This window comes from Tamandua tetradactyla, chromosome 18 (genome assembly GCF_023851605.1).
Source record: "Tamandua tetradactyla isolate mTamTet1 chromosome 18, mTamTet1.pri, whole genome shotgun sequence".
Taxonomy (NCBI): Eukaryota; Metazoa; Chordata; class Mammalia; order Pilosa; family Myrmecophagidae; genus Tamandua; species Tamandua tetradactyla.
Window position 1 is genome coordinate 68,407,860 of NC_135344.1, and position 144,179 is coordinate 68,552,038.

Consider the following 144,179-nt stretch of genomic DNA (forward strand, 5'->3'; position numbering starts at 1 on the left):
TGCAAGCTTTATGGTTTGGGGAGAATTGGGGCTTTAAGGGAAATTTTTGTCCCCTGAAGTTTGCAGTTGTGCATTAATTCTTTGGGAGCTGGATAGAAGACTAGAGACTACAGCTTTGATGCCCTATTCTTATCCTGCCTCAACAGGATCCTATTTATAATAGGTTCATGCCCACAGGAATATGAATCAAGACCAAGAACATGTATACTCAGGAAACATAATTAATCCATAACTATGGACTTTGATACATATTAAATGCTCATTAATTAATGAATCAATTAATTGTTCTAGTGATAATCAGTTTATTCATCCCACAAATATACATTAAACACCGACTATGTGCCAAACAAGGGAATCGCATTCACTGCCCTCATTTTGGGTGTCATTATTTTTGTTATAAAAATCATCATCATAATTTACATGAGCACATAACAGATGAAGAGATCAGAAAGCTAAAAACTAAGGTGTAAACTAGAAGCAAGAGTAGTAAGTACCCCGAGAAGGCATGTAATACATCTAGAGATACCAAACTATTTTTTTTAATTAATAATATATCAGTGTTTTAGTCTGCCAAAACTGCCAAAATGCAACACACCAGAGATGGATTGGCTTTTAATAAAAGGGGATTTATTTAGCTAAATATGGAGGAAAGGCAGCTAACTTTCATCTGAGGTTCTTTCTTACATGGGAAGGCACAGGACAATCTCTGCTGGACCTTCTCTCCAGGCCTCTGGGTTCCAACAACTTTCCCCAGGGTGATTCCTTTCTGCATATCCAAAGGCCTAGACTGAGCTGCAAGTGCTGAGATAAGGTATGCTGAGCTGCTTGGGCTGTGCTACATTGAACTCTTTCATGTAAGCATCCAGCCAATTAAATCAAGCATCATTCATTGCAGTAGGCACACCTCCTAGCTGACTGCAGATGTAATCAGCAATAGATGAGCTTCACATGCCATTGGTTCATGTCCACAACAACAGAACTAGGCACCTTCACCTGGCCAAGCTGACACCTGAACCTAACTATCACAATCAGAAACATAAAGATTAGTAGTTTTCTAACAGCATTTATGCCTCTGTTTTCCAAAACTGAAAATCATTCTTCAAGCTGATTTCTTGGTAGCAGAATTTCTATCATGCTACTGAAGTCTAAAGAATTAGTTTCTTAAACCACTATCTTAAATTTTCAAGAAGAGAAAGAGAAAAATTCCTTCTCAAGAGCTAGACAGGCAGAGGAAGGCTACAATTTACACAGTGTTTTGGACATTGAAACACATGGAAAGCATCCTATGGAAGTCCTAGTTAGTCTTTAGGTCTTGGATGTGTAAATGCAGTTTTTCTAACGGGTCAGGAAAAACTCATTTTAATTCAGCTTTTGCTTGGCTTCTCCCTCATTAAAACACAGTTAGGACTCTCCTGGATACTTTTCACCTTCTGCTCTTCAGTCATGTTCTCCTGAAGTCCACTTAAGGGGTAATTTTTAACAATGGCAGAAAGGAGGGGAACAGGTATGAGCAATATGGGGAGGGCTGACATTAATGAAATCTGTAGAATCCTTATAGGATCTGAAGACCTCTTTCAACCCCTCCATGTGCCTGCTGAAGAAATGGAGTTGGACAACTCTCAACTGTTATAATCTATAAACAAAATAATTATTTTCTTTATGACAGTCATCAATATTGAAATTTTGTCTGAAAATTCTCTGATTCACTGACTTGAAATATGGGCTATTATTGGAGACCTTTTACATAAGTAATTCCTGTCATGAGATACTGTAAATCTCAGTCCTCATATAACTCTTAATAACTACCAAAGATCATCATAATTTATTAAAGGTAATAAAATTCCCTCACCTACTTCATCACACACTCAAAAAAAAAAAAAAAGGCTGACTGAGAGGGTTCAACTAAAGGGAATTAGGTGGTATCCATTTCTAAAATGTGGCACAGTTCAGAACGTACTTTGGAAAGTTTAAAAACATAATTGAATCCGCATTTACTAAGTACAAACTAAATTCTAGGCACTGTGCTATACCTTGTGAGTACAAGATTGAGGCACAGCTGGGAGTTCTGGACACACAAAAGACTTGTTTAGACCTCTCTAACTGGCTGGATGAATGAAAATGTAGAGAAATGTGAGAAATACTCCGAGGAAAATAAAATGCTTGAGTTGATTCCTAAAGTGAATTAAAATTTTCCAAGATTAAAGAAGTTGAGGAAAGTGTTCCAGGCAGAGGGGACTCTATAATCCCAAACACAAAGGTGTGAAATCAAGAGAAACTACACATATTTTAGGACTACTAGAGAACAGTGTGGCAGGTAGAGAGTGGCAGGAGGTGAAGCTGGACAGGTATAAGGAGGCTCCAATTTATAAGATATTTTTGATGTACGAAAGATACATTTTTGAAATCTGAAAAGATCAAAGATAAAATTTAGAAGGTTTATTTAAAACAACCTGTCTTTCCTTTTCTTCCGTTTTTCTAGCTTGTAAAGGTTCCATTTAAATACATGTTCCTCCGTGGAGCCTTCCCTGCTCTCCTTCACCATTTTGCATTTATCTTATAATTATTAAGTCCACTAGTTTTTACTCATATCATATGCATTTTCATAAAAAACATTGTACCTTCTTTCATTCCCTAGACCTTAAAAACCTCTTGAAAATGAATATTTTCCCAGAGCACCTATTATTGAGTCTAGGACATCATAGGTTCCTCAACTGAGTGAATTTGTCTCTTACGATGGACTTTTCCAACTGAGAATGTTCCTTCACATTTATTTTCCTGAACTAATCCCCTGCAGTAATGTGAAAGGCACACTTACCCTCTAGAGGGAGCACAAGGTGTTCTACAGAGTTGAGTTTTTTTGATGGGTCAAGGACAACAGGAAATCCTCACAGACATATAACTAGGCCATTCACTAAGGGGTGATGCTTTCTAAATGACTGGGTGTAGCTTGTATTAGAAGAACAATAAGTATAATTGAATTGCATTTTTTTTTTAGGACTTTTTTCTGCACAAGGCTCACCTTTTGAGGGTTTTCACCCTCAGCGTGTGCATGATATGAAAAGACCTTGCCTAGAGAGAACGTGATCCTTAGCAGCCAAGAGAGAATGAAGGAGGACCTAAGGAGAAAAATGAAGAGCAGGATGTGTAAGACTTCTACTAATCTAGGTTAAAAGCATTGCCCTCCTTCATCAGATTAAGAGGCCACATGCATGTCTTCGCCCTGATGTGTAGCTACTATTAACAATGTATTTTCCTTAGAGAGCTTTCCATATATTTGGTCCCTGGAGTTCCACAGCAACAAATTTAATGATACCAGTATTCTGATACTGATCATATACTAACATGACTAACAAATGGAACCTGTATGATGATCCCCTTTCTCTGAAATAATGCAAACTAGCACCATAGAGGTAAACTCGTTTGTTAAGGTCACAAATCTAATTAGTTTTTAATAATTGCCAGCATTAGAGTGATTTATAATCATTAAATTGTTATATTATTTTAACATGAAATCTAATTTTCAATAAACTTCTAATTTAATACAAATAAAAATAAATTGTTTGAGACAAAGCAGATTAACAATATTCCAAAAGGAAAACTATTTTATAAAGATGATGGAAGATTTTGCTGTTGCTTGTTTCATTTCTTTTTTTTTTTTCTCTCTAAAACAATAACAAGACTGAAGTCATCACTCAAAGTAAATGAAATAATTCTCTCTGGAAGTTCAGCTAGAAAGTTTTCAGGAAACTATGAGGTCAAATTATCTAAAGAGGACCACTTTTTAATTATCCTGCTGCCACAAAGTTCCCATCTCTACAAAAGGGGGACAGTCTAAGTACCTACTTTTTATACAAATGATTTCTGTTTAATATTCATCTGAATTGCTTCAAATTAGGCCTTCATTTGGTTTAGAACCAAGACAAAAATAATAATTCACTTAATTTCATCACAACCATACATGTTTGCATTTAGGAAACAAATACTTCCTACCACCCCCACAAAGACACACACACACACATGCCTCGTGTGCACGCACACAAACATGCACACACACGCACAGTATGCTTCATTGAGCACAGAACTTACTCCTTTTCTGATTTATTTTAGCCGTCTCACCCTCTTTTCTCCAGTCCCTCTCACCTGTTCTCCTTTTAAAGTTGGAGCCGTAATGATTAATGGATAGTGATGAGGCAGAAACTTGGTGTGCTGGTTTGAGAGGAAGTACACCCCCTAGAAAAGCCATGTTTTAATCAAAATCCCATTTCATAAAGGTAAAATAATCCCTATTCAATACTGTATGCTTGAAACGGTAATCAGATCATCTCCCTGGATGATGTGATTTAGTCAAGAATGGTTGTTAAGCTGGATTAGGTGACGACATGTCTCCACCCATTTGGGTGGGTCTTGATAAGTTTCTGGAGTCCTATAAAAGAGGAAACATTGTGGAGAATGGGAGATTCAGAGAGAGCAGAGCAGAACAACATAGCCACGAGAACAGAGAGTTCACCAGCCAGGGACCTTTGGAGATGAGGAAGGAAAATGCCTCCCAGGGAGCTTCATGAAACAGGAAGCCAGGAGAAGAAGCTTGCAGATGACGCTGTGTTCACCATGTGCCCTTCCAGATGAGAGAGGAACCCTGACTGTGTTCACCATATGCCTTTCCAGATGAGAAACTCTGACTGTGTTTACCATGTGCCCTTTCACTTGAGAGAGAAACCATGAACTTCATCAGCCTTCTTGAACCAAGATATCTTTCCGTGGATGCCTTAGATTGGACACTTCTATAGACTTGTTTTAATTGGGACATTTTCTCGGCCTTAGAACTGTAAACTAGCAATTTATTAAATTCCCCCTATTAAATGCCATTCTGTTTCTGGTGTTTTGCATTCTGCCAGCCAGCAAACTAGAACACTTGGTGAAAGTAGAGAAGAGAAGTTTTGTAGGGAATGATGTGGTTTATATCATGCATCAACTCGACTAGGTTATGATATCCATTTGTTTGGTCAAGCAGTGGCCTACTTGTTACTGTGAAGATATTTTGTAGATGGAATTTGCATCTAAATTCAGTTGATTGCATCTACACTCAACAAAGGAACTCACCCTCAGCAATGTGGGTAATCTCATCCAATCGATTGGTCTTATAAATGAGAACTCAGGGTTTCAGAGATCAGAAGATTTTTTGCCTCAACTTCATCATTGGCTCTTGCCAGAATTTCCAGCCAGCCACCTTCTTCTGGGGAATGCAGACTAAGAACCTCAATATCACCTTTATCAGAGTTTCCAGCCAATAAACCCTGTTCTATGGAGTTCAGATGAGCCTGCCCCCATGGTCACACAAGCCAATAAAAATCTCCTTATCTTTCTCTATTTCTGATACTTCTTATTGGTTTCGTTTATCTAGAGAACCCTAACTAACATAGGGGAGAGAAAGTTGGGGGGAAAAGACAAAAGTTGTTATCTCCTAGCATTAGTTTATTTTATTAACCATATTTTTAAGTGACTAAACCTAAAAAAATTTCTTCACTGCGAACTACTGTGTATCAGAAAGCATATCGGTGGAATACATAGTTACTCTAGATTGCTTCCAATGTTGTGATTCTAAAACAAAAAAAAGTGAAAAGTAGGTTTTATTTCTTCTATTTGATACCAATATCATAAATATGATGTGTAACCTGTAGGAATATCACTGGTAACAATATGTCTGTATTAATCATTCATAGAATCACAGAGTTTCTGCTTCTGGGAAGAATGTGTTAAGTCATGATAGCCCAATACTCTCACTGCAGCAACTAGGGAAAAAAGGCTGGATAAATTGCAAAGTGCATACTTTAAATCAAGCAGAGCTGTGTGGATGCAATAGGGTCTAGATAAATTGGAATTCCAAATTAGGGGGAGTATTTCTATGGTGAGCTTTCACAAATTGTTCTGTTATAAAGAAGTGGGGAACCTTTGCTTTTGTTTTATTGTGGTTTTTTGCTGATTCTGAGTAAGGACTGAAGGGAAAATGAAATCAGCAAGGATTTTGGCAGTCAGATGAACTAAACTGGAAAGCTGAGGCATCCAAAATGAGACCAATTTTCCCCCAAAGAACTTTTGCTGAATTCCAAGGCTACACATGGGAGACTGGGCAGCCAAGGGATGCTAGAGGCAGAGTGAAATTCCCTGTAACCTCATTGTGCCTAGAAGACAAAGTCCTTTTAGAAGGACTGGGTTTGCCTCAAAACATATAAAGCTATTGGAACTCTCATAAATTAGTAGGAGGAGGATAAATTAGCACCACCTCATTAGAAATGTCTTTGGAAAAACCTAGTAAAGATAAATATAGACCCACTGTGACCCATCAATCTACTCCTGAGTATTTAGGCAAATAGCATATACATACCCAGATATATATGCAGGAGTGTTTATGGTAGCTTTATTTGTTTATTTATTTATTTATTTTTGTGTGCTGTATGGCAGGGTCACATTTCATTCTTTTTGCCATGTGAGTATTTATTTCAGCACCATTTGTTGAATGTTTGTTTGATTGTTGGTTGGTTGGTTGGTTTCCTTGTTTGGGAAGTGCCTGGGCCGGGAATTGAACGTGGGTCTCCTACATGACAGGAAAGAATTCTACCACTGAACTACCCTTGTACCCCGTAGCTTTACTTTTAATAGCCAAAATTTGGGGCAACCCCTAACATTCAATGATAGAATGGAAAAATAAGCAATGGTGTATACATAATATACAATAGAAGATACAAAAAATAAAAAGAACAATTATAACTATTTGCATCAATATAAGTGAATTTCCCAGACAAAATGTTGAGGGAAAAAAAAAGAAAAAATGGAAGAATATATACTATATGATTCTATTTATATGACGTTTAAAAATTAGCAAAACTAATCTAGGTGATGCAGGTGAGAATAGGGGTTAACTTTGGGGAGATATCAACTGGCAGACGCACAAAGAAACTTGCTGGGGTTCGGCTGATATTCTGTATCAATATGGTGGCAGTTATTTGACTATACACATATACATAAATTCATCAATTGGGCAATCACTCAATCAATAGATAGAATGATATGACAAGCGCAGCAAGATGTTAAAGATAGATGGATCTGGATGCCTGGGGGGATGGGAGGATGTTGGCTTTCTCTGTATGGGGTTTGTATTATTTTTCAAATTGTCCTGTAAGTGTGAAAGTATTTCACAATAAGAAGTTAAAAATTCATTGAACTATATGTTTAGTTGAAACCTCAACAAAACATTTTTTAAAAATCATGGAATCATTTAATTTTAGAACTAGAAAGAAGCATAATGATCACATTGGCCAACTTCTATTTTACAAACAAGGAAACCAAGGCACAAAAAAATTAAGAAGCATATTAATGTCATACAGCTAATTTATTTACTTAACCTGTATTTGGATACAGATTAAACAAGAAAGGCACCTCCCCTGCTTTCATGAAGCCTACATTCTAGCTGCAGAAACAGAAATTAAACCAATCATCTAAAAAATAAATGTGATCTCATATTATGATAAATGTTGTGAAGGACAAACTCAGGCTGTTCTGGGATTAATTCTTGGCCTAGATCCCAGGGCTCTTAGCTCACAGTTTATTGCTCTCATGACCACTTTCTTTTTCTATAAACTTTGACCTTTTAAAAAACTAGGAACAAATTATTGGTCTGCATAAATTTATTTCTCCATATTTAAAAGGGTAATCATTCATTGTAAAGCTTAAGCAAAACAATAAACAGATTAAAAGGAATGGCTCTTACCCAAAACTTGCTGAAATAGTCAATTTCAGCAGGGAAAGCACTGCTGAAATTATTGGCCTTGAAAATTGTTTCCTGTATGTTAAATCTCGGTTCTTCAGATTAGCAGATTGTGTGACCGGGTAATAGTCTCCCAACTACTTTCCCTTAGTAGAGCAGCTTCAGATGCCTATTTATCTGATATTTATGTGGCTCCGATGGTTATATAAATCAGTCAATTTAGGAAACAGCACTGAGATAAATCAATCTCAAGACAACCAAAATATCTATAACAAAATTAAAATGCACAACATGTCTGTTCTTTAACCAACTCACAGTCTATTACTTCGGGGATTTGTATTGGAAGATGCCAACTATGGCCCAGTATCTGGCTGCAGCAGATTGTCTTTGCAGAAAGGCAGGTCCAATTTCCTGCAACAAGACACAAGTCATCAGAAACTTCAGTTTTCTTTGATAAGCAGCAACCAAAATGTCACTCATTGGCTTAAGTTTGGTTCCCCTAGAAGTAGATCCTGAGATAAGGATTTGTGTGAAAGCAATTTATTTGAAAAATTATTCTAGATGGCACCAAGGTGGGAGTGTGAGAGAGAAATGGGAAGGAGTGAGCCCAGCTGACACTCCTTCAGGCTATAACGGCTGATATTCAGCATGCAACCTGCTGCAGAGCTGCCTGCCCAAGGAGCAAAAAAGCCAGGCTCCCATCCACCCTTGTTTGAGGGCTGCTCCCAGGCTTAAACCCTGGAGCTTTCTGCCAATGTGTAGGCTGAGCACAGCTATAGCTAGAGAAAGCCCAAAGGCAAAAAGTGACCCCTCCCTGCAATTGGAACCCATCCGTGTGCAAGAAAATTGCTAGTGCTAAGGTATAGTGTTCATCCAACAGGGCGCGCTACACCTCTAACTCAATTAGTGCAAGGGTGTGTGCAAGGGCGTGCAAGATAGTCCATTCTTAGCATGAGGGTTAGGCATATTGAGCAAATACTGCTAGTAGGTAAAATAGAAGTCCGCTAAAAGAGGTTCTACTTCACAATAACTTGCTTTAAAAGTAAGAATAAGAGGAATTAATTTCTTCTTTATTATTTAGACTCTGAGCTGTCTGTGGCCGCACAGAGCAAATGAATTGCTTTTCTGAATAGGAAAATCACCCTGGGTCATTCAATGGTTTAAGAGTGTTCCTAGTCAGCTTAAAGCAGAAGCATGAGAGAATAGTGGAACACATAGAGTATCAAGGGATTCCTCCAATGGGAAAGGACAAAGTAAATATATACATTTTTACACTCTAATTTCTTTTTAATTTAAGGAAAGAAAAAGAAAGTTAATGGGAACTAAAGGAATCGCTAAACTCTAAATAAATCTTTATTATAAGATACTACTTTCTCATAAATTCCTGAGGTTAATAAAATGAACTACGAAATCTATTACAAAATGGGCATCCTTGTTAATTTTTTAACTAGATCATTCAAATTTAGATAAGTTCTGTCTTTTCTCTAACAGATTAATTAGCATGAATTCATTTCCCAGGTCCCAAATCCTGATATTTGTTACTCATTTTTTATACTAAGATTTATTAATGCACATTCTTTTGTTTAGCCAAATTTTGCATACTTTTGTAAAGTTCACATTAAGGAAGGCACAAGCCTTTTACTACAGCCTCTCATTCCTAAATTCTTTATTTCAATTAATCTTTTAAAGGGCTGAAATTCATGGGCAAACAGGTTTTTCAAGAAGGGCCCTTGAGTACTGGTAACTCTTGAGAGGTTTTGTTTGGTTTTGTTTTTTAATACTTGCCTTTGGTCTTAACAACTTGGCCGGAAATAATACCCTTCCTTCACACTTTCTTTCCCTCAGAGCTATTTTGTAGCCTCTTCTCCATTATGTTAAAGTATTGAATACCCAGTAAATACAAAAGGATAACAAGGTCTGCCCTGGCTGCCCCCAATGGTGAGTTGTGGCAATGTGATAAATGAGGGCACCTGTACTGCCATATTTTGGAAAACTTTCTCATACTCCACACAGAGAATTTGTCATTTTTGTAGTTTCCACATTCTCTTTATATTAAGTGACGAAAGTTGCCACATGTTTAGTCTTTACACCTGTCTGGGTTCTATAGTTGCTAATCTAGCCACCAGCCTTTTCAGAGATTTCATTCTCTACTCTGTTTTACTAGAATAGCTGTCAGAGTGGATAAATTAAACATCCCTTCTTTTTTCTATTGTTTTTTCATGGTGACCTTAAAATAGCCTTGAAAATAGCTGTTTTCTTTTACTAAATGACGTAAATTTAATGAGTATTTCTAAATGACTGACTGAAATCCCACCATTAGGGATAAGTATGCTAAAAGAGAAGAAAGGAAATGCAAAAAAAAAAAGGAATGATACCAGGGACCAGTAAGATGTTTCATTTCTATTTACAATAATGATTGCACTAGATACATGATTACAAAAAAGCAAAGTAACATAATAGGATTTCTTTCTTTCCTTCTACCCTACAGACAAGCAAAGCATAAAATGAACTGCTGAGCACACAGGACTGGTAGTCATATGTATGCTTTAAAACCTAGTAATCAGGAAGCTAAAGGACACTAAATAAATATTCCTGCTAATTCTTCAAGCTAGAAGCTGTGTGCTGGTTTATGACAATAACCAAGTGGAAACTCACCTTAATCCTATGCCATGTGAATTTTGTAAGACCCTTTAAAATCCAAGAACTTTATGCTGAGAGAGATATAAGTAAGAGTTTAGCAGATGCACTTACTTTTTTTTTGCGGACACACTTTTATGGCTGGGCTTTCTTAGGATTGTGCCAATATACACCTACCTCTTGAATGCAGGGGTTATGTCATTTCCTTTATTAACATCTCTGTTCCTTGCTGTAGACTTTCAGTCTCAAAAAGATCATTGCCTTAGTTTGCCAGGGCTGTTAAAGTGCCACAGGAGTTCCCCGAAGATGGAGGAATGGGATAGATCGAGTTCAGCCCAGCTCCAAGGAAAAGTTAGAGCAGGGAGGGGAGGGCAACTGAGAAGGCGATTCAAGAGGACAGCTGACCTGGGAGAGCCTTCTGCACCACGTAGGGCGGCCCTGGTTGCAAAGGCTGAGGAACCAAGAAGCAGAGAACCAGAGCCTAATGCAGAAGCCTGGAGCCCTCAGGAGTGCATGGATGGGGAGACCGGGACTAGGAAATAAGCCACGCTGCGTTCCTTGAACACTTGACCCTCACCAGCGCAGCCCCCCAACCCACGACCCACCCCACACCCCATGCACCTGAACCCGTGTCACCACCCCCATTCCCCGTGCTCCAAGGGTCCCTACTCCTGGCAACCCCTTGTGCCTGTACTCACCCCACACCCCCACCCCAAGTTCAGCCCAACCCACCTCCCCTGTGCCTCGCCCTCCCTACTCCCTAAAGGCTGTCGCCAACACACAAAAGCTGCGGGTGCTTACCTCCATACTCAGGCTACACCCACCCCCAACCCATACAGTTACACAACCTCACCCCGCCCTCCCTGAGCTCTCTGCACAGGTGCCTCAGTTTTCAACACTTCTAGACCTGCGCATGCCCATGGCCCCAGTCATGGATGCCAGCTCTGGGAAAGCACTGACGTGAGCAGCTGGGTCACATCCACCCCCAGCCCATGCAGGCATAATTTCAGTTCATGCGCACAAAGGGCCCCATGCCCTAGACCAGCGCACACCGGGGCCACGCCCCCCAGACCGCTGCACCCGCGCAGAAACATCTTCCCTGGCCACTGGGTGCCCACGTTCACAGGCACCAGTATAGCATCCCCAACCTACACCTGCACTGCAATGCATCACTGCACTGTTGTGCCCTGCCCCATGCCCTGTATCCTGCTATATCTCCATCCCGCAAACACAAGGCCTTAAACTACTGAAGGAAATCAACTTCCAAAGTAAATCAGTCAAGATATCTACATGCTAGGAAGCATGTCACCATGCAGACAGATATAGCCCTGCCTAATGACCAAATTAAAACACCTGAGGAGACACAGACATTGAAACAACTAATCAAAGATGCTCATACAACTCTACTTAATAAAATAAGTGGGACAATAAATGACATAAAGCAGATCAAGATAGATAGTAGAAGAGCACAAAGAGGAATTTGAAAGAATAAATAGAAAAATAGCAGAAATCACAGAGATTAAAGACTCTGTTGACCAAATAAAAAACATACTAGAGGCACACCACACCAGATTTGAAGAGGCAGAAGAAAGAATAAGTGATATAGAGGGCAGGATAATTGACTTCGAAGACTCAAAACAGCAAATGGCAAAAAAGATGGAAGAAATTGAATAAGAACTCAGGGAAATGATAGACAAAACAAAGCATGTAAATATAGGAATCACAGGTGTCCTAGAGGGAGAAGAGAGGAGTCAAGGGTTAGGAAGGGCAGTTGAGGATATACTGGGGGAAAACTTCCCAACCCTCATAAAGGACATAAATATACAAGTCAAAGAGACCCAAAGAACTCAAACAGAATAAATCCAAATAGGCCTTCCCCAAAGCACATACTAATCCGTCTGTCAAATGTTGAAGAGAAGCAGAAAATCCTGAAAGTGGAAAGAGAAAAACATCTACTACATACAAGGGAAACCAAATAAGACTGAGTTTAGACTACTCAGCTAGCACCCTGGAGGCGAGAAGGCAGTGGTATAATATATTCAAGATCCTGAAAGAGAAAGCCTTCCAGCCAAGAATTCTGTTCCCAGCCAAATCATCCTTTAAAATTGAGGGAGAGATTAAAGCTTTCACAGACAAAGAAGTCCTGAAAGAATTTGTCAACAAGAGACCGGCCCTGCAAGAAATACTAAAAGAAGTTCTGCCAGCTGAAAAAAAAAAAGACAGGAGAGAGAGGTCTGGAGGAGGGCACAGAATTGAAGAGTACCACTAAGGGTCATTTAAAGAATACAAAGAGAAAGAGGGAAAAGAACAGAGGAGGTTTAGATCTCTTATTTGGCGAGGGTGTGTCTATCGGTTTTCTGTTTCTTGGGAACAATGAAATTATCTAGAATTGAGAATGTTGATGGATTGTGGACTTTGGGCCCTATACATGATGCCCGATGAATGCAGGTGGCTGAAGGATACAATGACAAAGAAGTTGATTGGTGAATGATGGTGTATACTTATGAACAAAGGTTGTGCTGCTATAAAAAAGAACAAATTCGGGAAGTGTGTAACGATGTGAATGAACATGTGGTACATTTGGTGAGGCAAAATAAGCCGCAAACAAAAAAACAACAATGGTATGGTCACCTTTAGAAAATGCTTATAAGAAAACAGGGGCCTAGATTGTAAGCTTTTGGAGCAGACACATTAAGTCCAAGTGGTGATTATTATTTCTGGATTTTGAGAGGCTGTTTTATATATTTAATCTGATATCTAAGATAAGAATGAAACTGAACAGGTTGGGGTTAAAGTAATTCAGAACATAGGGGTAAGGAAGACAGTGTCTATATTATAGAACCACTCCTTCTCTTTGAGACCAATGTAAGAAAGGTTTATTTGATCTGGAACTGAAATTTTCTGTAGCGCATAATCTAATTCAACCTATCTGTGTAGCTCACTTGAACAGCTGAAACACAGAGAGCACAGAATGAGAAAGAGGTCCTTTAATCCTGTATAGATTATTGTAATGCTTGGAAACATCCTAGAGTATATTAAGCAGATAATCAAAAAGTATTGGCAAAGTCCCCTGAGGGAGGGGAGAAAGAATATGGACCTATTAAACCTTACCTCCAGGGAATCCCCTGATACTGAGTCAAACTTTAGAGACACCCAAATGAATAGGCCATACCCTCAATCATGAGGGTTATTCTTGTGAAGTTTATATAGGTAGCATAGAAGCTTAGACTACCTATAGGCATGCTTAAGAGTTACTTGGGGAGGACCTCTGTCATTGCTCAGATGTGGCCTCAGTCTCTCTAAGCCCAACTCTGCAAGTAAAATCATTGCCCTCCCCCCTACATGGGACATGACATCCAGGGGTGAAAGTCTCCCTGGCGATGTGGGAGAGGACTCCCAGGGATGAATCCAGACCTGGCAGTGTGGGATCAACAATTCCATCCTGACTAAATGGGGGGAAAGAAATGCAATTAAAGTATCAGTGGCAGAGAGAGTTCAAATAGAGTCAAGAGGCTACTCTGGAGGTTGCTCTTACACAAGCTTCAGGTAGACCTTGCTACCTATCATAACCTGCCAACCCCCAACCAGGATCATTCCAGCCAATCCTAAAGAATACCTAGGGCAATTTATAAGATTCCACAAGGGTTCCGGGCACTAGAGTAACTTGCCAGAAACCTACAACCTCCAGATGGATCCCTGGTCCAGATAACTCCTGAAACCTAGGCCAGCCTCTCCAGAACATTAGATGGTTCCATCTCCCTACCCCATATTAGTGACAGACCCTTCTAATATAAAAAATTTAGAATTGCCATAGCCCAAAGAACCCCAAAGAGAGGTATGGAAAAATCAAGGTGATGGTGGAATTATACATACAAGATAGGACTTAACAAATGCATATGAATGCTGAATCATTAAATTGATTTTAGTCTCTAGTATTTTAGAGCAGCTAGAAGTAAAAACCTAAAATTGTGAAACTGTAACCCTGTCAGACCCTGTCAAAGCCTGAAATATGTTCTATGACTAATTATGGTACTCTGCTTGGGAATTTATAGCTTTTTTGTATATATCTTATTGTTCACAAAAAAGAAGGAAAAAAATAGATTGTGATGATAAAAAAAAGTATTTAAGCCCTCTAGCCTCCTATATTCTGGAGCAGCTAGAAGGAAAAACATGAGAGGATCATATGGAAGCCCATGACAAACTCTGGGATCTATCCTGTAAACACTTTTTGAAGAGTGCTTTGAAAACTATTGCTTTCTCATTGCTTTGCTTTGTATATATGTTATACTATACAATAAAAAACATTTTAAAAAGATATACAGATTGGTAGAATGGATTAAGAAATATAATCCAGCTATATGCTGCTTACAAGAGACTCATTTTTAGACACAAGGATACAAATAGATTGAAAGTGAAAGGATGAAAAAAAATTTCTACGCAAGTTGTAACCAAAAGATAGCGGGAGTAGCTATACTAATATTGGACAAAATAGATTTTAATGTAAAGACATCATAAAAGACAAAGAAGGACACTATGTATTAATTAAAGGGACAATTCACCAAGAAGAAATAACGATCATAAATATTTATGCTCCCAATCAAGGAGCTCCAAAGTACTTGAGACAGACATTGGCAAAACTGAAGGGAGCAATAGATGTTTCAACAATAATAGTAGGAGACTTCAGTACACCACTCTCCTCTATAGACAGAACAACCAGACAGAAGATCAGCAAGGAAATAGAGAACTTAAACAACTTGATAAATGAATTAGACCTAATAGACATACATATTTTATACCCCAAAACACCAGGATATACATTCTTCTCTAGTGCTCATGGAACATTCTCCAGGATAGACCATATGCTGGGGCACAAAACAGGTCTTTATAAATTTAAAAGCACTGAAATTATTCAAAGCACGCTCTCTGATAATGGAATGAAGCTGGATCTCAACAAACACCAAAGAACAAGAACATTCACAAACATTATGCAGCAGTAAGATGAAATGACATCCTGAAGCACATGAAAAGATGGATGAACTTTGAAGACATAATGCTGAGTGAAATAAGCCAGACACGAAAGGATAGATACTGTATGATTCCACTTTTATGACCATGGTAAAGGTAAAATCAGAGGTTTATAATACAGAATATAGGGGACTTAGAGATACATAGAAGCTAGAGATGGGTGAATGGTTAGCTAATGAGGTTGAATTCCAATGTAAGGGATTAGATAGAAGTGAAGGCAGTTCTCTAGTGGATCTATAAGTAATATTACCATATTGAAGATGAGCAAGATTGAAAGGGGTTGTATAGACCTATGTGTTCCACTGATTAATACTAGAAATATAAATTAGTTTTTACAAGAACTACTTCAAAGGTATGATTTGTGTTCAAAGAGTGTTTAAGTCCAAGGTTAAGGGGGAAAACTGCTATTGCATGCTATGGGCTATGTTTAAAAGAAAAACATCAACAGTACCACAGCAACAGCAGAGGTAAATAATGGGGGGAGGGACAACAGTTACAAAGAGGTTTAGATTTCTTATTTGGTGAGGGTGTGTTTATTGGTTATCTTTCTTTTGGGAACAATGAAATTATCTAAAATTGAGAATGTTGATGGACTGTGGACTTTAGGCATTATACATAATGCCTGATGAACGCAGGTGGCTGAAGGATGCACTGACTGAGAAGTAGACTGGCGAATAATGGTGTATATTTATGATCAAATGTGCTGCTACAAAAAGGAACGAAGTCGTGAGGAGTGCAATGATGTGAACGAACGTGTGGGACATTTGGTGAGGCAAAATAAGCCAGAAACAAAAGAACAACAATGGTATGGTCTCCTTTAGAAAATTTTTATAAGAAAACAGAGGCCTAGATTGTGAGCTCTTACAGCAGACACATTTAGTCCAGAATGGTAATTATTATTTCTGGATTTCAAGAGGCTGATTTTATATATATATATATATATATATATATATATATATATATATATATATATATATAACCTGGTATTTAGAGATAAGAACAAAGCTGATCCGGTCAGGGTTAAAGTAATTCAGAACACAAGGGGTAAGGAAGGCATTGTCTATATTTTAGAACTACATATACTCTTTGAGACCAAAGGAAGAAAGGTCTACTTGGTCTGAAACCTAAATTTTCTGAAGCACATACTCTAACTCAACCTATCTGTATGCCTCATTTAAACAATTGAAACCCAGATTAAGAAAGAGGTCCTTCTTAAACCTAAAGCAAGAGCACTGAAGAAAGAAAGAAAGAAATGGGAGCTCCTCAAAATTAAACACTTTTGTGTATCAAAGAACTTCATCAAGAAAGTAGAAAGACAGCCTACACAATGGGAGACAATATTTGGAAACGACATATCAGATAAAGGTCTAGTATCCAGAATTTATAAAGAGATGGTTCAACTCAACAACAAAAAGACAGCCAACCCAATTACAAAATGGGAAAAAGACTTGAACAGACACCTCTCAGAAGAGGAAATACAAATGGCCAAAAGGCACATGAAGAGATGCCCAATGTCCCTGGCCATTAGAGAAATGCAAATCAAAACCACAATGAGATATCATCTCACACCCACCAGAATGGCCATTATCAACAAAACAAAAAATGACAAGTGCTGGAGAGGATGTGGAGAAAGAGGCACACTTATCCACTGTTGGTGGGAATGTCAAATGGTGCAACCACTGTGGAAGGCAGTTTGGCGGTTCCTCAAAAAGCTGAATATAGAATTGTCATACGACCCAGCAATACCATTGCTAGGTATCTACTCAGAGGACTTAAGGGCAAAGACACAAACGGACATTTGCACACCAATGTTTCTAGCAGCATTATTTACAATTGCAAAGAGATGGAAACAGCCAAAATGTCCATCAACAGATGAGTGGCTAAACAAACTGTGGTATATACATACGATGGAATATTATGCAGCTTTAAGACAGAATAAACTTATGAAGCATGTAATAACATGGATGGACCTAGAGAACATTATGCTGAGTGAGACTAGCCAAAAACTAAAGGACAAATACTGTATGGTCCCACTGATGTGAACCGACATTCGAGAATAAACTTGGAATATGTCATTGGTAACAGAGATCATCAGGAGTTAGAAATAGGGTAAGATAATGGGTAATTGGAGCTGAAGGGATACAGACTGTGCAACAGGACTGGATACAAAAACTCAAAAATGGACAGCACAATACTACCTAATTGTAATGTAATTATGTTAAAACACTGAATGAAGCTGCATCTGAGCTATAGTTTTTTTTGTTTTGTTTTGTTTTTTATTTTTATATATTTTTTGTATTTTTTATTTTTATTTTTTTCTCTATATTATCATTTTATTTCTTTTTCTGTTGTCTTGCTATTTCTTTTTCTAAATCGATGCAAATGTACTAAGAAATGATGATCATACATCAATGTGATGATATTAAGAATTACTGATTGCATATGTAGAATGGAATGATTTCTAAATGTTGTTAGTTAATTTTTTTTTAATTAAAAAAAAAAAAAGAAAGAGGCCCTTTAATACTGTATATCTTAATGTAATGCTGGGATATATCCTAGACTATATTAAGCAGATAATCAAAAAATATTGGCAAAGTTCCTTGAGGGATGGTAAAAGAAATATGGAACTATTAAAGTTTACTGCCAGGGAATCCCCTGATACTGTGTCAAACTTTAGAGATACCCAAATCAATAGACCTACCCTTGATCTTGAGGCTTACTCTTGTGAAGCTTATGTAGGTGGCAGAGAAGCTTAGACTACCTATAGGTATGCCTAAGAGTTACTTCTGGAGGACCTCTTTTGTTGCTCAATGTGGCTTCACTGTCTCTAGGACCAATTCTGCAAGTGAGTCCTTTTTCCTATGTGGGACATGACATCCAGGGGTGAAATTCTCCCTGGCAGCATGGGAGATGATTCCTAGGGATGTCTGGCCCTGGCATCATGGGATCAACAATTCAATCCTGACCAAAAGCGGGAAAAGAAGTGTAATTAATAAAGTATCAATGGCAAAGAGAGTTCAAACAGAGTCAAGAAACCCCAACCAGGACCATTCTAGACAATCCTAAAGAACACCTATGGCAATATATAAGATTCCACAAGGGTTCCAGGCACTAGAGTTAACCATCCAGAAACCTACAACCTCCAGATGGGTCCCTGAACCAGATAAGTTCTGAAACCTAGAGGGCCCAGCCTCTCCAGAACATCAGATAGTTCCATCTCCCTACCTCATATTATTGGCAGACCCTTCCAACATGAAAAAGTTAGAATGGCCATAGCCCAAACACCCCTAAAGAGAGGGATAGAAAGATCAAAGGTGATAGTGGAGTTATATAGAGAAGATTTCTGAATCATTTAATTGATATCTCTTTTAGTCTCCAGTATCTTGGAGCAGCTAGAAGTACAAACCTAAAATTTTGGAATTGTAACCCATGTCAACTTCTGAAATATGTTCTACAACTAACTGTGGTGCTACTCTTTGAAATTTATTGCTTTTTTATATATATAGGCTATTTTTCACAAAAAAGGGGGAAAAAGTCGATTGTGATGATAAAAAAATATTTATTCCTTCTAGCCTCCTATATTCTGGAGCAGCTATAAGGAAAAATCTGAGAGGATCATACGGTAGCCCATGACAAACTCTGGGATATGTCCTGTAATGACTTAATGAAGAGGGCTTTGAAAACTATTGCCTTTTTCTTTCTTTGCTTTGTATTTATGTTATATTATACAGTAAAAAAGTTCAAAAACAAAGTACCACAGATCAGTTGGTTTAAACAATAGAAATGTATTATATCATGGTTCTGGAGACCAGAAGTCTAAAATTAAGATGTCAGCAGAGCCATGTTTCCTCCTCAAGGGGGGAATCCAGTCCACATCTCTCCCCTGGCTTCTGGTGGGTGGCAGTAATTCATGATGTCCCACGGCTTGTGGCATCACTCAATCTTGCCTCTGCATGGCCATCTGTCTGTCTGTATTACTCACTATATGCAAATTTCCATCGCTTATAAGGACACCAGTTATGTTGGATGAAGGGCCCATCCAAATCCAATTTGGCCTCATCCTAACTAATAACATCTTCAAAGAACCTATTTCCAAATATGTCCATTCACAAGGCCTGGGGTGAGGACTTGGACATGTCTTTTGGGGACACCCAATATGATCCATAACAGTCATGAAAGACGCTTAATTTTCAGATTCACTCACCTTTTCTTTTCTTTTTGAGATCAAAAGGCACTTCTTAGCTTATAGCCTTTTCATTACAGCCTTAGGAACCATTATCCCACAGCCTTCCTCAAACAGTTATGTCAAAGGGCCCATTGAAGAAGGATTTGTACTCAGCACGATATCTAGTGGTGTAGAAAATGATCTCAGAAAGCCTCATGGTGCCAGATGAATGTAAGGTCTGAATATAAAATGAGCCAAAGAGAAAGCTGCAGAAAAGTTTGCTTAAAATGACAAGTTTCAAAGCTGGATATGTTTTATTTATAAATAGCATTTTTTGATACAGAGGTCAATAAGATATCCCCAAATATCCCCCAATGTATTAGCTCAGACACACCAGAGACTACAGGCAGTACAGTTATGTGTTTCTGCCCATTTGACAGCAAAACCCAGGCTGCTTATACTTAGAAACCTTAGTAAATATCATGTCAGATCACTTGCAAACCACAAACACTGTTTTTTTTGTGTGTTGTTTTTTGTGGCCACCCCTGAATAATTTCCCAATATCTATACTGTGCAACTATATCACCCACCTTACATTAGGTCAACTTAAACTCATTCTTCAATTGTCATGAGTTCTGCTAGCAAAAATATTTCTGGATAACCCATATTTAAATTTTAATTCCCTCTGCTCCCCAACCCCATGAATTAATTCCATCTGTACACTGTAGGAGATAGTCTAACAGAGTTGGGAAGAGATTGCTTTCATCCATCTACTGTCATCAACCCTAGCACTCTGTATATAACATACTAGATTTTTTTTGTTTTTTCTTTTTGCCTGGGCAGGCACCGGAAATCGAACCCGGGTCTCTGGCATGACAGGTGAGAACTCTGCCTGCTGAGCCACCGTGGCACACCCCATACGAGAATTTTAATAGCATATCTTAACAGCAGTCACAGTTTATGTGCCAATCCTTTGCTTTTTTAATCTATCAAACATAGACAGTGGTTCTCTGAAGCCAACAGATTTTAGCAAAGGCCAAATTCTTCCTCTGTCCCTTGTACCGCCAATTCAGTAACTTCTGCAAAGCCCAGGAAAAAGGAGTCTCAGGGCTCCAGAAAGATGAGCATTGCCCAAATGGAAGTGGAGCAGAAAGTCAGCCTGCTGCAATAGAAACGGCTTTATTCCTACACGCGCACCCATATGCATTCACAACACTGTCACTCTGTTGAAACTGCATTCATGACACTGTCATTTCATTGGTCCCACTGTATTTTCATGCTTCAGAGAGTAGAAAAAAGAATTATTTTCCTATTCTAATTGTTATTCATTCCTCATCTGCTTGATTTTCATAATCTCAAAAAAACCTAATTCTCATTTGTGGATGGAGGAAAACATATTCTATTAGTAAGGTGCGAGTGCAAAAGCATAGCCTGATGGCAGTGCCGCATCTACAGGGCCCCAGAGCTCCTCCCAAGGATGCTGCACCCCATAACCACACTCTAGAGGAAGTATCTCCAGGATGGCCAGCAGTTTAAGGATCTACAACTCTGGTTGCTCTCCATGGGACTGCTGTATTGGCAACTCATGCATATAGACTAACACCTTATTTAGTCTTCAGATAGTAAAAGAAATCCAAAATATTCCCAAAGGATTTCTGCACAGAGAAATCAAGTGACAGAATTATAACTCAAAGACCAAGTCCCAGGAAAAACCTAAACTCCCTTTTTAAAGTAATATAAATAAATGCCTTATAAGATCCTGAGGGACTCTGTCTTAGCATTTGCTTTTGCTTAGTTTGATCTCAGACCTGAACCTACTTTATAAAAAAGTCTTCAATATTTGAAGATGACTAAAACTTCGTTCTTTTACCTTTCCAGCACATCTTTTTTAAAACATTATATATAACCCAGTACTACACTTGGTATTTCAGCAAGGGAAAAAACACAAAAAACAAAACAAAGCAAAATCTGCTTGTTAAATTCACAGAAAGAATGCATAAAAGGCAGAAGTAAATAAACAAAACAGAATTATTTTTTAAAAGAACTTTACAAGTAGAAGGTGCCACGAAACTACTTTTGCAATTACAGTGTTGTTTGGGATCACTATGTTTAAGAGGCACTGCATACAGACAGACAGAATCGTCTAAATGCACTTTTTTTTTGAAACAGTGCTAGGGGCCAATGACACTTTGGTTTGCTTTACGGGCAACATTTTGGCAACGCATCCTAGACTAAGAGGAAGGCTGGAAACCAAGCATACGGCAATCACCAAATCCGCCCCGGTTACTTCTTCTCATGCTTCTTGGTGAGCTCCCCCACGCCCAGGCGGAAGCTGCTGCTGGCTCTGTCTTCCTTCTGCCGGCCCTCTTGGGAGACTTGCTGCACAGCTTGCAGGATGGCATTCTGCACAATCTGTTTGCTGGCATTCTGCAGCTTCACCTCTTCAGCCTCGTTTCCAGGCTTCTCACCTAGCCAAAAACATGAAAGAGGGGTGGGAGGAGATTTCAGAAATTGAAGGGCTAAGGGAAAAGGTGGGAGGAAAGGTCAGGGTAGAGTGCCCAGTTAACCGCGAGGAGCACTCTGTCACACACACTGCTAATATCCCCCTTTCTTCCTTTCCAACGAGACCCCTATTTTGCTTGCCCCAGGAAGGTGTCTGGCTTAATATTCACACCATCCCAGAGTCCTCTGCTGCAAGAGATGGTCAGGAAACATAATTCTGGCCAGTGAGGACTTCTGTGAAGGTTTTCTGAGAGACAGACTCCTGTCCCTTTGTCTTTTTGTACCTTCCCCTTCTTCCCAAATGGAAGGCAGACATGGTGCCTTTAGGTGCTGCAGCCATCTTACAATAAACATGGAGAGGAAACCCAACTTTCTGGGCATGGTCACAGAGAATAGAAGAGCCCAGTTTTGAAGGCATCATTGAGCAACTACATAGCCCTGGGCCATGCACTCCTGGACTTCTTTGTATGTGAGAAAAACTAACTCTTTTTTACTTAATTCACAGGTAGTCAGGTCCTATGTTACATGCACAAAAACAGGTGCCTAATAGAATTATAGAAAATTATCACTGCATCCATATCAACCTCAAACCTGTTCCCAGAATAGCAGCAGAAGGAATGAAGCCCTTCACCAGAGGTTTTCTTAGTCATTTAGAAGAGAGGCTGGCAAACTTTTACTGCAAAATGCCAGATAGTAAATATTTTTAGGCTTGTGAGTCATAAGATCTCTGTAATGACCCCTCAACTCCACTTTTGTAGCTTGATATCAACTACAGGCAGTGCCCAATGAATGGGTTTGGCTTTTTCTGATAAAACTTTATCTACTAAAACCCAAACCCTGTAGGCCATATTTGCCAAAGCCCTGATCTAGAAAAATGGGAATTTTCTAATTAGAAGGCGAGGCAGTCAATCCAATATTGCTTCTTCCCCTTCTTCCTTAGTTAAAAACAAGGCGAAGCCCTGATTTTATTTGAGACCTCTGTAACTGAATATAGCTAAGTTCTGACCAATCAGATACAAATGAAGTTCATTTAGTGAAAATTCTGGAACAGCTCTTTAAAAGGGAACAGGCAGGTAAAGACCTTTTGCCCCCTCTACATCCTACTGCCTCTAATCTAACATGAAGGCTATCATTAGAGGAGATAATGACCCTTAGGGATCCTTTAAAATGGAAACCATTTTCGGACATTTTGGAGAAAAAGTTAGAAAGAGCCTATGATTCTGATGACCAAGATGCTCCCATATCAGTCCTTACTTAGGCTTCCAAGCTCCAGACTCCTTCAAAGTTAGAAAAAGATTATATATCTTATTCAAAGCACTTTCCTTTTGAATTTTCTTTTATTATGCAATAAACTTAATACTAACTCATCCATGGTAGAGTGATCATGAATCTAACATTTGACTAAAGCGCAATCTTGGAAATTATATATTCCACCTGCTTACATTCATAGTGATAGAATGGAATGGGCATTAGTCCTTATTCTAAATCATCTTTTCAGATCTTTCTACTATTCAAATCTGTTGCTCCCATGAGGATGCAATGGGAATGGGGGTGGTTTTCACCAAGGTTGATTCATTGCCCACAGAATTTATACACCTATCAATTGTCACATAACAGAGTATTGAGTCATTCTGGTAGACCAGACAGCTCCTATCCCTCTAGACATGTAATTGTCATTTTCTCAGCTTTTGTGTCATTAGCGTCATCACTGAAGGGATTTACAATCTAGCAAGCAAGGCAAAGTGAACCTATTCAAAACCAAAGAAAAATCCACCCCCCACCAAAGCACTCTATATCATACCAAGCAGAAAAAGAATCCAGAGCTAAGACATGTAAGAGAATGAAACCTGAAATTGCCAGAGAAGAATATTCTGAATATTCTGTGTAGAAAAAGAGCGAACGGTAATACTAAGAGACTCTAGGGCATAGCTACTAAAAATGTGTGGGTTTTTTTTCTCAATCATTTCAGAGTTGAGTTCAAGTCCTTTCTGCCACTTTTAGCTGTGCCATCTTTGGAAAAGCACCTTTCCTCTCTCCGCCTGTTTGCATATCTGTAAAATGGACTATTTTGGGAGGTTCGCTAGACAATTAAGTGACAACACATATTCAGCACTTACTGTGGTTTCTGATAGTAAGCACATAGTAAATGCCCACCATTATTTATGAGTTAGGGTATAAACTAAACAGTTGTAACAGAGAAACCCCAAAACTAGAATCGCTTGCACAAGGGAGAGAGATATATACTCTCTCTTATAACAGTCCAGAGGTACTCCAGGGGTGCAGATAGCACTGCTCCACCGGCTTATCTGAGGACTGTCTTTCCTTCCATCTTGCTGGCTCTGCCATTTCCTACTGTTACTCTCATCTGCATGAGTGAAGCTGGCTAACCAATATTCCATCTGCATTCTAGCCTACTAGAGGGTAGAAAAGAGAGAAGATGGAGGGCAATCAATTTCCTTTTAAAGAATCGTCATAGAAGTTGCGCACATACTGCTCATAATCTCCTGGGGGAAATAGTCACATGGGCACACATGGCTAGGAAATGAGGGCTTATGTTGGGCCACCACGTGCCCTGCTAAAACTCAGGGAGGTCTTAGTGCTCAAAAAAGAAGTAATTATGGATTTAAAAAAATAAAGGTCAAAGCTAAATTGGGAGAGTAGATACTTGTATCAGGTCAATTCTGACACATAAAGCACCCTGCCTACTACCACTATACAGCATAGGTTATGAATATTAAAAAAAATATTTTTAAAAAAAGCAAAACTTCAAAAGGCCCATACTTGCTCCTGGAAAGAGTATCCTAGCTAAATTAAATATGTGACCCAAAAATGTCCCAGTTATGTAACTATCTTTGTGTCTTTAGAAGGAGGAAGAATCTAGGGAGAACAGTAAGCTGATTCTTTAATAATAGAGAAAGCAAAAGGAAAATCTACTCTAAATTTAGCGGTGACCTAATATTTGAGCTAAATTGTCATGCCCTCCGGCATCCGGGCCAGTCTGCTCTGGGTCATGAAGAGCTAGCTGCAGTGGGGGAAATGGAACAGCTGGAGTAGAGAAAAACAGGGTGAAGATGAGGGAGGATGCCACCCAAGCACTTGGATAATAAATGCACTACATTATCTCACATTACAGTGAGGTGGGGAATAGGCTACTATGGGCAAACTTGTCATTGCCAGATGTCATGGATGTTTAGCTGAGCCTCGCATTACAATTCAGAAATTGGAAAAATCCAATGTAGCTCCCATTACTGGACTATCTGGATTATCCTCTGCCATTAGTGGGTTTCTACTCTTCCTTCCTTCTGGAGGCTCCCCATCTTGGTATTCTCTTACTCCAGTGTCATTTGAACAGATAGCGCTTCATGATCGCACATAGCGTCTTCTCTCTGAAGCCCCTTCGGCTAAGGTTTGGCTCGCCACTGACTGACTCTCGCCATAACTTCAGTTCCAAGTCCTAAGAAAGAATCCAATCCACTCAGCAGACTGCCATTCTCCTTGGAAACCAGGCTGTGGTCCAGGCCCCCCCCCCCTGCAACCGGCCGCAGAGGGGAAGGCCACTGATGGAGGGCAGGGTCGAGGGGGGAAGACAGAGCTACTCCGGGGGAAGGAATCATCTGGGGCGCTGGCCTTGGCCCCACGCTGTGAGATAAGTGCTCAGATGTGAGGGAAGCATGCACCGCACTCAGCATCCAGGAAAAAGCAACATCACTGATTCACCGCTTTCTAGGTGACACTTGTATTTCGACAGTGCCAGTGTGTCAAAATAGGTGCCTAGCAGTGAGTGAGAACACTCATTGTGCTGTTTCCGAAAAAGAGCAGGCAATCCAGTAGGATCACCGGCCTTCAAAGCATAGAGTATTCAGAAAAGAAAATCCAGGTGTGAAGACATACGTTGCAGCACTGGCCACAAAGAGCCTCAGACTCTCACCATAGGTTTTCCACTTACATCAATAATAAGGAAGCATCTACATAGCCGTCTTCTTTTCTTTCTTTCTTTTTTCAATGGCATGGGCAGGCTCTGGGAATTAAACCCAGGTCTCCAGCATGGCAGGCAAGAATTCTGCCACTCAGGCACCATCACACCCCCCCATCTACATAGTCTTCCAGGGGCTACTGCCCAGCTTCAAATGCCCTCTAGTCTGTTCAGCATTTATAAAATCATTTTTGTTTTCATATTTCACAAAAGATGATGAACTGGTTTAATTAGCTTTAAACTCTTCAATGACCAATATAAATGCATTCAAGTCGAGAATGTGTGATGTAAACGAGCCATCCTCTGTATCCTACCACCTTCAGTAAACTTCCCGCCACCAGTGCCCTCCTCAGCCACCCAGGTCACAGGCTTTCCTCGGGCTCCCAGCTTTCCTACAGGGCTCCAGCTGCCTCAGACCACCTGTGCCCTACAGCTCTCCTCCCTCCCCTTCATCTGCCCAGTGAAAGGTGTCTGAGGAACTTTATTGCAGTACGGTTAATAATTTATCTAAATCCCTTACTTATGACCATTAAAATTATGCTCCTAATAATGATAGGAAGATCCTGCCAATAACCCATTTATATTGAAATTTTCCCAAGATCCTAAATGTTATTTATCTCTCTATATTTTAGCCCTATTGTATTTCAGTGCAGTAGTTTATCAGAAAGGGTTATTGTTTCCGTTTTGAGGCAGAATCTGGTCAGTGATTTTCCCCCAAGTCACACAGGTCAATGGCAGAGGTTTTGTATCATAAGCAGCATCTCCCGTATTTTTCTCTGGTATCTCCTCAGCAGGTCACTAAATGTGCAATTGCATCCCTCTCAGGGCAGGCTTGGGTGCACCCACCACTGCACTGCACAGAGAGCTGCAGACAGGAACCATCCAGCATATATGTATACATTTTTTATCTTCCCCCATCATTGTTTGAGACAGTGGAGGCAGTGCTGTCATTCATCAATGCCTAGCACACGAAACAGAGGACAGGAACTAATTCAGTCCCCTCATTAATGGAATGGTAGCCTTTTTCCAACCCTGTAGCTACAGGAATTTTCCATGAAGGACGCAGATGTTAGACCTCACTCATCTCTGGCAACTGCTAATGAAGCTGTCCCAGCTGCCCTGCTCTGCCAGTGTGCAAGCTAAAGTTATGTGACTTTCCAAGGACAGTGCAATGATGGAAAGAACTGCCCCTGAGTTTCCAGCCTGCTGCTTCTCGTACACCATCACAAGAGCAGCATTTTAGAGTTTCTAAAAAGTAGATTCAAGATGCAGAAGGCAAGGCAGGAATTGACAGGTGTATGACACTTCCACGTCATATCTGAATGATGCCCCACTAATTCAACTGCTGGAATGAGAATCATTCCTAATTCTGCTCGCAGTGGCCAGACACATTGCTTCAGAATGTGGCAAGCTACCCTTATAAAATCTATGGAGTTCTTCATTAAAATTTCCTATAGTACAGGGGAGGTGAATAAGATATTTACTGAGCACCCATATGGCTGGTACTGTGGAGACACCCAGGTAACTAAGCCTTTATGAATGATTCACTCATTCATAGAAGAATCATGAAGCACTTACTATATGCCAAACGCTAGGTGAGGTACTGGAGATTACAATATTGGGCAAACTGTCACAGACCTTGCCCTATTTGAGTTTATAATCTAGTGGAAGAGCAAGATGGTAATCAAATCAAACAGGTTTATAATTATTAACTGTGAAAGTCAAGGGGGCCCCGGGTAACAGATTACAAAGGGAACTGGTCTAGGCTGGAGGGTCAGGGAAATGTGCCTTGAGGGAACGGAGATGAATGAGGAGTGGACAATTAAACCAATCAAAGAAGGTGGGAGGAGCAGGGAGGGAGGGATGGAAGAGAAGGCGAGGCAGGGAGATGCCACCCCAATGAAAAGTCCCTGCTGGGGCTGGGAATGGGGCCCTGGGATGACCAGAGACCTACTCTGGCAAGGTCCAAAGATGGCCCTGGTAGAGTGGTGGCCCAGGAACTGCAGGTCCTTGTAGGTCTGGCAAGGCCTTTGGGTTTTCTCCTAGGAGTAAAGCAGTGATGTATCATCAAATCCTAGCCACACAGTTCAGCTGCAGAGGTCTGAAGAGACTTAGGTAATTGGGCTGGGAACATGCAGTTTAAGCAGGCCTTGCAAAGCAGATGGAATTTGGAAAGGCCAAGGAGAAAAGAGAGGAATTCTCTCTCTGGATTTGGAGGGCGGGGTGGACATGGGTTCACAGACTAACAGTGGCATATTAAGCTTTTACTTTGGAGGGTTACTGAATATTTTTAGAACTGAATTTAACATGTGCTTTATTACTGGGCAGCAACTTGTGATTCTTAGGAAAGCCACAAGGAATGATGCCAGTAAAACCTGAATTGAATTTTTAAACTGAGTATTTTGGCCAAGAATAACAAAGGTTGTTTTGAAAAATAACAACAAACCCGAGAGGACTTAATTTACCAGATATCAATTACTTATTGTAAGACTACAGTAACTAAGGAAATGTGATATTGGTGTAGTGATAGAACAATTGACCAGTAAAATAGAACAGAGAGTCCAGGAACAGTCTCACATCTCAGATATGCAGTCCTCTAACTGATGAAAAACTTGACATCGTGGTGCAATGGAGGAAAGGATGGTACTTTCTTTTTTTTTTTTTTTACATGGGCAGGCACCGGGAATCGAACCCAGGTCCTCAGGCATGGCAGGCAAGCACTCTTACCTGCTGAGCCACCATGGCCCACCCAAAAGGATGGTACTTTCAAGAAATATGGCTGGGCCAATTTATTATGCAGACAGAAAATAATGAACTTTGGCCACCTCACACCATACATAAAAAAATTAATTCCAGGCCGATGTCATATCTAAAATTAGAAAAGTAAAACAACCAAGCTTTGAGAAGATAATACAGAAGGATTTAATTGTGGCCTCCATGTAGGCAAAAAGTTCTTAAACAGATCATAAAAACCAACAGCCAAAAAGGACAACGTTGGTAAATTTGGCTATATTAAAACTCAGAGATTTCTTTCATGGAGCTAGGCACATGGAAAAAGGCTTTTCACTTGAGGAAGCCGAAACTGGGAAATCCTTCTGAAAATGCCATCTTGGAACACTTTAAGGTCTCTGAACTGGTGGACTGATTACTGAACCTTCTGAGCACCGAACAATAAATAGCAAGACTGGGTTATGGGTTAACGGAGGCCAAGATTAGCCTTCCCAGATCTCTTGTGGCCACCACGCATATTTCTGCAACATTTAGCTGCAGGTTTCCCTCCTCATACCCCAAGTCACTCAGAAAATCGAGCTCCTTCCAGGAGTTACTATTTTCTTGAAGTCAGATCTAGAATTTCCATAAAGGAAGGATTCGAGAATGGCCGCCGAGAGCAAAGGGGAAACCAGGCCCTTGTCCCTACGCCAAGCACGAGGACTGACACACTGTCCGCTTTCCGTATCAAAAGCGGACTGGGCGTGCCTCCCGGGAGCCAACGTGGCCTCCTCTAGCCGCTCACTTCCCGGAGTGGACGTGTCCCCCAGGGCCGCAAACCAGCCCAGCTGGCTCATCTGCTCGCCACTAGCCACCCACGTTCGGAAGGGAGACTGGCTGGGGGGCAGGGGCAGGACCCACGCTCTGCAGAACTGGGAGGCAGCTATTTAGAAAACAGAAAAACTAAGTACCACGAGAGCTTGGGTAATAAAGCACGCGACGTTACCCAGACCTGAATGGAAAGCGGGGCGATCCTCGGAGCCCTGCGGACGCCTAAACTTTCTTCCCACCTTTGGAGCCCGGGTATTTGTCCCCAGCCCGCTCTCCGCCCCTCCAGACCGCAGCGGCGTGGCCCCGCCGCCTCCCGTCCCGCCGCATCTGCTGCCCCCTGGTGGCAGCTCCTATGGTGGCCGCAGACTCCGCGCTCCCCACGGCGTTTGCAAGGGAGCTTGTTTGCTCCTGGACGGTGTGCGTGTGTGAGCGTGTGCGAGTGTGTGTATGTGTGAAGGCGTGACCATGTGTGAAAGTGTGGGTGGGAATGTGTGTGTGATTTCACTGTGAAGGGGTGAGTGTGAGGGTATGGAAACGTAAATGTGTGTAGGGGTAAGTGTGAGTGTGGATGTTAATACGTGTGTGTGAGGGTGTGTGCGGGTGAATGCGTGCGTGAATGTGGGTGTGAACGAATGTGAGTGTGTGTGTGTGTGTGCGCGCGTTGGAGGTAAAAGGGTTTGGAATCATTGACTCAGGAGAACTTTATTTTATCAAACTCAGAGCGACTTGCACATCCACGGTACTTTCTGAACACAAAAACTACACCATTTTTAAATGCATCTTTCCAAGAGTTCTGAAGTGGCTGGAAATACAAGCCAGAGTATTCCTATCCTCATTTGATGAAAATTACTTGACCCTCTTGCAAGATATCTTCAATATTTAACAAAAGATTCAGGGTTCCCAGGCATTACTAGCCACAGGCTCTCCTTCTCTACCCACCAAGCAAAGCTTTAAGAAAAAAAATCAATATTGGCTCTCAGAGTGGTTGTAAGGGAATTCTTTAAAAAATAAAATAAAATAATCATCCATCCTATTATCCTCCCTAAAGTTAACAGCACAGCCCCCAGAATTATCATTTTTGTTGTTGAACAAGGAAACAATTCCCAGATGTGGCAAGTCTTCAGAAAGTGCAAGCCTAGAATTTGACTAAATAATCTCTCAAAACTAATTCATAGTCCCCAGAGGAATGAGTGTATAGCAAGACTCAGGAGGCTAAGCAGAAGAAGGCTGTGTTCTGACATGAAGTACAATCTTTTTACTGTCCTTGAAGCAGCAGCTCCCAAGCTTTTGAAGATATTCCTATTTAATGTCAAAATATTTCACATATCACTTCATGCCACAATGACAAAAAAAGAGGCCATGAATTCAGTAATGCTTTCAGATGAGTTTATTATTAATCACAGCAGCCTCCATATGCGTTTGAAAACTTGCAGGAGTTATGTGATTCCTAAGCCTCCCGACTACAGAAAGTGGGGCAAATGTGGCAGCCCTGCCCCTTAAAAACATCTCTGTGGCCTCTGGGGTGTCTTTTTTGCTCCCACACCAGGCTGGAGGCATTTAAGCACCACAAAGCTAATTAGTAATGATGAACTTTCAAAACCACAGTGGGCATGGGGGCAGGGCACATGGAACTAGTAGCCGTCTACCAACTCTCCTCAAATGCTGCTTGCTCTCTAGTCACCATGAAACGTTTTATTAAATATCCTGGTGTGCCAGGTTTATATAAGACAGGCAGAATTTTTACCTCCAGCAATGTGAGGGCTAAGATTTCTCACATTTTTCAAGTACCATGAAATGTTTTGTGACTTGAAAGGATTAAGAAAGAAAGAATCAGTTCTCCCAGGTTTTGGGGGAGGGGAAACAGAGTACATGGACGTAGTTTGTTGGGGTCAGGAGAAAGTCCTGGAGCTGGGACTAGAACTGATGCCAGGTCCCTCGGCCCAGAGTCCTCTCCATGACACCCCACTGCATGCTTCCCGGTCTTCAGGAAAGTGAAGGAAAGAAAGGAACTAGCTGCTAGTACTAGAGCCCAAGGGCCATTTCCTTCTCAACACAAAATGGAAATCACACATTCTTACCCACACTTCCTGATTTATTTTCTTCCATAACAAATCCTTGTCTGGTTTTATTGGTCAGGGTTCTCTAGAGAAACAGAACCAACAGGAGATACCTGTAAATATGAGATTTATAAAGATGTCTCATGCAACCATGGGCAAGCTGTGAGGCTGGCAACTCCAAAGAGGGGTCTAGACGAACTCCACAGGAAAGGCTGGCTGGCTGAAGAAGCAGTGAAAATTCTCTTCTCCCTCAAGTCTTCAACTGATTGGATCAAATCCAACTGATTGGATTCTTCCAATTGTGGAAGACATACCCTTAGTTGGTCATAGATAATCAGTCACAGCTGCAATCAACTGACTGATGAGTTAATACCACCAGCTTTCTGGTTTATCAACCAATCACAAAACATCCTTGCAGTAATGGTTAGGCCAGTGCTGGCCTGACCATACAACTGGGCCAGATGACACCTGATCCCAGCCTTCACACTGGTTCTACACTTTCTGTGTGTCTTCCCCCTGCCCCCTGGTACCTGAGGAACACCCAGGGTGACCTTTCAAAAACTGGACTCTACTCATGTCACTCGCAGGTTCAAAACTCTCCCTCAGTGTCCCATTGTACTTGGAATAACAGCCAACTTGTCACCATCTACTGCCCAGCCTCACTGCTTCCTCTCCTCACTGGGCTGCAGCGCTTGGTCAGTTATCACAGGGAAGGTCCAGTATCTGTGTCTAAATAGGGCGCATCATCTACTGTGGGGCCTGGCCACCTCTTCTCACACGGGAAATGGGCAAATAGGAGCGTCTCCTTCACACCCGTGTTACTAAGAATACATAAACTCTTTTTTGTAAAGTGTTTAGAACTGTCCCTTGCACATAATAAGCCCTACCTAAGTGTCTGTTAAATAAAAATAGGAAAAATGTGGGTCGACACGGATCTGGAGCAGACTAAGTTTGTCCGAAATCCAAAGCCTTGGCACAGGGCGGTTACATCTGGGACTATCACCATTAGCTATCACCATTCTACCACCAGTAGCAATGCCGTGCTTGGCTCTCTGACCTTAATACTGAGAATCAAAGTCTTACCATGCTATACCTCTTTGAAATTCTCTCATCAAAAGAGGGAATGGGTCTCCAGCTGTTCGAAGCAACCCTAACACGTCCCACAGCGGGCTCCGAGAGAGGACCCCTCTGTCTTGCCCAACCACCCCAGGACCCAGTGCGGCGGCACCTGGCAGTGGACGCTCTCCGAGTGTTGTCACAGTGATGGCTGCAACTCTTTTCCTTTTTCCGGGCTCTCTTGTTCCCTTCTCTCTGCTCCCATTAATGTTCTAACTTGGCCGCCTCGGCTAGGCTTCCTCTTGGCTGCGGTTAGAGTGAAAGCGCAGGAGAAAGTGAGGTGACCATCTTGGCACCAGCTCAGCCCACCCCCTTGGGAAACCAGTGCAGAAAGCTCACGGGAGGCAGAGGCACAGGAAGGTAGTGCCAGCGTCCAGGCCACAGACAGCTAAGACAGTTACCCCGTTTACAATTTTGCGGTAAGTTATCTCACTTCCTGCCTTTGTTCCCCAGTTCTCCACCTCCCTGAACGTCCTAGAAGCCTCTCTAAGGGACAGTTCTCATTGTCTTCCTCCTGCTTCAAATACTTTTCAGAAAAGGCAGAGCCAACACAGACTGCCTTGGCTGGGTTAGTTTCCCAGTGAGTCTGTCCCTGTTGACCAGCGCTCTGCGATGAGGTATCCAATCCTGCGCTGTGCAATCTCCCTTCACCCTGCACGCCAGGCATCTAATAAGTGGGGCCCCCAGATCTCCAAGGCTCTGCAGCCACCGGTCTGCTCTGAGAAAGGGGTTCAGTCCCACAGCCCCCCTCTCCTGCAAGGAATCCCACCCTTGGGGGCTTTCTGGGTACCACTGACACCGACCTCAGCCTCCTCCTATTTAAAGTCACATAACGTATGTGGAAACATTCTGATTAGCATTTTGAAGGAGAGGAATGAGAAGATGAGTCACCACTGCTTCACCTGCAAATTGGATAAAGAAATAACAAAAGCATGGTGGAAGTATAAGTGGCTTTTCTAGTATATCCTTTTTTATATAACCATGAGGATTTTGGCTCTTTTTACTGTGTTGGGGTTAATTAGAAAAAGAGAACAGGTGGCTGGGAATAGAAAAGGAAGTGAAGAACAGGATCTGATGTTTTATGTCTTTTTTTTTTGCCCAGTGATATTTCTAAAGGAAAATTATCCAGACTTTAGAAGTGCTTGTTAACACTGTGTAGCAAAGGAGGCTAAAGACAAGGGTTTCAACCTCTGTCTCATGGAGCCTTGGTCAACAGAGTCAAAAACTCCAAATCATATACAGCAAGTGTTCTGAGCATTTGGAAAAAAAGAACGAAGAAGGGAAGGGAGAGCCGGGGCAGGGAGAAGAGAAACAAGATGTCTGAGGAACAAATTGGTTACCTCCAAATAAAACTAGAGTACAGGCATCTGATCAAAATTGTAGGCAGTGCCCTAAAAATTTCTAGCAAGCAAACTGTGGTAAATAGAAATTAATTGCCCAAGACACATTAACAACAGTTTAAGATGGAAGAGCTTCCACTGATATTCTCCTTAATGTGTTGTCATTTTTTGGTATATTTAGTGAAAACAATGTATTTGCATGAGCACTGTTTTAGTTTGTAAAAGCTGCTAGAATACAGTATACCTGAAACGGACTGGGCTTTTAAAAGAGGGAATTTATAAATTTGCAAATTTAGTTTTAAGGCCATGAAAATGTCCAAACTAAGACATCCAAGGAAAGATATCTTGATTCAAAACAGGCCGATGGGTCCAGAACACCTCTGTCAGCTGGAAAGGAACGTGGTGATGTCTGCTAGCTTTCTCTTCTCATTCCATAAGGCTTCCCTGGGGGCATTTTTCTTACACATCTTCAAAGATCTCTGGCTGTGTGGGTTCTGTCTGTTCTAAAGCTTTTTCCAAAATGGTTCCCTCTTAAAAGACTGCAGTAGGCAATCCGCCCTTGAATGGGAGTTCACATCTCCATGGAGACCATCTAATCAAAAGTTACCACCCACAATTGGGTGGGTCACATCTCCATGGAAACAATTTTAAAAATCCCACCCAACAATATTGAATGAGGATTGTAATCCTTCAGGATGTGTCTTTTCTCGGGTACATAATAGCTTCAAACCAGCACAAGTACATTAATCATCTTAATTTTTCATGAAATCACAAGTTCCTCAGCCAAGAATCTCTCCACCATAATTTGTTTAGTCACTACCTGATATAAGACTAGACATTGCCAGGATCTTAAAAGCCACCTGAGTGTCTCTCTCCATCCCACCAAAGGTAAGCAATCATATGAATTTTCTTGTAATCACTCCCTTGCCTATCAATATTTTGCCACACATTTATACTGTTGCCTGTATCTGTAGTTTAACCATTTTAACTACTATATAGCATCCCATTTAATGCATAAAGAATTTTTCATCCATTCTACTGCTATTGGACATTTGACTTAATTGCAGATTTTAGCAGTTGTGAACAAGGCTGCAAACATCCCTAGCCTTGTCTAGTAAGGCACATGTGTAAGCATTCCCAAGACGTAGAAGGGATAATTTCAGAGCATGCTCATATTTGCTAGATATTGGCAACATGCTATCCAGAAGGGTTGTACTCCCAACATCAAGGAGAGTTCCCGCTGTCCAAAATCCTAGTCGGTATGTATAACATGTCAGATTTTTAGAATTTCCAATCTGGTAAGCATGTGCATAGATCTCACAGACTTACCTTGCATTTCCCCAACAACTAATGAGATTTAGTATCTCTTCAGAGATATATTTATTATTATGACTTCCCCTTTTACCGAGTTCATTTGTTCACTTTTGGGTTGTTTCCTTTTCCTTATTTTACTGTTTTATACATATTCTGGACCCTATCCCTTTTGTCCTTATATGTGCAGAAAATATCTTCTTCCTCATAATAGCTTTGCTTTTTTTTAGCTCTGTGGGATTCTTTTAATGAACAGAAGCTGTTTGTTTTAATGTAGTCAAATCCATCATGTTTTTTTCATTTCTAGTTCATGACTTGTTGCATCTTGAGCTCCCTACCCAGAGTTCATGAAGTTATTCTCTATTGTCTTTTTAAAATGTTACAATTTTGCTTTGACATTTAGGACTTTAAGCTGTTTGGAATTGGTTTTGTACATGATGTGAGATTAGGGTCTGATTTCATGTATTTCCACATAGATAATGAATTGCCACAGGACTGTTTTTGAAACCCTGCCAGAGCACACTTGTCATAAATCAAGTATCTACACATGTTGGGTCTGTTTTTTTAATTCTTTTCCATTGTACTATTTGATTTGTACCAATTTTTCTACCTTAAACAAGAATGCTTTATAAGCTTGGATCTTGGCTTATAAATAAATTATTCATAAGCAAGTTATTCTCTTTAATTAATGCATTGTATTTGTCCTTTTTATTAAATAATACCTTAGCTCTCCTTGGCCCTTTGACTTCCTATGTAAATTTGAAAATCAGGATATCAAATTAAAAAAAACTGTTGAGATTTCACTGACTCTATAGATTCCAGTTAATCTACATTTATAGCATCTCAAAGTAATGACAGTTCTATTTGTTTGTTTGTTTGTTTAGCTTTCTATGCTAGGTGGAGCCACCAGTAAAAGGCTATGAATAGAAGTGGTGAGTTCCTGTGTTGTTCACAGTCTCAAAGGGAAAGATATCACACAAAGTGTGATATTTGCGGCAGGTATTCATAGGTACCAATTATCAGGGTAAAAAAAAATCCCTTTTATTTCTTAAGAGATTTTACCAGGAATAGCTGTAAGATTTTGTCAAATATTTCCCTGTATTGTTCAAGATAAAGGTATGATTAAATCTGTTTGAATCAATGTGATAAATTACATCTACCAATTTTCTAATGTTAGCCAATCTTATATTCTTTGGATAAATCCAATCACTACTGATAACTTATTCTCTTAATACATTGCTGGATTTGTTGGTAATATTTTATTAGTTCAGAATTTTTGCATCTATGTATATTTTTAATTTGGCCTGTAATTTTATTTCTCATACGATCTTTGTCGGGTTTTAGTAGCCTCATAAAATGAACTTCTGATTATTCCCTCTCTTTGATTTTCTGCAGGAAAAAATCAGGTTCACAGACAATATAAGAAACAATTTTTTGTTAAGGGAAAATGGAACTGCTTCTGTGGTAATTTTAAGATTGTTGAAAAATGGAAATAAATCAAATGGAAAATATTCAACTTCTACTGTGTTGAGAGGCCAAGGGCATTATTAGCCAGGAGAAAAATCCTCAAATTACAACTCTTTTCTGTGTAAAAAATTTCCTCTCAAATATATGCTTGAGATTCTTTGTATGCTAAATGAAATTCCTGTTGCCTTCGTTGGCAACCTTCAGGCTATTTATTTCAATACTTGGTTGGAATTCATCAGAATGAATTAAGATGGCTTCCAAGAAGTAAAAAAAAAATAGAGTAAGCACTTCCAAGTCTCATGAAGCATTAACAGGTGAATCAATAGAGAACATTTGCAAATGATGAAAAATAAAAGTTGGCAGATAATGTTATCAATATGTGTGTTCAGAAGGCTGAACAATGACTCAATATCCTTTGGAGCCATCTGGTTTACTTATGTGAATCACATAATGTACTGGGCAGTTTATTTTAACAATTATGCCTTTTTAGAAAACTAGGGAGAGGGTTGTAATTCTAACTATCAGATTAACAGAAAAGACCATATACATTTTAATATATATTATAGGCAGATATTGTCCAATATTTGGCAAACATGATTCTCTGTGTGCAGAACATCTAGAATAAGTTAGAAAAAGTATGATGAAAAAAAGAACATTTGAATTTGAATTTAAAATGCACAAGGAAATTATTTTACATAGAATCATGTTATCCCAGGGGTAGGGATAAATTTATTCATAGGAAAATGATAAAGGATGAAATATATACTCAGTTGTTACATATACTTATTACAAAGTTATTTTTTGTCTTTAATACTTGAATTTAAAATGCACAAGGAAATTATTTTACATAGAATCATGTTATCCCAGGGGTAGGGATAAATTAATTCATAGGAAAATGATAAAGGATAAAATATATACTCAGTTGTTATATATACTTATTACAAAGTTATTTTTTGTATTTAATAGGTCAGAATTCAATTAAGTAAAGGAGTAAGCAATTCACTTCTTATGATTTGGGGTGAATTTAATATCATTTAGAACCACAAGGAAATTGTAGCTACCTGACAATGTTGTAATTATTTTACCAATGGAATTTCCCTTTTGCTGAAAAATAAAATTATTTCTGGAAAAGCAAATTAAAAATGTTATCTAAGTTCTACTTTCATTGTCTCTAAACCACTGATCTCCATTGTTTTGCCCATAGCTAAAGAAGTCAAGGTCATATCTATAAACTGGAATGAACCAGAAGGTCATAGCTCCAGTCTGGAATGAACCCGTATTCCTTCCAGGAATAAAGAGCGCATCTCTCATTCAGGTGAGCTTTCCTCAGTGTATCCACCATAGTCATGCAGGAAGAGATGGTTGAAGGTATAGTAGCTCATTTGAACTACACTGAACTACATTTGAATGCAATTACAGCATATGCCTTATAACTAATAAAAAGTACATTAATGTCATCCTTTATACAAAAAGAAGTTCAGAATATATCACTCAGATATCACATAAAAATAAATTGGTGCATTTAATGCAGACCCAGTAATGTGGTTAAGGGAAATCGACACACCACTGGTCTTTTTGAATCAATACTAAAGTGTTGGGAGCAAAGCCACTAACTTTTATTCAATTATGTCTAAAGATGACAATGAAAGGTATAAGCAAGTTTATTATCCTGAATGATCTGAATTAATGTCCACCTGTCTAGCCCATTAACTGAATAATTTTCAACTCACTATTTCATTTCTTGCTGTAAACAACTGGTGTCTCATGTTTATACCATATCCATCTGCCAGCCAAACTGGGTTGTACAGCCTGGTAACTGAGTGAATGTGGATCAGTACAAGAGCCTATTGAAAGAGAAAGATGAATCCACCATAATATTCTACAGAAGATTTTCACACTGTGGATTCTGCTTGTCAAAGAGAGATTGCCATCCGAGGCTTTAACTGATGGTTAATAAAAGCAGATAAAATGGTCCATCAGCTACTGGCTGTGCTCTGTGCTTGGCAAATAACTGAAGAGAAGCAAGGTCTGCCTGGCAGAAAGATGTCAAAACTCCAAGGTAGTAGAAAATGGTATAAGAAAGAACAGCAACAACAACCAGAGAAAAAACAGTACTTAACTTCCTTGTACTCTATTTCTTCCCTGTTATTATCGGATGAACTTAAATCCCTAAGATGAGTATGAGGATAATGACACTATGCCACTCTCAGTTTCCAGATAAAGCACAGATGAGAGTTCAAAGCCAGAATGCTAAGGATTCTGATCCGAGCACTGGGTCTATCTTTGGCATTTTGTCCTAAAATCAGGTACAAAGGATCTTCGGTCACATGTCCAGTACGTCCTAAGTGGAATCCTTCACAGATCAACAAAGAAAATCTACAGACTGAACTCTCAAATTCACTAATATGAACCCCCTCGAAAATGTAAATTCAGAGTCTTAAATGTAGAATATAGGAGACATAGAGACAGACAGGAGTTAGAGAAGTGGGAACAATTACTTAATATGAACAGAATAGTTCACAAGATTGAACTTAAAAGTTTGGAATGCATAGAGGTGATGGCAGTTCATTATTGGATTTATAAGTAATGGTGTCATACCGAAGGTGAATATGATTGAAAAGGGTTGTTTAGAACCATGTACCTCACCGATTAACACTACAAATACAAATAAGTTCTTGCATAAACTACTTCAAAAGTATGACACTTGTACAAAGAGTTAATAATAGAAGGGCATATGGGGAAAATAATTTATTGCATGCTATAGTCTATATTTAACAGGGAACACCTCACTAGTACCACCATAATACGAGGGGTAAATAATTGGGGGAGGAGGGAATTAAGGGGAGTTTGGGATTTTCTCTTTGGTGTGGGTATGTCTATCTGTTATTTTTTTTCTTTGGAGCAATGAAAATTGTCTAAAATTGAGAGTGATGATGACTGTACAACTAAGTAAGGATACTGTGAGACATCGTTTATTTTTGATAGAATATATGCTATTTGAATAGATCTCAACGGAACTGCAGATTCAGAATAAATAAACAGAAAGATTTAAGTGCTGGAGAAAATGTGGAAAGAGAGGTACACCTATTCATTGTGTGTAGGGTAGCAGAATGGGGCAGCCCCTTGGGAGGACAATATAGTGGACCCACAGGAGGCTAGATAGAGAGTTACCGTATGTTAGGCAATCTTGTTACTGGGAATATTCTTGAAAGAACTGAAAGCAGGACTCAAATAGACATTTGCACACTGATGTTTATGGTGACTTTATTCTCGATACCCAAAGGATGGAGGTGGCCAAAGGGTACACTGACTGAGAAGCAGAAAGGTGAACTGCAGCGTATACATATGATGGAATATTGTGTGGCTACAGAAAGGAACGAAGTCATGAGGCAGGCAATAAGTGAATGTACCATGAGGACAGCATGTTGAACATAAGCCAGAAACAAAAGGACAAATATTGTATGGTCTCTTTTATAAAACACTTATAAGAAAATTGGGGCCTAGATTGTAAGCTCTTACAGCAGTCACATTAATTCCTGAGCATTAAGTATTATTTCTAAATTTTGAGATGCTGTGCTATATGTGTATAACCTGGTATTTTTGTGGAACTTTGGTATCTGTGGGAAACCTAAGACTCAGAGCTGGAGTTCTGCAGCTCTGAAAGTCAGCATTCCTGCAGTCAGCAACTGTAAAGAAGCTGAAAAAGAGATCAGGCTTCAATTAGAGATAAGAATGAACTTATCTAGTCAGGACTAAGTTAAATCAGAATACAGCATAAAGGATGATATTGTCTGTATTTTAGGACTTCCTCTACCATATGAGACAAAAGGAGGAAAGGTTTATTTTCCCCAAGACATAAATTTCCTGTAGCACAAATTCTAACTTAACCCATCTGGACAGTTCAGTTAAACACCCTTAACACATGGAGCCTAGGATTGGAAATGCAGGCTAATAATTCTGTATAGCTTCCAGCTTCTGATGCCAGTGGGTTCCTCTCTAAGCATCTGTGGGCCTTCATTTAGCTCCTTGAGGACACAACTCTGGGTTCTGGCTTGCTTAGCATCTCATGGGAAGGCACATGGTGACATCTCCTGGGCTCTGCCCATGTCTAGGCATCTGCTCTTCTCTATTTGCAAACATCGTGTCTCTGTCCATTATGAAGCAATTCTTCTCCAAGTGCCTGCATCTGAGGTTTTTAAAAACATTTCCCCTTTGAAATGTTTTCAAAAACATTTCCCCTAGAAAACTAATCAAGATCCACCTTGAATGGGTGGAGTTACATCTGTATCTACTCAAAAGACTACACCCACAATTGGGCATGCCATATCTCCGTGGAGATAAACTAGTCAAATGTTTCTACCTACAATGTTGAATCAGAATTTAAAGAATTGGCTGCCCCCCCACAAGCTTGGATCAGGAAGAAGACATGGCTTTTCTAGGGTATATAACAACTTCAAATGGCACACTCACTAAGTTTGTTTTACAGAAACCTATAACCTCCAGATGGTTCTTAGGCCAGATGTATCCTTAAACCCAGAGTTACCAGTATCTTCAAGACCATCATCCAGTTGCATCCCCCTACACCATAATGCCGAAACCCATTTTCAACATGAAGAAGTTAGAATGGCCGTTGCCTAAAAATCCCTAAAGAGTGGGGAAAAGATCAAAGGAGAAGGAGTCGTATCAGAGACGATAGGATTTAACAAATGGGTATGACAACTGAAATATTGTATTGATACTTCTTTTTAGTCTCCAGTGTCTTAGAGAAGCTAAAAAGAAACACCTAAAATATAGACTGTAACCCATACCATACTTTGAAATTTGTTTTAAAACTACCTGTTAAAATGTACTTTGAAATGTATCAGGGGTTTTTTTTGTATATATGTTATATTTCACAATCAAGAATGTTAAAAAATAAAAATGTGACTTAGCTGCATCCTCAGGCTCCTTCTCCATACTGTTCTCTAAACAGCCTTTGCCAGCTGGTTGCCACTGAAAGCAGTTTGCAGCTCCTAGTATGGTGGGACAAGTGCTGGACTGCAAATAAGCAGCTATGTTTGCATCCAGCTTTACCACTGACCTACTAAATGATTTGAACAATGCACTTGACCTATCTAGGTTCGAACTTCCTTTCTAGAATGAAAAACATCTCTAATGTTCAATGTTCTAACATGAGCTGTGCGAATATTATGATAAGCTATTGTTTTCATAGTTTTAAATCTGATTTTTGACTAATTAAAGAAAATGTTAGGCAGTATCTAGAAGGATTATAAGCGCCTATTAAGGAGAAGGTTCCCTTAATTAAATAACAAATCACCCACAGTGTCATGTTGTCATCTGCATATGAGCCCCACCCCAATTCATTATTATATTACTAATTACTATTAGGAGTTAAAATGCTCTAGTCTTATAACAACACATTTTATTTTCACTGTTAGTATCAGGCCATAGCAAAATGCTTGAGTTTTTATTTTTCTGATTTAATAAATTTGACTCTTCAGGTTCCCCGAAATTCACTTAAGGGTTGCCAACTTATCCTTCTCATTCTGCCCTGGGAAACACAGAAAACTCCTTTGCTATGCTCTTTCCTCCCCCACATCAGACACATAAAACCACCCTCCAGGGCTATCTCAGAATGAGGCACCATTTTGTGTCAAAAAGCAGAAATCTAATTCTCAGGGCAGTCATGACATTACCACTGACTTCCTGGAAGAAGAGCCATAGTTAAACCACAGCTCGACAAACCCACAAAAAAGATGGAAGTTGTTCATAAAAATCGATTTCAGATATGAGAGTCTTTGCAACATGGAGAAAAAAGGTCAGGGTCCTGATTGAGTTATTGCTTTTTATTTTGCTGTTGCTCAAAATGGCATTTGAAACTGTTCTCTTAGAAGTTGACACAGCATTGTCTGAAGTTGCAGGAATGTGAACCACAGTAAGCATCTTGAGTAAGTGAACTAGAGTTCACAAAAACATGGGAGCATCTGATTCCTTTTGAATCCATTACAGTCATATATTCCGTATCACTTTGCACTATCTGCAAATCTTTTTTTTTTTCCTCATTAAACTTTGTTTTAATGGGTCTCAAAATTCTGTGACAGATTTTTGGTCATTGTTTCCATTTAAAAAGTACTGATTTTAAAAACAAATAACTTAAAACTGCCACACAAAAACAAATCGTTCACAAAACATTCCTTTCCCTCTGAAGGCTTTATGATACATCATTATCACTAACCAGTCTTTTACTATTAAACATAAATGGCCAATTGAGGCAAACAGTTCTGAGACTGTTCTTCCACCACTGATTAACACTGGGGTGGCAGATGTTACGGGTGATATTCATTTAGCTTTCTGAGCTTTCTGGGCAGACTTGGTGACCTTGGCAGCTCCAGCAGCCTTCTTGTCCACTGCTTTGATGACACCCACAGCAACTGTCTCATATCATGAACAGCAAAATGACCCACAGGAGGATAGTCACAGAAGCACTCAAGATACATGGGCTTGCCAGGAACCATATCAATGATGGCAGCATCACCAGATTTCAGGAATTTGGGGCCATCTTCCAGCTTCTTGCCAAAACGTTGATCAATCTCCTTCAGCTGAGCAAATTTGCAAGCAATGTGAGCTGTGTGACAATCCAGCACAGGTGCACAGCCCGCACTGATTTGGCCTGGATGGTCCAGGATAATCACCTGAGCAGTGAAGCCAGCTGATTCCATTGGTGGGTCATTTTTTCTGTCACCTACCACACTGCCACAACAAAACTCTTTTTCAGTATGTTCTTCACATTGAAGCCCACACTGTCCCCAGGAAGAGCTTCACTCAAAGTTTCATGGTGCATTTCAACAGACTTGACTCCAGTTGTCACGTTGATGGAGCGCAGTTGACCACCAGAACACCAGTCTCCACTCAGCCCACAGGCACAGTACCAATGCCACCAATTTTGTATACATACTGAAGAGGCAGACACAAGGGCTTGTCAGTCAGAATAGTAGATGACAGGATGCAATCCAGAGCTTCAGGCAGCATGCTTCCACTGGCATTGCCATTCTTACATTTGACTTTCCATCCCTTGAACCAAGGCATATTAACACTTGGCTCCAGCATGTTGTCCTTATTCTAGCCAGAAATTGGCACAATTGCTACCGTGTCAGGGTGTGTAGCCAATTTTCTTAATGTAGGTGTTGACTTCCTTAACAATTTCCTAATATTTCCTCTGACTGTAAGGTGGCTCAGTGCAATCCATTTTGTTTATACCAACTATTAGTTGTTCACACCCAGTGTATAAGCCAGAAGGGCATGCTCACAGTCTTCCCTTTCTTGTATATACCAGATTCAAATTCACCAACACCAGCAGCAACAATCATGACAGCACAGTAAGCCTGAGATATTCCTGCATTCATGTTTTTAATAAAGTCTTGTGTCCTGGGGCATTAATAATACTGGCTGGTCTCAAATTTGCACAGGGAGATATCAAAGGTGATACCATGTTCACTTTCAGCTTTTAGTTTATCCAAGATCCAGGCATACTTGAAGGACCCCTTTCCAATCTCAGAAGCCTCCTCAAATTTTTCGATGTTTTTTTTTTTTTTTTTTTTTTGTCAATTCCACCACATTTGTAGATCAGGCAGTGAGTAGTAGTGGACCTGCCCGAATCTACACATCCAATAATGACAATGTTGACATGAGTATTTTCCTTTCCCACTTTGGTTTAAGATATAGCGATGGCTTTTGTGACACCTGTGTTCTAATGGCAAACCCATTGCAAAAAAAAGCGTATCTGCAAATCTTAACATGTGATTGGTTTGGATGATGGTAACAGACAATTTGCTATGCTAACATGTATCAGTGTGTTGATTACTAAATAATAGCCCTCCATTATATTAAAATAGAGGAAGGAGAATAAGATGATACATGAAGGACATTACATGTGGTTTACACGCTCACATATGAAAGTGTGTTAAAATTATGTAATAACTGAAAGAGTGTGAAGCTAGCACCAAAACAGATGGATAAAGGGAGCAGGTACATGGGACATGGTAAATAGTGGAGATGGCAGTTCAAATAAGCAGAGAAAGGTACTGAGAAACATGGTTTTTAAAATTGTTAAATCTCTAACTCCACATGGGAAAGAAAATGGTGAAATTTTATAGAACAACAATCACCACTGCCGTATATGAAGACCATTCCTTAGGTAGACTAAAGCAGGTGTGCATTCACCTGTGTACCTTTCAATATACAAAACTACAAAAAGAAATAAACCCCCAACAGTGGAAAGAAGGGAAAATGGAATAGAAGTTACTAGCAAAGAGAGGCCTCTCCAAATTTCTGGAAGAAAGAAAGCACATAGGATTGAGTACACATAGGAAACAGGTGGAAAAAGCCACAGCCTGGAATATACTCTAAAAGGACTGTCAAGAAAGTGTGACTCAGTGAGCCCAAGAAAACTGAGAGACAGAATCAGCAGTATTGTAGAGGCAGAAATAAGTAGGATTCAACACAGGGGGACTGTTTGAAGACAACACCAATATGCATCTCATCCTCCTTTTCCTACCCTGTCCCACCCAGAATAAAAACATGACAGTATACATTTCTCCCCAGGCCAAGGTAAATCAATAATAATGATAATAAAATGATGGCTAGTTTCTCCCTCTTGTCCACAAGATGGCTGCACTAGATCCAGGCATCACATCCTCACAAAGTACATCCAGAAGCAGAAAGTGGTCTACCTCTTCTTTGTGTGACTGTTTCTAAGAACTAGGAAATTTTCACTAGCCACTTTCCTCCCTCTCCACTCCTTTCTCCATGCACCTCCCAACCAGGAGGCCCCCCTTTGTATCTTTTTGGCCATATCTGGGTCAGATGGCCAGCCCTAGCCAATCACTTCGCCATAGGAATGGAACCACCAATACAAGCTAGTCCAACCAAGATTTACCTGAGCCACATGGGTGAAAGGTAGATAGTAGAACAAAATCAGGGCTGTTTTGCCTAGAAGAAGGAAGAGATGCTGTTGTTTGGGAAAGCACCAGTGTCTGCTACATCCATGTTGTTAATTTTGCAGCAGTTATCAGGCAATATCATCCCTTCAGGATTTAATAACAATTAAGTTTATAATAGAGATGAGGGTTAACAGGGAAAATTCTCATAAACCATTTGCAAACAGTGGTAAGAATAATCATCTGCCCTGACTTAATTATTTTAATTTTTGCTAATTCCCAGTGTAAATTTTTTCTACATTCTGGCTGGCACAAGAATACACATCTTTTTTATTTTCCTATCTAGCCTTCTTTCCTACTTTCTCCATACCTGAAGTGCTCGATTCAATCTTAGCAATGATCACTGTTGCCCCTGCTACTATTACTGTTTCCATCTAACGTTTTCTGGACACTTGCTATGTTTAGGCAGAAGTAAGTGTTTTTCATGAATTATCTCATTGATTCCTCCAAACAACCTTATGAAGCAGAACTCTTTTCCTCACATGTTTCTACAATGCATGACTGACTTGGGAGGAACCCACCATTTCCTTCCCCTGCCTCCAACCCAGTCATGAATGTGGCTTCTCCTGCATTTGGGATACTGTCAGAATTTTGCTACTTTTGCTTATTCTTATGCCCTATTATCAAAAAACCCTATTAAAAATGTGTGCTCTACATATGAAACCAGAAGGAAAGATAGGCAATAAAGACTGAGATGGTATAATCTAGAAATGCCTAGAGTGTACAATGATAGTGACTAAATGTACAAATTAAAAAATGTTTTTGTATGAGGAAGACAAAGGAATGTCAATATTGCAAGGTGTTGAAAATAGATGGTCATTCATATTTTAAAACTTCAACTTCTGTGTGAGACTAAAGCAAGAAATGTTTATTTGTATAAATTATATTATATTTTGATTAGTGCATTTCCTAATTTAACTTTTATGGACAGTTTAATTGAATACTATAAGTACATGGAATCTTAAATAGGACATGAGATTTTGTTGGTTTGTCCAGGTTAGTGTGATGCCCCAATAAATTCCAGAGTGATTTGAACCGTGAATAAAGAGGTATTTGCAGGGTCCCGTTGGGGAAAGGGAGAAAGGGGGGAAAATTCAACTTTCCCATTTGAAGAATTCCTGATATGCTCACAAGTAGTAGGAACAACCAAATCACAAAGTTGACCCCTCAATCCTGGGGTTTGCACCTATGAAACTTATCCCAGCAAAGGATAGGCTAAGCCTACTTAAAATTAGGCCTAAGAGTCACCCCCAGAGAAACTCTTTTGTTGCTCAGATGTGGTCTCTCTATGTCTCTCAGCCTACATGGCAAGAGAACTCACTGCCCTCCCCTCTCCATGTGGGACATGACTCCCAGGGATGTACACCTCCCTGGCAACAGAGGACAGAAATCCTAGAATGCGCTGGGACTTGGCATCAAGGGATTGAGAAAACCTTCTCGACCAAAATGGTGACGAGCAAAATGAGACAAAATAAAATGTCAGTAGCTGAGAGACTTCAAACAGAGTTTAGAGAGTATCCTGAAGGTTATTCTTATACATTATATAGATATCCTTTTTTACTTTATGATGTATTAGAGTGGCTAGAGGAAAGTACTTGAAACTGTAAAGCCATGTTCCAATAGCCATGTTTCTTGAAGATGATTGTATAATGATATAGCTTTCGCAATGTGACTGTGTGATTGTGAAAACCTTATGTCTGATGCTCCTTTTATCTGTGGTATGGACAGATGAGTAAAAAATATAAACAAATAACAGGGGGAACAAAGGTTAAAATAAATTGAGTAGATTGAAATATTAGTGGTCAATGAGAGGGAGGGGGTAAGGAGTATGGCATGTATGAGTTTTTTGTTTTTGCTTTTGCTTTTGCTGGAGAGATGTAAATGTTCAAAAAATAATCATGGTGGTGAACACACAACTAGGTGATGATATTGTGAGCCATTGATTGTAACTGTGTCAAGAATGCTTGTTTGTTGTTCACAACGAAAATATAAAAACAAAAAAATGTGTGCTCTATCACTTGCATCCTGATGGGAATGAGGAGTCTGCAAGTAGGGCGAAGTAGCAGGAGAAGGCTAACTTGAAGGAACATGAGCTGAGTAGAAGCATTAGCCCACCTCATTATTTTGCCACAGCCCTCATGTGGCCTTTCTTAATAACCAAAAGAGCCTCTGACTGAGAGCCTACTAGGTTCTAGGCACTGTGCTAATCAAACATTATCCACTACCCACTGAGAGGTGGGCATTATGGACTATGGCCCCTGTTTTACAACTAAGGAAAGCAAGAGCTCAGAAAGGTTAAGTAACTTCCTGGCCCCACATGACAGGAAGATGCAAATCACAATTCAAATCTGAATTGCCCAAGTCCAAACCTCAAGCCCTTTCCTCCTCTGCACCACACAGTCTCCATATTTCTACATGGTATTTTATTAATGCTCCCTTATCTTGAAACTTATTACCGGCCTTTTAATCTTTGTCTTAGTGTGACCCCTTCCATATGTTTCCTGTCTCCAAATCTAGACACCCTAGAAATTTGGCATTTGGATGACACTGATAACAAATAATTGCTTGTCTCTCTGTAACTCCCCTGTCATAGTGTCTCTGTTTTCTGTCAATATGAAGCAATTCTTGAAAGTGTGTTGGAGCAAACATAAGGGACCTAACAGAGAGTTAGGTGACAACTACAACAGGGATGTAAAACACAGCACACCTGAGCAGCCAGTCCCCCTTCCCAAGACAAGGGCAGACACCTCCGCTCAGCCAGGGCCCTCTCCCTGGCAAGTTCTACACAGCTCAGCTCCAGGAAGCCAGGCCCACCTGGGCTGGGAGATGAAATCTCTTAGTCAAATCAGTGACCTCCAAGTTGGTGTAGGTAGTTTACTTCGCCACAGCAGCGCCATGACTGTGACCGTGGCTGTGGCCACCACTAAACAGCTTAGCTGCTCCAGCGTCTCAGAAGGCCCTAGGAGGTTGAACCAACAGATTTAGAAAATCCAGATAAACTGAAAGGCAGAAAAGTAGCACTTTATCCCAATTTACATATTTCTGAGAGAGAAGATAAAGCATTATAATAAACTATATCTATAAAGAAATGAGCACTATCTCATTAAAACCTATTTATATCAACCATCTACAATTGTAGCCAGTGCTCCACAAATTACAATTACTCTTCAGTCCTGCACTGGCCCAAAGTTTCAATAACTACAGTCATTTGAAATTTTATATCGGGTACAATTATACTTGTCAGTAAGACTGGCATGATTTCTCTATTACTAATTCACACATTTTGGATATTCAAAAATATTCTGATTGTTAATAAAAAAATACCACCGATTATGCATTATGCGGCAAAATATGTGATATTAGCAATTTTGGCAGAAATTCATCTGATCATATCAATCATAAAATAAAGGCAAAAACCAACTTTGTAACTGAACACAAATATATTGCAAGTGAAAGAAAAGATCTACTCCTTTTACAATCAGGCCCATCTTCCAAATGGATTACAAGGATCTCTGTTGACAGAACATTCATTACATGTCTTACTTAATTAACCATTTAGAAGTCTATTCCCATGATTGTCAGCTCTGTAAGTGTCTGTCCCTCCTAGTCTGACCTTAAGTAAACAGTATTCGCAACTTTGGTGTCATGGTCCTAGTTCTCTCACTGGGTTGAGTGGGTCAACCTCTGGGCTTCAGTTTCCTCATGTTTAAATAAGGGGTTAGGACTGACAACTCTAGAATTCTGAGTCTCTGATAACCAACGACTTTGTACGGCCTCCTAGAACATTGCACATAATAACAAACTCTCATCTACTGCTTATTCTGTGCTAAACATTTTACATATGCTTTAATTCATTTTATCCTCATGAAAAACATATTAGACAATGGAAGATTGTGTTTTCAAAAATGACTGTGAAAATATTTTTGGTCCCCAGTGCTCTTAAGAGTTTTGCCATCTCTCATTAAGAGATGGAGTCTATTTCCATTCCCCTTGAAATGTATGGGCATTAGTGATTGCCTCGATTAATAACATATGACAGAAGGGATGCAGCATGACTTCCAAAGATAGGTCATAAAAGGTGATATAGCTTCTGCCTGGCTTTAGCTTCCTTGGGATGCTAGCCCTGGGAACCCAGCCACTATGTTTAAGGTAACCCAGGACACATGGAGAGGCCATGGGGATGTTCAACCAACAGCACTTAGCTATGATCTTAGCTGTCAGCCAACATCAACCACTAGGCGTGGGAGTGAACAAGCCTTCACATGATTCCAGGCCCCAACTTTCACACTATCCCAGCAGATGCCAAGTGGAACAGACAAGCTGTCCCTGTCAAGCTTCCCCTCCAAATCGAAGATTCATGACCAAAATAAATGGTACCATTTTGTTATGCCACTAGGTTTTGTGGAGGTCTGTTATGCAGTAATAGGTAACTAGAACAAGGTCAGTAGTAGTTTTATCTCATTTTACACAGGAGGAAACTGGAGTGCAGAGAAACTGCGCAAATTGTCCATGGTCACACAGCTTGTAAGTACACTTTGAACCCAGCCAGGCTGACTTCACAGAATGGGCTCTTAAATATATGTTATACTTCCACTTATTAAGTATTTATTGAAAGAATGAGCAGTCATTGATTCATAGCCCTACTTGCTCCCAGTGATATTTCAAAGTGCATCAAATTTAAGAAAATAATTTCATGTTTTATATAACTATATGTATTTTCCTCCAATAAATCATGTTACTAAAGGCTAAGACGAGTGATATGCACATTTTTAAAAAGGAAAAAATTCCCTTCAGTCAGAAAAGACTTTCTTGGACTCTTCTGTTATATTTAACATGAATATAAGCAGTTGACATTTTACTGCTGGAAGAAGCAATTTCTAAAAAGCTCAATTTATTTGTCCCATATCCATCTAAAAAAAAACTTTCTGAGGAATGTTTTAAAACTAGGAAGATTACAGTCGATGAAGGAGACAGTATGCTGGAAGAAATTAGTGGTGGTATCTAAATTTACACATTTTTGGTTTTGTTTTCATTTTAAAGCATAAGTAGATATTGGTAAGACAAATAGGTGAAAAGTCTTACTGAAACATTGAGTTATAATGGGTGAGAAAAGTCTCCTTTCATTACTAATTCAAAATTATTTCTTCATTAAAATCCTGCAAGTTGAAATTATAAAGTGAAAAACAAAGAGCTCAGTTAAGCCATTCTAATAACTAATAGCCATGAAAAGTCTCAGAGCCTTTCCCAGGAAGGAATTTGTTTTTACTGACCACAACTCTGCTGCATAAATACATGTGGGTTTCCTTAGAACCAAATAATGCATTTGCTGAAAGCCTTGTATAGAATAAACAAAAACTTTTCATTATCAAATCATGGAGCATTATGGGCATTTTGTATGTTTGTGGTATCATATTTCATAACTTTCCAAATTTCTGCATATTTTTGTTTTGTTTCCCAAATCACTGATTCAGGATACTGACATTTTTCCTGTGTCCAAAAATGAAGAGCAGCCATTGGTGGCATGAAAGTCCAACAAATGCAGCTGGCGACTTTTCATGAGCCAAAAGAGAGGACAAGGACCTGAATGCTATTCTATTCTTCTTAGAATAAAATTATGCACTTTCCTTTAGAGGAGAAAACATAGTTAAAGCAATGGCAGAGTGTTGGTTTTCTAGTCTCTATACATCAATACTATAAGCCACCTGAGGGCAGGAGTAATGTTTAGCATATAATATTTGCTAATGAGCAATTAATTAATTAATTAATATGAACCAAACTCTGCTTTTGATGCTGGGGATTCACAGATGAAGCTCAAATAATAATCCAGAATAATGCAAAAGTATAGTGGGGAGGTGATCATGAAACAAGTGAATCCCCTAACAGCAATGATCAGCAGCATGCAGGGCTGGGAATCTGCTCTGCCTGGGCCTTCTCTGCCATGGCCCTTCCCTCTGCCATCTGCTGTGTGTGATTACAGACCTAGAAATGGAGCTATAGCCAACAAAGCATGAAGGAATCTGCTCTGGGATGTCTGGGATCCTTAACAAAAATCAGAAAGATACTCTGAGCACTTGCCCTCAGCTCTCCCCACGTGTTCATTCTGTACCTGCTCTTTGCTCCTTGCCCTCAATTTCCTGGCTCCCTAAGCCAGCTTTCCTCTTTTTCAACTTGCAAGCTTGCAAGAAAGTTGCAGTAGTTCTGTGGACTCCAATATACCCTCACAGTTGCATTTTGCCCATCTCTGTCCACATGACTATATAAATGTGGGTGCATTAGTGTGTCTGAGTATAGTGATTTCCCAGTTACAGCTATTGAAGATGATGCAGCCTGGTTAGGACAGCCCCAAGGACAGCAGCAGAACAGTCTCCCAGCCCTTGAGGCTACTTCTCCCAGTGTGTGCCCTGAGGGAGGGGCAGTGTTCATGAGAGAACAAGGCCCCCAGTGACAACACCCAGGAGGATTCAAGGGTCACCTTGTCTGCTCTTATCAGCAAACTGACAGCAAAGAGCACAGAGCAAAACTACCTATCCTGACCAAGCACTGAGGAGTCTGACTCCTGCAGAATCAATAGTCCCTCAAAGAACAGAAAGCAATTGTCTTGAATGGTGTAACCATGACATTGGGGAACACAGAGCAGACCCCACAATTAGAACAACTCCACTGAGGAGGAGGGAAATGTCTCCGTCTACAGGCCTCAGATACACTTCAGAGGCAGAATATGAATCTTTCCTGCAGTGACCTTAGCTGCAGGAGAATAGACAGGTCACAAAAAGCCACTCTAGTAGAGAGTAGGACCTTCTCTCTTTTCGCTGTTCAAACAGTCCCTCTGCAAAGTGACTTTAGAGAGTGGAACTACCTCTTAGAAGACAGTTTCTCAACCTTGGCACTATTAACCTTTGGGGGTGGATAATTCTTCAGTGTAGGAGCTGTGCCAGGTATGGTAGGGCCTGTAGCAGTGCTCTAGTTTGCTAGCTGCCAGAATGCAATATACAAGAAACAGAATGGCTTTTAAAAAGGGGAATTTAATAAGTTGCTAGTTTACACTTCTAAGGCTGAGAAAATGTCCCAAGTACAACAAGTCTATAGAAATGTCCAATCAAAGGCACCCAGGGAAAGATACCTTGGTTCAACAAGGCCGATGAAGTTCAGAGTTTCTCTCTCAAGTGAGAAGACACATGGCGAACACAGAGTTTCTCTCTCAGCTGGAACAGTACATGGTGAACACAGTCAGGGTTCCTCTCTCATCTGGAAGGGCACATGGCGAACACCACATCATCTGCTAGCTTCTTCTCCTGGCTTCCTGTTTCATGAAGCTCCCCGGGAGGCATTTTCCTTCTTTATCTCCAAAGGTCGCTGGCTGGTGGACTCTCTGCTTCATGGTGCTGCAGCATTCTCTGCTCTCTCCGAATCTCCTTCATTCTCCAAAATGTTTCCTCTTTTATAGGACTCCAGAAACTTATCAAGACCCACCCAAATGGGTGGAGACATGTTGTCACCTAATCCAGTTTAACAAACACCCTTGATTAAATCACATCTCCAGGGAGATGATCTGATTACAGTTTCAAACATACAGTATTGAATAGGGATTATTCTACCTTTATGAAATGAGATTTTGATTAAAACATGGCTTTTCTAGGGGACACACATTCTTTCAAAACAGCCCATTCTACCCTCTGGACCCCCAAAAAGACATGTTTCCCCATATACAAATACGTTAATTTCATAACTATATCAGAAATCCTCAATTAATTTAAAAAGATTGAAATTATACAAAACACTTCCTTGAATCATAATGGAATGAAGTTGGAAATCAATATCAGGCAGGAGGCCAGAAAATTCACAAATATATGGAGGTTAAACAACACACTCTCAAACAACCAGAGGGTCAAGGAAGAAATTATGAGAAAAATCAGTAAATATAGTGAGGCAAATGAAAACACAACATATCAAAACTTATGGGATGTAGCAAAGGTGGGGCTGAGAGGGAAATTTATTGCCCTAAATGCCTATATTAAAAAAGAAGAAAGAACAAAAGTAGAGGAATAAACAATTCACCTGAACTAACTCAAGAAATAACAGCAAACTCACCCAAAGCAAACAGAAGGAAAGAAATAACAAAGATTAGAGCAGAAATAAAGGAAATTGAGAACATGAAAACAATACAGAGAATCAACAAAACCAGAAGGTGGTTCTTTGAGAAACTCAATAAAATAGATGGAGCCTTGCTAGGCTGACAAAAAGAGAGAGAAAAAGAGAGAGGGAGAGAAGATACAAATAAATAAAATCAAAAATGGGAGAGGGGACATAACTACTGGTCCCACAGAAATAAAGGGGATAATGAGAGGAAACTATGAGCAACCATATGCTAATAAATTAGACAACATAGATAAAATGGACACCTTTCTAGAGAAGCATGAACAACCAACATTCACTCGAGAAGAAAGAGATGACCTCAAGAAAATAATCACAAGTAAAGAGATTGAATCAGTCATCAAGAAGCTCCCCAAAAAAGAAAAGTCCAGGACCAGAGGGCTTCACACATGAATTCTACCAAGCATTCAAGAATTAGTACTAAACTGTTCAAACCCTTCCCAAAAAATTGAAGAAGAGGGAAGGCTACCTAACTCATTCTATGAAGTCAACATCACCCCAATACCAAAGCCAGGCAATGACACTACAAGAAAAGAAAGTTATAGACCAATCTGTTTAATGAATATAGATGCAGGAATCCTCAATAAAATATTCACAAATCGAATCCAGTCACACTTTAAAATAATTATACACCATGGCCAAGTGGGATTTATTCCAGGTATTCCAGGCTGATTCAACACAAGAAAATCAATTAATATAATACAGTACATGAATAAATCAAAACAGTAAAAAAAACATAATTTCATCTTGATTGATGCAGAAAAGGTGTTCGACAAAATTCAACATCCTTTCTTGATGAAAAGACTTCAAAGGATAGAAATAAAAGGAACTTCCTCAACATGATAAAGGGAATATATGAAAAACCCACAGCTAATATCATACTGAATGGGGAAAAACTGAAAGCTTTCCCTTTGAGCTCAGGAACAAGACAAGAATGCCCCCTCACACCACTGTTATTCAACATTGTGCTGGAAGTACTAGCCAGAGCAATTAGACAAGGAAATAAATAAAAGTCTTCCAAATTGGAAAGGAAGAAGTAAAACCTTCACTGTTTGCAGATAACATACTATATGTCAAAAATCCCAAAAAATCTAAAGCAACATTACTAGAGGTAATAATGAGTACAGCAAAGTGACTAGGTACAAGATCGACACCCAAAAATATAGTAATGTTTCTGTGCACTCATAATGAACAATCTGAGGATGAAACCAAGAAAAAAGAATTCCATTTACAATAGCAACCAAAAGAATCAAATATTTAGGAATAAGTTAACCATGCCCCAAAACACCTATTCACAGAAAACAAGAAATTGCTAAAAGAAATCAAAGACCTAAATAAATGGAGAGACATACCATGTTCTTTGGATTGGAAGACTAAATATAGCTAAGATGTCAATTCTATCCAAATTGATTTATAGATTCAATACAATACCAATTAAAATCCCAACAACCTACTTTGTAAAAATAGAAAAACCAATAGCCAAATTTATTTGTTAGAGTACGGTGTCCCAAATAGCTAAAAATGTCTTGAGAAAGAGGGATGAAGCGGGAGGTTTCACACTACCTGAATTTAAAGCTTATTACAAAACTACTGTGGTCAAAACAGCATGATACTGGCATAAAGACAGATCAGAAACAGACCCTCTCATCTATGGACAATTGATCTGGGATAAGGCAGTCAAGTCAACTCAACTGGACCAGAGCAGCCTCTTGAATAAATGGTGTTGGGAGAACTGGATATCCATTTCCAAAAGAATGAAAGAGGACCCATATCTCACACCTTATACAAAAATTAATCCCAAGTGAGTCAAGTTATTTCATGTCTATAACTGAGGTATGGGAGGAAATGACAGCACCAAAAGGCAGAGCTTTCTGTTTGAACAAGAACTTGCTCAGAATTTAGAAAGAAGGCATGGTCTTCTAAGAAACATGAACAGCCAAGGATCCCTATAATATTCTCTCTTTCTCTTGATAATTTCTTTCTCCTGTTATTAGTCAAAAACATACACTGAAAAATGGTGACATATAAGGAAAGGGAAAGATAGAGCAGCCCTTCATTCCTTTCCCTTTCAGTCCTTCCTGGCTATCAGAGAACCAGTAAAGCACGTTGTAGAACAGCGCATATCAAGAGGGAAAATATAAATAGTTCAGCTAACTTTACGCAAATTTCCACCATTCTGGTAAGAAATATATATGCATATATGAACTACAAAATTCAAACTGTGTAATTTCATCAGTTCTCCATAAAATTTAAATAGCCTTATGTTTGCATTTAAAATTAATGTTGTGCAATATTAAGATGAATGGTAAAAGTCATGCTAATAATTAAAAATTTTAGTTTTTCTTTACTTAGAACTGCACTAAATAACAAATAAAAAACACCATGAGAAGTCGAGAGAAACAGCAAAAGAAGAAAGGAGAAAGTTTTATATTTTAATAATTTCAATGAAAAATTTTCCTGCTTTATAAACAAACGACCCATTATTTTCATTTTGCACTCGACCACACAATTTATGCAGCTGGCCCTGTCAGCAGCAACTCTTAAGATGTGATAAGTCAAAATGTCTCCAAGCATTGTCAAATGTCCCCTGGAGAAGGGGGATGGAGACAAAATCACTCCTGGCTGAGAAACATTTCCCTAGAGAATAGATGGTTAATACTAATACTACATGAAAAGAAAAAATGCCATAAAAGCAAAGTTTTTTGAATTCTGAAGACTTTGTAGGATCCAAGTGTCTGACAGAGGATAAAACTTAAGATCCTTTCCTGAATTTTGGGGGTCTCCAAAGTTTTTCCTCTTCAAGATATTGTAAGATTAGGGGAAGGTGATATAGCTCCTTTTGAACTGTGGAAACAGGAAAAGGCAATCATAAAAGTGGTGGTTGGATAATAAAATCTGTAGACTAAAGATAATTTCTCAGCCTATTTTATATTTATTTGTGGGTTTTTTTTGTCGTTGTTGCTGTATACTATTTTATGTGACCTCTCTTTCTGTATATATTTTCATATATTTTCCTTGTGATTACCATGGGGCTTAAGTTTAATGTCCTAAAACTATAACAATCACATTTGATTTGATACTAACTTAACTTCAATTGTATACACAAACTGTCATTATACCCTCCATCCTCCACCTTTTTTATATATTTGTACAAATTTTATCTTTATACATTGAATATCCCAAACCATAAATTTGTCATTACATTTTATACAACTTAACTTCAATTGTATACACAAACTGTCATTATACCCTCTATCCTCCACCTGTTTTATATATTTGTACAAATTTTATCTTTATACATTGAATATCCCAAACCATAAATTTGTCATTACATTTTATACACTTGCATTCTAGCACATGTAAGAAGTAAAAAGCAGAGTTATATACTAAAAATACAATACAATATTGCTGGTATTTATAATTTTCCATATGGTTTACAGGAGGTCTTTGTTTCTTTATGCCACTTCCATCCACTGTCTAGTGTCCTTTCCTTTTGGTCTGAAGAACTCTGTTCTAGTTTGCTAGCTGCCGGATTGCAACACACCAGAGACGGATTGGTTTTTAATAAAAGGGGATTTATTTTGTTAGTTCTTCAGAGGAAAGGCAGCTAACTTTCCACAGAGGTTCTTTCTTACGTGGAAGGCACAGGATGGTCTCTGCTGGTCTTCTCTCCAGGCCCCTGGGTTCCAACAACTTTCCCCGGGTTGACTTCTTTCTTCATCTCCAAAGGCCTGGGCTGAGCCGCAAGTGCTGAGATGAGGAATGCCGAGCTGCTTCAGCTGTGCTACATTGTGTTCTCTCATTTAAGCACCAGCCAATTAAGTCAAACGTCACTCATTGCAGCAGACATGCCTCCTAGCTGACTGCAGATGTAATTAGCAACAGATATGGTTGACGTACCATTGGCTTATGTCCGCAGCAACAAAACTAGGTATGCTCACCTGGCCAAGTTGACAACTGAATCTAACTAACACAAACTCCCTTTAGCATTGCATGTAGTGCAGATACAGTGGTGATGAACTTCCTCGGCTTTTGCTTATTTGTAACTATCTTAATCTCTTCCTCCTTTTTAAAAGACAGTCTCACAAATTCATGTTTGGCAATTGTTTTCTTTCAGCACTTTAAATATTTCATCCTACTGCCTTCTTGCTTCATGGTTTTTGATGAGAAATCAGCAGATAATTTTATTGAGACTCCCTTGTATATAATGCATTGCTTTTCTCTTGCAACTTTCAGAACTCTTCTTGTCCTTGGCATTTGTCAATTTGACTAGTATGTGTCTGGGAATGGTTATCTTCAAGTTTATCCTATTTGGGAATCACTTCTTGAATGTGTATATTGATGTCTTTTGCTAAATTTGGGAGGTTTTCTGCCATTTTCTTTATATATTCCTTCTGCCCCTCTCTCTCTTTCTAGTCCTTTTGGGACCCCCATAATGCATATATTGGTATGCTTGATGGTGTGCCACATAGACCCTGTTCATTCTTTAAAAATTCTTTTTTCTTTCTGCTCCTCAGTCTGAATCATTTCAATTTTGAGTTCACTGATACTGTCTTTTGCCATCTCTAATCTGCTGTTGATCCCTCTAAGGAATTTTTCATTTCACTTATTGTGGTCTTCAACTCTGGTGTTTCTACTCAGTTTCTTTTTAAATTTCTATCTCTTTATCAAGATTCTCATATTGTGGAGGCGGAGCAAGATGGTGGCATAGTGAGATGTGGAATTTAGTTCCTCCTCCAGAGCAGCTGGTAAACAGCCAGGAACAGTACAGAACAACTGATGGGGAAATATCAGTGACCAGACACACAGCATACACCATCCTGGACCAGGTGGAATGGCGGAAATTCCACACAGAATTGTGATGATACTGAGGTACAGAGAAGATAAAAACTTGGCCTAAGTCCACTTATTTGAAGTTGGGAAATGAAGCCAACCTGTTTAGCTACAGAGACTGTCATCTCAACCTCTGTCATCAGTCCTGTCAATAATTTATTCAAGGTTGTTTAGAAAGGCTCACCTGACCCAAGATTACATGAATATTATATTATGTATAATGTATACCCTTCTATATTATTGGTTTTTAACCTCAGAATTACCTCTACCTTGATACCTCCCAGAAGCTTTTTGGTTTTTATTCTAAAATTCTTGATTTATCTAGATTATACTGTATTTATTTCCCATTTGCATTTTTCCATTTCTATATATTTCATTGATTCTAAGATACAATTTTTTTCATATATTAATATCTAAGAAATTGGGTTCTGTCTTAAAAGCACTGTCATCTTAGATTCAAATACAGTATATTTTAAAAATCAACTTTATTGAGGTATGCTTTACAAACAATAATATTTACCAATTTTTTTTTTTTTTTTTTACTCGGCACAGCTATATTTGATATGTCTTTTTTTTTTTACATTTTTTTTATTAATTAAAAAAAATTAACAAAACAATTAGAAATCATTCCAATCTACATGTACAATCAGTAATTCTTAATAACATCACATAGTTGCATATTCATCATTTCTTAGTACATTTGCATCGATTTAGAAAAAGAAATAAAAAGACAACAGAATAAGAATTAAAACAATAATAGAAAGAAAAAAAAACAAAAAAAACAAAAACAAAAAACCTATACCTCACATGCAGCTTCATTCAGTGTTTTAACATAATTGCATTACAATTGGGTAGTATTGTGCTGTCCATTTCTGAGTTTTTATATCCAGTCCCGTTGTACTGTCTGTATCCCTTCATCTCCAATTATCCCTTCTCTTTTTTTTTTTTTTTTTTAATTAACGGAAAAAAAGAAATTAACCCAACATTTAGAGATCATACCATTCTACACATGCAATCATTAATTCTTAACATCATCACATAGATGCATGATCATCATTTCTTAGTACATTTGCATTGGTTTAGAAGAACTAGCAACATAACCGAAAGAGATATAGAATGTTAATATAGAGAAAAAAATAAAAGTAATAATAGTAAAATCAAAACAAAACAAAACAAAACAAAACAAAAACCTATAGCTCAGATGCAGCTTCATTCAGTGTTTTAACATGATTACTTTACAATTAGGTATTATTGTGCTGTCCATTTTTGAGTTTTTGTATCTAGTCCTGTTGCACAGTCTGTATCCCTTCAGCTTCAATTACCCATTGTCTTACCCTGTTTCTAACTCCTGCTGAACTCTGTTACCAATGACATATTTCAAGTTTATTCTCGAATGTCCGTTCACATCAGTGGGACCATACAGTATTTGTCCTTTAGTTTTTGGCTGGATTCACTCAGCATAATATTCTCTAGGTCCATCCATGTTATTACATGGTTCATAAGTTTATCTTGTCTTAAAGCTGCATAATATTCCATCGTATGTATATACCACAGTTTGTTTAGCCACTCTTCTGTTGATGGAGATTTTGGCTGTTTCCATCTCTTTGCAATTGTAAATAATGCTGCTATAAACATTGGTGTGCAAATGTCCGTTTGTGTCTTTGCCCTTAAGTCCTTTGAGTAGATACCTAGCAATGGTATTGCTGGGTCGTATGGCAGTTCTATATTCAGCTTTTTGAGGAACCGCCAAACTGCCTTCCACAGTGGTTGCACCCTTTGACATTCCCACCAACAGTGGATAAGTGTGCCTCTTTCTCCGCATCCTCTCCAGCACTTGTCATTTTCCGTTTTATTGATAATGGCCATTCTGGTGGGTGTGAGATGATATCTCATTGTGGTTTTGATTTGCATTTCTCTAATGGCCAGGGACATTGAGCATCTCTTCATGTGCCTCTTGGCCATCTGTATTTCCTCTTCTGAGAGGTGTCTGTTCAAGTCTTTTTCCCATTTTGTAATTGGGTTGGCTGTCTTTTTGTTGTTGAGATGAACAATCTCTTTATAAATTCTGGATACTAGACCTTTATCTGATATATCATTTCCAAATATTGTCTCCCATTGTGAAGGCTGTCTTTCTACTTTCTTGATGAAGTTCTTTGATGCACAAAAGTGTTTAATTTTGAGGAGTTCCCATTTATTTATTTCCTTCTTCAGTGCTCTTGCTTTAGGTTTAAGGTCCATAAAACCGCCTCCAGTTGTAAGATCCATAAGATATCTCCCAACATTTTCCTCTAACTGTTTTATGGTCTTAGACCTAATGTTTAGATCTTTGATCCATTTTGAGTTAACTTTTGTATAGGGTGTGAGAGATGGGTCTTCTTTCATTCTTTTGCATATGGATATCCAGTTCTCTAGGCACCATTTATTGAAGAGACTGCTCTGTCCCAGGTGAGTTGGCTTGACTGCCTTATCAAAGATCAAATGTCCATAGATGAGAGGGTCTATATCTGAGCACTCTATTCGATTCCATTGGTCGATATATCTATCTTTATGCCAATACCATGCTGTTTTGACCACTGTGGCTTCATAATATGCCTTAAAGTCAGGCAGCGCGAGACCTCCAGCTTCGTTTTTTTTCCTCAAGATGTTTTTAGCAATTCGGGGCACCCTGCCCTTCCAGATAAATTTGCTTATTGGTTTTTCTATTTCTGAAAAATAAGCTGTTGGGATTTTGATTGGTATTGCATTGAATCTGTAAATCAATTTAGGTAGGATTGACATCTTAACTATATTTAGTCTTCCAATCCATGAACACGGTATGCCCTTCCATCTATTTAGGTCTTCTGTGATTTCTTTTAGCAGTTTTTTGTAGTTTTCTTTATATAGGTTTTTTGTCTCTTTAGTTAAATTTATTCCTAGGTATTTTATTCTTTTAGTTGCAATTGTAAATGGGATTCGTTTCTTGATTTCCCCCTCAGCTTGTTCATTACTAGTGTATAGAAATGCTACAGATTTTTGAATGTTGATCTTGTAACCTGCTACTTTGCTGTACTCCTTTGTTAGCTCTAGTAGTTTTGTTGTGGATTTTTCCGGGTTTTCAACGTATAGTATCATATCGTCTGCAAACAGTGATAGTTTTACTTCTTCCTTTCCAATTTTGATGCCTTGTATTTCTTTTTCTTGTCTAATTGCTCTGGCTAGAACCTCCAACACAATGTTGAATAATAGTGGTGATAGTGGACATCCTTGTCTTGTTCCTGATCTTAGGGGGAACGTTTTCAATTTTTCCCCATTGAGGATGATATTAGCTGTGGGTTTTTCATATATTCCCTCTATCATTTTAAGGAAGTTCCCTTGTATTCCTATCTTTTGAAGTGTTTTCAACAGGAAAGGATGTTGAATCTTGTCAAATGCCTTCTCTGCATCAATTGAGATGATCATGTGATTTTTCTGCTTTGATTTGTTGATATGGTGTATTACATTAATTGATTTTCTTATGTTGAACCATCCTTGCATACCTGGGATGAATCCTACTTGGTCATGATGTATAATTCTTTTAATGTGTTGTTGGATACGATTTGCTAGAATTTTATTGAGGATTTTTGCATCTGTATTCATTAGAGAGATTGGTCTGTAGTTTTCTTTTTTTGTAATATCTTTGCCTGGTTTTGGTATGAGGGTGATGTTGGCTTCATAGAATGAATTAGGTAGTTTTCCCTCCACTTCGATTTTTTTGAAGAGTTTGAAGAGAATTGGTACTAATTCTTTCTGGAACGTTTGGTAGAATTCACATGTGAAGCCATCTGGTCCTGGACTTTTCTTTTTAGGAAGCTTTTGAATGACTAATTCAATTTCTTTAATTGTGATTGGTTTGTTGAGGTCATCTATGTCTTCTTGAGTCAAAGTTGGTTGTTCATGTCTTTCCAGGAACCCGTCCATTTCCTCTAAATTGTTGTATTTATTAGCGTAAAGTTGTTCATAGTATCCTGTTATTACCTCCTTTATTTCTGTGAGGTCAGTAGTTATGTCTCCTCTTCCATTTCTGATCTTATTTATTTGCATCCTCTCTCTTCTTCTTTTTGTCAATTTTGCTAAGGGCCCATCAATCTTATTGATTTTCTCATAGAACCAACTTCTGGCCTTATTGATTTTCTCTATTGTTTTCATGTTTTCAATTTCATTTATTTGTGCTCTAATCTTTGTTATTTCTTTCCTTTTGCTTGCTTTGGGGTTAGCTTGCTGTTCTTTCTCCAGTTCTTCCAAATGGATAGTTAATTCCTGAATTTTTGCCTTTTCTTCTTTTCTGATATAGGCATTTAGAGCAATAAATTTCCCTCTTAGCACTGCCTTTGCTGCGTCCCATAAGTTTTGATATGTTGTGTTTTCATTTTCATTCGCCTCGAGGTATTTGCTAATTTCTCTTGCAATTTCTTCTTTGACCCAGTCGTTGTTTAGGAGTGTGTTGTTGAGCCTCCACGTATTTGTGAATTTTCTGGCACTCTGCCTATTATTGATTTCCAACATCATTCCTTTATGGTCCGAGAAAGTGTTGTGTAAGATTTCAATCTTTTTAAATTTGTTAAGACTTGCTTTGTGACCCAGCATATGGTCTATCTTTGAGAATGATCCATGAGCACTTGAGAAAAAGGTGTATCCTGCTGTTGTGGGATGTAATGTCCTATAAATGTCTATTAAGTCTAGTTCATTTATAGTAATATTCAGATTCTCTATTTCTTTGTTGATCCTCTGTCTAGATGTTCTGTCCCTTGATGAGAGTGGTGAGTTGAAGTCTCCAACTATTATGGTATATGAGTCTATTTCCCTTTTCAGTGTTTGCAGTGTATTCCTCACGTATTTTGGGGCATTCTGATTCGGTGCGTAAATATTTATGATTGTTATGTCTTCTTGTTTAATTGTTCCTTTTATTAGTATATAGTGTCCTTCTTTGTCTCTTTTAACTGTTTTACATTTGAAGTCTAATTTGTTGGATATTAGTATAGCCACTCCTGCTCTTTTCTGGTTGTTATTTGCATGAAATATCTTTTCCCAACCTTTCACTTTCAACCTATGTTTATCTTTGGGTCTAAGATGTGTTTCCTGTAGACAGCATATAGAAGGATCCTGTTTTTTAATCCATTCTGCCAATCTATGTCTTTTGATTGGGGAATTCAGTCCATTGACATTTAGTGTTATTACTGTTTGGATAATATTTTCCTCTAACATTTTGCCTTTTGTATTATATATATCATATCTGATTTTCCTTCTTTCTACACTCTTTTCCATATCTCTCTCTTCTGTCTTTTTGTATCTGACTCTAGTGCTCCCTTTAGTATTTCTTGCAGAGCTGGTCTCTTGGTCACAAATTCTTTCAGTGACTTTTTGTCTGAGAATGTTTTAATTTCTCCCTCATTTTTGAAGGATAATTTTGCTGGATATAGGAGTCTTGGTTGGCAGTTTTTCTCTTTTAGTATTTTAAATATATCATCCCACTGTCTTCTAGCTTCCATGGTTTCTGCTGAGAAGTCTACACAAAGTCTTATTGGGTTTCCCTTGTATGTAATGGATTGTTTTTCTCTTGCTGCTTTCAAGATCTTCTCTTTCTCTTTGACCTCTGACATTCTAACTAGTAAGTGTCTTGGAGAACGCCTATTTGGGTCTAATCTCTTTGGGGTGCGCTGCACTTCTTGGATCTGTAATTTTAGGTCTTTCATAAGAGTTGGGAAATTTTCAGTGATAATTTCTTCCATTAGTTTTTCTCCTCCTTTTCCCTTCTCTTCTCCTTCTGGGACACCCACAACACGTATATTTGTGCGGTTCATATTGTCCTTGAGTTCCCTGATACCCTGTTCAAATTTTTCCATTCTTTTCCCTATAGTTTCTGTTTCTTTTTGGAATTCAGATGTTCCATCCTCCAAATCACTAATTCTATCTTCTGTCTCTTTAAATCTATCATTGTAGCTATCCATTATTTTTTCTATGTTTGCTACTTTATCCTTCACTTCCATAAGTTCTGCGATTTGTTTTTTCAGTTTTTCTATTTCTTCTTTATGTTCAGCCCATGTCCTCTTCATGTCCTCCCTCAATTTATCAATTTCATTTTTGAAGAGGTTTTCCATTTCTGTTCGTATATTCAGCATTAGTTGTCTCAGCTCTTGTGTCTCATTTGAGCTATTGGTTTGTTCCTTTGACTGAGCCATATTCTCAATCTTTTGAGCGTGGACAGTTATCTTCTGCTGCTGGCGTCTGGGCATTTATTCAGATTTCTCTTGGTATTGGACCCAGCAAGGTTGTAATATTTTTCTGTGAAATCTCTGGGTTCTGTTTTTCTTATCCTGCCCAGTAGGTGGCGCTCGTGGCACACGTTTGTCTGCGGGTCCCACCAGTAAAAGGTGCTGTGGGACCTTAAACTTTGGAAAACTCTCGCCGTCCTGGGGGTTCGCTAGCCGAAGCGGCTTGAGCCGGCCGGGGTCCGAACGCAGGGAGGGTTGCTGGTCGCCGCAGCCAGGGAAAGAGCCCGTCTGAATTTCCTAGTCGGCCCTGGGCAACAAGCGTGGCGGGAGGGCGCCAGCGGCAGCGGCCCGCCCGAGAGTGCACGTTCCCCGGGAGTCACGGGGTCACCGTTCTCCGCGGCCTGGGGGTTTCCGATCCAATTCTCTCAGTTGGTCCGGGGGCTGCGCGTGGTGTGGGCGCCAGTCGCCTTGGTTTCAGGGGACCACCTCTCCAATTCTCCCAGCCGGCCCGGGAAGGGGGAAGGGAGTAACTCTGGCCGCTTGCCACCCCGCCCGGTAAGGCCCGCGCGCCTCGGTGATCTCACCCGAGCTGCTTCTCTCAGCCAGCCAGCCGTTCCAGGATGGGGTACGCTGTCTTTTTTATCTCTGTTGTGGCTTTGGGCGCTTTCTGTATCGTTTCTACTCCCCTAGTAGGTGTCCTGGAGAAGAAACTAAGATCCGCGCGTCTTACTAAGCCGCCATCTTCCAGGAAGTCCTCATATTTACCAATTTTAAGTGTGCAATTTTATGACTTTTAACAAATGTATAGTCATGTACCAACCTTATAATCCTAATGTAGAACATTTCCACCACCTCTAAGTTCCCCAGGCAACCAATGATCTGCTTTCTGACATTAGTTGTGGCCTTTTCTTCACTTTCATATAAACAGAATGAAAGTCAAAAAAAAAAAAAGATTCTCATATTGTCATTCATCCTTTTCCTGATATCCTTTAGTGTTGTCACAATGTTTTCCTTTAATTCTTTGAGCATACTGAATTCATTTTTTTAAGATCTTTTTTTTTTTTTAAGTCTTTTTCTGGAATGTCCAGAGTCTATTTTTCTTCATTGGTGATTTTTGAATTTTTATCTTTTTCCTTTGGGTGAGCCACCATTTCCTGTTTCTTTGTCTTACAATCTTTTGTTGCAAATTGTACATTTTAGTATTTTAACGTGTCAACTCTGGAATTTTGTCCCTCAGTTGTCTCTATGTTTTTATCAGCTAGTGATATGATGGAGAGTTCCTTCAGTCTAGGAGCTTACAAAACCAAACAAACCTATACAAAATGCACCTTACAGTATCGTTACTGTGGCTCTGTGTTGGCTGTTGCTCTCCTCTAGAGTTCAGCCCTTCTATCAAGAAGATCAGCCAGAAGTGAAAGTGCAGGGTCCTCTCAGTCTTTTCTGAGTCTACTTCTTACCCTGGGCTTTAGGAATTCCCCTGTTTACTGGAATTGGAGTGCTCACTCTACTCCCTATAAATTGCTTATCCCCACCCCCAGGTGTTCTATTATATGTCTGAAAGCCAATAATCCCTTCCCTTACGTCATTTTGTTTCTTACACTGCTTTGGCTGTGTGCAAGCTGTCATCTTTGTCAACCCTTTACCCATTCATTTTTGAGCCCACATCTGCCACTGAGCTAACTAGGGTCATGACTCCATTTGAGTGCTGGCCTTTGGGAATTGCTTAATTTTCTCCATCCCCAAAACCAACATACCCTGACACCACAATTGGCCTCTGAATTGAACTATGTACATGTAGGACAGTACATGAAGACTTTGCAAAGGGTATATGGGTACAGGGAGAGTTTTAAAGGAACCATTTTCTATCTTGTTATTAAAAAATAGACTAAAGACTTGAATATACATCTCTCCAAAGAAGATACACAAATGGCCAAAAGGCACATGAAAAGATGCTCAACATCATTAGTCATTAGGGAAATAAAATCAAAACCACAGTGAGAATGTGACAGCACTGTGAACCACTGATTATATACTTTGGTTGGATTGCATGGTGTGTGAATAAATATCAATAAAATTGCTTTAAAATTTAATTTAAATTAAAAACATGAGATACTATTTCATACCCACTAGAATGGCTACATTTTAAAAACTGGAAATTTACAATTGTTGGAGGGAATATAGAGAAATAGGAAGCACTCATTCATTGCTGATGGGAATGTAAAATGGTGCAGTCACTATGGAAGACAGTTTGGCAGTTCCTCAGAAATTATAGCTAAATTAACTGGGATTAAGTAGTTGAATTAAATTGGATTACCCAGCAATCCCACTTCTAAATATATGCCAAAAAGAGTTGAAAGCAGGACTCAAAAAGACATTTACACACTAATGTTCATAGCAGCATTATTCACATTTTTTTAAAGATGGAAGCAACCCAAGTATCCATCAACAGATGAATGCATAAACAAAATGTGCTGTATTCAGAAAATGGAACATTCAGCCATTAATAGAAATGAAATTCTGATTCATGTGACAACACGGCTTAAACTAGAAGACATCATATTGCGTTAAAGAGGCCAGATATGAAAGGAGAAATACTGTATGAGCTTACTGATATGAAATGATTAGAATATGCAAATTCAGAGTCAGAAACTAGAATACAGGTTACCAGGCACTAGGGTTTGGGTAGGGATTGGGGAGTTACTGCTTAATTTGTACTGAGTTTCTGTCTGGAAGGATGAAAAAGTTTGGGTAATGGAAGGTGTGGATGGTAGCACAACATTGTGAATATAATTAACGCCACTGAATTGTATAATTGACACCACTGAATTGTATATTTGAAAGTGGTTAAAATGGGAAATTTTAGGTTGTAAATATGTTACCAGATTAAAAATTTACAAAATCCATAGAATTGTGCAACACAAATAGTAAATCCTCTTGTAAACTATGAACTACATTTAATAGTGTAAAGATATCATTTCATTAATTGTAATAAAAGTGACACACTAATCCAAAGTTTAAAAAAGGGAAAAGCATGTGTATGGAGGAGGGAGGTATATGGAATGCTATACTTTCTGCATGATTTTTCTATAAAGCTACAATTTCTCTAATAAAAAATTTAATGTTGGAAATATCTAAGGATATCATGGAATTTTTTTCTTATAAATTCATTCAAGGTGAGTCTCTAATTAAGGTTAAAAAACTAAAATACAACTATAAGTCAAATGTATATGTGATGTATAGTCTATGAAGCATATTTTAGAGTAAGTTTCTCTTTAAACCATTATTGAAACCCTAAATGATAAGAAAAAGAGATTATTATTACTATTCTATAATTTGGTAAAATGGGATTCAGAAACACAGAGTAACTTTCCCCAAATCACATAACAAGTAAGTAGAAAAACTTACGAAGGGCAAGTTTCTGATTCCAATCAAAGTAATGATTTCCTATGCCATTATGTCTGTGTATTTTGAATATTAACTTTGAAATATATTTTTCAAAATATTTGAAGACCAACATAAATTATATTTTCCATGATTTTATATATCACTATACATAATATTACCCTTATGACAGGATAACAAAACATTTAGACAATTCAACCCAGGATTCCCAAAACAGACCAAGGCCCTTATCATATTAAATACCATCAAATATTTATAATCAAGCTCATGCAGTGTATATAATGGTCTATCAAGAATGCATATGCTTTTCTTATTTTATCATATATAAATTGCTTCTAGATTAAGTTATGTAACAAAAATAAAAGCATTAAGCCTAAAGGAAAATTGATCTGATTACTTTGATTCTCTTCTTCTGTGTTTGAAATGTGCAATCATATGCCCTTCTTAAATGTGAAACTAAGGAAACTGTTCCAATTTCTCATTTGACCTAGATTATTATCTGATGGAACATAAAAACCACTTACAGAGTTGCTGGAGAGGCTATAAAGCCAACACTCCCAGGAGGGACCCCTGAGAACATGTGTTTTAGGTACTGCCTTATTCCTTTCTCACCCATGGCTCTTTATACATCTGACAGTCATGCCTGCAAGCCAACAGCCAGGCAAGAGATATTGTCCCTCGGGTCCTCAGAGCAATCAGTGGCCCTTTGGCTTTTGTCCCTCTGGCTGGATACATGCTCCTGTTCTCTGCCTCCTGTATTAGAGAACTGTGCTAACCGCTTTTATCCTTGCCTCCCCACAGCAGAACCACCTGCCTAAGATATAAAGACCCTTCTGCTAATTTTTGCCATAATTCTGGTTCTGTGAATGCCATGGTCATTAAATGACTACGATTTCACCAGGAAGAAATGGAGCAAGACCATTCCCAGCGTCTCAAGAGCAGCAATCCTACAGTTGTGCTAATCGTCAGGAGAAGAGGTGTGTTCCTCAAACAGACCTGGATGGGAAGACCCTGTTATGGGTTGAATTATGTCCCCTCAAAAAAGATATCTTGAAGTCCTAACCCCCAGTACTCAGAATATGACAAAATTTAGAAATGATGTAATCTGTTAAGATGAGGTCACTCTAGGGTAGCATGGACCCTTAATTCAAGGCAGTGGCTGTTCTTATAACAAGGAGAGATGAGACACAGACATAGGACAGAAGGCCATGTGATGATGGAGGCAGAGACTAAAGTGCCTCAACTGCTAGCCAAGGAATGCCAAGGATGGCTGGTAAACACCAGAAGCTAGAAGAGGCAAGGAAGGATTCCTCCACAGAGCCATCAGCGCATGCATGGTCCTGCTAACAACCTTGACCTCAGCCTTCCATTCTCCAGAATTGTGAGAAAATAAATTTATGTTATTTTAAGCCATCAAGTTTGTGATAATATGTTAGGGCCTTTGGAAACTAAGGCAGGCCCTAGGTGGGGAACAGAGTTAGAATCTTCCCTTGGCTCTTAATTTGATGGAAAGACTACAAGGTGAAAAGAAAGACAACATTGGTTCATTCATTCATTCAATTACGTGGCATATACTGAGCAGTTAAGTGTGCCCTGTTCTGTATCAGGGAAGGCACATGAGGAGAAGGAGTATAAAAATCAGACAAGGAGCCTCCTTGTTGTCCTTGCCCTTTTAAGTTAAATCAGTGTTTCTCAGCCCAACTGTACAATCAAACAACCAGAGAGCTTCTAGCAAACACTTATGCTTAGGATCCATCCTTGGAGATTTTTATTTCATCATCTTGGAGTACACTCAAAGTACTGGTATATTGTAAAATTTCTGGGGTGGTTTCAATATGTAGTCAGGATTAAGAACCCCTGAGTTATAGTATAGATAGTAATAAAGTGGGTTGGACCAGAGCCTAGCAGATTTAGAAATAAAACAGTTACGGCAGGATCAAAATCCTGGCCCTTTTAAAGTATTTGTATGCTATTTCCTTTGGCTTTGCTCTTAGTGTTTACTAAAAGTCTACCTCAGCTAGGCTTAGAGAAATTAACTAAAGGACATGTTTACCCATGCTCGAGGCAACTCTTAGAGGGAATACACACACCTCATCCTTTTCTAGTGGGGACAGTGGTCACCAAAGGTAACCTCAAGGCGAAGATACAGTTCAGGGGCCAGAAGTATACACTTCAAGGGTCAGATCAAATACATTTGTTCTATTTCAGAAATCTCCTTTCAGCACTTCAATATATCCCTTCTTTGAGGGCATCTTTATTTCATTTAAAGATATTAGGGACCATTTTCTTATAAAGCACTTTTATATATCTAAAGTGAATGATGGAGGGATCATCTCTCTCTAGGTCATAACTCCCTCCCCATCCCACACTCCAGTACTCACAGACATGCCCTTATGCATGGCCCAGTGACAGCAGAGGATGGTCAACAAAGCTTTCTCCACTAGAGCAAGGCTTTAACCATTCCCCAGTGCAGGTATCCTAAGAGGACTCAGACCCAAGACAGGACACTTCCTCCCCAATTAACCAATCCCTCCTCTCCATCCTCTCTTCTCCCCATCCCCTTCCATTATATACTTTATTAGTTTACTTCTTAATCTTAAAGTACTCTTTATAAAATATTCTTCACAATAAAGTCCTGGTTCCCACCACCTAACAGGGTGCCTGGCTCAGAGAGAATACACAGCAAATGTCTGCTGAATAAATTAATATAAATGAATGAATGAATGAATGGAATTATCTGAAGTTTTTAAAACTCCCTACACACCCATTTAAGACCTTCCTTACTAACTCCAGCTCCATTCCTACCAAGTATGCTATCACCTCTTTCCCCAGGCCAGGCTGCAGGTAGTCTTCTCTAAGAGACCTGCTTTGGTCTAAAGTGGGTGAGTGGAGGATGGTCATGCTTATCCTTTTTACTGGGTTCCAGTCTAATAACCAACAACTCCACCCAACTGGCATTGCCATGAAGGCACAAGGAAGAGTGGCAAGCTAAATGAAGTTTTAAAGGTTGTCCTTGATACATAAGTTATTTTTAGAGTAAATTAGCTATTATTTATTGACTTATATAGCATGACCTGATCATGTAGTAAAATCATATAGTCCAAAGCACAAGTCAGATTGCAATTAAGGTATAGGGAACTTCATCCTAAATTCCCTGGTTAAGGATGATTAAAATCTCATCTATGGTGTAGCAATAAACATATAATTTCATTTTTTATTCCCACAAAAATGCAAATTTTAAATGGAAAGGCAGAAATAAGTGCACAAGAATGTTAGGAATAAATTCCATGGAGATAAAAATTAACGACTTCTTTCAAGCAATACAAGTGTGGATTCCACGGAGGCCTCCTGTCTAAACACCAAACAGACATATCACTTAGTTTATGAGGTGTCTAGAGTAGATATTACATTCACAAATTGAGCTGTATTTCTTAGGTACCATAAGTACTACCTCTCTGTTTGAAAATAAAATTGTTTAAGGCAATTCACTTTTGTCTGCTAATTTCAGTCAATAAATCCACTGTGACTGGAACATGGAATAGCATTTTAACAACCATGTTTTTAAAAAAGATAGTTCTTGTTTGGCATTTACTTTATAAAGGTGTTCCTTGCTGAAAACTGAATGTGATATACCTGGTCCATAGTAGGTGTTCTATAATTGTAAGCTCCCTAGCCTTGCCTTATGCTCATCTTCTCTTCCCAGTAACAGTCCTTACCGAAAACTAAGTCTTTATTGAAATCTAAGTATGCTAAGGAAGGTCATTTATAAAATGATTGGAAAAATCATTTGGGAAAGAAGCACAGGAGATATAATAACTAACTCAATGCTACATAGTAAGTCAGTGTTTTTTAAAGGAAATTCCAACCCCTTTTCCCTAGGGATCTAACTAGCTAGGTCTGGACCAAAGATAATATTCAATGAGTAGTAGCTAATGTATGTGGTCAGAAAGGGGACCATCAATCTCAAAAAAAAAAAAAGGTCAGAGGGAACCTGAAATAATATCTCAACATACAAATTTACCTTAACTAAACATAAAGCATTTTACTCTCACCAGAAAATCATCATTCAGGGCTACTAAGTGTTCTTATGCATTCTTCTTTATACCTAAACGTATCCAGCTTTTAAATTTAGACAAGACCAGAATTATTCAGATCAGCAAGATGGCCATCTGCTTTCAAGCATGCAGCTGCTAGCCTTTAAACAGCAACTTTCCATGATTCATAACTTATTCATCCCAGGATGCACTCAGACATCTGCTTTATCATCAATTCAGCCTGTTGCAGCATTTTGCTTTAAAGTTTCATAACCTCTACCCAGGTAACATAGTGAACCAGTAAGCCAGTCTTCTCCTGCAGAAACAGTTCGCTGTATAGCTCCCCAAGACTGATGATCCAATCTTAAGCTCATATTCATACATACATATTTATTATTAGTCATTATTATTACTAGTCAATCCCTTTCAAAATAAAAATAACATCAATAATACCTACCACTTAGCCTATCCTGGCCTAGGTATTTCATCTTTATCTTTGCTACCACTATAGAAAATGGATATTATTATCTTCATTTTTCAAATGAACAAATCATCAAGATTCTATAACTTACCCAATGTCTCTAAGCATTGAATGCAGAGCTGTTTGAGCCAGGCCTACCTGTACTCCAACACAAGCTTCTTTAGAAACCACATTTAAAATGCCGCAAATTTGAATTGCTATAGTATGACTGAAATATTTATATCAGTTCTATAAAGAAAGACTATAACTGTTAGCCAGATGCCATTTACTCTCAACCCAAGAAAGATCATGCATATGGCACTTAGTTAATAAAAATGCTTTGAAATCTATAAAGTGCTGTGTATGTTTAGTGATCTTTTTATCCTATTGGTTAATTTTGGCAATCCTATGTTGTCCATTCTTTTACTTTCCCTCAGCCTGGAGTAGATGAAAAATCCAATGTGCAAGTGTGCAAGGACAGAGTCCATTTCTCTGTGGTCTGAGAAAGCAAATTATATCTTTTAGCTTGAAAGAAAAGAGATTTAGTATGCAGAAGATTCTCCCTATGGGATACCAATTTTTCTTTTGTGTGTGTGTCTCTAGTTCTAGTGTCCCAAATTGTTTGTTGCTTACTATTTAATAACTATATTGTGTCTTGAAAATGAAGACCCAATTTCAAATTTTGGTTCTGCAACCAAAAATTTGTCAGGTATTCTGAGCCTCAATTTTATCATCCGAAAAAAATGATGAAATATTAAATTTCAAGTGATAATGGAGAATTAAATTTTAAGTGATTCTAATGGTGAGTTAGAAAATGCAGTAGCTATAGAAGAGAAACAGCCAGGTAGTCAGTGGCTAATTTAAACCACCTCTGAAACTCTATGCACTCCATTAAAAAGCAAGACTGAACAATACACAGATTATAAGAAATCCACATTAAATGAAATGGTTATAATCATACTATATAGTAAAATTATATATTATATTTTATAATAATTTATAGTTGTATCATAGGTTAGAAGTAAAAAAGATAGAAAGCAATAAACTATGCAAATACTAATAAAAAGAAAGCTGGAGTGGCTATATTATAATAAGATAAGCTAGACTTCAGTACTAGGAAAGTTACCAGGGATAAAGAGGGCTACTACAGAATGATAAAAGGGTCAATTCAGAAGAAGTCATAACAATCTTTAATACATATAAACCTAATAAGAGTGCTTCAAAATATGTTAAGCAAAACTGATAAAAAGCAAAGGAAAAATGGAAAAATCCAAAATTTGTTTTGGAGACTTCAGCATTCCTCTCTCAATAATTGATAATTCAAGCAAACCAAATAACAGCTAGAACATAGAAAAAATGAACACCACCATCAACTAACTGTGTCAAATTAACATTTGTAGAACACCCACCCAATAAAAGCAGAATAAAATTTCTTTCAAAGTGCACATGAAACATTCACCAAGATATTCCACATTCTGGGTCATAAATATAACTTATTAAATTTAAAACACTGAAAATCATAGAAAGTATATTCTCTGAACATGATGGAGTTAAAGTAAAGATGAATAACAGAAAGATACATAGAAAATGCCCAAATAGATGGAAAATTAACAACACACTTCTAAATAATCAATGGGATAAAGACTAAAGTATCAAGGTAAATTGGAAAATATTTTGAACTAGATGAAAAATGAAATTAAAACGTATCAAAATATAGGGGATAATACTAATGCAATGCTTAGTTGGAAATGTATAGCATTAAGTGCTTCTATTAGATAAGAGAAAGATTTCAATTTAAAAATCTAAGCTTTCATTCCTTTCCCGGTGCCTGCCCTTGAAAAAAAAAAAACTAAGCTTTCATCTTCAATCTAGAAAAGCAAATGCAAGCAAAAAAGAAGGAAATATAAGGAGCAAAATCAATGACATTGAAAACAGAAAAAACAATGGAGAAAAATCAGTGAAACCAAATGTTTCTTTGAAAAGATAAAATAGAAATTAATAAACCTGTAGCCAAACTGACAAAGAAAAAAGATAGAAGATATATTACTATATATGTGGGGACAAAAAAAACCCACATATATAAAATGGATAAGAGAATTTTAAAAACATCTCCATTCACATAAATTCAGCAAATTAGATGAAATGGACCAATTCCTTGAAAAATTACTAAACTTCACCCAAGATAAATGCAACAGTCCTGTATCTATTAAAGAAATTTAAATTCCTGGTTAAAAACCTCCCCACAAAGAAAACTCTAGGCTCAAATTGTTTCACTGGTAAATTCCACCAAACATTTAAAGAAGAAATGATACATTCTATACTATCTCTTCCTAGTCGAAGAGGAGGGAACACTTCCCAATTTATTTATCAGGCCAACATTACACTGACATCAAAACCAAAGACAGGGCAGAAAAAGAAACTGCAGACGAATATCCTTCACGAACATTGACACAAAAATCTTCAACAAAATATTAGCAGAATAAACCCTTCACTATGTAAAAGGAATAAACACATCCTGACTAAGAGGGTGTTATCTCAGGGTGGTTCAACATCTCAAAGTCAATAAAAATAATCTACCTTATTAATAGTCTAAAGGAGAAAAATTCCATGATCATATCAATAAAAGCAGAAAAAATATATAGCATTTGACAATATGCAACATCAATTGATGATAAAAAGCTCTCAGCAAACTAGGAATAGAAGAGAACTTCCTCCAACTATTGATGGGCATATATATTTTTTAAAAACCTACAGTTTTTTACATCACTTTTAATGGTGAATGACTGAATGCTCTTCTTCAAGCTTGGAAATAAGGCAAGGATGTATACTACCACTACTCTTACTTAACATTTTACTAGAAGCCCTAGCCAGTGCAAAAAGGCACCAAGTTGAAAAAGAAAATAAAATTGCTCTTATTTGCAGACATGATTGCCTCCATAGAAATGCCTAAGGAATCTACAGAATATCTCCTACACCTAAGAGAGTTAAGCAAGGTAACAGCAAACAAGATCATTATGCAAAATATTGTTTTTCTAAACCAGCAGTGAATATTTGGAAAATGAGTTATTTTCAAAGGCTATATACAGTAGGCACACAAAAATAAATATAGAACTAACAAATATAAAAATCTACCAATACAAGTGGAAGATTTGTTTGCTGAAAAGTACAAAATGCTGATGGAAATCAAAGATGACCTAAATAAATGGAGAGACATATTATGTTCAAGGAATGGAAACTCAAAACAGTTAAAACATCCAATCTCCCCTAATTGATCTATGGATTTCAGGGAATTCCAATCAAAATCTCAGCAGGATTTTACATAGATATCAGCTAGCTGATCCTAAAATTTTATTTGGAAAAGGCAAAAGAACTAGAATATTTTGGGTCACTTATGTTATTAGAATGAAAAGTAGAGGATAAAACATGGGACCGTATAACACAGTGAAACCTGCTCTGGACAAAGGACTGTGATTAATAGTATAAGGATGTTCTTTCATGAATTATAACAAATATGCATCACTATTGCAAGGGGTTTATAATAGGGTACTGTATGGAAAATATGTACTTAATGTAAACTATGAGCTATAGTTAACAGGAATAGTTTAATACTCTTTCATCGATTGTAACAAAGGTACCATACTATTGCAAAATGTCAACAGTAGGGGGGCATATAGGAATACAACATCTTTTACATAATTTTTCGTAAACCTACAATTCATCTAATTAAAAAACAACAATAATTTTTAAAAATATGCTAAGTGAAGGAAACAAGACAGAAAGCATTGCATATTTAATGTGCCATTCATAAAAAATGTAAATATAAATAAATCTATAGAGACAGAATTAGACTGGTGGTTACGTAGGACTGGGAAAGGGTAAAGGATTAAGAGGCGACTGCTAAGAGGTATGGGGTCTTTTCGAATGTCACGAAAATGTTCTAAAATTGATTATGGTGATGAATGCACAACTCTGTGACTTTACTAAAGGCCATTGATTGTACACTTTGGATGGATGGTCTGGTATGTGAATATATCTCAATAAAACTGCTTTTTTTTAAACAAAGGCAGAAAATTGTCAGAGGATGTGGAGAAACTGGAACTCTCACAGACTGCTGGTGGGAATGTAAAATGATGCAGCTATTATGGAAAACAGTTTGGACTGTTAAACATAGAGTTATAATATGGCCCAACAATTTCACTCTTCTATATATATATCCAAAAGAACTGAAAACAGGTATTCAAACAAAAATGTTTACGTGAATGCTCGTAGTAATATTACTCCAAATGACAAAAAAAAATAGAAACAACCCTGTTCTAGTTTGCTAGATGCCAGAATGCAATATACCAGAAACAGAATGGCCTTTAAAAGGGGGAATTTAATGAGTTGCTAGTTTATAGTTCTAAGGCTGAGAAAATGTCCCAATTAAAACAAGTCTATAGAAATGTCCAATCTAAGACATCCATCAGGGAAAGATACCTTGGTTCAAGAAGGCCAATGAAGTTCAGGGTTTCTCTCTCAAGTGAGACGGCACATGGCAAACACAGTCAGGGCTTCTCTCTTGGCTGGAAGGGCACATGGCGAACATGGTGTCATCTGCTAGCTTTGTCTCCTGGCTTCCTGTTTCATGAAGCTCCCCGGGAGATGTTTTCCTTCTTCATCTCCAAATGTAGCTGGCTGGTGGACTCTGCTTCGTGGTGCTGCTCTCTATGAATCTCTCATTCTCCAAAATATCTCCTCTTTTATAGGACTCCAATAAACCAATCAAGACCCACCCAAATGGGTGGAGACATGATGTCCCTTAATCCAGTTTAACAACCACTCTTGACTAAATCACATCATCCAGGGAGATGATCTGATTACAGTTTCAAACATACAGTATTGAATAGAGATTCTTCTACCTTTATGAAATGATATTTTGATTAAAACATGGCTTTTCTAGGGGGCATACTTCCTTTCAAACCAGCACAAACCCCAACGCTCATCAGTTGAGGAATGGATAAATAAAATGTGGTATATTCATATAATAGACTATTATTCAAACATAAAAAGAGCATGAATTACTGATAAATGCTACAACTTGGACAAACCTTGGAAATACGCTAAGTAAAAGAAACCAGACACAAGAGGATTAAATATTGTATGATTCCACTTACAGGCAGTGTCCAGTATATACAAATCCATAGAGACCAAAAGCAAAATTATGTTGCCAGGGACTGAGGAGAGGGTTTTGAGGGAAATGGAGTGTGACTGCTAATGGATATGAGGCTTCTTTGGGGAGCAATGAAAATGTTCTAAAAGTAAATTGTGGTGATGGTTGCACAACTCTATGAATAAACTAAAAACCATGGAATTGTTAAAAAAAAAAAAACTGTGATAGACAAAATAATTTTGAAAAAGAAGAAAAACGTTGGAGCAATCACACTATATGATTTTAAGACTTATGACAAATCTATAGTAATCATGTCAGTATGATCTTGATGAGAGGAGAGACATACAGATAAAAGAAACAGAATACAGCATCCAAAAATAGATCCATACAAATATAGTCATTTGACTTCTGACAAGTTACAAAGGTAACTTAATGGAGAAATGTTGTCTTTTCAACAAATGATTTTAGAACAATTGGTGATTCATATGCAAAAAAGTGAATCATAACCTATACTTCATACCATATCCAAAAAACCAACTTAAAACATTTCATGGATCAAAATGTAAAATTATAAAACTTTTAGAAGAAAACATAGGAGAAAATCTTCAAGACATTGGATTAGGCAATGAGTTCTTAGCTATCAAATGCATAACCTATAAAAGAAAAACTTGATAATTTAGACTACATCAAAATTAAAATATTTTGCTCCAGAAAAGACTGCATTAAAAGAATGAAAAAACAAGCCACTACTGGGAGAAAATATTTTCAAATCACATATCTGACAACAGATTTGGATCCAGAATATATAAAGAACTCTCAAAACTCAACAATAAGAAAACAAATACTGCCACCACCACCATCCTCCCCAAAGCTGAACAGATATGTCACCAAAAAAGATATATATATATATATATATATATATATATATATGTATGGCAAATAAGCTCATGAAAAATGATCAAAATCATTAGTCATTAGGGAAATGCTAATTAAAACACAATGAATACCACTGCATACCTATTAGAATGATTAGGATGCTGAGCAACTGAAACTGGTGATAATGCAAAATGGCTCTGCCTTTCCAGAGAACAGTAAAGCATACACTTATCATAAGAACCAAGAATCTCACTCCTATGTATTTACACTAGAAAAAGGAAAATCTATTATCACACATATATATACAGGAATATTTATCAGAATTTTATGCATATTCACCAAAAATTGAAAATGACCTAAATATGTTTTAATGGGGGAAGGGATAAACAACTGTGAGTACATTCATACAATGGCATACTACTCAATAATCAAAGCAATTGAATTCTCAATTCATGCAACAACATGAATGGATCCCAGGGGTATTATGTTAGTGAAAGAAGCCAGTTGCAAAAGGTTATGTGAGGTATACTTCCATTCATATGACATTCTGGAAAAGGCAAAACTACAGGGATGGAGAACTGATTAGTCGTCACCAGGGGTTTGGGCTTGGGAGAAGGGTTTGATTATAAAAGGGCAGAATGAGAAATTTTTCAGTGCAATGGAACTGCTCTGTATCCTAATTATGTGTTGGTTATATACAAATCTATATATGTATTAAAACTCATATAACTGCACCCCAAAAAGTCGATTTTACTCTATGTAATTTTTTTAAATAATGAATAAAAGTTATAAAAAAAAAAAAACAACTTTGACTTAGAGAAGATAATTTAGTTGGGTTGGCAGTTGTAAAGCTTGTAAACCTTCCAGATAAGACTGTCTGCCATGTAATTTATTTATTCATTGATCTCTCAGGAATCAGTAGGAAACTTACATAAATAAATAAAAGTTATCGCTGCCATACAATAAATATTTTCTTAAATATCTTTGACAACTCCCTCCAGAACTGTTGGTGCTAAATATACTCCAAACTAAGCTTAGAAGTCAAGGGGCTAGCCGCCTAATTCCTTACAAATTATACCATTTTTATTCTCCCATGAAATCCTTTTTACCATTCTTTCCCTAATATGTGCAAGAGTTGAAAGATATTTCCATTGACAATGCATTAGACTTGAAGGCAATCCAAAACATCAATTTCAGCATGTATTGGACCCATCCACAAGAGAGGCACATTAATCCCTAATACACTAATCATTGGGTCAAGTGGGGAATGGCCCAGGAATAAAGAAATCCTGCCCTCACTTCCCATCTCACACTCTATTCCTTACTAGCTCTTCCTCAGGGGAGAAGGACTTACTAATCTGATTGTTCAGAGTTTGGAATTCTTTGAGTAAAACCACAGCATTAAAACAAGATTTAAAACTGTAAATATAACAACTTCCTCTTCCTAGAATAGGCCAAGAAGTATTCTGGCATTCTCTTGTCTACTTTTTCACTTTTAGCTCCAATGACCAATACTACTTCTTCCTACATCCACTTTGACTTTGTCTAAAAATTGGTGAGAATGCCTTGATATTTCCCCTGCAAAACCATAGCATTATATGGGAAGCCCAGACATCTCCTCCCAGAACTCCCCACCTCCACCCCAAATCGAAGCATTTGCTATAACCACAGATTAAGTAACCTGGGTCGGTTTAGAATTATGCATTGCAGGGGGGCAAACATATTTTTCCATATTCATTGTCTCACCTTCTTTCCTTTGGCCCTGGTGGTATGCTTCTAACTTTTCTACATAATTCTAAGAAGAGTCTATCTAGTTTGAGGGGATGGGAGGAGGAAAGGTAGATAGGAGATTTAGAGAAAGGAAGCAAGGGACTTTATTTTGGCCTCTAGCCTAAGTGATGTGCCTGAGCTCAGTTAACCTGTATTTAGGAATATGTGGTACTTATAGAGAAATCAATAAATATATACTTATTTCTCACTTAACTGTTATTAATTCTAAAATATAGGTCCCTTAAAGGTAAAAGAAAAATTAGTCATAGGCTTCAGATATCTAGATCCTTACATAATTAATAATCATGACCCTACCTTTAAAAGTTTAAAAATTGGCAGGTACAAAATTAAAATCCTTCTGAATTTCAAAGTCTGTTAATTGTGTAAGAAAGAGAAAAGATGCAGAGTTGAATTTTCTGCCATATGTACACTAAGAAACAACCTGAAGACCCTTTCCAATTTAAGCCATTTTCTTATAATAGACTAACCCAAACAAGAAAATGCAAGGATTTTTTATACCATATGATAAGCATGGATCCTAATTAGACTTATAAATTCCTATTCTATTTCTCCTTCATTCCATCATAATTCCGAAACCTCCTTTATGAATCTCTATCACTTTTCACCTTTGCTTTTAAGGTAAACAAAGAAGCAGCAAAATCACTCAAACACTGCTCAGACCACAAGCCAGAACTAGACCTCAGGATTCTTGTTTCCCTTTGCTAAAAAATCCAAAGACCTGCAATATGTTTTTAAGGGCAAGAATCCACTGACCCAATTTTATGAAAAGCTCATTGTTAATTCATTTTTATATGCATCTTGGATTACCTAACATTTTAATTTTGGAATGATTTTGCACATACCTCTCTTCCCTTCCTCCCTGAGTGTTGAGTTGGCTTGGAGGAAAGAGGTGTATTTCTCTTGACCAGTGGAAAACATCTGGATCCCCAGATTACAGAGATTTAGAAGAACGATGGTCCTAGAAATGAGGCTGTAGTGCTGAAAATCTGGCAGTTCAAAAAATAGTTAATTGTTCTGGTTTTCTTTCAGAATACTATCACTATATGTATTAGAAGACATATGCTCAGCAGACAAAAAAGTTACTCAACAATATTTTTAGCAATATATTCTTATAGTAAAAAAAAATTCCTTAAGACTTTTTCAAAAGAATCTCAAAAATTTAAATGATTCACAATTTGTTTCCTCACAAGTTTCTGTTTCATACCTATCCAGGTCAATTTATGCCATTATGAATACTTCCACTTTCCCCATAGGAAAAACCCTAATACAAAACTTGGAACGGAAATGAAAAAGTAAAGCCCGGTCCAAATTGTGGGCTACTAAAGTCAAATCAGTCCACCCCAGAGGTTCTCCACCGCTTATTACAAACCCTTTCCCAGGATCATGCTTTCAGAAAACGCCTCTTAACATCATGCAGTAACCCTAACTCTGAACATCAACCTCAGCCCCCCACTTCAGAAATGGAAGGACATGCTGTCCCTCTGGTTCAGTGTGACCCTAGACCAAAAAACAGCAGAAGAAAGGCTCTGAGGTACAGAAGAAAGAAACAGAATCTGAGTTGAGAGAACTCCAGTTGAGACTGGCAAGACTATCTGGAATTAGCCTCCCTGAGGTAGGTAAAACAGACACAATATTGCTTACCCTACAGGATAATTTGAAGATCATATGAGCTAACAGCATGAAAATGCTTTATGAAGTGTTAAATGGTTTATAAACACAGCAAAGAGCTGCTGTTTTCCAACTTCTCTGATCTTGTGTTGATTGAATGTCCTTCACTGTGCAGAACATTTTCTCCCCTTGAGTTATTTGGGATGGGCAGCAGAAGGTCTCCTATTGAGCCAAAACAGCATTCCTCCTATGGTGCAAGGCAGAACTGACAGAAGCTCATCTCTGCCTCCAGGGCTAATATCCTGATGGGGTTGGGATGGGAAGTGACTTCCTCCTCTCCAGTTCTCTATTTGAAGTTGTTGAAGCTCAAACTGAATTCCTCCCCTTAATAAATACACTATCCCTTTCTTCCCACATATCTGAGGTTCATGACCACAGTAAGTACAAACCAACCTTCTAAATTAAAGACCAATAATAAAATTATAGAGTTCTAGGCCCTTCTACACTTTCCCCTCTCCCTTTTTTCCACAAGGGTCTTTATTGAAAGCAGAGTCTGGAATTGAGGGGGAGAAATAAAGATTATTGTATATACCCGTTTACCCCTAGAGACAGCTTCCTACCCTCAAAATAAGCACATTTTCTCAACTGCTCCCTAACTCGATTTGACTTCACGTGATACACACCCAGTTTCTTGCTCCAGTGGGGCGTATTCAAAAGCACATACACGCGCACGCCGGTAAGGTCATCCACAGAGAAAATCGACTCTTTGCCAACTTGTAGCCATGGACAGCAGCAAAGGGACCAAGGTCCTTCACCGCCAGCTCCAAACGGACACTGCAACAGTCAGCGGCGCCGCAGTAGCAGCTTCTGCTGCAGTCCTCGGCTGGAGTTTCAAGTCTAATTCCTTAAGGAGTTATCGCTCTTCTGCCCTTCGTCTCACTCCCCTTGACTTCGCCCACTTCTCAGGAGACCGGGAGGAGCCGGGTCACTTTGCCACTTCTGCCGTTGGGGAGGGCGGCGTTTTAGGAGGAGGCGGGAGGGGGCGGGGAAATAGCAGTGAGGAAGATTCCCACCAAAGTAGCCCAAAGCCCCCTACTCTTAGGCCCACCTCTCCAACCTCCCACCCACGCAGGTGTCCAAGCTGCGGGCGAAAGTCCCAGTTCCCAAGGTGCCTGCGCTCGGATGGGATGTGCGGCCAAGGCAGTGGGGAGAGGGAAAGCCGGACCACGGCGAGTAAAGAGCTAGAGGCTGTCAGAGGACAGATAAGGCGGGACTGGGGAGAGGAGCGAAGACGCCGCGCTGAGAGTACTCTCCCAACCCTTGCTCACAGACAGTAACTCGATGGGCCATAAGGTATAGGCCTTTTCTCCCTATGCTTTCCCTTGTCTACCCAGCTCCTAGTCTGGACACCTGGTGAAAAAGCAAGGTGCGCTGTACCTGGAGCGAACACCATGATTTCCTCCAGCCGCTACGCCCCTAGGTTGAGAAACACAGACGGACAGAAGGAGGATAGGAAGACCAGGATTTGGAGCGGTCCAGTGCAGGTGGGCGCAGGGCGCGTGTGAGCAGCAGGTCGGGACAGTCAGCACCTCGGACAGCTCCCCGCGCCGCGCGGTCTCGGAGCTGCAGCTACAGCGGCGGCTGCTTGCTCTTCCTCCACAATGCACTGCTCCTCGGCGGCCACCGCGGCGGCGGGAGGAGGAGACCCATCTCTGCTCCGTTCATCCCTCATTCCTGTGCCAGTTAAGCATACATTGCTGTTTAGGGACCCACAGGAGGAGGAAGGATGGAAGAGGAAGAGAGAGTAAGAAAGCAAAAGGTAATTACCCGGCATCCCGGCAGGGGGACAGCTAATTGCTTCTAATTACCCGCTGTCATTCGCCCCAGTGGATATTGGACTGACATTTAAGATGCTTGCCCTTTTTTTCTTTTCTTTTTAAACTCCAGGAGCTTTACTCTTGGGGCCAACTCTATGTTCTCGGAGTTGGGCTAACTCTGAACAGAGGGGTGAGCAGCCACGTTAATCGGTCCTTGGGGTGCATGACTCCTTTCCCGCCCATGTCAGAAAGAGAGCAGGAGGGAAGACGACGTGGCTATGGAGGGCTGCACCGCTGTCAGGCCTGGCTCAGGGGAAGCCAGTCTGGCTCTGAAAGCTCCTAAGCTTTGGAGGCCCTCAAGGTCATCTCTGAAGCGAAAGCAAGTGCAGAGGAAGGAGACCTCGGTGAGCAGATCTCCTCCAGAGACAAATTCACACACCCTTCACAAGAATGAACCATCAGAGTCCATCCAAATGTGAGAAAAAACCTGAAAGACTAATCAAGAAACATTAGCGCTGCCCTCCTGAGATATCAGTTGCTTTGGGTTTTTCCCATATTTTTGCAGTTGGATAGAGTTTTCCAAGAACATAGTGTGATCAGGGACATCTCCAGTGTTTTATGAAGTTTCTTCACTTGCATCTCTCCCTGGAAAATATAGCTCTACTGAAAATGCAATGTTTCTTAATAATTTGGTTGGTAGCCATAAGGTTTATATTCTTTTGGGAAATACAAAGTGACAAATTGCCTTTTTGGCACTGGCTTTGTTCAAAGCAATCTGATTGATTGAAAATGCAGAGATGCACAGCTCTTGAAATAGAGTTTGCATGGAGGCATATGGGCAGCCTCAACATAAAACGATCTTAGGTGCTCTTAGGACCTGGTTCAACATAGGTTTGAACAGATGGGCCTGCCTCAGCAGCAACAAGATGCAAGTTAGCTAATGGGCAGAAAGAAATGTGTGTATAACTGAATGCAGTCCCTTCACTTCCCTAAGTTACACCAAAAATCAGGAACCACTGATGTTTCTCTCTGTCTTCTTTGCTTCATCACTAGTGGAAGTGTGAAGTGCTATTTGAAATGATCTTTGAATGACTAAAAGACTTCTTTCTTTTAAAATCCTCAAAATGACTCTCTTTCACAACCCTTATTTTTTAATGGGCTTTTTATTCCTCATGCATAAATAATTACACATGATTAAATTCAAGAAAAGGAGTTTGTGTAGGAACAGAAAAAAAGGCTTGGGAATCAGTCAGACCCAGGTACAATGTCTTCACCATTTACTAACTATATGACCTTGGATAAGTTACTTAACCTCTCCTGTCTCATCTACAAGAGGATTAAGGTATCTCGAAAGTTTGTGGTAAGGACTATATGTGATAATGGATTAAGAGAGAATCCAGTCCCAATTAATCCTATTCCAGGAAATCACTGGCTATGTGATACCTTATGAGAATGCAAACAAAAGTTAGACCAGTGCTTCTTAAACAATGTACATATGTTTGTTTAACAAGCCCATGGGGATCTTGTTAACATGCAGATTCTGAGTAGGTCAGGGTTTAGGGCATGAGATTTTGTATTTCTAATAAGCTGCCCAAGTGATGCCAAGGCTGCAGATACTACAGGTCCCTAGACTATATTCTGAGTAGCAAGGTATTACATATATTCGCATTTTTAAAAGAAGGAAATTACTTCTATCTTCTTCAACCTCTGAGTTCTAAATGTTAAACAAGGAAGGAACCTAGATGGATTTCCATAGACTGCCAAACTAGACAAAGGACAAGATGGTAGTAGAAAGAAAGTATGCTTGAAAATGGTTCCAGAACTCCTCTGATTATTTTTCAGCCTGCTGAAATAAGGGGTAGTACGATCCAGTAAAAGCCTGTGCAACATGTCAAGAACAGAAGAGAAAACTCTCTTTTGAGCCCCATCTCTGCCCTCCATTCTCCCATCCTCTCTTCATTTTCTCTGACCAACACACCACTGCCACCTAGCCAGAAGACAATATACTTCCAATTAAGCTTGAAAAGAGTAGTAAATATTGTGGGGATCTTTTATACATTTTAGTCAAAGGATTTAACTTTATTCCCAATAAAATCAAGGCAATATAATAAATTTTTTATTTTTTATCATCCATAAAGTTTATATTTAACAATATTATCTCCAAGTTTTACTACTCTTGGAGTATTATTCTGTTGATTTTATTTTCATACACTAATAATGTTATTAGGATTTTTATCTCTTTAAAATTTAATATAAATGATCCATTTAATAATAGGATACATGATAGGAAAATGAAAGGCCTGTTTTCTTCTAGCATGATAAGAGCCAAATACTTTGATAGGCCATTTATCTAGTCTTACTCCACTTCTGAGGCTTCAGTTCTCAATGTAGTCATACTCTGTCTCTGTTTAAACACCTCCACTCAGGACCCAACCCTCACCCCCATACTTTCTTTTTTTTCCCAAGCCATTATTGTGGTAAAATAATAAATATTAGTAATAATATTTCCACCCTCTAGGGGAGGAAACCTAACTTAAAAAAATAATGAGTCTAGTAAAATAAGTGCAATAATTGGTGAAATAACCCACTGTCTCCAAAGCAGAGGCTTCACAGTGGGAAGGGATGACTTATTAGATTGGTAAATTTAGGTGGGGATGTGCGTATGGGTAGCTCCATCCTTCCTCTCTTTTGCCTTTAAATGGAAAAGGAGAAAACATAAAACTCCCCAAAATGTTTAACTGGTACTTTTCTAACTTGGTGACGAGAGAACCCTAGGTGCTTCATTGCCTTGTATTGGGTTCCCAGCGGCAACACTTATGGACTGACTGCCTGTTTTCAATTGCAATCTTACCCCTGGAATCTTTAGTCTCAGATGTCTTCCCCTAAGGAACCAGTCTCTCCCCACCCTAATGCCTAGTTCATATAGGGCTCCAGTCACCATCCTATATCTCTAGATCCTATTGGTTTAAATTGGGGAGAAGAGCTGTTTCTTCCCCACTCTTGATGTTTCCTTCTAAGTGGGAGGAACACAATAACATTCATTTACTAATTTATTCAATTAAAAACATTTATTGAGTGACTACTATTTGCCAGGCACATTCTATACCCTTCCCTCATGAAAGTTTCATTATTCAGACATTGTCTATGGAAACAAACAAAAAAAATAGTAAACATATGTTAAGTCAGGTAGTGATGAGCACAATGGAAAAAATAATGCAGAATAAAGGGATAGAAAATGCAGGGTATTTTATATAGGATATACAGGATTGTCAAGGAAAGCTACATTGAGAAGGGGATATTTGAACAATGACGAAAGAGGATGAGGTTCTGGAGTTCAAAGAAGCATTTCAGTCTAGACATGAATTTGTAAATCATCAGCATATAGAACTGTGAGAATGGATGAGAGCAAATGGGAAGAGAATGAGGTGGATAAAAGTTCTAATGACTGAACTCTGAAGCATTCCAAAGTTTAAAAATTAAGAAGATGAAGAGAAACCAGCAAAGGAAATTGAGAAAGCCAATGTAATATTTTAATACCCCTGGCCTCTTTCTCTACCCCTTCCTTATTTCTCCCGAGGAGGAGTAACTTATTTGCTTCATAAGTTTGGAAGAGAATCTGAAATTGGTGATTCTACCTCTTTGTCTCTTCTTGATTTAGGAAACTGGCTGCCTGCAAAAAGCCTGTGCTCTGCTCTGCTCTGCTCTGCTTCACTAGGTGATAATTTTCCCAGGGACAATCTGTTAAGACCTGCAGTTTTTTGTACTGTCTATGACTCTGGTGGGCAAGTCTGCCTCATTCTGGAATTCAGCATTATAAGCCCATTATTCTAAAACTCAAAGCCACATTCTACAATATCATATTTACCAGTAATAAATAAGATATTTTAATCTATGTCTGCCTGATTCCCTTGCCTTATTCCTTAATTCATTTAAAACGTAAATTGTATTAGACCTCCTTGAAACCCTATATCTTGGAACACGAATTCAGATACAGATGTTTGCAAGAACATTTTCAACTCCAAAAAGAAATCCATAATTTAAACCCCTCTCACTTGGAAGCCAAGATGGGGAGAGAATTCTACAGACTCATGGAATATAGTAGTGGAAATAAAATAAAGATCATCTATTCACATCTTCTTGATAAGTAAACTGAAACCCAGAGAGAGAAACCTAAATAGAGGTAGAACCAGAACTATGGCTCAGGTCTGTTGACTCCTACCCAGTACAGTGAGAAATTTATCTCTGAGGAAGACCTTAATCTAACTCAAGTTCACTGTCCTGGAAGAACAAAATATTAGACTGTCTTCCAGAGTGTTTTTCCCTGAACTATCCCTACCATTTCCCCACATGCATGTGTTGACTCATTATACAGTAAAAACAAACAAAAAAAAGCAGCAGATATTTGGCCACTTAAGAATAATGCTACCATTAAATACTTATCCCTCTGTGATTTCTGTTAGGCTAGCTCCCCTCTGTCATCCCATGAAGTAACTGACCCTTAGCAAACATTCCAAGAAACTCTCCCTTCCCCATAACTTCCAGGAAGCCCCTTGCAAAATCAAACCTGCCCCCCTCATGCAGCAGTTTCATGACTGTCCTTGCATCCACTCTCCAGCAGTTACAGCCCCAGCAGCTACAAGCTTGTAATAAGTCCAAGCATAGTCTACCAATTTCTTGCTCCCAAGCTAGACAATGAAAATCCACCTCCCTTTCCCTACCCCTGCCATCCATCTTATATAAGCTGGACATCTTCTCCTGCTCAGGGCTATCGTTGTCTTAAGCATCAACCCACCTGTGCTCAGCCTCACACTAGAGCTCTTTTAATGGAGTTTTGGTCTCTTCTCCTCCCTCCAGGTCGAGAAACCTATCAATTTCTGTACTCAAAGAAAGAGATAATTAAATCTTGTGACTACCTACGTAGTAAAGAAATGTCTACCAATGATTTATGATGACCTGAAAAGAGGTTTTTCATGAAAAACCTGAAAAGAACATTGTTTCTTTATTCAGTGACTTTCTTACATCTCCCAGACACCTCCCTCACTCTCAGATGATCTTGTCCCTACTTTCTTAAGAAATCCAAGGCCTCTGATAGCAAAGCCCTTTCCTTCCCAAATCCAATCCTCCCAAACCCATCAATATATACATATTCTTTCAGTTACAGTAGGAGAGGTATCCCTTCACCTATCTAATGCCAATGTTTCCATCTGCCCTCAGATCCAGTACCCTCCTACCTTCTCAATAAAACACCACGATCATTAATCTCTTTCCTCTCTTATTTATTCAGCTGGCCTCTTTCATCTGGATCCTTTCCATCAACATTTAAACAAACTCTTCCAAGCAAAAAACAGAAAATTCTCTCTCCCAATACCACACCCACTTCCAGCTATAACAATATACAGGTCTAGATTAGATCTTTCAGAAGACCTACATATTGAGATTTCCTTTCCCATATGTAACCCAAACATTACAATTACTGGCAGACAGTCTAATAAAATTATGAGTTTTGAAGATGACTCCTTTAGTTTCTCATTTTTGGACTGTTAAATACTAAATTCTTTAAAAAAATGAAACAATGTTTTTGTTTTATTTTGTTTTGTCTGGGTGTTGCTGCTTTGTTAGGGCCTTAGGCACATACTTGATCTGTTAAATGGGTAATCCAGATTTTGACCTTTCTCTCTTAGAGTCAAAACCAAAATTGCTGACTTTTCTATAACTTTCTGTTTTCATTTCTCCTCCCACTATTTCATCAATTTGGCTTCTGCCCTCAATACTCCACCAAAAGGGCTATCCTTAAAATAGGGATAATTTTCAGTCCTTATCTTATTTCTTAATACACTTAACTCCATTCACCAGCCTTTTTCCCTTTTTGGACCACTCTTTTTCTTAGTTTTTGTGACACTTTCTTGTTTTCTGCTTCTCTGGCTTCTTCTCAATCCTATTTTCAGATTGTGTTTCTTGTACCAGCCTTTAAAAGGTGGAGAACCTAAGGGCTGTTCCTAGATCCTCTTCTGTTTTCACTTTACATACTTTCTCTAGGCAATCTCATCCAGTCCTAAATTTCAATTATCATGTATTTTTAGAGGAGCAATTCAATTTATCATTCAAACCAGAACACTTGCAAGGTCAAAGCTGGGGGAGGCCTATTAGCAATTATGTTCAGACTGTTCGAGGCCAACATGAATATATGGTCACCCTATCTATATGCCAATGAGTCCCAAATTTATTTAGCCAGTGGAGACCTCTTCTCTGAATTCCAGACTCATAAATCTAGCTACCTACTTAGTATGTGTACTTGAATTAATAAATTCACTCATTCAACAAATATTGAGACCTATTATGGGTCAAGTATTGTTCTAAGAACTAATGATGCAGCAGTGAACAAAACAGACAAAACTCGTGTCCTCATAGAGCTTATATATTCCAGTTGGGGGGAGAGCAACAAAAACATAAAAACATGTATTTTTCAGAAATTTACTTTGGAACATGTTAATTTTGAGACACCTATTTGACATCCAAATGGAGGTCTCAAGTGGACATCTATACTTATGAGTCTAGAGTTCAGGGACCAGTCCATGGTAGAGACAACAGCTGAGTAGTCTTCAGTTCTATATATAGCACTTTTGGTATCACTCAGGAAGTAAGTCAGAGAAGAGGACCAAGAACTTAAATCTGAGTTCTTAATATTTAGAAGTCAGGGAAATATGGAGGAACCAGCAAAGGAGACTGAAAAGAGCATCCAGAGAAGGTAGAGTAAAAACAGATTAGTGTTATGCTTGAAAACCAAGACAAGGAAGAGTTTCAAAGGGGAAACAGTGATTGCCTATGTCAAATGCTGCCAATAGGTCAAACAAGGTGAGAACTGAAAAATGGCATGGATGTCACAGTGCCCTAGATACATTCAGGATGAGTAAAGTGATGGATCCGAAAGTCTCATTGAATTGGTACCAGAAAGAATTGGAAGAGATAAAAAAAAAAGGGGGGGGGGATAATGAATACAAACAACTCTTTTGAGGAGTTTCAGTGCGAAGGGAAAGAAGAAAAGGGGTATTAGCCAGAGAGAAAAGTGAGTTCAAGAGAAGATTTCGGTGGAGAAGAGTGACGATGCAGGAAAGAGGAGAAAAGCTGGTGAGTACAGCCCTCAAGTAATTCCACACTAAGACGAAATGAGATTACAAGTGAAGAGGCTAGCTTTTGTTAGGAGCAAGGTTAGTTAATCTATAGTAATAAAGGAAAAGGCAAAATACATAGATATAGATATTGGCAGGTGAGCAGATGTGGTAGTGGTAGTTTGTAGAAGTTCTCTTCTAATTGCTTCTTTTTTTTTCCAAAGTAATACAATGCAAGCTCATAAGCTTAGAGTAGGACTGGGAAAAAATAATTCGAGGTGAGATTTGTAGAAATCAATGATCGAGGAGAATTGGAGAGTGACTACTACTGAAAGCCACTGCAATTTCCAAGCAGTATTATGGGCCCATTGGAGGTTAGTGATCATGTAAAATGAGCCCATTCAGCATGATTTTTTGTGTGTATGTGTTCGTTTGTTTGTTTGTTCAGTGTGAAGGCAGACAAGGATCAGGTCGATATTTGAATTTAAGGAGGACTTTGTGTTTCCAAGAAGACAGAATGAAGCAAGAAAAGGCCAAGGGAGCCAAGGACGTGCGTACGGACATACTTATTATGATGTTATGGAGAGAATATAAGTCAAATAAAGCAAGCAATGAGATCACAAGAAGAGATGCAGTGAAGTGGTGAGGGATTAATGGATTATAGGTGCTGATGGAAAAAGCAATGTTGGTCTGGGGTATGAGAGAACTGAGCTGAAAACTAGTGGTAAGAGGGTATGGTTGGCATTAGACTAAAAAGGGGCACAATTACTGGTAATGACAAGCTGAACATATCCAAGAAGAAACTATGATCCTCTTCCAATGCTCCCTATCTCATTAAATAAAAACCAAGCTTTTCCTTTACTATAACCAATTCATGACAACTTGTCCATTTGATCTCCTATAGAAATCCCAAAGCCATCCACTTCTCTCTATTCCCCCTGATACTCTGATAATCCAAGTCACAGTCATCCCTTGCTTGGACAATTGCAATAGCCTGTTAACTGGTCTCCACACATCTACTTCAACCAGTCCTCACAGAAGCCAGAATGATTTTTTTCAAAGCAAATAATTTATCACACATCCCCTCCCAATTTAATTAAAATTTCAGTGGGTTCAGCACCTAAATTTTCTGTAGCACAAAATAAGATTGAACCTATCTGAATAGATCATTTAAACAATCCAAACACAAGGAGGCCAGAATAAGAATGAGAACCCTTAATCCTGTGTAGCTTAATGTAATGCCTAGATATATTCCTGAGTATGTTAAGCAGATAATCAAAAGTATTGGCAAAGCCCCTTGAGGGATGGGAGAAATATTATGGAACTGTTACACTTTACCACCAAGGAAACCACGGATACTGTGCCAAACATTAGGAATACCCAAATCAATAGGCCAAGCCCTTGATCTTGAGGCTTGCTCTTCTGAAGCTTATGTATGTAGCAGAGAAGCTTAGCCTACCTAGAGGTATGCCTAAGATTCACCTTCTATTGCTCAGATGTGGCCTTTCTCTCTCTAAACCCAACTCTGCAAGTGAAATAAATGCCCTCCCCACTATGTGGGACATGACATCCAGGGGTGAAAGTCTCCCCTGGCGGTGTGAGAGATGACTCCCAGGGATGAGTCTGGCTCTGACACCATGGGACCAACAATGCCATCCTAACCAAAAAGGGGGGAAAGAAGTCTAACAAATAAGGTATCAGTGGCTGAGAGAGTTCAAATAGAGTCGAGAGGCTACATTGGAGGTCACAAGTTTGCTTAAGGAAGCTTCAGTTAGACATTGCTACCTATCATAACTTGTCAAACCCCAACCAAAACCATTCAAGCCAGTCCTAAAGAACACTTTTCTACAAAGTTTCCATGCACTAGGGTAACCTTCCACCTACAACCTCCAGATGTCCCGAAACCTAGAGGGCCAGCCTCTCCAGGACATCAGCTAGATCCATCTTCCTACCCGATATTACTGACAGTCCCTTCCAACATGATAAAGTTAGAATGGGCATAGCCCAAATACCCCTAAAGAGTGGGAGAAAGATCAAAGGTGATGGTGGAGTTATATAGAGAAGGTAGGGTTAAACAAATGAGTATGTGTGCTGAATCATTATATTGGTATTTCTTTTAGTCTCCAATATTTTCGAGCAGCTAGAAATAAAAACCTAAAACTGTGAAATCGTAACCATATCAAACACTGAAATCTGACCTACAACTAATTGTTGTGATGCCCTTTGAAACTTATTGCTTTTTGTATACACATTATTTTTCACAAAAGAAAAAAAAGTCTATTGTGATGATAAAAAAAATATTTATTCCTTCTAGCCTCCAATGTTCTGAAGCAGCTAAAAGGAAAAATCTGAGATGATGGTATGGTAGTCCATGAAAAACTCTAAGATCTGTCCTGTAACTACTTGTTGAAGAGTGCTTTGAAAAGTATTGCTTTTTCCTTCCTTTGCTTTGTATATATGTTATGTTATACAATAAAAAAAAAGTTAAAAAAATAATTTCATTGGCTTTCTATTGCTCTTACACAAAATTTGTAGCCTGGTCTACAAGGCTGTACACTATTTAGCGCCCCTGCCTGTTTTTCCAGCCTTATCTTGCACTCCTGCTCACTCTCTGTGCCCTAGACATACTGGTCCATTATATCACATTTGCTTTTACAGGGACTTAGCCTACTGCCTTTGTCAAAATCAACCATATCCTCCCTTCTGCTCGGTTAATGCTTTCATGTCCTTCAGGTTTCAACTTAAGCACCCTTTCCACAAGTACCTCCTCTCAGACTCTATAGAATAAGTTGGGATCTCTTGTCATATGCTTTCTTAATGCTAACAATCTTTCAGTATGCTTGCCCCAGTTTGTTTTAAAGTGTGGATCATGAGCCTCATGCTATAGCAGCAGCATGTCTGTTTTCACTCATCTGTGTGTCCCTAGTGCCTAGGACAATACTGGCACTCATAAATAGTGTTTTCATAAATAAATGATGTCATTTCCATGTGTATATCTAACCCTTTCTTTCCTCAGAACCATCTTGCTGTATCTTAAGCCAATCATCCTCACTTTTTGAGCTCATGTGTTCTAAGATTCATTTTAATTAATCAAGCAACAATTTTTAAAAATCTGTAGCATGCAGCAGGCACAGGGAATTCATAAATTAGTAGGCATGATCTTCATATTTAATTTATATATAATTCAATATGACAGTTATGTACACTAAAAACTACAATCAATTTTTCCAATGCATATTGAGTGCTTATTAAGGGCCAAGATTTCTAGGCCCTAGCAGTGAACAAGACCTTGTAGAGCTAATACTCTAGTGAAAAATCTGTTATATATTATTTTCAACGTATGAAGCAACACTGACGGTAGGAAGTAGGGACTACAGAAAAAAGCCTCACAGAAGCATCAGTGAATAGATATTTACCAGGCAGAGAATGAGATATGGCACCAGAAGTTGAAGGCCTCTGTACCTTACTACAGAGTTTTGAATTTATAGTGAGGCTACTGAGGCATGTTTAAGCAACAGAGTGATAATTAAGCATTAGAGTGATAAATTATTTGGGCATTATAGAAGATCAAGGTTGGGAAAATAAAGAATGGATTATAGTTACTACAGTCAAGAGGGTCATTTTGAATACTGTTCTTTTGCAGAAGAAACCATTAGGATCAGGACTAGGATAGTGGCAGTAAAAAAACAGAAAGGGGGATATAGATTTGAGAAACAGGATTTATTTATAGAATTTAATAGCTAAGAAAGAAGGAAAACTCAAAGATGAAGGGGTTTTTAATTTGAATGGGAAAAGAAGTTATGGAAGATACTACTACATCCAGCTAACCCAATTCTTCTTACTTCTTAGCACACAGACAGCTTACATATCCCATCAACCCTGCAGTTAGGTGCCACTGACTGATTACTAAAAGAATGTGAGTAGAAATGAAGAGCATGACTTCCAGTCTTGATTCACAAAAATTTCTCCCATTCTATCTTCCATTCTCTTCCTCTATCATCTTTATTTTATCCTTACCACCTAAAATACCAAAACTCATTTAAATATGCTATAAATATTTGAAACCTACAACTGGCTTTTGAGGAATTCTCTGGCACAGTATTTTATTCATTCGATGCCCTAAAAAAATCTATAAAGACTGGTGGATACAGTTGGAAATCAGCGATGCTGACAAGCTATCAAAAAGAGCCATTACCTTAGTATGGAACCCATATCAAAGCACATTCCACGAGACAGAAGAACTGTCCCCCAAGGATATCAGCAAGAAAAATGTACCCATTTAAAAATGCTATCTCAGTCTTATAGGTTATCCATGTATCAATTCCCTGCAGTTTGTGAGTCTCACAAGTCTTTTTAATGTGACATCAAGGAATATCTTGCTTCTTGATTACAATTTGAGTCACTGTAAATGATCCCTCTAAGAAACTAAGCAACTGATAAAGGGTACATCCTGAACAACAACAAAAACATTTATTTTATAGTTGCTCCATTCTTTGTCATATTGCTTTTAGCAGATTCAAATATATAATGATAATTCCTCAGCGATAGGGGCCTGGTTATTTGCCTAAAAGAAGAAGCTATTTTGAAATCATCCTGATCTAACTTGTTTTCTAAAAGAATTGGGTCAAATAAAAAACAGTATCCAGATGATTTCTCAGAAATGCCTGCCTTTATTAGACCATCCTTATATTTATATAAATGATCATAAAATTTGATCAAATTCCTATATATTCCTCTTCTATTCATTTATAAATATTTATAAAGGATTCCCAACCAAAAAAAAATTTTTATAATACATAACATACCATTTAAGTGCCAGGACCATGAGTTTTTGTATTTTTAAGTTTTACCACCACTTCAAGATGTTATTAAGGGCTTAACAGAAAATTCACTGAACGAAAATATACAACTGCCTTGGACAGTGACAGGATATAGTAGAGAATGTTAAATTTATTAAAAGAGATATATCCTACCGAAACTTATGGGATGCAGTGAAAGCAGTGCCCTAAGGGAAACTGACAGCAGGAAACATCTACATTAAAAAAGAGAAAGGTCTCAAGTCAATAACCTAACTTTATACTCCTTAAGGAATTAGAAAAAGAACAAATTAAACCCAAAATGGCATAAGAAATAATAAAGATTAGCATGAAGATAAACAAAATAGTGACTAGAAAACAATTAAGAGTATCAACAACCAAAAGTTGGTGCTATTACACAACAAATGACAAACATGATTTTATAAAACAAAATTATAAACTTTAGCTAGACTGACAAAGAGAAAAACAGCACATGCAAATAATTAAAATCAGAAATGAAAGTGGGGGCATCACTACCAACCTAAAGGGAATCAAGAAGAAACAGGAAATATGGAAAGACCTACTTCAAGTAAAGAGATTAAAAAAACCTCCCCAAAAAAGTAAAAGCCCAGGCCCAGATGGCTTCATTGGCAAATTCTACTAAAAATTCCAAGAAGAATTAACACCAATCCTTCTCAAATCTTCCAAAAACAGACAACAACAATAAAACAGAGAAGGATGGAATACTTCCTAATTCATTCTATGAAGCCAGTACTATCCTGAAACTAAAGCCAAACAAAGACACCATAAGAAAAGAAAACTACAGACTAAATTCCTTATGACTATAGATGCCAAAATCCTCAACAATATACTAGCAAACTGAATCCAGCAGAGTATTAAAGGATTATACCCCAAGTGGGATTAGTTCTGGGAATTAGTTTTGGTTCAACCTTCAAAAACTAATCATATATCTTGTTTTTAGAATGAAGAAAATAAACCCAAATGATTATCTCAATTGATGCAGAAAAAGCACTTGGCAAAATTCAATACGCTTTCATGATAAAAACACTCAATAACCAGGATTAGAAGGGAATTTCTTCAACCTGATTACGGGCATATATGAAAAAATGTACAGCTAATGTCATATTCAATGGTAAAAGACTGAAAATTTTCACTCAAAGACTGAAAGCAAGGCAAGGGTGCCTGCTTTTGCCACTTCTATTCAACAATATACTAGACATTTTAGCCAGCAAAATTAGGCAAGAAAAAGAAATAAAAGACATTTAAATTGGAAACGAAGAAGCAAATTATCTCTATGTACAGATGATATGATCCTATATATAAAAAATACCCAAAAATTCACAAAAAACTACTCAAGCCAATAAGTGAATTTAGCAAAGTTGCAGTGTACAAAATTAACATGCAAAAATTCAGTTGTGTATCTAGACACCAGCAATGACTAATCTGAAAAGAATATTAAGGAAACAATTCCATTCACAGTAACATCCAAGAAAATAAAATACCTGGAGATAAATTTAACAAAGGAGTGAAAGATACCAAAAACTATAAACCATCACTAAAAGAAATTAAAAACAATCCAAATAATGGAGAGACATCCCATTTTTATGGACTGGAACATTAAATATTTTTAAGATGGCAATACTACCTACCCAAAAAGATCTATCAAATAATGCACTCTCCATCAAAATTCCAACAGCACTTTTTTCAGAAATAGCAAAGCCAATCTTCAAATTCACTGAAAGACCTGCATAAGCAAAACAAAAGAAAAACAATGTTGGAGGACTCATATTTTCCAATTTCAAAACTTAACTACAATATTACAGTAATCAAAAAAGTGTGGTACTGGCATAAGGACAGACAGACATTTAGACAAATGGAATAGAATTGAAAGCCCAGAAACAAACCCACTCATTTATGGCCTATTGATTTTCAACAAGGGTACGAATATTAATGGAGAAAAATAGTCTCTTCAATAAATGGTGCTGGGAAAACTGGGTATTCACATGCAAAAGAATGAAACTGGACCCCCGCCTTGCACCATATTAAAAAAAAAATTAGCTCAAAATTGATCAATGACCTCAATATAACAGATAGAACCAAAAACTCCAGATGAAGACATGGAATAAATCTTTTGTGACCCTGGATTTTGCTAGTGGATTCCTAAACACAACAACAAAAGCACAAGCAACAAAAGAAAATAAAACAAATAAATTAGAGCATTAAAATCAAAAACCTTTCTGCATCAAAGGACAATACCAAAAAAGTGAAAAGACAACTTACAGAATGAGAGAAAACATTTGCAAGTCATATATCCAGAAAGGGTCTAGTATCCAGAATATATAAAGAACAAGTTTTATAAAGAAAAGTTTTTGTTGTAACTCAACAACAAAAAAGGCAAAACAACTCAATTTAAAAATGGGCAAAATATCTGAATGGATATTCCTCCAAAGAAATTGATCAAGAAGCCCGTGTAGAGGTGATTAACATCTTTAGTCATTAGGAAATGCAAATCCAAACCACAATGAGGTACCAATACACATTCGCTAGAATGGCTATAAAAAAAAAGAAAAATAACAGTACAGATGAAGATAAGAGAAACTGAAACACTCAAGCATTGCTTATGGGAATGTGACATTGTATAGCTGCTGTGGAAAAGTTTGGCAGTTCCTCAAAAAGTTGAACAGAACTACCATATAACCCAACAATTCTATTCCCAGGCATATTCCCAAAAGAACTGAAAACAGGTATTCAAACAAGTACACATGCATGCATGTTCATAGCACTATTCACAATAGTCAAAATGTGGAACAGCCCAAATGTCCATTAACAGGTGAATGGATAAATAAATTGTGGTATATACATACAGCGGAATATTAGTCATAAAAAAGGGATGAAGTCTTGGAATATTCTACAGCACGGATGAACCTTAAAACCATTATGCTAAGTGAAAGAAGCCAGACACAACAGGTCACTTATAGTATGATTTCATTTATATAATATGCACAAAGTAAGTAAATCCATTGAGACAACACAGATTGATGATTAATATGGGCAGTAAAGAAGGGAAAATGGGGAGCAAATGCTTAACAGTGTATAGCGTTTTCTTCTGGAGTAACAAAAATGTTTTGGAACTAGCTATAGGTAGTGGTTGAATATTGTGAACGTACTAAATGACTTTGATTTACTCACTTTAAAATGGTTTTGTTATAAGAATTTCACCTTGTTCTAGTTTTCTAGCTGCCAGAATGCAACACACCAGAAATGGATTGGCTTTTAATAAAAGGGGGTTTATTTTGTTAGTTCTTCAGAGGAAAGGCAGCTAACTTTCCACGGAGGTTCTTTCTTACGTGGGAAGGCACAGGATGGTCTCTGCTGGCCTTCTCTCCAGGCCTCTGGGTTCTGACAACTTTCCCCAGGGTGATTTCTTTCTGCACCTCCAAAGACCTGGGCTGAGCTGCGAGTGCTGAGATGAGGAATGCTGAGCTGTTTGGCTGTGCTATGTTGTGCTTTCTCATTTAAGCACCAGCCAATTAAGTCAAACATCATTCATAGCAGCAGGCACACCTCCTAACCGAATGCAGATGTAAATCAGCAACAGATGAGGTTCACCTACCATTGGCTCATGTCCACAGCAACAGAACTAGGTGCCTTCACCTGGCCAAGTTGACAACTGAATCTAAATACTACACACCTCAATGAAAAAAATGCGCACACACGACACAAAAGATATAGTCTTGAAATAAAATCCCTTATGTACATTATTAGTTCCCAGAAGGATTATTCAAATGCTAAATTCCTGACATTTTAGAATATCTCCTCAGGGAGACTTTAAAATAAGGTAATAAGGTTAACATTTTTTAGCCTTTCTTATCTATCAAGTACCATGTTAAAAGTTTTGTATACATTATCTCCTTTATTATGGTTAATCTCAATTTAATTGAGATTCTTAATTATGGAGAAGTTAAACTGCTCAAAGCCACACAAGCAAGATGTGAATTGACTTCAGATGAGCATTTAACATTAACTATGTTTTAGTTTAGTGAAAAAGTTAAAGAAACATTAATTCAAAAATTAAGTAAGTGCTGGTTAAATTTTGTGTTTATCAAAGTGTGGTACAGATTAAGAACTCAGTGGATAGATTTTGTATTTGATGATACAAAATATTTTTAAACATATATGGATAAACATTTTAATAGTTAGGTAGCTACCTTAAATTGTATTAACTAAGTATGTTAGATATCGAAAACATAATGCCACATAAAACTATTTGGAACAGGGGGGGCCATGGTGGCTCAGCACGCAAGAACGCTTGCCTGTTGTGCCAGAGGACCCGGGTTCGCTTTCTGGTGCCTGCCCATGTATTAAAAATAAAAAAAAATAAAAAATAAAAAAGCTATTTGGAACAAAGCAATAAAGTAAGTAAATAAGCTAAAAAGGAAATTGAGTTAAGTAAAATATTAAAAATAATATTGGGCTTCCGGCGGGCGGCTGAGGCGGACAGGTCTGTTCTAGTTTGCTAGCTGCTGGAATGCAATATACCAGAAATGGAATGGCTTTTAAAAAGGGGAATTTAGACTTCCGGAGAAGATGGCGGCTTAGTAAGACACGCGGGTCTTAGTTCCTCCTCCAGAAAAGCAACTAAAGAAACAGAAACAATACGAAACAGCTCCCGGAGCCACGACAGAGACCAAAAAGACAGCGTACCCATTCTGGAACGGCTAAACGGGCAGGGAGAATCCGCTGCGGTGAGATACCCGAGGGGCGTGTGTTTTCCCGGCCGGGGCAGCTGGCGACTGGGGTCCCCTCCACACACGTGGCTCCCCGGTCTGACTGGGAATGTTGGATAGCGGGGCCCTCCCGCCACGCTTGGCGTCTCGGGCCAGCTGGGCAATTTGGACCGGCACTCCCCCAAGCCGCGGCGGCCGGCGAACACCCTCCACGCACGGGTTCCCGGGCCGACTGCGAGATTCGGATTGGCAAGTTAAAGGAGCCACAGCATCTTTTACTGGTGGGCCCAGCAGACAGACGAGCACCACGAGCGCCACCTACTGGGCAGGAAAAGAAAAACAGAGCCCAGAGATTTCACAGAAAAACCTTTCAACCAGCCGGGCCCCACACCCAGGGAAATCTGATCAAATGCCCAGACACCAGCAGAAAATAATGGATGACGCTCGGAAAACTGAAGATATGGCCCAGTCAAAGGAACAAACCAATAGTTCAAATGAGATACAGGAGCTGAGACAACTAATGCTGAATATACGAACAGAAATGGAAAAACTCTTCAAAAACCAAATCAATAAATTGAGGGAGGACATGAAGAAGACATGGGCTGAACAAAAAGAAGAAATAGAAAATCTGAAAAAACAAATCACAGAACTTATGGGAGTGAAGGACAAAGAAGAAAAAATGGAAAAAACAATGGATACCTACAATGGTAGATCTAAAGAGACAGAAGCTACAATTAGTGAACTGGAGGATGGAACATCTGAATTCCAAAAAGAAACAGAAACTATAGAGAAAAGAATGGAAAAACTTGAGCAGGGGATCAGGGAACTGAATGACAATATGAAGCGCACAAATATATGTGTTGTGGGTGTCCCAGAAGGAGAAGAGAAAGGAAAAGGAGGAGAAAAACTAATGGAAGAAATTATCACTGAAAATTTCCCAACTCTTATGAAAGACCTAAATATACAGATCCAAGAAGTGCAGCGCACCCCAAAGAGAATAGACCCAAATAGGCGTTCTCCAAGACACTTACTAGTTAGAATGTCAGAGGTCAAAGAGAAAGAGAGGATCTTGAAAGCAGCAAGAGAAAAACAATCCATCACATACAAGGGAAACCCAATAAGACTGTGTAGATTTCTCAGCAGAAACCATGGAAGCTAGAAGACAGTGGGATGATATATTTAAATTACTAAAAGAGAAAAACTGCCAACCAAGACTACTATATCCAGCAAAATTGTCCTTCAAAAATGAAGGAGAAATTAAAACATTTATAGACAAAAAGTCACTGAGAGAATTTGTGACCAAGAGACCAGCTCTGCAAGAAATACTAAAGGGAGCACTAGAGTCAGATACGAAAAGACAGAAGAGAGAGGTATGGAGTAAAGTGTAGAAAGAAGGAAAATCAGATATGATATATATAATACAAAAGCCAAAATGGTAGAGGAAAATATTATCCAAACAGTAATAACACTAAAAGTTAATGGACTGAATTTCCCAATCAAAAGACATAGAATGGCAGAATGGATTACGACCCAGCAATACCACTGCTAGGTATCTACTCAAAGGACTTAAGGGCAAAGACACAGACGGACATTTGCACACCAGTGTTTATAGCAGCATTATCTACAATTGCAAAGAGATGGAAAGAGCCAAAATGTCCATCAACAGACGAGTGGCTAAACAAACTGTGGCGTATACCTATGATGGAATATTATGCAGCTTTAAGACAGACTAAACTTATGAAGCATGTAATAACATGGATGGACCTAGAGAACATTATGCTGAGTGAGTCTAGCCAAAAACTAAAGGACAAATACTGTATGGTCCCACTGATGTGAACCGACATTCGAGAATCAGCTTGGAATATATCATTGGTAACAGAGACCAGCAGGAGTTAGAAACAGGGTAAGATAATGGGTAATTGGAGCTGAAGGGATACCGACTGTGCAACAGGACTAGATACAAAAACTCAAAAATGGACAGCACAATAATACCTAAGTGTAATGTAACTAGGTTGGAACACTGAATGAAGCTGCACCTGAAATATGTTTTTTTGTTTGTTTGTTTGTGTGCTTGTATCTTTTGTTTTTGTTTTTTTCTTTTTCCTTTTTATATATATATATTTTTTTATTAGTATTATTATCTTAATTCTCTTCTCTATATTAACATTCTATATCTTTTTCTGCTGTTTTGCTAGTTCTTTTCCTAAATCGATGCAAATGTACTAAGAAATGATGATCATACATCTATGTGATGATACTAAGAATTACTGAGTGCATGTGTAGAATGGAATGATTTCTAAATGTTGTGTTAATTTCTTTTCTTTTTTTTGATTAATAAAAAAAATAATATTGGATAAAATTTATTGAGCATTTACTATTTGCTAGGCACTGTCCTAGGGGCTTTAAAGGTATTACTGCATACATTCATTTATTTAATCAATTAAGAAATAACAATATAAGCAGTACTTGCATGTCAAAAATTATTAAGGTGCTATTCATCTCAGTCAGTAAAGTGTGGAAAACACTGGGATAATAGAAAGAAATAGCTTTTGGAATCAGGTATACCCAAATTAAATTCTGGGTTCTACCATATAATTGTGACATGGGCCAGGAAACTAGGGATTGTTGAATGTTATCACTTGTATATCCTAAAGGCTTAGAGTAGAATTTGTTCTCATATGAACTCATGATAGTAAATTTACTAAACACACAAAGAAGCAAGCCATTATGAGTGAGGGCCATCAGAAACAATAAACAAATTCAGACTTCCAAGCAGTATGAATTACCAGATACAGAATATAAATGACCATAAACGAAAAGTTTAACAGTATACAAAGATGTAATAAAAAATTGGCAAGAAATGGGGTTAGCAAAACAGCCAGACCGTTTTTAAAAAGAACCAAACTTATAGATATGAAAAATATAATTTCTGAAATTAAGAACTCAATGGATAAACAGTAAATTTAAAGTCACTGGAAAGTGAAATGTAAGATAGATCAAAGAATTTACCCATAAGCAGCAAAAAGAGACAAGGATATAGCTACTATGGCAGGTTAAGAAGAAGAGAGGTAGAACAAGATCTAATATACTGTGACTATGAGTCCCACCAGAAAAAAAAGAAAGAATGAAAGAGGAGCAATATTTGAAGGCAGGTATGATGGCTGAGAAGTTTTCAGAACCAAAGTCATGAATCCACAGATACAGGAAAAACAAAATGTTAAGCAAGTTAAATAGAAAGAAACCCTCTCCTAGACAACTTGAAGCGAAACCTCAGCCCCAAGTCAAAGAGAATATCTTAAAAGAAGCCAGAGGGGAAAGACAACTGGACCAACAGGAATTCAATAAGTTGGTTCTAAAATGTACACAGAAGAGCAAACACCTGATAATAGCCAAGACACTCCTGAAGGAGACAAATAAGACAGAAGAGGACCTCTCCTACGAGATATAAAAATTTATTACAGAGCTCTATAAATTAAGATAGCCTGGTATTTGCAGAAATACAAATAAATAAATGGTACAGAACATAAAGCTCAGAAGTGGATCCACACATACATAGAAACTTGATATATGGAAAAGATGGCATAGCAAACCAGTGAGGAAAGGAGAAATTATTTAATAAATATTTTGGAACAAATGATCAGTCATAAAGAAAAAAATAATTGGATCCCTATGTTACAAAATTCAATTCCAAATGGAGTAAAGACTAAAATTGGAAAGGCAAAACTTTAAAACTTAGAAAAAAATGTAGGAGAATATTTTTCTAACCTAGAGGTTGGAAGTAGCCACTTTTAAAAGACATTAAAAAAAAGTTACTCGGGCGGGCCGCGGTGGCTCAGCGGGCAAGAGTGCTTGCCTGCTATGCCGGAGGACCCCGGTTCGATTCCCGGCCCCAGCCCATGTAAAAAACAAACAAACAAACAAAAACTAATAAAATGATCTCTTTAAAAAAAAAAAAAAAAAAAAGTTACTCGTAAAAAAAGGACACTAAATTACAAGAATAACTTCATCAAGACAAATTTCATTAAAAAAACTCACAAAAGACACAAAAATAAAGAAGGCAAACCACAACCTTGGAGTACATATTTCCAACCCATAGAACAGACAAAAATTTCATTCCCAGGGTATATAAAAAATTATTAAAAATTGATAAGAAAAACCAATTCCCCCAAAGTGGGTAAATACATGAACCAGAACAGGAAACACATACAATACACATACGAAAAGATGCTCAGTGACATTAATAATCAAAAAAATGAAAATCAAAACCAACTAAAGATTATTTTAATTTAAGAGGTTGAAAATACCAAGTGTTGCTGAAAATGTAAATTGGTAAAGTTTGACACATGCTCTGTAATCTAGCAATTCCACTCCCAAATACATGTGCTAGAGAAGCTCTTAACAGGTGCACCAGGAGATAAGCACAAGATTAATATCATCGTTTATGATATCAAAAAGCTGGAGACAATCCAAATGGCCATTACCAGGAAAATAGGTATATAAATTATGATACATTCACAGTGGTGTATTACACATCAATGAAAAGAAATGAACTAATGCTACATGACACAACTTGGAGGAATCTCAGAAACAAATTTGAAGCTAAGCCGTCACAGAAATCTAATATAGTTTGATACTTTTCTTAACCTCAGAAATAAGCAAAACTAAACATATATACACAACTGTACGTTTTAAGCACATAGATGCATGTATGTGTGCGCGCACATGCGCATTTGTGTGTGTGTGTATCTAAACTGTATCTTTTTTAAAGCCAGAGAATGATGAATACAAATTTCAACATAGTGGACAACTCTGGAAAGATGGGTAAGGGAGCACACAATAAATTCAACAATCTAGGTCTTAAATCTGGGTCAGGACTGTTTTATTATGATGCATCATTAAATATATACATTACCTACTTAATGGTACCTATTACATATTTGACAAAATAATACATGTGGCTATTATTAACGGACACATTCTGAGCATTTTTGTGTACTGGCCCTGTCTCATATTTCGGTTCACAAATTTTATATTTCACATCGAGGACAAAGAATTCATTTTGGCTTTAAAACTATAAGTGACATTTTGATACTATCTGTAGCTCCAGATAAATTCCCTGAACTATATGGTCTCAGTGAATAGCTTTCCATTTTTAGACAACTGAATATAATGACATGTTATCCTTTTCCTCAGCAAGGAAAATAATTTCAAATTATACAGGGATGTTAAAACATTACATGTTTTTTTCAGATTAAGCCTGAGATCTGAAACGTAGTCCGGTTAAGTGCTGCTTGTATGTTTCCTGGTTGCCAAGATTCCTTTCTGGCAACTAACGTCAAAAATTTAAAGCATTTCCTTTAAGAATTTCTTTCGTTTTAATAAATTGTTCTCCTGAATTATAAAATTTAGTCATTTCGAAAATCCAGAAACTATACAGCAAATTTGTTCCCATAATCCACCACCTCCAAATACCTTTTGGTGTATGCTTTTTTTTTCTTTTCCATGGCACATATCTGTTCAAATAATTTGATACTGAAATGCATGTCGTTTTGTATTTTGCTTTGGAAGTGTTCTAACACAATTTATGGCCTGCAGCATCACCATAAAAAAAAAAACTTTGCACACCGTAGCAAAATAAAAACAATTAAAAGCCAGAATCAAAACCTACCACATCCACGTAAATGAAGAAAGAAAACTTCTGGCTGAGAGCATTGGGTCTTATCATGAAAAAGTCAAAAAAGTATGCTCTTTAAAGCAAATGTTATTACCAGTCAAAAAATGTTCTTCGAATCTCTTGGACCCTGAGTTACACAAATCAATACGCCCGCTGGAAATTCTGCACCGACCGTTCCACCTGGGCTGGTTCGGGCACGCAAGGGTTCCCCTGAGTGCGCCTCAAGCGTGGAACGCGGGGACGAAGGCCTGGAGGCCCATGGGCCTGACAGTGGTCCTTGGAAGAGCCTGTCCACTCTGCGAACAGTTAAGGATTGCTGGTCGCGGTTGCGCACAAAGTCGAACACTTCTTTTCCATCACACCGAGCGTGGCGGAGCAAGGAGGCGGTCAGCCCCATCACAGGAGAGGGGTCCCGCTCTCACCGGGACCTGGACGCGGGGCCCCAACTGGGCCTGAAGACGAGCATGCTCCCTTCACGTCTCTGGGCCCTGCCAACCACCCCTTCCAAGGCCGGGCGCTCGGGAAGCCTGCTCCCACTGCTCCACTGGCTTAGGGGCCTGACGAAGTTTTACATCCTCTAAGTGATAGTCTTTTTCCTCAGAAAAAGAGTAGCGTCGACTTCACGGAGTCGGTCGGGCCGCTGAGAGGATACACGGCGCCCAGCACCTCCGAGGCAGGTCGTGGACGGTAGCCGTCCGCCCTGGGTTTATAGCGGAGTCCTTAGCTGGAGGCGTGGAGGGCTACGCTGGAATTGTCTCTTCCTAGCTGTTAGGCCTTGGGAAGTATGAGGGAAGGACCGGGAATATGGAACCCGCGCAAAGTGCAAGCCGGTTAAACGGCATCCGAGGTCCACGGCCTGACCTCACGCGAGGCTATAAAGTTGACTTCTCCTTTAAGCCCCGCGGAGGGGGCTACCGGAAGTCATTCATACACCCGCGAAGCCAGATCCTTCCGCGGACGCGGGGGCCGGTTCAGAGACGTCCTCGCTCTGCTTTCCGCTTGCCATTGCCACCGCCGGCCTCCGGCCCTTTAGCACCCACTCCTCCGACCACCTATCCGCCGGCGCTTGGGCCGCGGAGTCGCTCCTGAGCCGACACGCACTTCCGGCGACGTTTCGGCTGGGACGGGCCCGGTGGTCGAGCGCAGCGCTGGGCGTCTGTGGCCTGGACGCGCTGGCGTCTTCAGGCGGGACCTTTCGAACCAGAACCAAGTCCTGCGCAGGGAGAGCCACGAGCTCGCGGAGAGACCCGGCGTCTGCTGTGCGAGAAAACCAACCTGTTGGCCCAGGTGCGACCGCCCACCTGTCCCGGGGCTTTTCCTGGGACGATAAACGGCGAGTCCTCCCGGTTTCCCGAGTTTTTGATTCAAGCGGCGTCTTACGCGAAGTTCTTCGAGGCTGCATTCTCGACGATACCCTAAAGGTGGCTTTTTTTTTTTTTTAATCAGCTGCCTCACTGGGGCGGCAGAGGAGTGGATCGTTTCCTTCTTCGAGAGAAGTAACTGCCCCATCCTGGGTCATTATGAGGTTTCGTGGATGCGTTGAAGCGGGCGTCTGACAGGAACTGGGTAGAGAACAGCCGGGCCAGGCCCCGCCTGCTTTGCAGACCCCTGCAGCCGGGTGCACTCTCCACTCTCTAGGTCCTACTTGCCTTTGTTTCACAAACAGCTTTCCATTTCCCAGCTTCGGGCCCCGACCCTTGCTTGGAAGTTGGCTTCATCCTGTTTTTGCCAACCCCAGGCGCCTTTGCATTCTGCCCCATAACCCAACGACTAGCGGGAGAACTTAGAGATCGCATAGACCACCTGTAATCACGTCCTCCCCTCCACCGCGCCTGTCTTTGAAAATCAGGAGCACCTTGGACACTGATTGGTACAGCTCACGCCCTGAGACGACTTCCAGGGTTAGTGTGCCTGACAGCCAAGTTTCCACCACCCCCACCAGCTGTTTTACACATATTATCGTTTCTGTTCTGAAGCCATAGCAGTTTCACAGATTATACCTTTTGACCAGAGAAATCCAGGCACTGGACACTACCTGGATAAAGTATTTCCTTTTGAAATAGCATTATATATTATACACTACTATATGCCTAGTACTGTACTTTGTGTACATAAATAAGGCAAAATGTATGTTCTTGAGAACAAAATTATATTATGAGAAAAAAAACCTAAGTGCATATTCTGATGTCTAGTAGAGTGCTTTTTTTGTGTAAAGAATGGTGATTTTGGTTCTTGTTTTATGGCCTTTTTTACTTTTCACCCCACAGTTTTAATTTTTTTTTAATTGTGTTGAAAAAGATATGCAGGTGAGAAGACCGAAAGCCAAATTTAAGCAGTTTTGATGTTTGGTGCTGAATTTAACGAAGATGGTGTGTTTAACGTTGCGTGTAACTCATGGCAGGAAAAAAGAAATGAATCAATAATGACCATAGTCTATGTAGTCTTTGAGCTACAGCCACGTGATTCCTTTGTGCTTAATGGCTTAGCTCCTTCACTTCAGGAATATCACTACGTTTTTGGACCTCTGTTTTCTTTTCTGTTGTTGAAGACGTTACTAGATCACTAAAGTTTAGTTCAAAATTCTGTGATTCTGACTTATGGATCAAAGCTGGGATGGTTAAAGGAGTATCTGGGCCTTCTTTAAGCATGTAGTTTCTTGAAACCCTGAGAAGGAAAATACACAACTGCTTGTCCCAAAATGTTCCATGGTCTTTGTCATTCTGATGGTCATTCTGGAAGTCTAACTGAAATATCTTTTTTTTTTTTTTTTTTAAGCACGATGATCACTCAGTTTATTCAGGACAGCATATTTATATACACAGTCTAAAGTTATGTTGTATTTTTTTTTTTGCATCCACATCAAAGGATCAACCGATAACCCTGTTATCAGGCTCCCTCTATCTGCCACATCCAACTGACTTTTATTTTAAGCTTATAATCCACTAAAATCTACTTTTTTTCAAAATTGACTGCTGTTTAGTTAAATCTTCCATATTCCACACCTATACTTTTTTTAGACCGAAGTGTAAGATTTACATTTATCTGTAATAAATTTTGCTTCCTCGTATTTACCTATTGTTCCAGCCCATAGATAGTCTTTGTATATTGTAAATCCAGTGAATATTTTAACCCTCTCACCTGTACATTTGATATACCACCAGCTGCTTTCATCCACATAATGAAATATCATCTTGAATTTCTATTTAGACATCTTCCACCAAGAAAAACTCACCAGTGTCTCTTTCATGGGCAGTATGTACCTGAAGACATTGTAAAAAACACTTTTCTTCAGGATGTGATTAAAGACAAGTTATAGCAATTATCACTGCCAGTTAGTATTACAAAGGTACCTAAGGACACTGGGTCCTGTATCATGTCATCTTATGTATCACACTTTTGTAGTGCATATTCTAACGAAATAAGTTGACTCATGGTCCTATTAGCTGATTATTTCAAGGCAAGATTTTTCTTACAGTAAAAAAGTCTATAGAATATCAGCACCTCCCCATAAAAAAAGTGTTTCAATAAACCTCACAAGAGTTTACATTTGACAGAATACAAAAACTAATGACAGATTAGCGTTGACATTTAATAAGGCAAATTTGAGCTTGATAACTTGTAACACTCAAAAGTTGAAATATCTCATACTCAATTTTCTATAGTGATCTCATTTTTTTGAGGCTTACTTAGTTCTCTCCCAAAAGAAAAAAATAAGAGGGAAGAAAGTGCATGAGACTGCTTGAGGAGAGGGAAAAGGTCATTGGTTGTTGACTTCATTGTCAGATTTTCCACCTCTAACCTCCAACATCAGGCTATCACAGATTCTGTTCATTTCCTTTAGTATTTTTCTTAATGGTCTTCTCCAGCAAGTGGATCTGTACCTCCTCCTTCCTCAGGTCTGGAAGACTAGTGCTTCCACTCGCGCCTTCCTGCAGACCTGGGCAATATTCTCGTTGGCCAAATAGAGTTTCTCTTCTGTAATGGCCTTCAGTGCTTGTTATCTCTGGCCTTCATTTTCAATTCTTAATGTGTAATACTCAACACACTTCTTCAGTGATTCATCATACTTGTGATAACCTTCAGTTACCTCCTTCTGTTTCTCAGATCTCTTGAGAAGGTCAGAAAGATCTGTCCAAGGACTTCAGGGCTATGGTAAGTTGATCTTTTTTCTGTCTTAACCTGGATTTTGGCTTCAGCAAACTCCTATTTCTGTGCCTCCTCCATCGCGTCTGGTATGCTTCTTAAAACATCCATGATTTTTGCCATCTCCAGGCATTTCTCACAGAACTCCTCGTTCTTGCTCTTCAATTCCAGGTTCTCCACTTGGATTGTTTTTACTGCAGTGTCTAGGTCCTCCTGGCTGTACTGCAGCACATCCACCTTGGGGCCAGTGGGCACAGCTCGGCCCAAATGTCTCAGAATACATAGGGGAGGGTCTGTATCTGAAGCCCTTAAGAAAAAAAATTCCACCACTTCTGCTCAGGCAGACTTCCTGAGGAAGGTTTGCATCAAGAATGCTGTTTGGGACATTCGAGAATAAATGTGGAATATGTCATTGGTAACAGAGTCCAGCAGGAGGTAGAAACAGGGTAAGATAATGGGCAATTGGAGCTGAAGGGATACAGACTGTGCAACAGGACTAGATACAAAAACTCAAAAATAGACAGCACAATAATACCGAATTGTAAAGTAATCATGTTAAAACACTGAATGAAGCTGCATCTGAGCTATAGGTTTTTGTTTTGTTTTGTTTTGATTTTACTATTATTACTTTTATTTTTTTCTCTATATTAACATTCTATATCTTTTTCGGTTGTGTTGCTAGTTCTTCTAAACCGATGCAAATGTATTAAGAAACGATGATCATGCATCTATGTGATGATGTTAAGAATTACTGATTGCATATGTAGAATGGTACGATTTCTAAATGTTGGGTTAATTTCTTTTTTTTCCGTTAATTAAAAAAAAAAAAGAGAGAAGGGGTAATTGGAGCTGAAGGGATACAAACTGTGCAACAGGACTGGATATAAAAACTCAGAAATGGACAGCACAATACTACCTAATTGTAATGCAATTATGTTAAAACATTGAATGAAGCTGCATGTGAGGTATAGGTTTTTTTTTCTCTCTATTATCGTTTTAATTCTTATTCTGTTGTCTTTTTATTTCTTTTTCTAAATGATGCAAATGTACTAAGAAACGAATATGCAACTATGTGATGATATTAAGAATTACTGATTGTACATGTAGAATGGAATGATTTCTAAATGTTTTGTTAATTTTTTTTAAGTAATTAAAAAAAAATTAAAAAAAAAAAAAAGAATGCTGTTTGTCTCAGTGACCATGGGAGCCAGTTTATTAGGACTGTCTTTCAGGATTGAGTCAAATTTGAGGTATAAGAAGTCTCTTCTCAAAGCTGACTCCTTTAACAACGAAGTTCTAAACTTCTCTAATCAGCCTTGGCCAGAGTGTTAGAATTTCAGCTGGCTCTCTGAAACTCTCCTTTTTCAGCTTCATGGCTGGCTCTGACCCCTGCTGAGAAGTGGGGAGCATCAGTTCACTGGGCCAGGCAGTGGGCTTACTGTCCATACTGCTCACATAAACTCATGTGCCTTAGAATTCACTGTTCCTGTCTCACCTTCTGCCTTCAGTCTCTTCTGCATGTTCTTTTAATATGTCGTCAGGTGATTGTAATTTGCATCCAAAGTTGAGGAGCACTGATACAGGATAGATTTGGTCCCCAGTAGAAAGTCAGATAAACTTAAGGAGGGGTTCATGTAAGGAAATTCCACAGTTGTCTAGTGTTCTAGTTTGCTAGCTGCCGGAATGCAATATACCAGAAACAGAATGGCTTTTAAAAAGAGGAATTTAATAAGTTGCCAGTTTACAGTTTTAAGGCCTAGGAAATGTCCCAATTAAAACAAGTCTATAGAAGTATCCAATCTAAGGCATCCAGGGAAAGATATCTTGGTTCAAGAAGGCCAATGAAGTTCAGGATTTCTCTCTAAAGTGGAAGAACACATGACAAACACAGAGTTTCTCTCTCATCTGGAAAGGCGCATTATGAACACGGTCAGGGTTCCTCTCTCATCTGGAAGGGCACGTGGTGAACACAACATCATCCGCCAGCTTCTTCTCCTGGCTTCCTGTTTCATGAAGCTCCCCAGGAGGCATTTTCCTTCTTCATCAACAAAGATCGCTGGCTGGTGGACTCTGCTTCTCGTGGCTATGCCGTTCTGCTCTGCTCTCTCCGAATCTCTTATTCTCCAAAATGTTTCCTCTTTTATAGGACTCCAGTAAACCAATCAAGACCCACCCAAATGGGTGAAGACATGTCACCACATAATCCAGTTTAACAACCACTCTTGGTTGAATCACACCATCCAGGCAGATGATCTGATTACAGTTTCAAACATACAGTATTGAATAGGGATTATTCTGCCTTTATGAAAGGGATTTTGATTAAAACATGGCTATTTTAGGGGACATACATCCTTTCAGACCTGCACATCTAATTTCTCCTGTGTTTGGCTTTTATGGCTTTATTTAATTTGGATGTCTTGTGATTTGCCAGATAATCAGGCAACTCTTCATATATTAGAGTATACCCTCTGGAGCCAAATAAATTCAGTTTTTTAAAATAATACTTTTGCTTCTGTTCTCTGTTATGCAAGTCATTACCATTGGACTATCTTGGCTAAAGAAATGTCCATCTAACATCTTTATATCAGATATGTTCATTTCTTGCCAATTAATTGAAGGTAATGTGAAAAACTGCAGATAACTATAAATTTAAGTACAATAAAATCTTTCCTCTTCCCCAAATCCTTTTCACATGGCCTGCTGTCTCCACAATGATTCTTAAACATCAGCATCACCTGGGTAGCTCATTACAGCAGCTGACTGGGTCCCAGAATCCTCTGATTTCATAGGTCTGAGTTGGGGTCTGTGCCGGTCTGAATCTGTGGTGGACCCCAGAAAAGCCATGCCCTTTGATCCTCATTCAGTATTGCTGGGTGGGAGCATTTTGACTGTTTCCTGAAGATGTGACCCCCCCAATTGTGGGTGGTAACTTTTGATTAGATGATTCCCATGGAGGTGCGTCTCCACCCACTGGAGGTGGAGTTGCTTGCTGGAATCCTTTAAAAGAGGAAACATTTTGGAGAAAGTCCGTTTTTTGTTAGAGCCACGTGAAAGCCAGCAGATGCTGCTATGTTCGCCATGTGCCCTTCCAGCTGAGGGAGAAACGTTGAACGTCATCAGCCTTCTGGAACCTAAGTATCTTTCCCTGATGCCTTAAATTGGACATTTCTATAGAATTGTTTTGATTGGAACATTTTCTTGGCCTTAGAACTGTAAACTAGCAACTTATTAAATTCCCATTTTTAAAAGCCATTCTGTTTCTGGTATATTGCACTCTGGCAGCTAGAAAACTAGAACAGGGTCTGAAAATTTGCACGACTAACTAAAGTTCCTAGGCCATGCTGATACTGTTGATGTAAGGGAAAATATAAGAAACCAGAATAAAAAGGAAATTCTCCATGGTGCAAAGAAAAGAAAAAAAGATCCCATCCCCACCCCCACTCCCTTGAATTTGAGTATTTACTTTAGAAAATTTTTCATTTTAAGTTCTTACTCTGCCTCTTTGACATGAATATAAATCTTGAGAGAGAAATAATTTTCTTCCTAAGTTTATAACCCAGGAATGTCTCTTCAAGAACCTGGGAGCCATCTCTTCGAGATGGATAGCATCCCTTTCTCCCACTTCCTTGGAGGATAAGGTGCCTAACTTTAGCTGGTGCTTGGCTCCAAAGTACTCTTATCATAAAGATGAGAAATGGATGTTTCCTTTGGATAAAGGAATTAGGAAATATAAATGGTAACCCAGTTACCAAGTGAATTTAGGATGAACTATGTATGACAAATGGTGTTGTCAAGTTCCCTTAAACTTGAGGACTGGTTATTGTTTATCTTGAGAATGTGTATGTGATGGGTTGCTTTTGCATGGTTATATTAAAAGGGTAAGATTTCTTTCTGTCTTTGCAACCTCTTTAGCAGATTGCCTGTGCTGCACATCACATTCTGGTTTAATGCTTATTCAGTAATTAATCCAATAATCTTTCTCTTCTACCTTTGTGAACAAGTTTTCTGGTTTGAAGGATATTTTCTTTGTTTTAAATTATATTTCCCAGTATTAATCAGGACCACATTTTTAGAAATCCTGCCAAACATGAGCAGGGTTTCTCAATGGAGAACTATGTATTTCTCTCTAGAATTTTATCTTGTTGACTTCAGCCTAACCTTATAACTGGTGAAAGTCTTTTTGAATCTTTGAATTGTGATTCTATCATCCTACCCACTTTAGATCATCTACAAAAATGATGAATTTGTCTACTGTGGCATTTTCAAAATCATTAGTAAATTCAGAAAAGAGCCAGTGAAACTCCCTGTAACATGCAATGCATACACTATTAGTCATCAGACAGTTACTTATCACGTACTGCGCTAGATACTAAAGGCACAAGACAGTACTAACTCTCAAGTGGTCTACAACTGGAAGACAAAGAAATGAGCAGGCCATATAATGCAGGAAGCAGTAGAAAGGAGGGAAGAATGTGCTTTAGTAGCACACGGGAGCATACCTGGCCAAAATCCTGGAGGGTCAGTCATGGCTTCCTGGAGAACTACAAAGCTGAAATCCGAATGATGAGTAGGAATGAGGGGAACAGAAGTATAACATTGGTCCAGGAAAAAGCCTAGAAGTATGAAAATAGGATGCATTTAGGAAACTGCCAGCTGTTCAGCATAAGTTGGAGCAGTCCTGGAGGGACAGGGAGTGATTCAAGATGCTGTGGGAGAGATAGGCAATGGTCAGACTGTATTTGCTCTGCTAAGATATGATGTCAACCATCTACAGATGCATCTAATTCCATTATCTTGGTCATGTTGCTCCATTTTTTTCTATGTGTATACTTTAGGACTTGGTTATAGTCTTTAAAATTGAAATATACTAGGCATTTATTGTCCCGACCCGCAGGACAGTCAACGGGGTCCGCCACCTGCTGAGGGAAGAATGGCTATGGGACAGAGAGACGCAAGAAGGACAGCAAGACAGGATTCTGATCAAGCTGCAAATTTTATTAAGCAAGCCGGGTGTATATATACCGACTTGGGGAGGGAAGTAGGGTATGTGGAGCATTATGATAGGAGGGAGTTCGCGCCGGTGGGAAGGGTTGGTTAGATGATTGGTGGCGCTTATTGTCAGGGGAAAAATGGGCAGAACAGACTCTTGGCGGGAACCTATTTCCGTGAAGAACCTTGTTGTAATATGTAGATGCTATTGCATCAGCCGGGGTGGCCATGTTGGCTTAATCGCCATCTTAGGTTAGCCTCTGGTCCCCAACAATTTATCAAATGCCAGTAATTCTACAGAAACAAATGAGGTTAGCTTGATAAGGCATGCTCATAATTAAGTTTATGCTGTCTCATGATAATCACCACTTTCTTGTCAAATGCTCACAAATCATCTACCTAATAATCCATTCTAAAAAATACATTTTTATCATGCACACTGGCTTACAAGTTTAAGAAATTTCCTTTTGACCATCTGGCACACTTTTGTGAGTTTTCTGCTTTGTTTTTGCTGTCTCGTTTGTAATTTCTGTTACTCTATTAACAGTTTCTATCAGTGCCTTGAAATGAACTCCTGAGCTATAGAAATTCACTATTTCCAGTAACAAGTGTTTTCCCTCTTTGCTAAAATTGAACTGATAGCCCTTCCATAAGATGTTTTACCTCTGTTTTCCATCTTGCAACATGTTCTCAGTGATGGAAAAGCAGTAGCAAAGAAAAAAAATCTTAACAAAAAAAATAAGCACATTAAAATCATACGTTGGACCTATCATTTTGTGCCAGTTAAAATCTGCTGTGTATCCCAGAAAAGCCAAGTTCTTTAATCCCCATTCAGTATTGCTGGGTGGAACTTTTTTATTGTATCCATGAAGATGTGACCCACCCAATTGTGGGTGTAACTTTTGATTAGATGGTTTCCGTGGAGATGTGTCTCCACCCATTCAAGATGGGGTTGCTTACCTTTAAGAGGGAACCATTGTGGGAAAAGCTACAGAGCTCACACAGTCAGAGACCTTTGTAGATGAAGAAGGAAAATGCCCCCTCGGGAGCTTCATGAAACAAGAAGCCTGAAGAGAAAGCTAGCAGATGTTGCCATGTCCACCATGTCCTTTCCGGTTGAGAGAGAAACCCTGAACTTCATTAGCCTTCTTGAGCCAAGATATCTTTCTCTGGATGCCGTAGATTGGACATTTTGCTTTAATTTGGACATTTTCATGGCTTTAGAACTAATTCCCCTTTATAAAAGCCGTTCCATTTCTAGTATGTTGTATTCTGGCAGCTTGCAAACTAGAACACCTTTTCTCACCTAATGACATCCTTAGAAATTCCCTGAAATCTCTAGTTCATGTAAAATGCAATCCAAGCCAACAATGGTAAGGGGAGGAAAGAAGGTCTTTTGGACCCCTTTCTAGGTACCTAGAAAGTCACAGCTGTGGGGCATGTCCATGAATAGTAGACATCAAACACCACAGTGATGAAATCCCTGTCCCTAGAAGGGAGACTGACAAAGCAAAGCATGGTCCCTGCTCTGGAATTTGAGAGTTAAAGAGATGACCAGAATGGAGACTGGGGAGACAACTAGTTCCCTACCCCCAGTCTGCATTCTCTTCTCTGCCTTTAATAGAGCCCTGATTTTTAGCTAGGCACATGACTACCCTTAATGAAGATTAAATTTTCCAACTTCCTTGCAACTGAGTATGGCCATATGATTAAACTCTAGACAATGAGATAAAAGCAGAAGTCTTCTGTGGCAGTGTCAGGAAAACATTTCTGTTAAAGACAGCAGAGACATGCTCTTGTCTCTTTTCCTCCCTCTTCCTTCATCCTTCTGTTTGGAATGCAAATGTGATGGCAAGAGTCCTAGCAGCCTTTTTGTATCATGGAAATGAGAGCTACTCCCTAGAGGTGATGAAACCTACAGTTGAATTCTGATGAACAACCATATCATCCCTAGATGACAAGTGGGGTTGTGTGTAAGTGTGTGTGAGAGAGAGAGAGAGAATGAATGAATGAATGAATGTGAGAGAAATCCTAATCCAACTAACAGAATATGATACCTGGGACTAGGAAGCTAACGGTGAAAAGAATCTGAAAATGTGGCTTTGACTTATGAAGACAGTCAAGCAGTAGGTGTTGTGCACACTTTTATATTTGGGGCTTGAAAGTTTGTGGTCTTTAGCAATGAATCACATTTTCCTGTGCTATATCTTAGAAGGCAAATTATGAGAATGGAGGTTTAGGGAAAATGGTGAGAAAAATCCAGAGTATTCTTGTTTTCTGCCTCCTTCTTGCCAGTCAGAAAAAGAAAGAGACAAAGTGAGGCTAGAGTAAGCAAGGCTGTAGGTAGAGTTGGAAGGAAACATGGTTTTGCTATGGAAGCACTCTCTGCTTGTGGCATGCAGTCTAATTTGATTAAAAGTCTTGTGTTTGGAGCTTTGAAAGAGTGAATAATACATGTGCTCCTGTACTCCAAACTGAAACAGTCATCAGCAGTGGCAGGAAGGTAGTTTTATCAGGAAATGAAACAGTGGACTTGTATCAGTTAACTGTTGCCAAAATAATGTTGATTTTATTTATATTTATATTTGGATTTATATTTATATTTACATACACACTACAGCTCAGTGGCCTGAAACAATAAGCATTTATTTAACTCATGAATCTGTGGGTCAGGTTTCTTTTGGTCTTGGTTAGGCCAATCAGCTGTAGGGTCTGGGCTGCTCTGCTGATCATGGCTGGGTTTTCTCACCTGTCTGGGAGTCAGTTGGCTCTGAGCTACTGTTGAATGACCTTGGCTGAGACAAGTGTACTAGTCAGCTCTCCTCCACTGTCTCGTCCTCAAGTAGGCCAGCCTGGAAATGTTCCTATATTTAAGAAAGGAGAAAAGAACAAGAGTAATGTACAACTACTTTTTCAAACCTCTGTTTGTATAATGTTTATTAACAACCCATTGGCGAAAGCCAGTCAGATGGCCAAGCCTAAGGTCAAGGGTTGGGGCAGAATCAGTGGTGTTCTGGAGCCAGCTCATGAAAGTCTACAGTTATTCAGTATTCAATATTTGCCAAATATTCAGGAATTTGGCAAACTGGTCTCTAAACACAGCCATTATTTAAAATTAAATTATGTACTTATAGTTAATTATATTACAACCAACTATAATAAATACTCAAAACTCTTCACTTCCTTTTTTATTACATCTTACTATTGTCTGTGTTCTTAAGGTTATTTGCATCTATTGCCTTTGTTTGGTGGAAATACTATATCATATTTCATTGTGTCACTAGAAGCTTGAAATTAAAGATTGTAGATAGCATGGAAATTGATAAATTTGGCAAATTGGAGGTTGATTTATTGTTTTGTTGATTGCCTACCTTAAGAATGTGATAAAGGGGGCCAAGATGGCGGCTTAGTAAGGTACATGCGTCTTAGTTCCTCCTCCAAAGCAACTACTAGGTGAACTGAAACAGTGCAGAACAGCTCCCGGGGCCACGACAGGGAATGGACACACAGCGTACCCCAGTCTGGACTGGCTAGTCTGACTGCAAGACTCGGCTGCGGTGAGATCCCCGAGCGGCGTGCGATGTCCTGAACAGTAGCAGCTGTGGCGGCCGGAGCTCCTCCCTCCCTCCTTCCCGTGCCGGCTGAGAGTCTTGGAGACACAAGTTTCCCAAGCCGAGGCGGCCGGCGCCCCTCTTTTGCAGGCGGCTTCCTGGTCCGGCTACGAGTCTCGGATCAGAGGGCTACCCAAGCCGCGGTGACCCTCCCCCGTGGGTGGCTTCCTGGGCCGGTGGGGAATTCCACAGGCCGCGGCGGCCGGTGACCGATGCCCCTCCCCCACGGGTGACTTCCTGGTCTGGTGGCAAATTCCCCGGGCCCGCTATGGCCGGCGACCAGCCACAGGGTCCCCTCAAGCCGCGGCGGCTGACGCCTCCACCACGCACGGCCCCCCGAACCAATGGAGAGAATTGGATCGGAAATCCCCAGGCCGCGGAGATCGGTGACTGGGGGGATCCTTTCCAAACACGTGAGACAAACGTGTGCCACGAGCGCCACCTACTGGGCAGGATAAGAAAAACAGAACCCAGAGATTTCACAGAAAAATCTTTCAACCTTGTTGGGTCTGACACCCAGGGAAATCTGACTAAATGCCCAGACACCAGCAGCAGAAGATAACGGTCCACGCTCAGAAGATTGAGAATATGGCCCAGTCAAAGGAACAAACCAAGAGTTCAAATGAGATACAAGAGCTGAGACAACTAATGCTGAATATACGAACAGAAATGGAAAACCTCTTCAAAAATGAAATCGATAAATTGAGGGAGGACATGAAGAAGACATGGGCTGAACATAAAGAAGAAATAGAAAAATTGAAAAAACAAATCACAGAACTTATGGAAGTGAAGGATAAAGTGGAAAAGATGGAAAAAACAATGGATACCTACAATGATAGATTTAAAGAGACAGAAGATAGAATTAGTGATTTGGAGGATGGAACATCTGAATTCCAAAAACAAACAGAAACTATTGGGAAAAGAATGGAAAAATTTGAACAGGGTATCAGGGAACTCAAGGACAATATGAACCGCACAAATATACATGTTGTGGGTGTCCCAGAAGGAGAAGAGACGGGAAAAGGAGGAGAAAAACTAATGGAAGAAATTATCACTGAAAACTTCCCAACTCTTATGAAAGACCTAAAATTACAGATCCAAGAAGTGCAGCGCACCCCAAAGAGATTAGACCCAAATAGGCGTTCTCCAAGACACTTACTAGTTAGGATGTCAGAGGTCAAAGAGAAAGAGAGGATCTTGAAAGCAGCAAGAGAAAAACAATCCATCACATACAAGGGAAACCCAATAAGACTATGTGTAGATTTCTCAGCAGAAACCATGGAGGCTAGAAGACAGTGGGATGATATATTTAAATTACTAAAAGAGAAAAACTGCCAACCAAGACTCCTATATCCAGCAAAATTATCCTTCAAAAATGAGGGAGAAATTAAAACATTCTCAGACAAAAAGTCACTGAGAGAATTTGTGACCAAGAGACCAGCTCTGCAAGAAATACTAAAGGGAGCACTAGAGTCAGATACAAAAAGACAGAAGAGAGAGATATGGAAAAGAGTGTAGAAAGAAGGAAAATCAGATATGATATATATAATACAAAAGGCAAAATGTTAGAGGAAAATATTATTCAAACAGTAATAACACTAAATGTTAATGGACTGAATTCCCCAATCAAAAGACATAGATTGGCAGAATGGATTAAAAAACAGGATCCTTCTATATGCTGTCTACAGGAAACACATCTTAGACCCAAAGATAAACATAGGTTGAAAGTGAAAGGTTGGAAAAAGATATTTCATGCAAATAACAACCAGAAAAGAGCAGGAGTGGCTATACTAATATCCAACAAATTAGACTTCAAATGTAAAACAGTTAAAAGAGACAAAGAAGTACACTATATACTAATAAAAGGAACAATTAAGCAAGAAGACATAACAATCATAAATATTTATGCACCGAACCAGAATGCCCCAAAATACGTGAGGAATACACTGCAAACACGGAAAAGGGAAATAGACTCATATACCATAATAGTTGGAGACTTCAATTCACCACTCTCATCAATGGACAGAACATCTACACAGAGGATGAATAAAGAAATAGAGAATCTGAATATTATTATAAATGAGCTAGACTTAACAGACATTTATAGAACATTACATCCCACAACAGCAGGATACACCTTTTTCTCAAGAGCTCATGGATCATTCTCAAAGATAGACCATATGCCAGGTCACAAAGAAAGTCTTAACAAATTTAAAAAGATTGAAATCTTACACAACACTTTCTTGGATCATAAAGGAATGAAGTTGGAAATCAATAATAGGTGGAGTGCCAGAAAATTCACAAATACGTGGAGGCTCAACAACACACTCCTAAACAACGACTGGGTCAAAGAAGAAATTGCTAGAGAAATTAGCAAATACCTCGAGGCAAATGAAAATGAAAACACAACATATCAAAACTTATGGGACGCAGCAAAGGCAGTGCTAAGAGGGAAATTTATTGCCCTAAATGCCTATATCAGAAAAGAAGAAAAGGCAAAAATCCAGGAATTAACTGTCCACTTGCAAAAACTGGAGAAAGAACAGCAAACTAATCCCAAAGCAAGTGAAAGGAAAGAAATAACAAAGATTAGAGCAGAAATAAATGAAATTGAAAACATGAAAACAATAGAGAAAATCAATAAGGCCAGAAGTTGGTTCTATGAGAAAATCAATAAGATTGATGGGCCCTTAGCAAGATTGGCAAAAAGAAGAAGAGAGAGGATGCAAATAAATAAGATCAGAAATGGAAGAGGAGACATAACTACTGACCTCGCAGAAATAAAGGAGGTAATAACGGGATACTATGAACAACTTTATGCTAATAAATACAGCAATTTAGAGGAAATGGACGGGTTCCTGGAAAGACATGAACAACCAACTTTGACTCAAGAAGACATAGATGACCTCAACAAACCAATCACAAGTAAAGAAATTGAATTAGTCATTCAAAAGCTTCCTAAAAAGAAAAGTCCAGGACCAGACGGCTTCACATCTGAATTCTATCAAACATTCCAGAAAGAATTAGTACCAACTCTCCTCAAACTCTTCAAAAAAATCGAAGTGGAGGGAAAACTACCTAATTCATTCTATGAAGCCAACATCACCCTCATACCAAAACCAGGCAAAGATATTACAAAAAAAGAAAACTACAGGCCAATCTCTCTAATGAATATAGATGCAAAAATCCTCAATAAAATTCTAGCAAATCGTATCCAACAACACATTAAAAGAATTATACATCATGACCAAGTAGGATTCATCCCAGGTATGCAAGGATGGTTCAACATAAGAAAATCAATTAATGTAATACACCATATCAACAAATCAAAGCAGAAAAATCACATGATCATCTCAATTGATGCAGAGAAGGCATTTGACAAGATTCAACATCCTTTCCTGTTGAAAACACTTCAAAGGGTAGGAATACAAGGGAACTTCCTTAAAATGATAGAGGGAATATATGAAAAACCCACAGCTAATATCATCCTCAATGGGGAAAAATTGAAAACTTTCCCCCTAAGATCAGGAACAAGACAAGGATGTCCACTATCACCACTATTATTCAACATTGTGTTGGAGGTTCTAGCCAGAGCAATTAGACAAGAAAAAGAAATACAAGGCATCAAAATTGGAAAGGAAGAAGTAAAACTATCACTGTTTGCAGACGATATGATACTATACGTCGAAAACCCGGAAAAATCCACAACAAAACTACTAGAGCTAATAAATGAGTACAGCAAAGTAGCAGTTTACAAGATCAACATTCAAAAATCTGTAGCATTTCTATACACTAGCAATGAACAAGCGGAGGGGGAAATCAAGAAACAAATCCCATTTACAATTGCAACTAAAAGAATAAAATACCTAGGAATAAATTTAACTAAAGAGACAAAAAAACCATATAAAGAAAACTACAAAAAACTGCTAAAAGAAATCACAGAAGACCTAAATAGATGGAAGGGCATACCGTGTTCATGGATTGGAAGACTAAATATAGTTAAGATGTTAATCTTACCTAAATTGATCTACAGATTCAATGCAATACCAATCAAAATCCCAACAACTTATTTTTCAGAAATAGAAAAACCAATAAGCAAATTTATCTGGAAGGGCAGGGTGCCCCGAATTGCTAAAAACATCTTGAGGAAAAAAAACGAAGCTGGAGGTCTCGCGCTGCCTGACTTTAAGGCATATTATGAAGCCACAGTGGTCAAAACAGCATGGTATTGGCATAAAGATAGATATATCGACCAATGGAATCGAATAGAGTGCTCAGATATAGACTCTCTCATCTATGGACATTTGATCTTTGATAAGGCAGTCAAGCCAAGTCACCTGGGACAGAACAGTCTCTTCAATAAATGGTGCCTAGAGAACTGGATATCCATATGCAAAAGAATGAAAGAAGACCCGTATCTCACACCCTACACAAAAGTTAACTCAAAATGGATCAAAGATCTAAACATTAGGTCTAAGACCATAAAACAGTTAGAGGAAAATGTAGGGAGATATCTTATGAATCTTACAATTGGAGGCAGTTTTATGGACCTTAAACCTAAAGCAAGAGCACTGAAGAAGGAAATAAATAAATGGGAACTCCTCGAAATTAAACACTTTTGTGCATCAAAGAACTTCATCAAGAAAGTAGAAAGACAGCCTACAGAATGGGAAACAATATTTGGAAACGACATATCAGATAAAGGTCTAGTATCCAGAATTTATAAAGAGATTGTTCAACTCAACAACAAAAAGACAGCCAACCCAATTACAAAATGGGAAAAAGACTTGAATAGACACCTCTCAGAGGAGGAAATACAAATGGCCAAAAGGCACATGAAGAGATGCTCAATGTCCCTGGCCATTAGAGAAATGCAAATCAAAACCACAATGAGATATCATCTCACACCCACCAGAATGGCCATTATCAACAAAACAGAAAATGACAAGTGCTGGAGAGGATGCGGTGAAAGAGGCACACTTATCCACTGTTGGTGGGAATGTCAAATGGTGCAACCACTGTGGAAGGCAGTTTGGTGGTTCCTCAAAAAGCTGAATATAGAATTGCCATACGACCCAGCAATACCATTGCTGGGAATCTACTCAAAGGAATTAAGGGCAAAAACTCAAACGGACATTTGTACACCAATGTTTATAGCAGCGTTATTTACAATTGCAAAGAGATGGAAACAGCCAAAATGTCCATCAACAGACAAGTGGCTAAACAAACTGTGGTATATACATACGACGGAATATTATGCAGCTTTAAGACAGAATAAACTTATGAAGCATGTAATAACATGGATGGACCTAGAGAACATTATGCTGAGTGAGTCTAGCCAAAAACTAAAAGACAAATACTGTAGGGTCCCAATGATGTGAATCGACATTCGAGAATAAACTTGGAATATGTCATTGGTAACAGAGTTCAGCAGGAGTAAGAAACAGGGTAAGATAATGGGTAATTGGAGCTGATGTGATACAGACTGTGCAACAGGACTAGATACAAAAACTCAAAAATGGACAGCACAATAATACCTAATTGTAAAGTAATCATGTTAAAACACTGAATGAAGCTGCATCCGAGCTATAGGTTTTTGTTTTGTTTTGTTTTGTTCTTACTATTATTACTTTTTTTTTTCTCTCTATATTAACATTCTATATCTTTTTCGGTTGTGTTGCTAGTTCTTCTAAACCGATGCAAATGTACTAAGAAACGATGATCATGCATCTATGTGATGATGTTAAGAATTACTGATTGCATATGTAGAATGGTATGATTTCTAAATGTTGGGTTAATTTCTTTTTTTCCGTTAATTAATAAAAAAATAAATAAAATTAAAAAAAAGAATGTGATAGAGAAAATGTTAAGGGAAATTGTAAGTGTGTTATGTCTGTGGCTGTTACATTATGAATACCAAAAAAAAAAAATTGAGGAAATATTCTTCCACTATTTCAAAACTATTATCCAATTCTTCAAAGATGTCACTTCATTGACTAACAGGTAATGTTCCAACTTACTTCCTCCTTATTTCTCTTTCCTCTTACTCATTAACAGGGACAATACCAAGCAACATTCGTGTCAGAACTGTATTCGTTTGTCAATTAAACCTATAGGTTGGCTTAATAAAAGAGTTTACCAAGAGTCAGAGAAAGCATTCTGTGATAATCAATTGGCTGAGTGGAATGTACAATAAAGAGTATTGTATATTTTATTATTATTTGTCAATTGTATGCCACACATCCATTATTTCAGGAAAATTTATTATATAAATCCTGTTTTAAACATTTATCAGTATACCCCCAGGCACAATGTTTTCCCCAGAGTAGGAAGGCACTGTAGTATTTTGAGGGAAAGGGTGAAGGCAGAGGGAGGGGTAAAAATTGGGGCTTTTAATACAATTAGAGGACCACAGACCTCAAACTTTTCTCAAGTATTTTGCATTCAGCAGTTTCCCGTAAGTAAGACTTAGTTTTGTCTATTACTTCAAAATGTCTCAAGATAGCCAACATCATCTGGTGGGTTGGTGGGCTGGAGGGACAGTAGGAAGAGGATAGAATAGGCAAAGCCTAGATGCCAACACATAAAACTCCAAAGTCTTAAGGCTTAAAAACTGTCTAAACATGATCTTTGGCATGTTTTGAAATAACTAAATACAAATAGACCAGAAGATTATTATATTTTTAAGGAAACTGTATTGCAAAAGAAATTTGAATTCTGGCCTATGACCACCAAACTTCTAAATCCCTGGATCCCCAAACCCACAACAATAGGAAGACTTCTGAAAATGCACCATGCCACAGAGGGGCCTCTGCCCTAGTACCCATTTCAGATACAGCTATAGAGGAAGACGGTGTCTCAGAAAGCAAAGACAGGACCCACAAGGGACAGTGGACAAGAGAGCTTAACCAAGGACTATCAGATAGGCTAAGTAGGTATGATGGTTAATTTCATGTGTCCACTCGGCTAGGTTATGGTGTCCAGTTGTTTTGTCAAGCAAGCACTGGACTGATTGTTACCCTGAGGATGTTTCATGGATGGATTTGCCTCTATAATCAGTTAATTGCACCTATTATGGCTGATTCATCTACAATCAACAAGGAAGATTGCCCTTGAAAATGTGGGGAGTCACCTCATCTAATCATTTGGAGATCTCAAAAGCCAGTGCTGAAAATTTCAGAGGTCAGAAAGAAGAATTTCTACCTCTACTTCAGCCAGCTAGCTTCTCATGGGAAATGCACCTTCACCTTCTTTGGAGTTCCTAGCTTGCAGTCTCCCCTATGGAGTTCAGACCATGCAAGCCTCCATGGCCTCATGAGCCAATTCCTATAATAAATGTCTATAGATATAGATGATAGATGATAGAGTGTCATTGTAGTAGGTAGGTAGATAGGTAGATAGATAGATAGATAGATACAAAATCTACATAAAGTTTGATGCTACAAATGACCTAAAAGAGGACTGCACATGGTGCAGAGACCTGGACTTGGGACAGGTGCAGGAACTTAGAAAGACTTTGAAGTTGTCCTCTTAGGGGAAGGAGTAAATGTATTCTACATATGTGTGGCCTTGATCTTTCTTGGATGATTAGCTGTGGAGAAGCCTGCTCTCCTAGAGTGAGGACAATTCAAGCAGCCCTAAAAAGGTAGAAAAGTGCTCATGTATACTTGGGTGGCCAAAAGGACAGACACAACCATCACCAATATCCAATTCTCCCTGTCTTCCTTAGCAAGAAAACTCCTGACTTGGCCACCTGCCAATATATTTTTAATATAAATTATATTCTCCTGCATTATAAGTCACATTTGCACATAATTAAATAGTGACAACTGAAATATAAGTAGAAATATTGTAGGGTAGCTTCCAGGAAACCTTGAGCAACTCCTGGTACATATGGTTTTCCTTTCTTCTTTATTCTGCTGCCTAGATTTCAGTTATGATCACTGGAACCCTAGCAGATATCTTGGATCATGAGGAAAAGGGCCATAAACTCGGGATGGTGAAGTCCATGGCCCTGAGGTGACAGTACCATCATATCAACCTTGCACTGCCTACCTCCAAATGTCTTTTACATGTTAAAGAAATAAACTTGTACTGTCATTAAAGTATTGATATTTTGTAGTTTTGTATTTTGCTACCTCAGCCAAAACCAATCCCAGCTGATACCAGGAATAAATCGAAAAATCTTTTAAACTCGCAGTGCACATGTGTGATAGGGTTTGGAATGAGCAAGAGGATTGGATTGGAGAAGAGAGGGAGAATTCCTTAGCAGAAGACATATTGTGGTGATTAAAAATACATCTACAAATTATCTGACTCTCCTTTCTTCAAAAGGTGGAGACATTCTGGAGCAGCTAGAAGTAAAAATCTGAGATGATGGTATGGTAGCCCATGAAAAACTCTGGGATCTGTCCTGTAACTACTTGTTGAAGAGTGCTTTGAAAAGTATTGCTTTTTTCTTGCTTTGCTTTGTATATGTGTTATATTATACAATAAAAAAAAAAAAGTTTAAAAAAGTGAAGCCTAATTCCCCTTCCCTGTGTGTGGGCCAGACTTGGTGATTTGCTTCCAATGAATAGAATGTGTCAGAAGTGACGGTGTGCTGATTCTAAGAATAGGTTATAAAAGACTTTGTAACTTCCACTTTTATCTCTCTTGGACTATTAACTCTGGGTGAGGTTTGATGACATATAGAGAGGACACTGAAGCAGCCCTAAGAAGAGGTCAATGAAGTAAGAACTAAGGCCTCTGGTAGCATAAACCCGCCACAGTCACGTGAATGCGCCAACTTGGAAGCAGATTCTCTAGTCCAGTCAAGGCTTCAGATGGCTACAGCCCCAGATAACATCTTGACTAAAGCCTCATGAAAGACTGTAAGTCATTAAGTTTAGGGACATTTGTCATGCAGTAGATAATTATCCATACATTATTAAATTGATATATTATGGAGTAAGATAAGAACTTATTTGTCAGTCCCAGAATATTGACTTAATGCTAAGCTTTCTGAATATGACAGGGGAAGATAGAGAACTGTTTTGTCATGCATTGTGAGAAGATGCAAATATTCGCTTGGTAATGCTTTAAGGTAGGATTCAGCACTCTTCTTCTTCTCAAGTTCTTACTGTTGGGGCAAATGCGAAAGAATAGATTGCCAAATGAAAATAAGGAAGCATTGTTTATTAATTCCTAGGCAAACACCTTATACCCTTTCCCCCCAAATGGGGCCATTCAAATAGACTTAGATATTATGTGGGGCTTCCTAGAAACTTTCCTCTGCATTTTAGGCAACTGAGGCATGAAAAGCAATAATACAAATGGAAAAGGAAAGATTCTTGGCATAAAGAGGTGACAGAAGTGGATACAAGAGTTAGATTCAAGGTATATTTTGTAGATGGAAATAACAAGCCTTATACATAATTAGGATGTAGGCAGCGTTTCTTCTTCCTCAGCAAGGGGTGTATTGGAGGTTATATTTTCATCTCTCTTACTCTTCCCCAGGGAAGGAGGAAGGGATAAAGTGATCAGTCAGAGCTCAGTAGTCTTTGGCCCACCATTCCTTGTAGGCTCGTTAGTGGACTCACTCAGGATACAGGTGACCCTCTGCTTACTGTTACATGCAGCACGGGATCCCCCAATACACCTCCCAAGTCTCTCCATTTCTTATACTCTTCCAATCCATGACTACACCAAAGACACAACTATTTTTTTTATTAACTTTCCCCAAATAGTTCATTTAATTTATCTAAAGAGGTTTAGAAGTCTATTTTTGACCTACAGCAATGGGGAAATTAATAAGTATTTCTAGTCAAGTTCATTCTTATGCTTGATACAGAAATGGCATTGCCATTTTTATGACATAATATTGTGTATATCTTATATATCTCTCATTTGACTTTGTTTGAGGCCAACTATTTACCAGGTGACCATAGTATCTATCAAAATAATAAAGTCACATAAAATCTCCAGGTGTATTAACATTGAAAAAAGAATAGATTGATAAAGATATTTTCCATCTTTGAAAGGTTTATTAAAAATGAAACCCAAGAAAATCCATTAAAATTTATAAAAACTGCATTGACTGAACTTTGAAATTCTAACTCACCCAAAAAGAACAGGCTAATTAAAGAAGACAAGCAAAAAGACCAAGAAAATATGTGAAGGTTGACTAGTAAGCATGTTTGAAATAAATGATGTATTTTCATGAGTTATTGATGATCTTATAATTCTTGACAGCTGAGAACAATATAGCAAGAAAAGGTTTGTAAAAAGGTTATCAATAGCAAGTAGGAACAAATAAGTTACTTATTGCTTACATTGTAACTGATTAAAGTTCTAAGAAGAAAGAAGTAAAAAGAGGTGTTAAAGAAAGGAGTCAAAAAATGAAAATAGTTTAACTTAAGTAAAAAGAGAGAGGTGTCAAAGAAAGGAGTCAAAAAATGAAAATAGTTTAACTTAGTATTTAATTTCAGAAAGTAAACAATGCCTTAAACAAAACCATGATTCCTCACAGAAATGTTGAATTCAAGGTTTATATTTACCAAAATCTGAATGACATAACTTTATTTAAATCATAGGTAGCCCTATATTTCAGTATCAATTCCATTCAATAAATATTCAAACATCCACTGAAAGCCCAAGAATGCTAAGTCTGTCATTGATAAAAAGAATAAATAGGCATCAAGTAATGGTACTAGTTAGGTGAAAATACAAGTATTTTTAAAATAATTGAAAAACTAAGGGTAACAAAAGAAGATGCATGTTTGAAGTGCTACATTGGACAGTAGTTAAGGTCTAAAAGCAAAGATACAAATTATCATGGCTATGAAGTGTCAGAAGAAGATGGGCAGAAGTTATTGGGTATGCTTCCTGGAAATCAAAGAATTTAGTGGGACCATAAACAGTATACGGTATTAGGTTAAACTGAGTTAAAAGATGCTGGTTTCCTGGGGATGAGGAACTGGGGAGGAGTTTACCAGATTTAAACGCAGCTCTCTTTTAGAGCTACATTGTCATGGGCTCTAGACAACATTAGCAAATGCTCAGTCGCTCTCTGCTTTGGTTTTCCTGACATGCTTGCTGTCTAGTTATATTTTCCTTACAGAATTTCGGCACTCAGGTAGTCAACTAGATTGGGGTTTAAATTAATCTCAATTCTAAAATCAATCATTATTAATCATTACTAGTTTGAAGAGGGTTTGTGGTCTTTAATAGCATCAGAGAATGTAGTTAAGAATCAAGACATGAAAAGTGAAAAATGTGAAGCAGTTTTGTAGTACATTGTTTCGTGAGTATAGGGGTTATGGTTTTGAATTAATCATTCTTTATTTAATAGCACACTATTATAATTGCTCTCATTTAATGTAACTATAAAAGTTAGAAATTTTATTATTTTAATTATACTTCGATATAATTTTTAATTGCATTTCAGTTAATGTTCAATTATAATTTACTTTTAAAGTCTTTTTTAAAATTTCAAAATCAACACTGTTCATATCCTAATACACAGCAGGCTAAATGGTTTGCTGCATGTTTGGGACGCTATCTTATTGTTGAATTAAATTATAGTTATGTGCATCTATCCTCAATTGCATAATCTTTTCAGATTTAAATGTTTGTTTTGTAATGCCAGTTTAAATTGTCTAGTGTGTATCACCCATTGCATGTAAAAGTATGTAGCACGAAATTAGTGTGAGTTTTTATTTAGACTCCAGTAACTCAATAAATTTGCTTTCAAAAAGCTAATGGAGAGCGGGCCAAGGTGGCTCAGCAGGCAAGAATGCTTGCCTGCCATGCCAGAGGATCCGGGTTCGATTCCCGGTACCTGCCCATATTAAAAAAAAAAAAGCAGCTAATAGATTTGATTCCCAGACCATGCACCCACAAAAAAAGAGCTAATGAACACTGTGGATTTCTAGACAACCAAGATGGTGGTGTAAGACCTTCCAGGATTCCATTCCCCTACAAAATCTTGAACTAACAAAAACTATCAAAGCCATCTTTTTCAAAACACCAAAAATCAATTAAAGGGTTGCAATAACTGAATGAATACTGAATCAAGAAAACACAACATAATAAATGATAGGAGAAGCTATAGCGCCCTTTCTGGTCTCTCCCACACGCCTCCCTGGCATGGAGTAGACCTACCTGTGCTGCCATTGTAGGTCCTGCACCCTGTTCTGGAGGGAGAAGAGTAACACCTATGTGCGTACCGGGGTGCCTTGCGTGTCTCTGCCATTCTGTCAGGTGACAGCCTAAAAGATGAACCAGGACACTCATCTCTGTCTTACCTATCCAGAACTTGCCCTGAAGGCTGAAGCAGCTTGCACACAGCTAAAGCTGTATAAGTAAATTGTAGAAGAATTGCCAGCTTTAAGAACTATACTAGTGTACCCTGGAAGGGGCAGGGGGAGTCTGTTTCATGGGGAATAAGAGGGCATTCAGATTTCTGTAAACAGATTCCTAAGGCAACTAGCAAGTGCAATCCCAGGACCAAAAAAAAAAAAAAAGATAATGCCAGAAAACTTCCCAAATGTAATAAAACACATAAATACACACACTTGAAAAGCCCATCGAACCCCAAACATGACAACCTTGAAGAAAATCATGTCCAGACACATTGTATTCAAACTGTCAGATACCAAGGACAGGGAGATAAAAGCAATATTTTATGGAAAAAGGAACCCCCAATGAGATTAAATGCTATTTTCACATCAATAAACATGAAGCAAGAAGGCAATGGGCCATCAGGAGATAGAAATAGGGTAAGATATTGGGTAATTGGAGCTGAAGGGATACAGACTGTGCAACAGGACTGGATACAAAAACTCAGAAATGGACAGCACAATACTACCTAACTGTAATACAATTATGTTAAAACACTGATTGAAGCTGCATGTGAGAATGATAGAGGGAGGAGGGCTGGGGACATAAATGAAATCAGAAAGAAAGATAGATGTTAAAGATTGAGATGGTATAATCTAAGAATGCCTAGAGTGTACAATAGTAGTGAAATGTACAATGTACAAATTTAAAAAATGTTTTTGCATGAGGAAGAACAAAGGAATGTCATTATTGCAGGGTGCTGAAAATAGATGGTAATTAATACTTTAAAATGTCACCTTATGTGTGAGACTAAAGCAAAAAATGTTTATTTGTTACAAAATTTATATTTTGACTAGTGCATTTCCTAATATAACTTATGTAGATAGTTTGACTGAACGCCATAAGTACTTGGAATCTCAGGTAGCACATGAGATTTTGTTGGTTTGTCCAGAGTGATGCCCCGATGAATCCCAGAGTGATTCGATCAGTGAGTGGAAAAGTATTTGCAAAGCCCCCTTCGGGGAATGGTGAGAACGGGGAGAAATGCAACTTCCCCAAGTTGAATTCTTGATATTCTCACAAGCAGTGTGGACAACCAAAGCTATAGGCTGAGCCCCCAGTCTTGGGGTTTGTTCACATGAAACTTAACCCCACAAAGGATAGGTCAAGTCTACTTAAAATTTAGGCCTAAGAGTCACCCCCAAGAGAGCCTCTTTTGTTGCTCAGATGTGGCCTCTCTCTCCAGCCAATATGACGAGGAGTCTCACCACCCTCCCCCTCTCTACGTGGGACATGACTCCCAGGGGTGTGGACCTTCCTGGCAACGTGGGACAGAGATCCTGGAATGAGCTGAGACTCAGCATCAAGGGATTGAGAAAAACCCTAGAATGAGCTGAGATTTAGCATCAAGGGATTGAGAAAACCTTCTTGACCAAAAGGGGTAAGAGTGAAATGAGACAAAGTGTCAATGGCTGAGAGATTCCAAACACAGTCGAGAGGTTATCCTGGAGGTTATTCTTATGCATCAAGTAGATATCTTGTTATTCAAGATGTAATGGAGAGACTTCCTGGAAGATGGCGGCTTAGTAAGACGCGCGGATCTTAGTTTCTTCTCCAGGACACCTACTAGGGGAGTAGAAACGATACAGAAAGCGCCCAAAGCCACAACAGAGATAAAAAAGACAGCGTACCCCATCCTGGAACGGCTGGCTGGCTGAGAGAAGCAGCTCGGGTGAGATCGCCGAGGCGCGCGGGCCTTACCGGGCGGGGTGGCAAGCGGCCGGAGTTACTCCCTTCCCCCTTCCCGGGCCGGCTGGGAGAATTGGAGAGGTGGTCCCCTGAAACCAAGGCGACTGGCGCCCACACCACGCGCAGCCCCCGGACCAACTGAGAGAATTGGATCGGAAACCCCCAGGCCGCGGAGAACGGTGACCCCGTGACTCCCGGGGAACGTGCACTCTCTCGGGCGGGCCGCTGCCGCTGGCGCCCTCCCGCCACGCGTGTTGCCCAGGGCCGACTAGGAAATTCGGACGGGCTCTTTCCCTGGCTGCGGCGACCAGCAACCCTCCCTGCATTCGGACCCTGGGCCGGCTCAAGCCGCTTCGGCTAGCGAACCCCCAGGACGGCGAGAGTTTTCCAAAGTTTAAGGTCCCACAGCACCTTTTACTGGTGGGACCCGCAGACAAACGTGTGCCACGAGCGCCACCTACTGGGCAGGATAAGAAAAACAGAACCCAGAGATTTCACAGAAAAATATTACAACCTTGCTGGGTCCAACACCAAGAGAAATCTGAATAAATGCCCAGACGCCAGCAGCAGAAGATAACTGTCCACGCTCAAAAGATTGAGAATATGGCTCAGTCAAAGGAACAAACCAATAGCTCAAATGAGACACAAGAGCTGAGACAACTAATGCTGAATATACGAACAGAAATGGAAAACCTCTTCAAAAATGAAATCGATAAATTGAGGGAGGACATGAAGAGGACATGGGCTGAACATAAAGAAGAAATAGAAAAACTGAAAAAACAAATCGCAGAACTTATGGAAGTGAAGGATAAAGTAGCAAACATAGAAAAAATAATGGATAGCTACAATGATGGATTTAAAGAGACAGAAGATAGAATTAGTGATTTGGAGGATGGAACATCTGAATTCCAAAAAGAAACAGAAACTATAGGGAAAAGAATGGAAAAATTTGAACAGGGTATCAGGGAACTCAAGGACAATATGAACCGCACAAATATACGTGTTGTGGGTGTCCCAGAAGGAGAAGAGAAGGGAAAAGGAGGAGAAAAACTAATGGAAGAAATTATCACTGAAAATTTCCCAACTCTTATGAAAGACCTAAAATTACAGATCCAAGAAGTGCAGCGCACCCCAAAGAGATTACCCCAAATAGGCGTTCTCCAAGACACTTACTAGTTAGAATGTCAGAGGTCAAAGAGAAAGAGAAGATCTTGAAAGCAGCAAGAGAAAAACAATCCATTACATACAAGGGAAACCCAATAAGACTTTGTGTAGATTTCTCAGCAGAAACCATGGAAGCTAGAAGACAGTGGGATGATATATTTAAATTACTAAAAGAGAAAAACTGCCAACCAAGACTTCTATATCCAGCAAAATTATCCTTCAAAAATGAGGGAGAAATTAAAACATTCTCAGACAAAAAGTCACTGAAAGAATTTGTGACCAAGAGACCAGCTCTGCAAGAAATACTAAAGGGAGCACTAGAGTCAGATACAAAAAGACAGAAGAGAGAGATATGGAAAAGAGTGTAGAAAGAAGGAAAATCAGATATGATATATATAATACAAAAGGCAAAATGTTAGAGGAAAATATTATCCAAACAGTAATAACACTAAATGTCAATGGACTGAATTCCCCAATCAAAAGACATAGATTGGCAGAATGGATTAAAAAACAGGATCCTTCTATATGCTGTCTACAGGAAACACATCTTAGACCCAAAGATAAACATAGGTTGAAAGTGAAAGGTTGGGAAAAGATATTTCATGCAAATAACAACCAGAAAAGAGCAGGAGTGGCTATACTAATATCCAACAAATTAGACTTCAATTGTAAAACAGTTAAAAGAGACAAAGAAGGACACTATATACTAATAAAAGGAACAATTAAACAAGAAGACATAACAATCATAAATATTTACGCACCGAATCAGAATGCCCCAAAATACGTGAGGAATATACTGCAAACACTGAAAAGGGAAATAGACTCATATACCATAATAGTTGGAGACTTCAACTCACCACTCTCATCAAGGGACAGAACATCTAGACAGAGGATCAACAAAGAAATAGAGAATCTAAATATTACTATAAATGAACTAGACTTAATAGACATTTATAGGACATTACATCCCACAACAGCAGGATACACCTTTTTCTCAAGTGCTCATGGATCATTCTCAAAGATAGACCATATGCTGGGTCACAAAGCAAGTCTTAACAAATTTAAAAAGATTGAAATCTTACACAACACTTTCTCGGACCATAAAGGAATGATGTTGGAAATCAATAATAGGCAGAGTGCCAGAAAATTCACAAATACGTGGAGGCTCAACAACACACTCCTAAACAACGACTGGGTCAAAGAAGAAATTGCAAGAGAAATTAGCAAATACCTCGAGGCGAATGAAAATGAAAACACAACATATCAAAACTTATGGGACGCAGCAAAGGCAGTGCTAAGAGGGAAATTTATTGCTCTAAATGCTTATATCAGAAAAGAAGAAAAGGCAAAAATTCAGGAATTAACTATCCATTTGGAAGAACTGGAGAAAGAACAGCAAGCTAACCCCAAAGCAAGCAAAAGGAAAGAAATAACAAAGATTAGAGCACAAATAAATGAAATTGAAAACATGAAAACAATAGAGAAAATCAATAAGGCCAGAAGTTGGTTCTATGAGAAAATCAATAAGATTGATGGGCCCTTAGCAAGATTGACAAAAAGAAGAAGAGAGAGGATGCAAATAAATAAGATCAGAAATGGAAGAGGAGACATAACTACTGACCTCACAGAAATAAAGGAGGTAATAACAGGATACTATGAACAACTTTACGCTAATAAATACAACAATTTAGAGGAAATGGACGGGTTCCTGGAAAGACATGAACAACCAACTTTGACTCAAGAAGACATAGATGACCTCAACAAACCAATCACAAGTAAAGAAATTGAATTAGTCATTCAAAAGCTTCCTAAAAAGAAAAGTCCAGGACCAGACGGCTTCACATCTGAATTCTACCAAACGTTCCAGAAAGAATTAGTACCAACTCTCTTCAAACTCTTCAAAAAAATCGAAGTGGAGGGAAAACTACCTAATTCATTCTATGAAGCCAACATCACCCTCATACCAAAACCAGGCAAAGATATTACAAAAAAAGAAAACTACAGACCAATCTCTCTAATGAATACAGATGCAAAAATCCTCAATAAAATTCTAGCAAATCGTATCCAACAACACATTAAAAGAATTATACATCATGACCAAGTAGGATTCATCCCAGGTATGCAAGGATGGTTCAACATAAGAAAATCAATTAATGTAATACACCATATCAACAAATCAAAGCAGAAAAATCACATGATCATCTCAATTGATGCAGAGAAGGCATTCGACAAGATTCAACATCCTTTCCTGTTGAAAACACTTCAAAAGATAGGAATACAAGGGAACTTCCTTAAAATGATAGAGGGAATATATGAAAAACCCACAGCTAATATCATCCTCAATGGGGAAAAATTGAAAACTTTCCCCCTAAGATCAGGAACAAGACAAGGATGTCCACTATCACCACTATTATTCAACATTGTGTTGGAGGTTCTAGCCAGAGCAATTAGACAAGAAAAAGAAATACAAGGCATCAAAATTGGAAAGGAAGAAGTAAAACTATCACTGTTTGCAGACGATATGATACTATACGTCGAAAACCCGGAAAAATCCACAACAAAACTACTAGAGCTAATAAATGAGTACAGCAAAGTAGCAGTTTACAAGATCAACATTCAAAAATCTGTAGCATTTCTATACACTAGTAATGAACAAGCTGAGGGGGAAATCAAGAAACGAATCCCATTTACAATTGCAACTAAAAGAATAAAATACCTAGGAATAAATTTAACTAAAGAGACAAAAAAACTATATAAAGAAAACTACAAAAAACTGCTAAAAGAAATCACAGACGACCTAAATAGATGGAAGGGCATACCGTGTTCATGGATTGGAAGACTAAATATAGTTAAGATGTCAATCCTACCTAAATTGATTTACAGATTCAATGCAATACCAATCAAAATCCCAACAACTTATTTTTCAGAAATAGAAAAACCAATAAGCAAATTTATCTGGAAGGGCAGGGTGCCCCGAATTGCTAAAAACATCTTGAGGAAAAAAAACGAAGCTGGAGGTCTCGCGCTGCCTGACTTTAAGGCATATTATGAAGCCACAGTGGTCAAAACAGCATGGTATTGGCATAAAGATAGATATATCGACCAATGGAATCGAATAGAGTGCTCAGATATAGACCCTCTCATCTATGGACATTTGATCTTTGATAAGGCAGTCAAGCCAACTCACCTGGGACAGAGCAGTCTCTTCAATAAATGGTGCCTAGAGAACTGGATATCCATATGCAAAAGAATGAAAGAAGACCCATCTCTCACACCCTATACAAAAGTTAACTCAAAATGGATCAAAGATCTAAACATTAGGTCTAAGACCATAAAACAGTTAGAGGAAAATGTTGGGAGATATCTTATGGATCTTACAACTGGAGGCGGTTTTATGGACCTTAAACCTAAAGCAAGAGCACTGAAGAAGGAAATAAATAAATGGGAACTCCTCAAAATTAAACACTTTTGTGCATCAAAGAACTTCATCAAGAAAGTAGAAAGACAGCCTTCACAATGGGAGACAATATTTGGAAATGATATATCAGATAAAGGTCTAGTATCCAGAATTTATAAAGAGATTGTTCATCTCAACAACAAAAAGACAGCCAACCCAATTACAAAATGGGAAAAAGACTTGAACAGACACCTCTCAGAAGAGGAAATACGGATGGCCAAGAGGCACATGAAGAGATGCTCAATGTCCCTGGCCATTAGAGAAATGCAAATCAAAACCACAATGAGATATCATCTCACACCCACCAGAATGGCCATTATCAACAAAACAGAAAATGACAAGTGCTGGAGAGGATGCGGAGAAAGAGGCACACTTATCCACTGTTGGTGGGAATGTCAAAGGGTGCAACCACTGTGGAAGGCAGTTTGGCGGTTCCTCAAAAAGCTGAATATAGAATTGCCATACAACCCAGCAATACCATTGCTAGGTATCTACTCAAAGGACTTAAGGGCAAAGACACAAATGGACATTTGCACACCAATGTTTATAGCAGCATTATTTACAATTGCAAAGAGATGGAAACAGCCAAAATCTCCATCAACAGAAGAGTGGCTAAACAAACTGTGGTATATACATACGATGGAATATTATGCAGCTTTAAGACAAGATAAACTTATGAACCATGTAATAACATGGATGGACCTAGAGAATATTATGCTGAGTGAATCCAGCCAAAAACTAAAGGACAAATACTGTATGGTCCCACTGATGTGAACGGACATTCGAGAATAAACTTGAAATATGTCATTGGTAACAGAGTTCAGCAGGAGTTAGAAACAGGGTAAGATAATGGGTAACTGGAGCTGAAGGGATACAGACTGTGCAACAGGACTAGATACAAAAACTCAAAAATGGACAGCACAATAATACCTAATTGTAAAGTAATCATGTTAAATCACTGAATGAAGCTGCATCTGAGCTATAGGTTTTTGTTTTGTTTTGTTTTGTTTTGTTTTGATTTTACTATTATTACTTTTATTTTTTTCTCTATATTAACATTCTATATCTTTTTCGGTTATGTTACTAGTTCTTCTAAACCAATGCAAATGTACTAAGAAATGATGATCATGCATCTATGTGATGATGTTAAGAATTAATGATTGCATGTGTAGAATGGTATGATCTCTAAATGTTGGGTTAATTTCTTTTTTTCCGTTAATTAAAAAAAAAAAAAAAAGAGAAGGGATAATTGGAGATGAAGGGATACAGACTGTACAACGGGACTGGATATAAAAACTCAGAAATGGACAGCACAATACTACCCAATTGTAATGCAATTATGTTAAAACACTGAATGAAGCTACATGTGAGGTATAGGTTTTTTGTTTTTGTTTTTTTTGTTTTTTTTTCTTTCTATTATTGTTTTAATTCTTATTCTGTTGTCTTTTTATTTCTTTTTCTAAATTGATGCAAATGTACTAAGAAATGATGAATATGCAACTATGTGATGTTATTAAGAATTACTGATTGTACATGTAGATTGGAATGATTTCTAATTGTTTTGTTAATTCTTTTTTTAATTAATAAAAAAAAAAAATCAAAAAAAAAAAAAAAAAAAGATGTAATGGAGAGGCTGGAGGGAACTGCCTGAAAATGTAGAGCTGTGTTCCAGTAGCCATGTTTCTTGAGGATGATGGAATAATGATATAGCTGTAACAATGTTACTGTGTATTTGTGAAAACCTTGTGTCTGATGCTCCTTTTATCTACCTTGTTAACAAAGGAGTAGAACATATGGAATAAAAATAAATAATAGGGGGAACAAATGCTAAAAGAAATTTAGTTTGAAATGTTAGTGATCAATGAAAGCGAGGGGTAAGGGGTATGATAGGTATAATCTTTTTTTTTCTTTCCTGTGTTCGTTTTATTTCTTTTTCTATTGTCTTTTTATTTCTTTTTCTGAATTAATGCAAATGTTCTAAGAAATGATGAATATGCAACTAAGTGATGATATCATGAATTACTGATTATATATTTGGTTTCTTAATTTTTTAATTAATAAATAAATTTTTTAAAAAAAAGAAGGCAATGGGATGAAATATTTAAAGTGCTAAGAGAAAACAATTGCCAAGCAAGAATTTTACATCTGGAGAGATTGTCTTTAAAAAATGAAGGCGAGATTAAGACATTCCCAAACAAACAAAGGCTGAAGGAGTACATCACCACTAGACCTGCCCTATAAGCAAAGCCAAAGGGAGAGTGAAAGAAAAGGACAGTAGACGGTGGATTGAAGCAGCCTGAAGAAATAAAGACTTCCAGTAAAGGTAACCATGTGGGTAACTATAAATGCTGGTATTATATTTTTTAGTATATATCTCCACTTTTTACTTTTTACAAGTTCTAAAATGTAAATGCATAAAGATAATGATAAATTTATGACTTAGATACACAATGTAAAAAGATACAATTTGTAAGAAATAAAAGGTGGGGTATAGGAAAAGTGTTTGTATATACTATTGAAGTTAAGTTGATACCAAAGCAAAAGTGATTGTTGTAGATTTAGGACATTAAATTTAAGCCCCATAGTAATAACAAAGAAAATAAATGAAAAATATGAGAAGGAACTCAAAATAGTGCACTACAAAAATCAAATAAACATGAAGGTAGACATTAACAGAAAAACTGAGGGACAAAAAAAAATACAAAGCTTACAAAAATGAATAGCAAAATGCTAGAAGAAACTCCTACGTTATCAGTAGTTACTTTAAATATAAATGCATTCAACTTTCCAGCCAAAAGTCAAGTTGGAATGACAGATTTTTAAAAAAGCATGACTATATGATGTTTAAAAGAGACTCACCTAAATGCAAAACACAAGGAGGCTGAAAATCAAAGGATGAAAAATAAGTTACATGCAAATAGTAACCAAAAGAGAACCGGGAAGGGCGGTGCAATGGTGGCTCAGTGGCAGAGTTGTCGCCTGCCATTCAGGAGACCTGGGTTCAATTCCTAGTGCCTGCCCATGCAAAAAAAGAGAGAGAACAGGAGTAACTATACTAGTACGAGATGAAATAGATGCCAAGTCAAAAAACTGTTATGAGGGACAAAGAAGGTAACTATATACTGGCAAAGAGGTCAATTCAAGAAGATAGAACTACTATAAATATATATGTACTTAGTATCAGAACCCCAAAATATATGAAGCAAATACTGATAAATTGGAAGGGAGAAATAGGAAGCTTTATATTAATAATATGAAGACTTTAGTACACCACTTTTGATAATGAATAGAAGATCTAGATGTGAGGTCATAAGAAAATTTTACTCTAAACAAGAGAGAGAGTACTTTACCTAACAGCGACAGAATATACATTCTTCATTAGGGTACATGGGACATTCTCCAGGATAGAGAATATGTTAGGCCACAAAACAAATCTCAATATTTTTTAAAATATTGAAATAACAATTTATCTTCTCCAACCACAATGGAATGAAGCTAGAAATCATTAACAGAGGGAAAACTGGAAAATTCACAGATATGTGGAAAGTAAATAACACATTCATAAACAACCAATGGCTCAAAGCAGAAATCACAAGGGTAATGAAAATATCTTCAGATGAATGAAAACAAAAACACAACATACCAAAATTATGGGATGCAGCAAAGCCAGTGCTGAGACGAGAATGGATAGCTATGAATTCTTACATTAAGAAAGAAGAAAGATCTCAGATCAGAGACCTAACCTTACAACTGGAAAAACTAGAAAAAGAAGAGCAAACTAAATCCAAAAGGAGTGGAAGGATGAAAAGAACAAAGATTAGAGTGGAGATAAATGTAAAGAGAATTTTTTAAAAAGGGAGAGTATTAGCAAAACTAAAAGGTGGTTCTTTGGAAAGATCAGTAAATCAACAAGCTTTTAGCTAAACTGACAAAAAATGAGAGTGGTTACAATTAAAATTAGAAATGAAAGTGGGGCCATTACTATTGACCCACAGAAATAAAAAGAATTATAAGAAGATAATACGAACAGATGTACACCAACAAATTATATAACCTAGATGAAATGGACAGATTCCTAGGAACATACAAACTACCCACACTGACTCAGAAAGAAATAGGTTTCAACAGCCAAATAACAAATAGGTTGAATCAGTAACCCAAAACTTCCCAACTAATAAAAGCCCAGAACTGTATGGCTTCACTGGCAAATTTTACCAAACATTCCAAGAGTTAACACCAATCCTGTGGAGACTCCCAAGAATTGAAGAGAAGGGAACACTTCCTAACCCATAAGAGGCAAGCATCATCCTAATACCAAAGCCAGCTAAAAATACCATAAGAGAAGAAAATTACCAACTAATATCCCTTGTGAAGATATATGCAAAAATCCTCAACAAAATACTAGCAAACCAAAGCGCAAATATATGCTCTCACTGATATGAAATAATTCGAATAAGAAAACTCATAGAATGAGATTGAATGTGTAGGTGCAAAGGATGGTGTGGGGATACAGAATAGGGAATTAAAGTTTTTATTTGTGATGATGGAAGAGTTTTGATAATGGATGGTGAATATGGTAGCCCAACATTGTGAATATAAACAGCAGGGAATTGTGAATTATATATTCTAATATGGTTAAAAGGGGCATTTTAAGTTGTATATATGTTACTAGAATAAATTTTCTGAAAAAATCCATGTAACTGCACAACACAAAATGTGAATCCTAAGTTCAACGATAGACTAAATAATACAATTGTAGCACATGCTTTCAACAACTGTAGTAACAATACCACACCAATGCAAAGTATTAACAATAGGGTGGCATATGGGAATCCCGTATTTTATGCATCATTGTTGTATACACCTACAAATTTTCTAATAAAAAAAAGTAACAAACCAAATCCAACAGCACATTAAGATAATTATATACCATGGTCAAGTGGAATTAATACCAGGTATGCAAGGTTGGTTCAGCATAAAAAAACCAATTAATGTCATATGCCACATTAACAGAACAAAGGGGGGAAAAACCACATGATCCTCTCAATTGATGCAGAAAATGCATTTGACAAAATTCAGCACCCATTCTTGTTAAAAACACTCAGTAAAACCATAAATGAAGGAAACCTCCTCAATATGATAAAAGGCACATATGAAAAACTTATAGCTAATATCATATGCAATGGTAAAAGACTAAAAGCATTCCTTCCAAGATCAGGAACAAGACAAAAATGCACACTGTTATCACTCTTATCCAACACTGTACTCAAAGTTTTTATCAGAGCAATTAGGAGGAAAGAAAGAAATGAAAGGCATCTAAATTGGAAAGGAAGAAGTAAAGTTTCCTTATTTGCAGATCGTATATATAGAAAATCTTTAAAAATCCTGAAAAACCCTACTAGAGCTAAAAAACAAATTCAAAGTAGCCAAGTGGATCAACATGCAAAAGTAGAAGCTAGTGTTTCCATACACTAGTAATGAACAATCTGAAAAGGAAATCAAGAAAAACATTCCATTTACAAACTAAAAAATCAAATATCTAAGAATAAATGTAACTGAGGATGTAAAGGACTTATTTGGGAAACCACAAAACATTGCAGAAAGAAATCAAATTCACCTAACTAAATAGAAGGACATTCTATGTTCCTGGTTTGGAAGACTAAATATTAAAATGTCAACTCTACCCAAAAAAAGTTACAGATTCAACACAACCCTAGAATTTCAGCAGTCTTCTTTGCAGAAATGAAAATCTAATCATCAAATTTATATGGAAGTCTAAGGAGCCCCAAGTAGCCAAAACCATCTTGAAAAGGAAGAAAAAAATACGAGGACTCCCATTTCCCAATGTTACAACTTCTGACAAATCTATAGTAATCAGAACAGCATGGCAATGGCACAAGGACAGACATATAGACCAATGCAATCAAACTGAGAGTTCGGAATAAATGCTCACATCTATGGCGAATTGATTTTTGACTAGAGTGCTGAGTCTACTCAATGGGGAAAGATTAGTCTTGTCAACAAATTGTCCTGTCCATAAGCAAAAAAAAAAAAAATGAAGGTAGGACCCCTACCTTACACCGTATCAACTCAAAATAGATCAAAGACCTAAATATAAGAACCAAAACTATAAAACTCCCAGAAGAAAGCATAGGGAAGCATTTTCAGAACCTGTGTTATGC

General features: G+C 38.4%; 1 protein-coding gene, 1 long non-coding RNA gene and 1 pseudogene across 8 annotated transcripts in view; all 3 read right to left on the reverse strand.

Moving 5' to 3' along the window:
- The window catches only part of LOC143662692 (uncharacterized), a 16,966-nt gene extending 6,522 nt beyond the window's left edge, over positions 1 to 10,444 (reverse strand). Inside the window, exons 1-2 of the long non-coding RNA XR_013165544.1 lie at positions 10,418 to 10,444; positions 8,078 to 8,173 (exon numbers count right to left, since the gene is read on the reverse strand). This is a non-coding gene — a long non-coding RNA (uncharacterized LOC143662692). The remainder of the gene's footprint in view (positions 1 to 8,077; positions 8,174 to 10,417) is intronic.
- An 11,064-nt stretch (positions 10,445 to 21,508) lies between these two features.
- AKAIN1 (A-kinase anchor inhibitor 1) lies at positions 21,509 to 118,557 on the reverse strand. Of its 7 annotated transcripts, XM_077135903.1 has the most exons (4): positions 106,558 to 108,120; positions 97,812 to 97,906; positions 81,657 to 81,800; positions 21,509 to 22,057 (listed from the first exon to the last, which is right to left on the reverse strand). In XM_077135903.1, the coding sequence occupies exons 3-4, from the start codon at positions 81,730 to 81,732 to the stop codon at positions 21,873 to 21,875; spliced, it is 261 nt and encodes an 86-aa protein (XP_076992018.1). In that variant the 5' UTR covers positions 81,733 to 81,800; positions 97,812 to 97,906; positions 106,558 to 108,120; the 3' UTR covers positions 21,509 to 21,872. The 7 variants fall into 7 exon arrangements, 3 of the variants coding, with proteins under 3 accessions (XP_076992018.1, XP_076992020.1, XP_076992019.1); XM_077135904.1 differs by lacking the exons at positions 81,657 to 81,800; positions 97,812 to 97,906; positions 106,558 to 108,120 and adding exons at positions 109,702 to 109,823; positions 118,445 to 118,557 and having other exon boundaries at positions 21,513 to 22,057; XR_013165271.1 differs by lacking the exon at positions 81,657 to 81,800 and having other exon boundaries at positions 21,947 to 22,057; positions 106,658 to 108,124.
- On the reverse strand, positions 110,379 to 112,226 carry LOC143662445 (transforming acidic coiled-coil-containing protein 3 pseudogene; annotated as a pseudogene).
- Positions 118,558 to 144,179: the final 25,622 nt, after the last annotated feature.

What these genes read in the sequence shown, in the direction of transcription:
- AKAIN1 (XM_077135903.1), bottom strand. Translation starts at nt 81,732, where the DNA reads ATGTTTTCCACTGGTCAAGAGAAATACACCTCTTTCCTCCAAGCCAAC. An exon ending in CAGGGAGGAAGGGAAGAGAG is followed by an intron (nt 22,058 to 81,656) that starts GTATGTGCAAAA and finishes GTTTTTGGCTAG; the next exon opens with GTGAGAAGCCTGGAAACGAG.